This window comes from Adiantum capillus-veneris, chromosome 2 (genome assembly GCF_014529385.1).
Source record: "Adiantum capillus-veneris isolate H3 chromosome 2, ASM1452938v2, whole genome shotgun sequence".
Lineage (NCBI taxonomy): Eukaryota > Viridiplantae > Streptophyta > Polypodiopsida > Polypodiales > Pteridaceae > Adiantum > Adiantum capillus-veneris.
Window position 1 is genome coordinate 133,077,010 of NC_140932.1, and position 144,179 is coordinate 133,221,188.

A 144,179-nucleotide genomic window follows, 5' to 3' on the forward strand; every position below is an offset into this window, starting at 1 on the left:
CGTAATTTTTCATTTTTCTTGGGTACTACCACAATTGGAGACACCCAATTTATGTGTTCAATTTCATAAATAAATTCGGCTTCCTTTAGCTTTTTTATCTCTTCTTTGATCTTTTTGGAAAATGTCTCATTATAAGTATATGGCCTTTGTCTGCTTGGTTTCGCATCATCTCTCATTGGTATGGTATGTTGATAGATTTTTGGAGCAACACCCTTTAGATCCTTATAAGACCAAGCAAAGATATATCGGTATTCTTTCAGTAAGCTTAATAAAAGCTCTTCTTCTTCTTCCATCAAGTCGTTTGCAATGTAGGCAGGTCTATGCTCTTCTCTTGATTTGGCTAAATCTATCTTTTTTGTGTTTTCAGGTCCTTTGTAGGACTCGCCCTGTTTTCTTAGTTCCCTGACAGGTTGTTCGACTATGATCTTTTGGTCTTGGAGAGTATATTTCTTGTAATGGGATGGAACACTCATTACATGTTTACCTTCCTCCTCAATGGTTTCCATTTCAGTTGTATATATCTCCTTTAGAGATTTCTTCAACTCTTGATACTTCTTCCTTCGTTCAACTCGTGTCATGGTTGAATCTTTGTCCTAGTATTTAGATTTTGCTTGAGTTTCCTTTCTCATTTTTCTCAATGTTTTTTTATATTTCCCGCTTTTCATTCAAAGGATATCTACTAGTGATTTTGTCTTTGACACGATCATGTGCATCTATTTGCATCAGAAACTGTGTTCTGCTGGAGACTGATGGCATAGGTCTAGATTTGAAGTTTCTCATGTCTCTTTTCCTCTTATACCATTTCTGTCTTCTTGCTTTTTGATTTGGAAAGTCAAAAAACTAATTCTCCCCTCCTTTCATGAGTAGTTTAGCTCTCACATGTTCTTTATCCGACCTCAAATCATCTGAGGTAGATGAATGTTCTTCCAACTCGTCTGTTGCATCATAGTAGAGGTTTGAAAAGACTTGTTGAGCTTTCATTAAGTCCTTGGATTCTTGAATTTCATCTTCAATGTGAAGGGTTAAGATCATTTGTATAGGAATTATGTCATAGCCGTCTTCATTGCAAAATTGAGTAGGCATAGACGTATTCACACACACATCCATTGTTGCCAAAATTTGACTCCACTCAAATGACTCAAACAAATGCTCTGAAAAGGGTTCAGGTACATAGGCTTCATTTGTGCAATCCTTTCTAAGATACATTATTCTCGTTTTAAGCTCCTGTTTTCTGAGGCTCCACACATCCAAATAGGTGTGTCTTTGTTCAACCAAGATGGAAGCTTAGTTTCAACCGAAGAGATTGAGTCAAATTCTTGTATGGATGTTTTCATGACATCTCTATAAGTGTGATCTTTCAGATTAACCCTTGTTATTGATCCCACTTGCTTCAAGTATAGATAATTGTTACCCCAATCTTGGATGAGTTGTACTTGTTGCATGAAAGGTCTTCCCAAGATGATTTCATAATTGAGTTTCTTTCCAAAGTCCACTATTGCAAAAGTATGTTGATAATCAATTCCATAGGAACTAACTATCACTTTTTCAAGCAGTCCTAAGGGTTTTTCGATGTGTCCATCAGCCAATTACAATTTCATTCGAGTTTGTCTAATGGTTGGTTTTCCCCATGATTCTCATACTACTTTTCTGGCTATGGATATGCCTGCCCCACTATCCAATATTGCCATGGTTTCTATATCATTATATCTCACTGGAAGCGTTGTGCTTCCTTCTTCCCCTTCGTAGTATTCTCCAACTTTGTTCATTGGAATGGATCTAATCTCTTTGTTATCCAGTTCATGTTTCAATTTTTCCAAATTTTCCACGATTAGCCCTGTTACCCCCACCTTCTCTAGAGTTTTTTGTAGATCATATGGCCTGATTTTTAAAAGGTCTCCTAAAGTAAGAGTGCATTGAATGGATGTAGACATGATTGAATGGAGGTTGTCTACCTCTAGGGTCTATTCCGCTCTTTTTATCTGAGTGGTTTTACACACTATGGATTCATCTTCATTATCTCCCAAGTAAGAGGGTAGTGTTTTCAGAGTCATTGCTTTAGACATTCCTGATGCTTCAGAGCCGCAATCCCCATACAAGGATTGTACATCCATGTCCATATCAGAAGGTAGATTGTCTTACCAAACTTCCTCTATAGGAGATGACTTCAGAGTTAGGCTCTCATCATTAATCTCTCCAACTTTTTTCCATAAATGTCCTGACCAATCTTCTTCTACGAACATAATTCCATCTAAAGCATCTTCACTGTCAGACACTATGAGATCTGGCTCTTTAGTTTCAAGGTGGGGTTCTACCACCACTTCGGATTTCTCTTTACTCGTTCCTACCCTCACAGGCTCCTCAGGTTTTGCTATACTCTCGAGCTTGGGTTTTTGTTTTCCAGCATCTCTTGAGTAATTCTTGCCAATTTTTGATAAGCTTCAAGCTTAATTACTTCCATATCTGGAGAAGGATAGTTTTTCCATTTGTTTTTCATGTTTTGGCTTGCTTTAAGACCCGCTTGGTAAGCTTCCAAGGCTGCATTGATTGGCTCAAAAATTTTGTCTACCAAAAAATTGATCCTCCAGATTTCATTGTGGTTTCCTTGATTCCGCTTCTAGTTTCTGTCACTTTTTCTTCGAATAGTTTCTTTGGTTTCTCCTCAATTTCAGCCCTTTGTTTCTATTTTCTCATCTCATACCTTTTGCTTCTACTTCTCTTGGTCTTTTGAGAGGAAATTTTAGTATTCTCCAAATCATCAGAGGAATTATGTTTGTGTTTCTTAGCTTGGGCTCTGGTGATTACCTTGATTGGAACAATCGGTTCACTCTCATATGAGCTACTAGGTATCACTTGGACTATGTTCACTACTGTTTACCCTTGTTTAAAAGGGATCCAATGAGCTTGCAACATGCAGAAAGGTCACCACTCACCCAAAGCAAGGAGGGGGGGTGCAATTCCCACACACACACACACACACTCATTTGCAAGGCCATTCTCACTTGGTGAAAGTTGAGGAACACCACCTCCTTCTCCAAGCTTGTGAGAGTGAAAGCCTACACCAACACTCTTGGCTATGGAATGCAAATCCAACCAAGAGTCATGCTTCAATGCTTAAGCTTGCCATCTTCTCCATCTTCATTACTATGCTATTATGTATGCTACCAAGAAGAGTAATGATAAGTGAGGAACTATTTCTTTCTCCTATGGAATGTTTCTTCTTCCTCTTCCTTATCCTCATTCCCCGCTAGCTCTCTCCACCTTCGAAGGTGTTTGAGGCCTTGGGAGTGAGGCTTGGGTTAGTCAATGCTTTCTTCAAGTTTATGTTATTCTTGTGATGCATGAAGCTTTCCATCTTCATTGCATCACCTAGGTTAGAAGGAACACAAAGATTGTATTGTACCAAGTCTCTCTTGATGGGAGAAACTATAATACAAATGTCTATTGGAGGGGGGACCGGCTCCATATGAATCCGGTCCTCAACTATTGGCATGTTCTCTAAACTCTCTCTCTCTTGCAAAATTATTGTTCATGCCAAGTTAACTAAGTACCATGTTTATGTTGCTACCATCAATTAAGTTCAACCGCTATGCTCATAAAGAATCTCTCAAAAGTGCTTCACCTAATTTCCTAATTCCGCTACTCTCAAAGTTAATAGGCAATTACCATTACATTGGTATCAAAGCATTTGGTTTTTCTTTTCTTGCTTAAGAAGAGAGGTCCTTAAGTAGCCTATTAATGGTTGTTTTTATTAATTATCTTAGGGTATGTGGGTCTGGGATCTATTATCGGTTTTGTTGAGCCCACTATGTGGGTTATGGTGCACACCTCGGGAGCTTTGGTCTTAATAATGGAGTTTTTTTATACTTGCCTATGTCTTTACTATTATTGAGCCATAAGAAGTCCAAAAGGAGCTATCCCTCGACAACTTCATTATGTTAGACTCACTCCACGACTCTCTATAATTAACCAATTCGAGTCATGGGTGTAGATACTTAAGTGCCTATTTTCAAAGGCTAAGAGGAGTAGAAACTAAGGTTTTGAATTGCCAAATCATACACTAAGTAAACACATAAGTTTAATTAGCATGGTTGACAATAACCAAGAGAGGAGAATGAACATTGATAACTATGATTTTGCACATGAAGATGCCAATGATGATGCCCCCATGTTTGTTAATTATCTTGTCACTAGGTTGCAACGAGCTATGGGCAACCCCACTTTGCAAGCCGAAGTTACTCAAAAACTTCGTGCTTATGGGATTTCCTTTCCTCTCCAAGAGGAGAGAGAACTTACGAGGCCTCTTGAAGAGACCCCCAAAAGAAGACTCTCTCCAAGGTCAATCACAAATTTGGTGAGGGTGAGTTTAAATTTGATTTCCTTATGTATTCTCTCCCAACTAATAGCCATCGTTCTGTGTCCAAGCTCTCTCCTTCTCTCTCTCTTTCTCATGTTAACATTCTCTCTCTCTCTCTCTCTCTCTCATGTTAACATTCCTCCTCATGACAGAACATGGTGTCACTATTGTGATGCCTAGACCAGTAGCTATAGCAGTGGTAGGTTATGGTGGGGCTATATGGAGTTTAAGGTTGATTGGGGTGGCCTTAGAGTAGTGCAAATAATCTCTCTCTCTCTCTCTCTCTCTCTCTCTCTCATGTTAACATTCCTCCTCACATGTGTGTGTGTGTGTGTGTGTGTGTGTGAAAATAAGATGACGAAAACTTGATAACCTTTCTATCACCCAAGTGCAATAAATTGGTTATCCCATTTTCTTTTAGAGTGATGGGTCTCTGATACCATGTAAAGAGATAGAGAAGAAGAGAGCTCGAGCTCTTGCAAGCGCACACACATCCAAAAAAGCACATAATGGAGATGGATGCACAAAGCTGCTTCTTCTTCTTTACTACTCAAAATGATGCTAAGGTCCCAAGGGTGCACCTTTTAAAATCGTAGGTGTATCGGTGCGCTCGACAAGAGGGTATATTTTAGCTCCTACCAGTTATAAATTTACATCAATTGGAGGGCCTTATTAATTCAATTTTTTAAACAAATTGTAATTTTATGAAGAAAGAGGGATTGTTTTATTTGAATCTGTAAAATGTGTACCTCGGGTTTTTTTAATTAACCTTCAATTGCACGTGATACGCATGATTTTTCAAGTTGCACCCCTCAAGGATAAGGTAGACAAAACATATGTAAGAGATACAACATAATCAAAACAATCTGCAACCATCAATGTAAAACCACTTGTGAGTGAGTTCCCAAGATAAACCGCCATCACTCTTGATAGGTAGACCATTTCAATTAAGTCCATTTATAGTACCATTGGTAATTATCTTCGTCTTTGCTACCTCATTCCATTGATAATGTAGTCGAGAAGTCATCCAGGTCTACCATGTGTTGAGCTTGATATCTAAACAAATCACATGGATCGATCCTAATGGGGATAGTGACCTCACACACATTTCCAATTTTCTCCACAAACCTTCATCGAGGAAAACCATAATCAACAATTAAAGAATCTTGATTTTAATTGATGGTCTTTGAGGTCATTTAAAAAAATATATTAAGTGAGTTTGATCTTAAAATTTTCTTAAGGAATTGCTCCCATGATTGATTATTTTCACAGCTACAGGTTTTTTGTATTATTTGCTTTATAATTGAGATTTCTAACTTTTGAAGGTATTGGACCATTTTCTTCTACAATAGGGTTCATCAAGGTTGGATATGGGCACTTGAATCACTTTGGATCTATTTGCGCATATAACCATCATACATGGATTGAAAATAGGAAATAAGAGGCTTTTATACTAACTTTGATATAAAGGGGAAATTTCAAACTTAAACTTTCTTTTAATTGCATATACATGCTCTAGAGCATGTTTATAATCACAATTCTTAACATTTGCTCATAAGGCTACACTTTGACATCATAAGTTTGTTTGACACACTCTTTCCTACATGCACATACATTCTCACCTCAGACAAGCACGTTTGCAAATTTCAAAGCTTTCAAGCAAAAACTTGTCATATTTCATAAGCTCAACATAGTACACTTGGATGGATCCTCCCCCATATTTAACACTAGCACAAGGTAGTAGACAAGAGGATCATCATCGTTGGTACTATAGCTAGACTTCACAATAATGATGGCCATTTATCTTGCCATCTCAATCACTAGTAGTTTACATTGACCATTGTCTAGAGTCTTTTATCATGTTGTATTTCCTATATTTGTTTTGTAAACCTTGTCCTATTTTTTTTGTAGTGAAGAAAAAAAACGGTTACAACATTCGTCTCCATCGTGTGATCTCTTCATCATGTGCCTGTGTGTATGCAAGAGCTCAAGATCTCACCTTCTCTATCTCTTTTCATGGTGAGCGACAAGCAATGGTCCTCCATTCTCCTCCCACATGTATTAATACTCACCCCCAAGATTCTTCGAAGGTGCCAATCTCGATCTCCGATCTTTGCAATTTTTTGTGAAAGATTGTGTGCTTTGGGTTTTGTTATAGTCCTTTGGACTAATTTTGTGTAGGAAAAATTCAATGATGGGCATGTTCGACCTTTGTTATGGAGTTGAGAGTGTGTTTGCACGCAAGAACACAAACATTTGGGTTTTTGCAAACCTCCCATTTCGGTGTTGTAGGAAGTTTGGTTGGGATTACATTTTTCACGGCTATTGTCTAGTAGTATGGAACATTATATTGGGTGTTTGCACACACATTTACATATGGTTACACTTGACATATACAAACTATTTTTTTTGCAGATTTTTGCTTTCTACAAACATGTTTAACAGTGACAAAATCAACGTTGAATAAATTCCATGCTTGGAATTGAGCATCAATAATTTTCTAATGGATAAAAGGTTACTGGAAGTACATTGACAATATTTATAGGAAAACACACCAATGTTAACAAAGGAGAAACCTACTCCTCAAGAGGTGAAAGCTTTTAAACATTGAAACCAAGGAGCATGGAAGGTGATGTATCGATTATCTATTAATGTTTAATAGTGTGTAGAAAAAGGGTCTATCTATGAATGACTCCATGTCGAAGCTTAAGGACATATGTGAATCCCTTGAATCTATTGGTGTCACAGTCGATGATGATGACAAGGTATAAGCATCCTTTCATGGTCTAGGACCACTTACAAGCTATTCAAGACCTCAATTCATACTCAAGAAAATATTTAAAGGTTTATATATCTTGTATCTTAAACACATGTAGAGGTAGATGATGTGGTGTAGGCCACAGAGATGGAATGTGGTTGTGGATTCCAGAATTACGGTAGTCAGCAGATGCTTGACAACCAAAGGCAAAATATATGTAGAAGAGGAATTTTTTAAGGAAGGAGGGGTCAAAGAGATCAACGAGACTTCCTATAAAAAAAAGTATCGAATAATGGCAAGGGATGTTGGACATGTGCAATCAAGACCACTTGGAGTGTGATTGTCCACAAGGGAGGGAGCAAAATTGTTATACAACGTACTAGCAGGGGGTGTCAATGGGACAACATTACTATTTTTTATGTAGCATATGATGCGCACTATGTTTGTAGTTGTATCAAAGTGGCTTGACCTACTTAACAATTCTACGATTAGATTTGAGTTACATGTTTGGGCTCGAGAATCAGTTTAAATAGATTTCCATGAAGCCACACTTAGATGTAGATGTGTTGATGTAGGTGCACATTGCCCTATGTGAGTGCTACATTGGATTACCCACTAATTTATGATGCTCGCATAGAGGTGTAACTCTATGGTTACATAGATGCAGGTTGGCCTGGTAGTCTATTTGATCAACAATTTACCACACAGAGCAATAAGAAGTAACCCATGGTTGCTTTCTCGAGTATAGAGGCTAAGTACATGGGTGTTTCAGTGACAACATGTGAGGTAGCATGGCTAGGGATGCTACTTGGAGAGCTGGGCATACAAGCTGTTCAAAGGTTGGTGTCATTTACTATGATAACCTTAGCAACATTTACTTGGCACAAAACTCAATTCCACGTGAGAACAAAGCTCCTTGAGGTCCATTTCCACCTCTTTAAAGACAAGGTCTTGGCTGGCATTACGGACCTTAGGTATGTGAGGATAGATGAACAAGTTGCAATCATCTCTATGAAGGCCCTGGGAGCCGAGAAGATAAGATTTTGAGCCATGCTTGGAGTATGAGAGATGGAGTTAAGCTCAAGGGGAAGCGTTGAGATATCAAGCCCAACACATGGTAGCTGAAATGACTTCTTGCCTACATTGATCACGGGCATAACATAGCATACATGAATCTTATTGCTAGTGATACTAAAGTTGGACTTCACCAACATGGTCTACATACCGCGAGTGATGGTCGTCGATTTTGCAAGGTCATTCACTAACGGCTTCACATTGACCGTCGTACATAGTCCTTGATTATGTTATATTTCCTACAAATGTTTTATAAACCGTATCATCATTTTGTGCAACATAGAAGAGAAGCTAGTTTTCAGCCTCCATCTCCATTATGTGCTCCCTTGGTTGTAACACGGGTTTGTTTTTTTATGATACAATAAAGGGGCCAATTACGGGACATGTCCCTTTTCAAGGCATGTCCTCACCCCAGTAAAAAGAATACTTGGTGCACCAGTGAACGTACAAGCTGGTGTGAGAATGTGGTTATCTCAGTAACTCATGGAGAGTTGTGGACCGTCAGATCGCGAGAATGAGCCCTCTCGTGGAATTGTACTTCTTTTGCCCCGGAGTGCATCCGCCTTCAGGCTCACTGTTTTGTTGAACTAATTATCGAAATCATGCTGCGCAACTAACGAGATCTCCATCAGAAGACAACTCACTTCTTTTGCTGAGCCGCCCCAATCTCAATGTCCTTCATATGGGACATTTACCATATAGTGGAATATTTTGCGAGAGGATTCACATAAAGCATGTAAGGCAAAGAGCTTTATAGGCCATGTCGGCTCTATCCGCAACATTGGCGTTCATAGCTTGTGCAACAGAGTTTTGTAATTTCTTGTTGCACGAAAATGATCACGTCTAAGACTAGTGCAGCCCGGGATTGAACCTCCGCCGCCCCCACCAATGAGGACTCTACACGTCACTCAAACAAATCCAACAACGAGAAAACTCATCCATTTTTTGAAGGCCGTTGGTAACTACCTCAACGGAACGTGGGCAAGAGCGGCTGCTAAGTTCTTGCTAAAAAAGAATGGAGGTTTGAGAAGCAGCGGCAGCCAGCGCTGGTCATCAACTGAGATGAGGTGAGAGATGGAAGAGAATGCAAGAGCTGCATCCACCACGTGGTGATGAGGTTACTTTGCTATCCTGCATGCATGCATGCATCACCTTGTACCTGGCAGCAAAGTACCTCAACACCATGTTGCCGATGGCTCTCGCAAGTTCAAGCTTTACTTGCAGCTTCCACTCTAAGGCACGGTTCGCTCTTCTATATTCTCTTGTGTTTGTGTGTGTGTGTGTGTGTGACAGAGAGAGAGAGAGAGAGAGAGAGAGAGAGAGAGAGTTTTAACTATTGGGCAACAGCAAGTGTAGCTGACGCCATGTGTTGGAAAGAAAATATTACTGGAGGACCGGGTCTCTCTCTCTCTCTCTCTCTCCACACGCGCGCGCGCGCACACACACACAAACACACATGCTTAAACGCCCTAGTGGCTAGAGGCAGGGCTCCACGTTACCAGCGTATTAGGGGTCTTTTTATTTTTTTAAACGCATCAACAAAATTACGAGGGCTATTTACAATGCTTTTCAGGAAAAAAAAAACTTTATTAATTCAACTAGGGATCATTATATTCATGAAGGCATGTTAAATAGATTTTTTAAAGAGCACACACATGATATATTTGGTTTCTTAATAGTGCACTTCCTAAGCCCTAGTAGTAAGTACTTCACCTTAGACCCACAAAGCGTTGGTTTTAGGCATTACGAAGTGTTGCTTGCTCGAAGAAATACTCAAGATGCATGGGTGAGAGAAGGCACTCACTATTTTTTGCATGCATTGGAAATCTATTATAAGTCTCGGAACAATTCTTGTCATTATTTATTGCTTGTAATGAGAAGATTACACTCATCATAAGCTCAGGGATCCACCTTTCAAAAATATCTATAGCGCGAACTTTCAAGTGGTATTTATAAAACCACTCCACACACATATGATCTCACGTGCTACAAATGAATCTTGTCACTATAAGTCTATAAGGCCCCATCTAGTATGAGACTTGCAATAATCAATATAGTCTAGCTGCTAACTTTACATGGGTCTTTTGTGCTTTAGACTTAAATCATTTGGTGACCTTATTGAGGAGCAATATTATCACACCGACAAGGGGCTATACTATGGGAACGACCCCAATGGAGAAGTTGGTAACACCCATCAAACACAACCCATCAGTCTCGAACCATCAACCTTGGGGTTACTGTTGTACACATCACACCCACATGGGGTCATACTACAAGAACAAGTCCCCCAATGGAGAAGTTGACAACATGCATCATGCGTAGCCCATGAGCTTCGAGCCCTCAACCTTGGGGTTGCATTGCGAGGACTCAATGAATTGAGCTATGCTCTTTGGGTAGCAAGAGTGTTCTTCATCACTTACTAGAAAGCGATGTATCTCCATAACTAGCAAATCTAGACTTGCCAAGGGGTCTTTTATGAAAGTGATGTAAAAAGTGTGGTGCTTTATTTTGAATGCAGTGTGTGTGTGTGCAAGAAAATGACAAGTAACATAGGGCACCTGTTAGAAATCCAATTGGTGATGTCAATCCGAGATAAAGATGTTTGATCAATCCTCATCTATCTTGTATGCAAAATTAACCATTTTTTTACCATACGCTATGAGAGGTTGAGTCACAACCAATGTTATTTAAAGAGACAAGAGACAGACATGATAGTCAGTAGATTTACCTTGAATACCACACATGATGATCAATGTGTAGTCGCGATGATAAGTAAAGTTAACATTTGAATATGATACTCTCTCTTGCATGTTTTTTGGACTAGATCGTCTAAATGCTTTTGTGGCAAGTTTGTGCACTCAAAGTTATGGAAGCTCTTGATCTTGTCTCCACCTGCCTCACGACTCCAAATCCAATGTTCACAACTTTCCTCACCCCCCCCCTCTATATCACATGCTATATTTACTTTCTATCAACATACATCAACAAATTAGGCTGCAGTGGCAACATTAGCACACACATAGCGATGGCATGCATCAATATACCACACCAACATCCACATTTGCAATTGAATTGGCATCGGCTCCATCAATAATGGTGATGATTCCTCTCGTTGTGGCACATTCCAAATGCACATACATTTCATACATGGGAGATACAGAATATAGGCACACACAAGGAATGCGCATTGCACACACATAGTTCATATTCAGAGTACATACTTTCAAAATATGGACACACTCACACATCACATGGAATGCACAATATACATACATGTTCACGCAAGGAATACACACACAATCCACACTCTTAAAAGTGCATGCTTGAAATGCACGCTAACAGACGTGCAATCACACACATTCATGGTAGAATTGCACACATGTTCATACCCATCATGTGCCCTCAAACAAACTTCACACATAGAGACAAGCGTGCATGCACAGACACACACACACACACATCACATTCACTCACTCATCCTTACATGCACACAAACACCTTTTTTTTTAATAGTAAATCAATTTGATTTATCTATCTGTGGGAAACCTCAAAGAGAGGAAAACACACACACACACACACCACATTCACTCACTCATCTTTACACACGTATACTCCAGACACGTATACTCCAGGCTTGACAGGGACATCAATGTTGATAGCGTCACTTCAACTTGCAAGCAGAAAAGAGAACTTACTTAAGTCAAAGAAGAAAGAACGAAGGGGAAATCAGTAATCTACAAAGGAGAGAGAGTCATTATCATAGAATACCTCAAAATGAATAGTTAACTTTGTTTTTTTGTCAAACAAGGACATCTAGTTTCACTTATGTATGAGGATATTGGCACACACTTTGTCTTTTCTTGTTATGGGATAGGAAAGGTCTTCCCCGTAATATGTGTGACCACATAGCGACCGGCGGAGGCCGGGAGCCATGGTGGGAGGACATATTACGAGGGAAAAGTGACCATTCCCGACCGTCAAGTGTCAGTGGGAGGGGGGCCAAATACGTGTTCACTGCACCATGAATCTCGAGCAGCAGTAAAAGAACAGATTTTGACGTACTCCACTGTCACATGCTGGTGCTTGTACTGCACTGTCAACTGCGAGGTGCTGATTCTGCGTGCTGAGTTGTCCGAAGCTAAGTGAGACTGTCCCGAGGTGCAGCGAATCCCGCATGCTGAGTTGTAAGGCTCTGAGCACATTCTGGTTGCTGAGGCGGCGACAATTGACTCAGCACGCTGTCGCTGTCGATTCCGTGGGTCTCAATTTTATGACGGCTGCTGAGTTGGCAGCAATCGCACAGCCAACCTTGACATTGTGTTGAATAATGCAGGTGAAATGGAGGGCGCAGATCTACTGCCCCCTGACCGCCAACCTTGACGGGGTAGAGAATGGTCCTGCATTGACCATTCCCTGGAATAAATGCGACCAGCTGGCGATCGACAGGGAACCAGGAGCGAGGCCTGGGAGCGTTTATTCCAGGGAATGGTCAGTGCAGGACAATTCCCGACCGTCACGGGTCGGGTGGCTAGATTCCAGCAATGACTGCTCTCACAATGATTCTGGCCAGAAACTGACAGAATGGAGGGTCCAGATTGCAAGTCCCCCCCCCCCGACCTTGACAATAGTGGAATGTACCCAACAATGGATGTACCTGATTTCGTCACAGTTTGGGGTTGAGGGGCAAGCAATCTCAGCCGCTCATTTACTGTCTGTTCTTTGCCAAAATCTTCTGCAGCAGCTCACAGATGATCAGCACGTCAGCAGACGGAATGTCAGGGTTCACTGTACAGTCTATAAGTGAATCGTGTGCAGACAGATCAGCAAACGGGATTGTTGTTTCACGCTGCAGGTGACACATCAGCACACGGAAATAAGGTTGCACGTTGTTGGATTCTGGCTGCTGATGTGGCAAGAATTGCAGGCCCCCGCCCCCTGATTGTGGCGGTGTAGGGAATGGTCCCCTGCTGACCATTCCCTGTTTTCAGGGCGACCGCATGGCGACCGGCGGATGCCGGGAGCCATTGGCGGGAGCGCTGAAAACAGGGAATGGTCAGCAGGGGACCATTCCCGGCCATCAAAGGTCCAGGGCGAGAGAGGCCAGACAGTGACGTGCCAACGCATTCCGCGCACTGAAAGCGACGTGCTGGGAAATTGCGCGCAGTGAAAGTGACATTGGAGATTACGGGGGCTGATGTGCATGCCAATCATTGGCTTTCAAAAAATATGTTACGCCTGCTGATGTGTCGATTATCCAGCGGCTCAGGCAAAAAAAGATGGAGTTTAATCGCCAGTAAGTGTACAGTTCAGATGTGCAGCCCCCCTCCCCTGGACTTTGACGGCCGGAAAAGGAAAGTTAGTGTCCTTTCCCTGTAATCAACGCTCCCCCATGGCTCCTGGCAGTACAGGGGAAAGGACGGCTACCCCTTCATAGGTATTATCCGAGTGGAATTGCCTTCTATAAGAGCAGACGATGATCATGAGATAGTGCTACAACTTGAAAGCTCTCCCAATACACGCACACCTCTCTCCCTCTCTCGGCGAGCCACCCACTACTCTAGGATGGTCCCTCTGAACAACCAACCACTGCTTATTTTGAAGATGTCCTATGTCCGATTACTTCACTTTCGTTTAAATGGATACATAACTATCAACTCGAAACCCATTTTTCTTAAGACCAACTTGCAATTCCATGTAACCTAACAATGGAAGAGTCTAAAAGACATCAACAAAGCTTTCTGCAAACTCCCTTAAAAGGGTGAGAAAAAAAGCACGTTTCCAAGGAGAGATCATCCACCACATCAATGATGCCAACATGCTTCCAATGGGGGAAAGACTCTGCATGAAAGATGTGCATGGAAGGAGCCTTCCAAATGCACCTATAAACATGAGAACAGCTCTCCATATTATTTAGCGTCCATCAGAGTATAACCAGAAGCAGCAATAAATGAATGAACTGTTTCACATGCAGTTCAACCCATCAAAAATGAGAAACACTGGAACCACCGTTGTCGTGTTCCAATACCTTAATCAAGAAAAACTAGAGATCTACTACCCGTAACCACACCCAGTCTCCTGTGTGCAAAGAGGCGAAATGGTTCTCTACAGACTAACAATTTTTATTGACCCAAACATCTAGGGAAAAAGCTATGAAAGGTGAGATGATAGGGACATAAAAACACCTTCCATTGAAAACCATAAGAGTCTGTATGCAGAATAATGTCTGTCATCCTTGAAGTAACTTATTATGTAGATGGGCAAATGAAGGAGGAGCTCTACAGAAAAGTTCCACAGAGGTACATAGATGGCTGATGGGCCACTTACCACATTAAAAGCCCCTTTAATGACTATACAGCTGACAAAATCCACATAAGAAAGGGCCATTTCTATGTCTGTGAACATGCTAAACAGCCATACATGCACACCAGCAATTTTCTTCTACTAATAAGCTAGTCAAATATAAGGAGAGGGAGCTTCAAAAGAAGCCCGATTCATATAGCAAGCAACCTTGTTTCTCTCTCACGCAGCACCCTTTAATGCCAGATACTCTGCAATACAAAGGAAAAACGAACTCTGAAAGTTGTTTTCAATAATCTTCTATAGATTTGGTACATGGACATACCATTGAGGAAGGAATGATAAATCCTCTTTTCCTTCAAACCGATATCAGATTTCAAAAGACCACCCTGCAGAGCAAGCAAAGAAAATGAAGACTTCATGAGACAACCATCATCAGCCACTCGGACCATCTCGAACAGAAGCTCAAAATAGCTTACCTCCAACGCCATCAATGACCAGACATTGCTGGCATACAGTCTTGGATCAGACTTCTCCTTCTCAGATGGGATATACACAGGAAGCCAAATCACTTCCAGGAAATTAATAAATTGACATAACAGAAGAATAAAATGCCGAACCTACAATTAAATAGAAAAGAACCAAGCTTCAGCTAGACATCCATCTTTTATCTCGTTCATCCTAAGACATTGGCTGTTTGCCTTAAACCTCTAGCAGCATTTCAGCCTAGAAAGCAAGGCCATACACATACGATGACACTCTTGCCAAGAAGGTAAAGGAAGAGATTGACAAACTCTTAGACACCGAAATGAACTCGCAAACCCAGCCACGAAAAAAAAATCTGGGCAAACGAACCAATCAAGAAATGCATATGATAGAAACATTTATGTAATCGAGGATACAAACAGGGCATGCGAACGTTCAGATGCAGCAATGCAAAAAGTCGATAACTACAAAACTCCAAGTTGAAAAGCTTGCCCCAGATATTGAATCCCAAGCTGGACTGAATCGTTTATATGAATATTTCAAAATGACTGGTCGGACAGGAGTCCCCGCAAGAAATGCTCCGGTCTTGAAGGGAAGTATATAGAAGCCATTTGTAGTTGTTCCTTCTGTAGGGCACAACAAGTCAGTCAATGATCATGCAAAGAAGAAAACCGCAAAGCAAAGACAAAGGCATAGCATAAGCAGGCTCTGACCAGGGAAAAGCATCATCAAAGGTGCATTTGGGTCCTCAGCAGCTGCTTGCATCCTTTGTCTGATGATTCCTGAAGCTCAACAACACTAGTTGACAATCAGGTCCATGGATCTCTATGACATAAATGTGAAGAAAATTATCTTCAAGTGCAGATATACTTCAATATGCTACCTTACAAAGTTTGAAATACAAACTAGACACGACCCCTTGGAGCAGCCAATCTATGGGTGTTTTTGTTAAGGTACACCAAACAACGTTGCAATAATGTATGTTACGTAGCACTCCAAAAATAATGAATCTCGTTGGAGGAACTCTCCCTCTTCTCTCTTTTTTTTTCTTTGGCAAAAATGTGAGCTTGTACCCGTTGTGTACCCTTTATCAGATAAAAGGAAAATTGCCAATTTTGTAATGAAGCTGAAGCTAAAATATCAAGATACAACCAAAGGTGAAAAACCCCTCAAGTTAGGGGTAAGGGACAAAAGTTCCGGGGAAAAACCAATGGATCAGTGAAAGCTGTAGAAATACATGTACACAGGACTGAAATGGGAAGCTGAGGAGAGGATTTGACGGCAGCACCACATCAATCTGCCTGAGACTATTTGCAGCCACATGCGATGTAGCACCCTTTGAAAACATCCACTTGTAAACTTCCAAGAGTGATCAGTGGCTGCATCACCACGACAGTACAAAGGCTGATCAACAATCCACACCGAAGCCACCAGCTTGTGCTGATGATCTTCGCCAGGAGAGAAGAGTGCCTCCAAGAAAACACTATCTCAAAGACTAGAAAGGGCCTCCATCCACCTCTGACAGCAATCAATGGAGCTGTGGAAGCTGCAACAACCAACGCAGCTCCTTCTCTATCGCTCTTTCCCCTGTTTTTTTTCCTCGAGGCCTCTTACAAAGATGTAGCATTACAGTTGAGTTTTTTACTTCAAAAGTTCCCAAACATAACCCTTCCTTTCAAAATATGTATAAATAAAGCCACATATCTTACTCCAGCAGTAGGTAAGCTCCATAATCCATTTATGATACTTGTTATGCGCATTTTATGCTTCATCGCAATTGACTTGTCGTGCCATGCCTAGTTGCTATGATAAACAAATATCTGTTATACTCTTAAACAAAACACATCTTCAAACATTTTGTGCCAGACTCGATGACGATTATACATTGTGAAAGACAACCACTAGATTACATATACTCTGAGTAAGCCGGAACTTTGAGTTGTTGCTTTATGAAGTGGTTGAAAAATGCTTAGACCGGCCATTTTCCAGAGAAGCCGGTATTTGGATCAAAAGGGGGAAAAGATTTTTTGAGAGCGTTGTTGAGCTATTTTATTGAGAGCAAGAAGGCTGCTCCCACAGAAAGGTAGTCCAGCCTAGGTCTAGCTCACCTTGGCCCACCTCTTTGGTCCACTGATCCTCGTCCACTCTAATAGCAGACGACTAAAATATACCATCCACATTCAGTTCACAGTCTACCTTCGATGCAACGGATTGCGGAGAAGAAAGTAGTGATGCATCATGGCTTCGATCAGAATATTGTGCGTGTAAGAGGGACTCCCGGGGAATTGGCCACTTACCGTACCTTATAAGTGCATGGGAGAGGGGGTTTTCAACGAACTAGATAAGTGAATAAGTTAGGGGTAGGCCTACAATAATTTCACCTTCTAAACTTTTAAGTAGAGGAAGTCTCACTAGAAGCGGGAGGGAGAAAGGGGAATAAGGTGGTTCCGAACGTACTATACGTGTGGATATGTACGTACTGTACGTTGTTTTGTACAGAAAATATTTTAATGTACGTAAAAATATGTACTCTTGTAAAAAAAACTCAATTTATTGAACTTTCTAGGATTGGTAGAAGAGTAGTTGGAGAAGCTGGTTTCTTTTGAACAAACCTTTCGATGGATTGACTAAACACAAACTAGTTGTTTAGCAAGATCATTGTCCATGGTTGTTGTGCTATAACTGGAAGGGCATCACGTGCTAACTGAAAAGAGGAGATTGGGACACACTTTTAGCACTTCAAGGAAGAGCGCGCGTGCACACACACACACACCATAGAAACAAATCAATGCGACTAAAGATGCTTGCTCCCTGCAACTTATCGAGAATATCATCAATCCAAGGTATCGGAAAGCAATTCTTGATAGTGATCTTGTTTAGAGATCGATAATCTATGCACATTCGAAACGTGCCGTCTTTCTTACTTGGTCGTACTAGACCTTTTTCCAGAAGCTCGTTGACTTGCTTCAAAATTTCCTCTTTTTGAGCAAGATTAAACCGATAAGGGGGTAGGTTTGGGGGAGAGCTACCTGGTACAAGATCAATGCGATGATCTTCTAGACGTTCCGGAGGTAGCTTGTCTGGTAGAGTATTTGGGAAACAATCTTTATACTTTTCAAGAAATTGAAAACGTTTAATTTCCAAACTAGAGAGCGAACCCTCATTAATTTTATCTCTTTTACGTGCGAAAATCAAGTAAGCAAAAACGCACTTCTTTATTTCCTTCTTAATGGAGATATAGCTTACAATAGGGAATAGCCAATCCCCTGCATCATCAAAAATTTTAATTTTCTTGCCCTCATGCTCAGAAACGAGGGTCTTTTCTACATAATCTAGGACCGGTTGCATATGGTAATGCCATGGCATGCCCAAGATGATATCACATCCCTCGATGGGTGCCATCAAAAAGTATTCGTGGTCCTTGTATACACCAATCCGAAGATTGAGTTGTCCTTGCACGGGAGTTGCATTGGTGGTCAACCCCTTGAATGTCGATTCGGAAGTGACCGGAGTTCCAAGCTGAGCCGGTGTAAGGCCCAAGCGTTCTGCAGTTTCCATTGAGATGAAGTTGTCCGTCGATCCAAGGTCGTAGAGGATCAACACCCGTTGGTTATTCACAGATTCCCAGCCTTTGAGGAGCTGGCGCTTCCCTTTCTCGGTTTCAGTGTTCCCTTGCACATCAGGAATGGAATTGAAGCTCGATGGAGTGGATTCCTTCTTCGATTGTTCCTTCTTCGAAGATGCTTGTTCCTGCCGTTGCTGCCGAACAAGGCAGCAACGGGCTTCATATGCCCTTTCTCACCACAGTAGAAGCACCTTCCTTGTTCTTTGAAGGTCTATACTTGGTTCAGCTTGAGATACTTTAGCCGTTTTCCGGGAGATAATTTAGCCGTTTTCCGGTTTCTGGTACCCTCTGGCTTCTTAGGTTGATCCGGGTCCACTGGGGAACGCTTTTTGCCTTGGTTGCCATGGTCATCATAAACCGCTCTTTGCCTTGCACGGTATGTGCTATGTTCCATCTGTCTCGGGGTACTAGTGGAATGTAAATCCTCGGTAACGATTGCCGACTCCATCATCCGCTGAAGGGTGTCGTGTGGGTACACTTTCATGCTCTTCCAAAGCGGTGGTTGAAGACCTGCTTCAAACTTTCGCATCTTTTCCTTGTCAGAAATCTTCATAAAAGGCGTAACTTTCAGAAGAACCGACCAAAACTTGTCAACATAAGCCGTGACTTTCTCTTGTTCCTTCTGGGCGAGCCAATCCCATTCCTTCCGAATGTCCTTCTCGAAATCAGGTGGAAGAAATTGTTCATAGAATTCAGCTTTGAATCGATCCCAGGTTTTGGCTTGAGTACCTTCCAGAATTTTGGCTAGCCACTGATTGCTTGCAGTCTCCTTGAGATTAATCCCAACACGACGCAACTTGGATTTTTTTAGTGAAGTTTCCGTTGGCAAAAGAAACTTCAAACTACCTAATGAAAGACAGTGCCTTGGAGATATCTCTCCGTCCTGTGTAGTTATCAAATTTCACATCCTTGTCACTGGATTTGAAAATCCGCATCTTGCGGTGATGTCTGCGGTTATCCCCCTTGAACTGGGGCTTCTCTTTAGTAGTAGTAGGAGTTTTCTTCTTGGGAGAAGATTTAGATACTGTATGAGAAGTAAATGTAGTAGTTTAATCAGGAGAGTATGATGGAGAAGAGATAGAGACATCCTTGCTTTCGTTAAGCAGAGAAAGTTCTTTTTCCTCGCCCTTGCTCTTGGAAGGCCGTTTGTCTTGATCCGGAGATCTCTTGTGCATTTCGGCACCTCTTTCCGCACCATCCCCCTACAGGTTACTTCCATTAGCAGGATTTTCTTGCCGCCCATCGGCATCCGTTTCTTGCGGCTTCTTGATTCCGTCTAAAGCCTTTTGGACAGCCGGCAACGAAATAAGTTGTTGCAATTCCGCGCGTTGGGCTCACACTTGCTGAAGTTCGTCTTCAGCGGTTCTTCCGTGGCTTGTCATGGTTCTTCCCGTTCCTTAACGGAATCGTCCTCCTTTGCAAAGAAAGAGAGGAATCCGAGCTCTGATACCACTCTCACAAACGGGAGCGCACACGAGTAATCAACAAGATGAAAATGAATAATCTTTCAACTAAACAGAGTTGAGGGAGAAGTTCGACACAGTATTTGGGACCAAAATATGGGCTAGTCCCCCCCGCCCCCCCCCCCCCCCCCCCCCCCCCAAGAGAATCCTTTATTAGGGAGAATCTTTTTTTACAAGCACAAGAACCGGAGAAAACCCCTCCGTTCTAATTCTCAAACTCGATGGTCATTCCTTCCCGTGAGGGAAATCAGAGAGACGAGCTCTCAATCCTTTTTTCGTCTGTACTCAAAGTCGAGACTCCGTAGACAATTTCCTAATCCCGTTCCCGAAATTTCCAAGCGTAAGCCAAAAGCCTTCCCGTTTTCTCCTTCGCGATGAAGTACCTGCAAATACACACAAACATGGAACAAAAACTCGTATGGCGACAAAAACTCGTATGGCGAATTCATAATAGATACCTGTCGCTCTTGCACGGGAAAAGCGATTTCCGTGCTTCGTAGTCTCGCGATCTCTTGTGTCTTCCGGCGGCAAAGTCTCCTATTGTTGGTGCTGGCAACTCTTCCCTCTGAGTGAGGCATGTGATGCTTTTATAGCCCCCTGGCCACGACAGGAATAGCTGATCGCAGGCTGCCCGCCTAGAGATCGCGGCATATTTTTTTTATTTTTATTTTATTTTGGCTCTTTTGCCAAAAAAAAGGGAGAGAGAAAACGCTGGCTGGTTTTGCTGCTTTATTTTCCAGGTGGCTGCCTACTTATTAAGTACGCAGCCGACATATTTTAAAATTGGTCTAATCTGCCCAAAACTCAATAAAACCTTATAAGTTAAAAACAATGCTTTCACAACACTTCCCAGGCGTCTTGGATGCAACCACATGCACAAATGGAATTCAGACATAGATTACTCGCGGGAAAGCGTCTACTCTTCGCGGAAAACACGTTAAAATATTTCGCTTTTTAAGAAAAGCTTCTCAGAACCCATCTTTATTCTTGTGCTTGCGTCTTTACGCGGATTCCTCTTTCCAGTTCGGGTTTCCTGCCAAACCAACGAAATATTCCTTTTCCGATGCTCGTGTCACCCCATCACGTGACAGATCAGGAATATTCGTTTCCGAGTCTCTCCTACCGAACTAATGGTAATGTCACCCCATCATATGACGCACCAGAGTTTTCCGTTCCTGATGGATTTTAATAACTCCAGTAGATCTACAGTTCCTAACCTTTCGATTCAAGTGCACATATTTAAATACCCTAATTGCAATAAAAAGAAATTACTCGAGAAAATAAGAAAATAGTCCATTTAGCAACACAGCCTCTACACAGCCTTCACCAACATTAGAGCAACAGAATCGTGAGGAGACAGAATTGGCTGAATGGAAACTGTTGCTGCCAAGAGGTAGCGCTAGCTCTTTTATATCCTCGCGCATATTGATTTCTGCAGAATGGCGCCATAGAGAGAGAGAGAGAGAGAGAGAGAGAGAGAGAGAGAGAGAGAGAGAGAGAGAGAGAGAGAATTGCTCGCAAAATAGAAAACACTAGTTGTTGCAGTTTTCTTACGCTAGGAATGGGTTTTTCTTTTTAAGTTTATTAAGTCTAGCCGATTCAAACTAGCTCGGCCGCTAATTTTTAAAGGTTTTAAATCTTTGACTTAAAAATGGGTGTTAAATCCCAGTTTTTCCCCCAATTTGGGGTATTAATGACCCAGCCGATTTCATGTCTCATCCAACTCGGTCTGTCGCCTCCCGCCAGGTCGTATTTCCACTATGTTCGGCCGGCCATTTCTTTCGCAAAAACTATTAAATTATAGCTTTTTTGAGCGAACTGGGGACACCATCTTATTCCTGTGCTTGTTCTATTATGCACTGCGTTCGGCTACTCTTCTACTTATCATTCTATCCGGACACGGATAAATTTCCAGATGGCACATGCACCAAAAAAATTTAGCCGTTCATAATTGGTACCAATAAATTCATGAATTCATTCTGTGTGCACAAAAATCATTTTCATTTATCTGTGTCGTAGCTAAAAATATTACATCCCTCTGGCTTCTAAACAGGTGTCCTCAACTGTAAGGTTTCATGATACTCGTGCAAGATATCTGTAAAATCTTACGATTCTCATTCAGTCATCCATTGAGCATCTAGAGGGGAGTAATTCTTGAACTTTACTAAGTACTTACAATGAGATCTTTTGGTGTATGATCTGTTCTGGGAGAAGTATTTATCAGTTTCATCTACTTCAAAGTTTTGGCATTCCAAGTGAACTGCCCAAAGTGATCCCATTATTTAGTTTGGATTTTAGATATTTATTTTACTTATTTGTCAAAGTCTGGGTAGGGCAATTTACTGAGGTTGGTATATAAGCAATCCTCAGTCCCCATTGTATTGTATCGGTTATTCATTGCCAAATTGATTGGTTCAGGAGACTCTCTCTCTTTCTCTCGTGCTTTCTCCCCTTGGTCTCTACGCTTCCGCATCGTCGACTTTGACATGATATCAAAGCTATGTGCTTGACTTCCCAGAATTTGTCGACGTAGTCGACGTAGTCGGACACAACTTCATTCTCTCTTTGGGAGAGCCAATCCCATTCTTTCTTCACGTCGTCTGCAAAGTCGGGGGGAAGGAACTTAGCGTAGAACTCCTTTTTGAACTCCTAGCCTTTCGGTTTGCGTTTTTCTAGAATTGTAGTAAGCCACTAGTTGCTAGCCGTATCTTTCAGATACGTGCTAGCATGGCGTAGTTTTGAACGCTCTAAGAAGTTACCTTTTGCAAAGGCCACCTCGAATTGTCCAATAAAAGCGAGAGCCTTCGTATCAACCCTCTTTCCATTATAACATTCGAATTTAACATCTTTATCTCCAGCTTTGAACGTTTTTTTCTTCTTCTTATGGTTCGTATCAACCCTCTTTCCATTTTAACTTTCGAATTTAACATCTTTATCTCCAGCTTAGAACGTCTTCTTCTTCTTCTTGTGGTGTCGGGTCCGCTTCTTGGAGATGGATCTGAAATCCTTGTCCACCAGAATTCTCTGCCGACTGCTTATTACTGGTATTTTCAACATGGGAGAAGCTTCTACTGATATCTACTCACGTAGGGGATGCCCACACGAGTTCTCCTTGGCTGAAATCTACTTCTGGAACGCATCAGAATGCTGAAATTTTCATGGCCAGCCGGTACTGCAATTGTCTAGGTGCGACTATTCCCCGTAGGGACGCACACAAGCTCCTATGGCTACACTCTACCTCCACCGCGCGCTTCACAACCTTTGCACGGCCTTCACAAACACCAGAGCAAGAGAATCGGGAGGAGAGAGAGAATTGGCTGAGCTGAGAGTTGAGAGATGAGGCTCTCTGGGTGAATGGAAACTGCTGCATAATGCTACCAAGACGTAGCGCTAGCTCTTTTTTTTTTTTTCCGAGAAATAGATCCTTCTATTAGTTAATGAAAACTGCCCATAGGGCTACATCCACCTCTGCGAGAGAGGGCTACAACAAGCATGATGGGGAGACTCTCCCAATGAAAAACAGCATATATACAATGAGGCTAAATCAAGAGATGGGAGGAGGGAAGAGCCACATAGGTGGACAGTAGTGCCATTTGAGCACCCCCTCGACTATGGTGTAGAAAGGCCCAGGGCGCCAGAGTCAAAGAAAAGCCTCGCGGCGCTCTCGCATGCGGTCGGAGCTGCCCTGTAGTCCCTCAAGCTGTCCTCTGAGAGTATGGATCAGCTCTAGCCAAAAGTCACGAACAGTCTCTGTTGGTGGCACAGGACGAGCCTCAAAGATGCGGAAACAGCGGGCCCGCCAGATGAACCAGAGAGCTAGGCCGCTGATGAGCTCCCAACACTCCTCTCTCTCACTGCACCACTCTTGTGGAGTAAGCTCTGTAGCAGGCTGGAGTGTAGGTCGCCCCCCCTGGATCACTATCATCCTGTTGGTGGAAGATAGCTCAAACTGAAGTGCTGGGCCCGTGAGGGTGGACCAAGCCGCTGCCCCCCAAGTGTATTGTCGAGCCGTGGAGAGGGCAGGCATCAGCGGAAGAACACGTAGCCACACCTGTTGGGCCGAGGGACAGTCCCACAGACAGTGACACTGACTCTCCACCAACTGGTCACAGGCTGCACATGCGGCCGAGAGACCACTATGCACAAGCCAGCTCCCTACTGCTGTGGCTCTGTGTGCAACCAGCCACTGGAACAAAGTGACGCGCCTCGGCTGTCTGGAGTCCCACAGCCTTTGCCAAAAAGCTGCCAAGAACTCGACTATGAGGCCCTCCTCCTGCCAATGACGTGCTACAGCGGGGCGGGCCTCTCTCTGTGCTGCAAGTATATGACGTCCAAGCCGAACAGTGTACTGAAAGAAGGGGACTCCTGGGCGGTCTGCAGAAGAGAAGGGGTCCCTCCATAGCCACTCACCAGGATCCCACTGTACTTGTGCCAGTGGACAACACTCCCAAGCCCATAGCCTCCAGTGTCCAGTCTCAAGAGCTGCTGGGTCAGGGTCTATGACGCAAGTCCTCCCACAGATGCCCACAACTCAGATCCTCTGGAAACAGCACTCTGCTACTTGCGGGGCCTCTACTGCAACTCGTTGTAATCGTCCCCCACCCTGAAGCTCGAAGAACAAGGCTGGGACAGTCTCTGAGCAAGCCCTGACTGAAATGAGAACCTCCAGTCGTGTGAAGGCTCCCATCCACCGGGGTGCTACTGGCTCGAGAGGCGTGAGCCACTCAGCTGGAACTGACTCTGAGATGTCCTGACACATGCTCTGCACCCCTCTCATGCCCTGTAGCTGGACAACCTGTACCTCCTCTTACAAACGTGTGAACTCTAGCCAGTCACCTAGAGAACGCGCTGGACCTGCCACCATGGGACCCCAAGAAACATGAGGCCGACTCCCAACCAAGTGGCCTCTCTGAGTGCTAACCATGGGGTTCCAGACGAGGGGCTGCCGTAGGCGCTCCTCCGTGCACGTCGGCTGTCTCTGCTCTAGGCCACGCCGTAAGAGCTCCCAAGATCGAAGCAAACTCACAGCGAATCTGTCCTCCAGTCTCCTGCTCAAACCAACTCGGCGTAACTCTGTAAAGATCCATCTGGTCGAAGGTTGCCAAGGGCCTCCTGACTGAGGCACCCTGGCACGAAGCCTGTGCAACAAGAATTCCTTCCAGGGCTCCTCGCCTGGAAGAAGTCCTCTGACGACAAACTTCCCAAGAAGGGCTCTGCTCTGCTGTACAGGATCAATGATCCCAAGCCCTCCCTGAGAACAAGGAAGTGTGATGACCGACCAAGCCACCTTGGCTCGGGCAATCTGAGTATCGCGACCTGACCAAAGGAAGTTCGTGATCAGCCTCTCTACCTGGCTGATACAAGAACTCGAGAAGATCCAGTAAGAAGTGATGTACGACATAGTTTCCAACAACACCTGGTTGGCAACTACTACTCTACCAGCCAGCGAAAGTTGTGCTGAGCTCCAATGTAACAGCTTTCTCCTGATGGACAGGAGAAGAGGAGCAATCTGCTGCTCGGGGGACAAGTCCAAACCAGCCTGACAACCCAAGTACCGAACTGCAGTCCCTGGAGGAATCCACCTGAAACCCTCTCTTGGCATCCAATCTGGCACAAGAGCACTGCCAACCGAGAAAGCCACTGTCTTCCTCCAGTTGATCAATGCGCCCGATGCACAGCAGAAGGTCTCCAAAGTCTGCTCACATCTGTGTAGATTGGCCTCCTGGCCCTCATAAGTACAAGGCTGAGTCGTCGGCAAACTCAGTGTCCAGAAGCTCATCTCCCCGTATAGGGAGTGCTAAGCCCTCCCTGAAACCCTCTCCTGGCATCCAATCTGGCACAGGAGCACTGTCAACCGAGAAAGCCACTGTCTTCCTCCAGTTGATCAATGCGCCCGATGCCCAGCAGAAGGTCTCCAAAGCCTGCTCACATCTGTGTAGATTGGCCTCTTGGCCCTCTAAGTACAAGGCTGAGTCGTCAGCAAACTCAGCGTCCAGAAGCTCATCTCCCCGTATAGGGAGTGCTAAGCCTCTCAGACCATCCTGCTCTGACACCAAAAATCTGCTTATCGCCTCCGCATAGAATAGAAAGAGAAAAGGGGCAAGAGGACAACCCTGTCTGACCGATCGTGTGAGCATGAAGCGATCACCTCTACCTCCTGCCAAAAGCACCTGATTGTGAGCCTTTCTGTACAAAGCTGACACCCCTCTGATCCAAGCATTTGAGAAGCCCATCCTGCGTAGCGTGCCCTCTAGAAAGTCCCAGTCAACTCTGTCGTACGCCTTCTCAAAATCGAGAAGAAGAATCACAAGGTCCTCCCCACGGAGCCGTGCAAGGGCAGAAGCCTCCCAAAAAGTGAAGATGTTGTCAAGGATACTGCGTTCCTTGACAAAACCTGTCTGAGTCCCATGTATAAGGCTCTCCAAAAGTGACTGAATCCTCAAACTCAGAGCCTTGGCAAGAATTTTGTAGGCTGAGTTGAGGATGGTGATGGGGCGCCACTGTCGAATCTCATCCAAGGAGCCACCCTCCTTTGGAATAAGGTAAATCAGGCCCTCACTCATGCTATCCGGCATCACTCCTGTGTGCAGAATGTACTGAAAGGCACTACAAAGATCTGGGCCAAGCAAGTCCCTGTACTCCAAGAAGAAGCTGGGAGTCAGCCCATCCTCACCGGGACAGCTACCATGAGGAAGGGCCCTAAGAGCCGTGTGCAGCTCCTCAAGCTGAAGAGGCATCTCTAGCCTCTGGCGCATCTCCTCAGTAACAAGACAAGGCATCTGTGCCCAAACCTGCTCCCTGCATGCATCCTGTCGCTCTGACTTGGGCTCAGCCGACAGTAACTCACGGTAAAAGTCAGTAGCAATTGTACGCATATCCTCGGGCTCACAAGCAACTGACCCATCGGGTCTCCTCAACTGATTGACCTTGGCATGGGAGTGCCGAGGTCCCACTGTCTCAAAAAAGGCACCTGTAACTCTGTCACCCACCTGAGTCCATTGAGATGCCTGTCGGTGAAAGGCAAACTCATGACGCCTCTCCTCTGTGCAAGCAAGCTCCTGTCGAGCCTGCTGTAACTGCTCCTCCAACCATGGACTGTCTGGATGCTGCTCCTGCATCCTCTGTAGTGAAGCAATGCCTCGTCTAAGACGCTGCTCCTCCTCTCTCGCTGCAGCCCGTCGAGCCAGAGACTCCTTGAGAAAAAAGTGGCTAAGCTGAGCTAGGCCTAAGGCCACTTTGTCTGCAGGTAGAGCCTGGCAGTCCATGCCCTCTGTCCAGAGAGCCTCTACCCTCTCTCTGAGTGCTGAGTCCAACAAGACCCGCTCTGGGATGCGAAGCATCGTGCTCCCACTCCTCTGCCTGTCTGCCACTGTGAGGATCACTGGTGCATGGTCCGAGAAGGAAGTCCCTGCCAGGATGCCCACGGATCCCCCAGGGTCATTGAAGTGGTCACTAGTGTAGAAGCGATCTATCCGCGATAGATTCACTCCTCCCACTCTGCGGTCCGATCTAGAGAAGGCAAGACTCTCTGGAGGCCTCACAAAGCCAGAATGCTGCCATGTATCCGAGACCCTCAAAGTCATACACAACCTCTCCTAAGCTGCTAACTCGACTCCATGCACAATAGCATGGCTGCCTCCGATCCTGTCAGAAGGGTCCTCCAACATGTTGAAGTCCCCTCCTACACACCAATGGTCAACCTGTGGTAAGGACTCAACAATCTGTGACCAAAACTCTGCACGAGCACTCGTTACATTGGGTGCATAGATGTTCAGGAAGCCCACAAGGCCACCCTGAACCTGCATAGAGATCCACTGAGCCCTGCCTGGCACAATAATCCCTCTGCCCACAATGGCCTGCTGCAATGAATCCGCAATAGTCATACATACCCCTCCCTGGATGCCTCCAGGTCCAAAAGCAGCTGACCAAAAGGTATCATAACGTCCACGCAAAATCTGACCACATCGTCGAATGCGGCTCTCAGACAAATGGTGCTCTTGAAGCATAAGGAGAGCAATCTCTCCTCCCACAAGGCAACGCTGAAGCTCCTGACGCAATCGGCCCCGCTGTCGCTGAAACTGGGGCCCACCTAGTCCCTGCACGTTCCACGAGACGATCCTCATGGGGAACGAGAGAGAACAGATGCTGCCGCAACAGCAAGACGGGCTATCTTCGAGGCTGGCTTGGATGGGGAGTAATCCGCATCCGAGCGTCCTCTAGATAGGCGAGACTGCAGTGAGTGCCTGGCCAAAGCCCAAGCAGAGCGAGCCGTGCGTAAAGCAACCTCCTCTGTCTAGGAGTCCTCATGAATGTATACATAGCAAGGCAAACACTGCGTATCAGCAAAAAAGTACACCACAATGTGCCTACATCCTGTTGAATTTGGGGGTGTCACCGCAAACTTGGCCAGTGGCCACAAAGTCTGCAGCAAATCTGTAACTCCAAGTTCTCCCATGTGGTGAGAGAACTCGAGAACCTGTGTATGCAACCAACCCACCACTGAGTCGAGGGACCACTCTGTCTCGGTCCTACCACAGAGGGGGAAAGAGAAACCAACTGTTGAGTCCAAGGCCTCTGTCCCCCTAGCGGCGAGGAACAAAGCATGGACCCTGAAGCAGGCTGCCTCGTGGTCTGCTGCGGAATCGCCGAGAAAGCGAGTGAACCCGTAATCGAAGAAATCCCAGCGGCGTCGGAGGTCAATGCTCGTCAGACCCCGAGGGATAGCTGCAAGGGAAGATGTCTGAATCTGCAGAGGGGGCCGCAAGAAAGGCTGACCCTGTCTCGCTAGGCGACTCATGGCAAAAGCGCTGCCAAGAGATCTCCTAGCCGCCGGCGAGGGACCAGTCTCCTGAGTCGACTGTGGTACTGAAGTAGGAGGAGGGGGAGAAGGAGCTGGGGGGGGCGGAGGAGAAGAGAAGCGGGGTGGGGCGACAGAGGCAGGGGGGCGAGGTGGGGAGTGGACGGGAGCAAAAGGCGGGGGGGGGGGGGGGGGGGGGGGGGGGAGGGGAACTCTGAAGGGGGGACGGCTGGCGAGGGTGAAGCGGAGGTGGATGCTGGTGTAGGGGGCTCCTCCTGCTCAAGAGGACCAAAGCAGTTCCCTGTGGGAACCCACTGCTGCTGAGTAGGCACCTGAGGGCCACTCTGAGTGCCAGGCTGTCGCTGTGGCCCCTGGCGTCGACGGCCACGGGCCTGCTGCCACCCGTCCTCCGCTGGAGCCCCAGGCTCGGAGGGTGGCTCTGAATCTGTGCGCTGTGCCGCTGGCTGTGGCTGTGGCTGCGGCCCAGCCTTGGCAGGCTGGGGCTGAGGCTGAGGTGTAGGTCGTGGTCTCCTCCATGGACAGGCCTTCGCTAGGTGGCCCATCTGTCTGCAAATGAAGCACTGGTTCGGGAGACCCGAGTACTCCACACTCTGTCTAAACCAACCCCCACTCACCCGAGGTAGAAGGATGACCTTCGGGAGCGTGTGGGTATCGCTGACCAAAACTCGAACTGAAGAGATGCCAGCCGCCTTGGCAACTACTGATGCTGCCGTACGAGGTGTCTCCAGGACTGTCCCGATGGCGGAACCAATCCTAGAGAGAAGTGGAAGGTACTCCCTCCGTAAACCCGGAAAGCAGACTGAGATGGGGATGTCTGCCTCCTCTACTAGCACATCCGAAGTCGGGTCAAAACCATGTCGCCACTGTCGAAAGTGGGCGCGTGATGCTCGGATGGCTAGTGGACTCATAGCTATGACCTTGGAGGCCATCTCGGAAGTCTCGAAATCGATCTGGTAGTACCTGTTACGGGACCCTGGAGAGCGGCCCGTAAATGGGACTTAGGGGCCGCGCGCGTTCGCCGATCCTTCACCTGAACACAAGTTAGCCGTCTTCACAACAAATTGAGCAAGTATTTCAAAGGGACGCGCGAGACAAGATTTGTAGAAACAAGCCCGTGACGGGCGCTTTGTATTGATTCAAAAAGTTGATTACAAAAAGGGACGGAGGCCCCTCCGGCGCCTCTGAAGACTGGTTTAACCTAACTCCAACCTAGTATGGGTAGATGGTTTTATGGACGTGAGGATTGCCACCCCGTCTCCGGTTGAACAACCGGCCCGCTCTTAGCTACCCGGCAGGATGCGCACGGTTCACCAAGAGTGGAGTACTACTCTCATATAAGTCCTTTAATTCGGGGCGCTCAGGCATACCACCCAAGCCCCATGGCCTTGAGGTAGAAATCCCTCTGAAGGAATCACCGTCGGTCCCGTCAAGGAGCCGCGGTTCCAAAAACTGATCAAAATGCCGAAACGGCCCCGCGGGCTCGTCCCGGGCCGTTTTGGACCACGGGACCCCCGGGACCCGGACACGGCCCAAGCAGGGCTCTCACTTGCATAAAGCCTTTCGGGGCTCCCGGAGTCGTGTTGCGTCCACGGGAGCGACGGGTCCACGGGTCGTCATGTTGGCCCGCGGGGAGCATGGCTGCGGAGAGGGGCAATTCACCAAACGGGGCCTCGGTCCCCCTCAAGTGCCGTCCACGGTGGAAAGTTAGGTTAGCGGGTGTTAGGCTAGAATGGGAACGTGGACCGCCGGGCCGCATGAGGGACAGCCCATATGGGGGCGCTAGGGGCAAGGAGGGACCGCCGACGCGCCGCGAAAAACTTCCCTCTCACGAGGATCCCAACAGTACCCCCTTCCGAGAATCTGGACATCCAGGATCTTGCCCACCTCTGCGAGAAGGCGAGCCCGGAGAAGGTCTCGCAGCTCTCCTCTGCTAGGTCGGGTGCCGAGAACCTTGCAGATGACCGAAGTCGCCTGCAAGCGCTCTACCTCTGCGGCAAGGCTCGCTTGCTCTGTCGGCGAGAGAGCAAGTCGAATGGTGGGCTCAGCGGGGTCGGACGAGGGGGCTTCATTGGAGTCCCTCTGCGGTGGAGCATGAGCCGCCGTCTGTGTCTGCTACTGGTAAAGAAAAGGCGGAGGATCGTCGACGAAAAAGGGGGGGGGGAAGACCTGCTGGACCGAGCACGTCAATGGTGTTGGCGACGCCCGTCAAGCAAGAATGGAGAGGGAGAAGGCTAACGGTAAAAAGCAAGCGAGGGGGGCGGACAGTGGGAGGGGGCGGGCTGGCGTGGTTGACTGCGGGAACTGCTTCGGGCTGGCTAGGCAGCAGGCAGCAACGGGGGCCAACACGGGGGGGGGGGGGGAGAGCTGGCTGAGCTGTGCAGCGGGCAGCAGCAGGGGTAGCGCGAGGGGCAGGGGGCAGCGCGAGGTGGACAAGTGGGAGAGCAGCGCGAGGGAGTGAGGGAGGGCGATGGCGCAAGGGGGGAGAGGTGCGAGCAGCAGCGAGCCAGTCCAGTGATGATTACCAAATCCGTTGTAGCGCTAGCTCTTCTATCCTAGTGCATGCTGATTTCGGTCAGATGGCGCCATAGAGAGAGAAAACTGCTCGCAAAATAGAAAACACTAGTTGCTGCAGTTTTCTTACGCTAGGAATGGTTTTTTTTGGTCTATTGAGTCTGGCCGCGGTCAAACTGGCCTCGCCGCTTATTTTTTAAAGGTTTTAAACCTTCTACTTAAAAACGGGCGTTAAATCCAAGTTTTCTGGCCAATCTGGGGCATTAATAACCCAGCCGATTTCATGTCTCTTCCAACTCAGTCTGCCGGCTCCTGCCGGGTCGTATTTCCACTGTGTCCGGCCAGTCACTTCTTGGGCGGCCACCGCAAAAACTATTAAATTATAGCTATTTTGAGCAAACTGGGGACACCATCTTATTCATGTGCTCTGAACTAATCTGCAGTGCGTCCACCTACTATTCTACTTATCATTCTATCTTGACACGGATAAATTTTCAGACGGCACATTGCACCGAAAAATTCATAAATTCATTTTGTGTGCACAAAAATCATTTTCAATTATCTGTCGCCGTAGCTAAAAATATTACAAAGGGGCTCCTCTCGCAATATAATTTGAAATCTCATCAACGTAGAAGCCAAATAGTGTCGTAGAGCGCGGGCATCCCTGTTTCACCACAATAGCGGAGAAGAGACAAACTCTGATGTGTGCACTTTGCCCACCGCTGTCCTCTGAGTGGCATAATCCCCCATATGAGCTCCCTAGGCACATCCATGTCATGTAGTTGATGCATTAGCCTAGGTCTTGGGACTGTATCGAAGGCTTTGCGGAAGTTCACAAAGCAGCAGTATATCCATTTTTTATGTGCTCTACCCTCATCTATAATCTCCCTGAGTGTAACAATGTCATCAAGAGAGGAAAACCCTCTGCTTGCCCCATGCTAGAAGACCGTCGCTCTTCCCAACGGCCTAGCTTGTCCTCCAATATGGTTGCATATAGCTTGGCCAATGTATGACCAATCATGATAGTGCAATAGTTAGTTGGAAAGGTCGTTTGGATTGAATATGAGAACAATATTGTTTGTGTTCATATACCTGCGTTAAACATACAAGCCAAAGCTCTCCCATCATACTTCTGGAATGTAGAAGATGCTCAGCCACCAGTCCATCATGGTTTTGTGCATTTCCCTCGCGAAATCTGCGAATGGCATAGCGCGTGTGCGCACACACAAAGAAAGATCTTTTTACATCTATTGGAGGTTGAAGTCAGCCTATGAGACAAATCAAATATACATGATGTCCTCCTCCATCTATCGGGAAAGGACAAAAGTACGAAGTAACAAAATGTGGTCATGTGATAGGGGGGTGAACCATGGGAGGCAGTGCATCAAGATTACTAGCTCCATCCTATTCAAACTAAGAGAGAGAGAGAGAGAAGAAGAAGAAGAAGAAGAAGAGGATTTTAACGTCGTAGGAGACTATCCCAAGAGACCTCAAAGATCTATCCGACGAGAGAGAGAGAGAGAGAGAGAGAGAGAGAGAGAGAGAGAGAGAGAGAGAGAGAGAGAAATGAAATGAAATGTTATATTAACGTCTTCAAAAGGCCAGAATGACCTATGAGACCAAACTGATATAAAAGTGGTGAATCTATTACAATGTCTGGGTACCTTAGTACTAAAGTACTAAGTGTGAACAGTGTGAAAATAAATGTGAAAAACTAAATACAAAGTATTAAATAAACTTCTTAGGAGCATTCTGGGTGTCTGGCTAGAATGCTTCTAATCCTTTGTTGTAGTCTCCTCCGGTGAAGTGTGCTTCTGCATCTCGGTCGTGGTCGTCTCGATTTCCTAAGCTCAATCGCCCTATCAATGAGGGTGCCTTTGGTATGAATGTGGGTACTCCTTTGTGTTGGCTTCTGGCCTCTTGCTTCTCCTTCCACTCCTGCTTCTCTCGATCTGAAGAAATCTGGGATCTGCCTCTGAGGCTGTAGTGCTCTTTGTCTTCTCATTAGATTATCCCTGTGCCGATGTAGTTCCGGTAGGTACAAGCCTAAGCATCTTTGATCTTGGTATTCCATGACTCTATCTAGAGGTCCAACGCCTTCTTTAAATAGGCAATGGAAACGCCCACGTATCTCATAGTATACGGTGCAGTGGCATATGTAGTGTAATTCTGTCTCCGGCTCCATTCTGCATAACTTGCAAATTCTGCTCTAGGGTGGGATTCCCCTAAATCTGCCAAATTCAATTTCCAACTGGTGTGAGGATGTACAAATCTGACCAATAGCACATCTCAAACCATGAGACAGGTGGGTATCCATGTAGCTTGGGCGAATCACAAATCCATCTTCAGATAGCTATAGGAAGTTTTCTTTGTAGTCGGCCATCTTCGTGCCCAATTCTTGTGTAGGGTCTACCCATGTCCTCTTAGTATCCAACTGTATAAGATCCTAACGGATGATTTTATTAATCTCCGTTCGTGTAATTGCCAGTGATGGAGCCTCAAGAGAGTATTGGAAGGGGGGTAATCTTTCCATACTGAACCCGTGTCTCTGAAACCACGAGGACAGTTGCGCATACCAGCATGATGTATCCCCTTTCATTGCTAATTGTCGAGAGGATTCGAGGGCCAGTCTAGTATATCGGCAATATTTGTATCCCACAAACCATGTATAAAGGACACTGATCAGGTAAGAGCTTCAATTTCTATAGAGGGGTAGCTAGTTCCGCTCGGGTAATCGCGTGTCGTACGGAGGCCTTGGCTCTAATCATTCGGGAAATCATAGATACCAAAGGTCTCTCCATTGACTTCCAATTATCCTGATCCACAGATGGTCCCCAAATCTGGACCCCATAAAGCATAGCTGAAGCCACCACAATATCAAAGAGCCAAAGTTTTGTTCGTGGTTCCTGAAACTGCACTTGTGAACACATCCTCTCCAACCCTCCCAAGGCCGCAGAGGCTTTGGACAATCTAGCATCCGCTGCTTTCTTAAGAGTAAACTTCGGTCCTGCAAATACCACACCAAGGTATGTGTGTGCATCTGTGTACTCTACTGTATCCTGGCCATATGCAAATGTAGGTGCCGATCTCCTAACCCACTGCGGTGTGGTGTTAAACACCATAACTTTGGTTTTACCCAAGTTTACCGACAATCCACTGTCCTCCGCGAATTTATGTAATGCATCTAGCTGCCTCTGCATTCCATCTGGTGATTATGCTATCAATACAATATCATCTGCATACAACAACAAAGGGATCCATGACCCTGCAAGTTGAGCACCTCTGTCGCCCTCTCTATCAATGTAATCTGATACCTCATCTATGTACATACCAAATAAAGTAGGGGACAGTGGGCATCCCTGCTTTACTCCAACGGTGGAATGAACAATGTCGGAATCCTCTTCTCGAGTACGTACATAACCAGTTACTGACCCGTATAAGGCCATGATCCCCCAAACAATCTCTTTGGGGACCCCTAACTCTTGCATCCTGCGCATCAATCTGGCCCTTGGTACTGTATCAAAAGCTTTCCGAAAATCCACAAAGCAACAATACATCCTTCTCCCGCTTGCTCTTCCTTCCTCAATAATGGCTTTGAGCATAAGAATATGATCTAAAGTGGAATAACCCCTCCTGAATCCAGCTTGTCCTGTTGCCCTTATGCCCTCATTCTCTGCCCATCTATTAAATTTTTGTTCAAGAATGGATGCGTAGAGTCGGGTCAATGTGTGACCTGCCATAATGGTACGGTAGTTCCCGGGTATCGTAGGATCCCCTGACTTGAAAATAGGTACGATAGTAGATAATTTCCAACATTCAGGTAATCCTTCACACATGACCCGATTAAACAGACGAGCAAGGACTTCTGAAAGTAGATCCTTGGCATGGATCAGATGTTCTGCTACTAAACCATCATGATCGTATGCTCTTCTTGTCTTCATCTTATCAATGGCTTTTTTCACCATTTCCTTAGTAAAGAAAGTACTAGTAGCAGGGCATGGCTCTAGCGGATCTGGTAATGGAGGCTGTCCAGATACCATATATAATGATGTTACATATTGACCCCAAATCTCACGAGAAGTAATCGTCGAAGGCGGTGAGTGCTCGTGAAATAAGCGCCAGGCCTCATGTGAGTCCTAACTCAAGAAGAGCTGATATAAATCCTTCTCCAGTTTGGCTAAAAATGCCCTTTTCTTGCGACCTACTATACGCCGAAGAGCAATCCGAGACTGCTTATATGTGATGATCCCAAGTGTAAGCTCTTTCTGGACCTGGGTTCTCGTCTCTCTGCATTCCTCGTCATACCAACTGTTTTGAGGCATGTTCCTAGATCCTCTCTTCTAATCAGGTTGAGTATATGGGTATGCCTCTTGTGCTGCTCCATGTAGTATCTCTGTTAACTGAGAAGTAATCTCCTCTACAGTATATACTGGCTCGGCTGCCCACATCCTATTATAGATCTTTTCCACATAGACTGAATCAGTCTCTGGCGTGAAAGTATATCTTGTGTGTGTCTTCTTCCTTTGTACTTGAGAGGCATTGTATTGGAAGGAGATTGATAAGGTCAAGAGAGCATGATCCACTGCAATCCCAACCCGTCTAGGTCCCACCTTAAAGTCCTCGATACTAGAAATAAAGCTTGGTGAAGTCATGACATAATCCACTATACTGGCCCCATGCCTGTGCGGGAAGCATGTGAATCCCCCAGATAAAGGGAAATTCTCTAGACCATTAAGTATGGCCAAACCATGTATAGTTGCCATCTCCATGAGATGTCTCCCATATTCAGTGTGTTCTTTATCCTGTGAGTTTCTAGTAAGCCCCCTCTGTGATAAATCCACTTCTCTGAGCATTTCCTCAGAAGTATCATAGAATACTGCTTGAGAGTTGGCCGTTCTGGCATTAAAGTCTCCTAAGAGAACGATGTCTCCATCTCTACAGAATTCCCATATGTCATTATTCAATATGGAGAAAGGGGACTGTCCTTTAGGTGAGGAGTAGACTGATGTACTTGGAGGGAAGTAGCATATAGCGCTATATAGAAATCTACCTGTCTCGGCTCTCATTCTCACCCACATATACCTTGCTTGCTCATCTTTCCTGATAATCTGTAGTAGTGGTTTCAGCTCCTCTTTAAAAAAGACTGCTACTCCTCCTGAACCCCGGCTACCTCGTAGAGATCTCTTGTCTGGTTGACCAGCTGTTTCCCATAAATAACCCTTCACATGTGGCATAAGCTGTCCGGTATCTGGTGTGTCTCTGAGTAGAAAACTATGGCTCTGTCCCTAAAGCTGTCTTCAAAGGCACCTACATCTAGCCTATATGATCCATTACAATTCCACGCCGCTATTCGGAGCGTCGCCCCATAGGTCTCGCACCGTCATGATGAGCACTTTTCCAGAACCACTACTTTCCCTCCTCTATAAAAGGCGATTTTCCCCTTTTCTCTTGCTGCCCTGATCTCTGACATCAACTCTTGCATGTGTGCCACTTGTGCCAATGTAAGGTCATCTCCCAGGAAAATACCAGTTTTCGTAAGAGTTGGCCTCTTCTTTAGAAATTCTTTCCTTATTTCTATATTCGGGAAGCGGAGAATAAGTGCCCTATCCTTTACGTTTCCCTTCTCATCGATTCCTTTCTTGCCCACTCTCCATGCACTTGTGTGAGAAGGCTCTGTGATGCCCTTGCGTTGTAGCAGTTCCTTCACTTCTTCATCTACATTCTCTTTATCTTTGACTCCTGTGACCTGCACATGCAGAGCCTGATTCTTCCTTTTCTGCTCTTCCTCAATGGTCATATTAATAATGGTAGAGGTAGGTGTGGTCTCGGGCATCTGGGGCTTCCCTTTCTTCACATCCTCAATCCATTTCTCTGCTTCATCAACCTTTTCTTGTGTCTTAAAAAGACGTTCCGCCCATGAAGATGCCGTTTTCGATTTCTGTTCATCTCCTTCCCATAGAGCTTTCATCTGATCCTTCATGTCCTCGAGCTCCTTCAACACCGAAGGTTGGTCGTCTCCCTTCTCCTTAGTTGCAGATTTGCAAGCCACAAGTTCTCCTTTTAGCTCCTCGATTATTGCATCTTTTTCCCCCATGTGCTTTTCCATATTTGTTCTCCATGCTTCAAAACTTGCTACTGCCTCATCGAGTTTCTTTTGCATAACGCATTCTGTTACATTTACTTCAGCCTTGATTAGGTTTCGTAATTCCGTTTTCAAGATCTGAATCTCCTCATTCTGTATCCCTCGGATCTCTCTCCTTAGTTCTCTCATCATGTCTCCATACATGGAGTTCCTATAGCTCTCAACGCTCGCGTGCATTTCCTTCCTGATGTCATCCCTCATATACTTTAGCTTTGATTTGAGCATCACCTGGACCTTCTCCATCATTAGCTCATCATGTATCCTGGAGGTTTTCCCCACTCGTGAGGACCCTACCCTGGTGATGGTACAGTATCTTTGTTTCTCCGTTTAAATGTAGCTGTTGTTTTTTTTGGGGCAGTGTAGCTATCTACACCCGGCCCTTCCCCTTCGGATCCATCGAACCCAAGCCACAAATGTGGGGTAGGGTACTAGGGTACTAGGGTGAGGGACTGAGAATAGGGCAAACTTAATAGTTTATCCGAAAGCTTAAAAATCTTTAAACTTTAACGTAGAAGCTATTTGACTTTCTACGCGTAGATGAAGGGGATGCCGGGGCGCGCGTAGGACGGGACTTGCTATGCGTAGAAAGTCTTTCTACGCGTAGAGGAGCTTGCAGAGAGAGAGTGTGTGCGTACGATCAGAGCGGGAGAGCTTTGTGTGCGCGCGCGATCAGCGTTTCATGACAATGAGTGCGGGCCTGCTCGCTGCCCTTAGAGCCTACGCTCTGCTGCCCTTGGTGCCATGGGACCTGCGCACAGTAGCCCTGAAACCTGCGACACTGCTGCTGCATGCTGGTGCTGAGGCTGAGGCCTACGCGCTGGTGCTGAAGCTGAGAGTTTACGCGCGAGAGAGAGAGAGCAACAGGCGAGCAGGAGCAGCAGGGCAGTGCGAGCAGAGAGAGAGAAAAATGAAATGAAATGAAAGAGAGAGAGAGAGAGAGAGAGAGAGAGAGAGAGAGAGAGAGAGAGAGAGAGAGAGAGAGAGAGAGAGAGAGAGAAGAGAGAGAGAGAGAGGAATGCAAGCACTTTGGACTGGGTCAATTGAAAAGACGACAATAAGTTGGAGCTAGCCATTGGGGTCAGACCACATTAACAAAAGAACAGTTGTTAAACACTTCATATTCATCATATTCCCTCCTCTCTGCCCCCAGCAAAACAATAGGCTTGTCCCACTACACTTAACAAGCTAAATCTTGAAAAGAATGTGATCAAATTATAAAAATATTCCTAAGTTATCAACCAACCTTCGCTTACCAAATATAGAACTCAGTAAGATAAAAGAGTTGCATACCTGCAACACCCTTGACGTCTGAAGGCTTATCTTCGCGCTGAACATATACACAGCCTAGACATTTGCTGCAATAAGTACTTTGGATGACCAAAATCAGTAAGGTAAAGAATGTATGCAGTTTGACATACTCATTAAGGAGAAAAACAGACCTGACCAAACCCACGATAGGTATTTTAGCTACTGATCTCTTTTAAGTTAATCGTACGCACCAGTACATGTAAGAACCCAAACAGCATTAATGCTCTTCCATCAGCCCCAATTTCTCATGAAAATTGGTGAAACAGTTCTGTACCTTTGCAACAAAGCTGGGAAATGCAGCTGACATGTAATAAAAAATATCGAAATAGGAGACATGATTTGAAACAATGGCACCCGGCTGAAGGTCCGTCTTCAACAAAATCATTCCCTCCTGTACAGGAAGTCAGGTAAAAGTAAATCAATTCATTTTTCATCTTTGACATGTTGGACTGTCAAAAAAATGCATTAGCTTCTTAAAAAAACAATTTCAAGATCTGATGCACTCAAACGTGTAAAATTCACCCTCTGTTTACCTAGAATTTTTTGAAACATCAAAGAAAGCTCCTGTAACTACTTGCCTTGAGCAGTCTTTCATCTTGCTCTTTGTCTCTTCTGGTAACCTTGATCCAGTAGAAACCTAACACAAACAAGACTATCCTGGAGAGAAATTGCCCCAATTTGACAATGACAAATCTTCGCACTCCTGTCAATTGAGCGTAGCTCTCTTGAAAGGCATCAGAACCATTTTCCTCTGCCCCACTTGTTTCACCCTCTGTTTCAGAGGGTGAAATGCTAGGTTCAACATGTAACTCTTCAATCGCAGTCTGATCTGGAGCCCTAAACATAGTACAGATACTGCATATAACGTAGTAGGCGATCACGATCATCAAAAGTAACATCACCTTCATGGGCACAAAGAAAAGTAGGGCCACTACCAAACATGCCTTTTCACATAAAGGAATGTGCCCTTTCCCCATTGGACCATAAATATCATGTCGCACAAAAGCTGCATATTTCCTCTCCATCATGAACAACGTTTCCTCCATTTCTGCAAGAGTCTGTGCTAAGTTGCCCCTTGCAAATGATGAGTCCTCTCTTTCCTCCCTAGCAAGGAGAGGGAAATAATCGGTCTCTTCTTTTGAGAAGCTTTCACTCACCTCTAATGCTGGTAACTCTTTGGAAGTTTTAGTAGACATGGTCCTGTCTCCTCTTCTTAAAAGGCCTTCTGCAGTATCAATGCCCATTCAATTATCATTCAAAGAACGTTACACCATTACTCAAGAATATTTGGCAAACAATTGGTTTGCAAATGAGCTAGAATACACAACAAACCAAACAAAGAGGCAATTGCATAAGTACATTTGCAAATAAGCTCTCTCTCTCCCCTTCCCCTACTCTCTCTCTCTCTCTCTCTCTCTCTCTCTCTCTCTCTCACGCAGCCCCTCCCTCCCTCTCACGCAGCCCCTTTTCGCTCCCCATCATGCAGCCATCTCTCTCTCTCTCTCACGCAGCCTCTCTCTCTCTCTCTCTCTCACACACACACACACACACACGGATACATACCCACACACACACTACACACATACACGCATACACACACATACTCCCTCTCTTCCCCTTCTCCTCTCTTCTTCACAATATGAAGAGAGGGTAGTTACGAAGACAACCATGTCTTCCCCCATCATCAAGACGCCGACATCGACAATGAAGACAACCTTCATGCTCACGAACAAGAGGCTTGCACAATTGGAGAAGGACATGAAAGAATGGCGGATGGAGAGAGAGATATGGGAGGAGGAGAAAGCCACCTTCATCAAGCTATGGAACGAAGAGAAGGAGGACATGAGAGCGGAAATCCAAAATCTCAAAGAGGAGGAGGAGAGAAGGGAACGGGAGAACGAGAAGGAGAGGGAGAGATGGAGGAAAGAGCAAGAAGAGATGAAGGCACAAATCGATCTCCTTCATGCTTCCATCACATCCCTCACCCCCGAGGAAGGAGAGATTAAAGAGGAGGCTAAGGAAGCCCTCAAGGAGGAGATCACCAAAGCCCTCACCGCAAGCATTGAGGACAAATTAGAGGCCACCAAAGAAGGATGGGTCGAAGTGGTCAAAAAGAACATCAAGAAGGTAGCAAGAGAGGAAGCCCAAAAAGATGAGGTACTCATCGTACACACAACCATCGAGGAGGAGAAGATGCGACAAGCTCGCCGTCTCAATGTGCGAGTGACCGGCATCAAAGAAGAAGAAGGGTCTACACCCGAGAGCGATGGGAAAGCTTTATGCAAGAAAGTGGGATACAAGGAAGAAGAGTTCCCTTTCTCCAAAGTTTGGAGAGCCGGCAAAGATCCAAAGAAGAGAGCTCTCATCCTCCAATTCGCCTCCGAGGAGTCTCGAACTTCTTTCCTCCGAAAGAGGGTCATCTTGAGAGGGCTAGAAGGCCCCCCGATTTATCTTGATGATGACCTCACAAAGATGCAACAAGATCACCGTCGCGCGTGCATGCCTAGAGTCCACCAAGCCCGCAAAGAAGGGAAGAAGGCAGTATATCAAGATGGTAGGGTTATCATTGATGGCAATACCATCGCATAGGGACTCGCGGCCTGTGGGACACACGAGGAGATTCATGTCACGGTTTGGAATTGCAATGGAGACCTATGGACACACCCAGAGAGACTTGAGGAGGTGATGAGAGGTCGAGACATCATTCTACTTACAGAGACACACGAGAGCCCAGAGAGAGGGTTACCACGGATACATGGATTCCAGTGGGAGTCTCTACATCGGGGATGTATGCGCCAGCACACCACTCGCGGCTCAGGAGGAGTGGCCATACTCTTTAGACAGGGGCTTCACAGCAGACTACAGATTGTTGCCCGGGACCCACAGGCCCGCTACATGTGGATTCGCCTCGAGCTCTCACGAGACAGGATCGTCTACATTGCCCTTTGCTACTTTGCTCCCACAGGCTCCAGATTCGCCCCTATTGAGCAGGAGTCACCGTACGCATGCCTCACGGAGGAGATTATGGAGTACTCCACACTGGGTGAAGTCTTCCTTATGGGAGACTTCAATGCTCGTACGCGCAGTGAGCAGTGTGAGGCATATGACCACGAGGACCCAGAGGCACTACACACTCTAGATGAGGAGGCTACTATGAGAGATACAGCAGACAAAGCTCCAATCACAGCCTACGGACGACATCTACTTCGACTTGGCTCCCAGCACCGTCTCGTTATTTATAACGGGATGGTCCAGTGGCCCACCTCAGGGGGCCTGACTTGTATGCCACATGGAGTTGCAGAGGGAGGGGGGAGTACAGTCGACTATATTCTGGGACCCAGGGAGGCTACACACCTTATCACATCCTTCACCATTCCACCCATACCCATCGGAGCCGACCACACATACCTCTCTTTCTCCATCACCGGAGATACCATCCCACAGAGCTCCACAACACACACTCCACACACCACCATCCATTTCACACATGAGCTAGCCTCTCTTTACTCGGCCGAGGTCGAGCATGGCCTATGCCTCCTCCACCCATCCACACCACTCTCAGTTCTCACATCACATATCTCTTCCGTTCTCCACACTTCAGCTATTAGCTCTTTTCCACACACCACTCACACAGGACGCACTCCCCCCCCCGGGACTATGCCTCAGAACCGTTGGTATGATGATGAGTGCAGAGAGCTATACCGACGCCTCCGTGCACGGCGAGCCTTAGGAGAGATCACAGAGAGAGAGGTCAGACGGCATATGAAGACACTGACACGCCAAAAGCGGCGAGCATTCGAAGAGGCACAGGAGCTTGAGCTATACCGCCTATTCATGAGCATGGATAGCGCGACGGCATGGCGCACCCTGCACGAGCCACGTCCGACTACAGCTATTGAGGATCCACAGATATGGCATGATTATGCAGAGCAACTTTATGAGGTGCCAGGGCAGCCTCCTATCCCACAGCCACACGAGCCACGCCCCCACGTGCTCCTCCTTCTTTACAGCAGAGATGGTAGAGAGGGCCATACGCCGCATGCAGCACAGACGATCAGTTGACCATACTGGATTACAGAGTAAGCACATCATTTATGCGGCCTCCACTATAGCCTCGTTGATTGCACATGTCTTCAACCGGGCTATAGGGGAGGGCTTCCCAGAGGAGTGGACACAGCACACCATAGTGCCTATCCACAAATCTGGCGACACCCTGGACCCAGGGAACTACAGGACTATCATGATTGGCCACACGATGGCCAAGCTATATGGAGCAGTACTTGAGGCACAGCTCAGCTGCTACGCAAAGATCGAGGGTTTACGAGCTCCAGGCCAGGCAGGTTTCAGACGAGCTTTCTCCACCACTGATCACATCTTCGTTCTGCGCTGCCTCATTGATGGGGCAAAGGTGCGGAAGAAGAGGCTTTACTGCTGCTTTGTGGATTTCCGCAAGGCCTTTGACACAGTCCCACGCGAGAGACTCTTCCAGCGCCTTCACAGCATTGGGGTACCAACAGAGATGATTTGGGCCATATATGCTCTCTACGAGAGGGTGACGGGTCGAGTTCGTTGCCCAGGCGGTTTTTCAGAGACCATTGCTAGCACCATTGGTGTTAAGCAAGGATGCCCACTCTCCCCGACACTCTTTGGGCTCTACATCGACGAGATCTCCGACTACATACTGCGAGCAGGAGGAGAGGGGAGCGACTTGGCAGGTACTCCGGTCCACATCATGTTATATGTTGATGATATTGTGTTGATTTCAGAGTCACCCGAGGGCTTGCAACGCCATCTTGAGGCCTTGGACGAATTCAGCACACACAGGGGGTTGACTGTGAACCTTGGCAAAACCAAGGTTCTGATCTTTCACACATCCAGTGCAGTGAGGAGCGCTGCCACCTTCAAAGCAGCAGGAGGACAGGTTGATGTAGTCACCTCCTATGTCTACCTTGGCATCACATTCACCAGCCTACCAGGACCCTTCACTATGAGGCAGGTTGCTGCTGACAGGCTCACCCGAGGATATGCAGCTCTGGCCATGCTAGAGCGGAGATGCCACCAGGCACACTTTCAGGAGCCCCGCACGAAGGGGTGGCTTTTCGACACCTTAGTCACCCCGGCCTTGATGTACTCGGCGGCAGTATGGGCACCAGGATTGATAGCTGACCAGTGGACACAGCTTGAGAGGCCACAGGTATGTATGATCTCACGCTTGCTCCGCAGCAAGAAGACAGTGCCACATGACATTATTAGAGCCGAGCTCGCCACACCACCTATGGTTGTAGAGGCACTATTCCAGATAGTCTGCTTCATCCAGAGGATGAGAGAGCTACCTCCTGACAGACTTACTCGTAGAGCATTTGAGGCAGCTATACAGCTATCAGAGAGTGGGCATGAGAGAGCATGGTACTCACAGGTCAGAGCATGGTTTGAGGGACACGGTCTTGACATGGAGACGCTACCACCATTTCAGTACGACCCCCACTCACCATATGTTCACCTCTCTCGCAGCGAGAGGAACTTGGTATTGAGACAGGATCTGTGGCAGCTATACACTAGGAGAGTCTGGGAGTCACCTGGCTTGGGGACGAGGATGTCAGATTACAGAGACCAGTTTCTCACCATATTGTCTGGGGGTTCATACAGAGACCACGCTACATGGACACATATATGCCACATAGCTCACGGGTGGCGATTGGTCAGCTGAGAGTGGCTTCACACAGGTTAGAGATTGAGATCGGGAGACATACTAGTGTTCCCAGGGAGGAGCGAGTCTGCAGAGCCTGCACAGAGGAGGTGGAGAGTGAGGAGCACTTTGTATGTAGATGCAGAGCATACACTGAGATCAGAGGCAGGTATGAGGCCTTATTCAGAGGACAGCCCACTCTCCGAGAGATCATGGACTCTCGAGATCAGAGACAGCTCGGACGTTTCTTACTAGAGATACAGAGCCATCGGAACACACTACTACAGCCACACAGCTACACAGACAGAGGGGAGACAGTCGCAGCTCACAGACTTCTTTCAGAGGATTGCCGCCCCTCCCTCACTAGACACTCAGAGGGGAGTGACACTCCCACAGGCGGAGGCGAGCCGAGCTAGACGATGACCACGAGTCACAGGCTACAGGGGCGCGAGCTCCCACCACCGACAGATCGAGGAGATCCGAGCCGGGAGCGCCGTGCCACTGAGGAGCGAGTGGCTCAGATGAGGGCCGACCCGACAGCTTTCATCCGGGTAGCCTTGGCACCAGACCCGCCCATGTACCACATCTTACATCCCCCCATTAGTACAGGATGGAGCTAGATAGCTTGATGCATTCTCATGATTGTACTACCTTGAGCATATAGACATGCATATACCCCTAGAGATAGAGCTCCATCCCTCCTCAGATACTCCACTACCTACATTCAGTTCAGTTTTGTATCAGTTTTGTTTCATTTGTCTTTCCGATAGACGGATGACATACACACCATGTACATTTGATTTGTCTCATAGGCCGATTTCGGCCTGACATAGACGTTAAAAATCTTTCTTTCTTTCTTTCTCTCTCTCTCTCTCTCTCTCTCTCTCTCTCTCTCTCTCTCTCTCTCTCTCTCTCTCTCTCTCTCTCTCTCTCTCTCTGGGCCTCTAGCTAGGGTCATGAGTTATGAGGATCAGAGATGTCTTGGGCTATATCTACTTGAGTTAAACACCCAGAAGAACGGACAGAGGAGCAACCAACAGTGGAGAGGTCTGCCGGCAACTATTAGCATTCTCATAGACCGAGCATTGGAGATAGGGAGATCTAGACAACCCCAATGGAGAAGAGGAGCTACACAGTTTCGAAGGAGGCTACAGCAAAGGATTCGAGCCATACTTTTTCGTCGTCCAGAGTGCAGATGAAGATGGATCTCTATGAAGATGGATCTCTACTTCCCTCCCATATTGCCTACACATTGTACTGCTCAGTTCACACATTTCACGCTTTGACCTTTCACACCTATCAGCTTAGTTTTGGATTCCGCAGTATTTATATTGGGTTATCCTCGTTTAATTTATTTTGTTAATCTGACTTTGTATCAGATACACCGCATTGTAACTTTCTGGTCTCATAGGTCACTTTGGCCTTTTGAAGACGTTAATATAACATTTCATTCTCTCTCTCTCTCTCTCTCTCTCTCTCTCTCTCTCTCTCTCTCTCTCTCTCTCTCTCTCTCTCTCTCTCTCTTGCAGTGGATCATGCTCTATTGACCTTATCAATCTCCTTTCAATACAATGCCTCTCAAGTACAAAGGAAGAAGACACACACAAGATATACTTTCACGCCTGAAACTGATTCAGTCTATGTGGAAAATATCTATAATAGGATGTGAGCAGCCGAGCCAGTATATACTGTAGAGGAGATTACTTCTCAATTAACAGAGATACTACATGGAGCAACACAAGAGGCATACCCACATACTCAACCTGAACAGAAGAGAGGATCTGGGAACACGCCTCAAAACAGTTGGTATGATGAGGAATGCAGAGAGACGAGAACCCAAGTCCAGAAAGAGATTACCCTTGGGATCATCACATATAAGCAGTCTCGGATTGCTCTTCGGCGTATAGTACGTCGCAAGAAAAGGGCATTTTTAGCCAAACTGGAGAAGGATTTATATCAGCTCTTCTTGAGTCAGGACTCACATGAGGCCTGGCGCTTATTTCGCGAGCACTCACCGCATCCGACGATCACTTCTCCTGAGATCTGGGGTCAATATGTAACATCATTATATATGGTATATGGACAGCCTCCATTACCAGATCCGCTAGAGCCATGCCCTGCTACTAGTACTTTCTTTACTACGGAAATGGTGGAAAAAGCCATTGATAAGATGTAGACAAGAAGAGCATATGATCATGAGGGTTTAGTAGCAGAACATCTGATCCATGCCAGGGATCTACTTTCAAAAGTCCTTGCTCGTCTGTTTAATCGGGTCATGTGTGAAGGATTCCCTGAATCTTGGAAATTATCTACTATCGTACCTATTTTCAAGTCAGGGGATCCTATGATACCCCGGAACTACCGTACCATTATGGTAGGTCACACTTTGACCCGACTGTACGCATCCATTCTCGAACAAAAATTGAGTAGATGGGCAGAGAATGAGGGCATAAGGGCAACAGGACAAGCTGGATTCAGAAGGGGTTATTCCACTTTAGATCATATTCTTACGCTCAGAGCCATTATTGAGGAAGGAAGAGCAAACGGGAGAAGGATGTATTGTTGCTTTGTGGATTTTCGGAAAGCTTTTGATACAGTACTAAGGGCCAGACTGATGCGTAGGATGCAAGAGTTAGGGGTCCCCAAAGAGATTATTTGGGGGATCATGGCCTTATACGGATCAGTAACTGGTTATGTACGTACTCCAGAAGGGGATTCCGACGTTGTTCATTCCACCGTTGGAGTAAAGCAGGGATGCCCACTGTCCCCTACTTTATTTGGTATGTACATAGATGAGGTATCAGATTACATTGAGAGAGAAGGTGACAGAGGTGCTCAACTTGCAGGGTCATGGATCCCTTTGCTGTTGTATGCAGATGATATTGTATTGATAGCAGAATCACCAGATGGAATGCAGAGGCAGCTAGATGCTTTACATAAATTCGCGGAGGATAGTGGACTGTCGGTAAACTTGGGTAAAACCAAAGTTATGGTGTTTAACACCACACCGCAGTGGGTTAGGAGATCGGCACCTACATTTGCATATGGCCAGGATACAGTAGAGTACACAGATGCATACACATACCTTGGGGTGGTATTTGCAGGACCGAAGTTTACTCTTAAGAAAACAGCGGATCCTAGATTATCTAGAGCCTCTGCGGCCTTGGGAGGGTTGGAGAGGATGTGTTCACAAGTGCAGTTTCAGGAACCACGAACAAAACTGTGGCTCTTTGATACTATGGTGGCTTCGGCTATGCTTTATGGGGTCCAGATTTTGGGACCATCTGTGGATCAGGATAATTGGAAGTCAATGAAGAGACCTTTGGTATCTATGATTTCCCGATTGATTAGAGCCAAGGCCTCCGTACCACACGCGATTACCTGAGCGGAACTAGCGGCCCCTCCGATAGAAATTGAAGCTCTTACCAGATTAGTGTCCTTTATGCATGGTTTGTGGGATACAAATAACTGCCGATATACTAGATTGGCCCTCAAATCCTCTCGACAATTGGCAATGAAAGGGGATACATCATGCTGGTATGCGCAACTGTCATCGTGGTTTCAGAGACACGGGTTCAGTATGGAAAGATTACCCCCCTTCCAATACTCACTTGAGGCTCCATCACTGGCAATTACATGAACGGAGATTAATAAAATCATCCGACAGGATCTTATACAGTTGGATACTAAGAGGACATGGGTAGACCCTACACAAGAACTGGGCACGAAGATGGCCGACTACAAAGAAAACTTCCTACAACTATCTGAAGATGGATTTGTGATTCGCCCGAGTTACATGGATACCCACCTGTCTCATGGTTTGAGATGTGCTATTGGTCAGATTCGTACATCCTCACACCAGTTGGAAATTGAATTTGGCAGATTTAGGGGAATCCCACCCGAAAGCAGAATTTGCAATTTACGCGGGATGGAGCCGGAGACAGAATTACACTACATATGCCACTGCACAGTATACTACGAGATACGTGGGCGTTTTCACTGCCTCTTTAAAGAAGGCTTTGGACCTCTAGATAGAATCATGCAATACCAAGATCAAAGATGCTTAGGCTTGTACCTACCGGAACTACATCGTCACAGGGATAATCTAATGAGAAGACAAAGAGCACTACAGCCTCAGAGGCAGATCACAGATTTCTTCGGATCGAGTGAAGCAGGAGTGGAAGGGGTAGCAGGAGGCCAGCAGCCAACACAAAGGAGTACCCACATTCATACCAAAGGCACCCTAATTGACAGAGCGATTGAGCTTAGGCAATCGAGACGACCAAGACCAAGAGGCAGAAGCACACTTCACCGGAGGAGACTACAACAAAGGATTAAAAGCATTCTAGCCAGACACCCAAAATGCTCCTAAGAAGTTTATTTAATACTTTGTATTTAGTTTTTCACATTCACTTTCACACTTTTCACACCTAGTACTTTAGTACTAAGGTACCCAGACATTGTAACAAATTCACCACTTTGTATCAGTTTGGTCTCATAGGTCATTCTGGCCTTTTGAAGACGTTAATATAACATTTCATTTCATTTCATTTCTCTCTCTCTCTCTCTCTCTCTCTCTCTCTCTCTCTCTCTCTCTCTCTCTCTCTCTCTCTCTCTCTCTCTCTCTCTCTCTCTCTCTCTCGCTGCTTAGTTCACACCTAGCAGTTTAGGATTCCATAGTATTTTATTTTGTCATTTTGTCATCTTGTTACTCTGACCTTGTATCAGATCCACCACATTGTAACTTTCTGGTCTCATAGGTCACTTTGGCCTTTTGAAGACGTTAATATAACATTCTCTCTCTCTCTCTCTCTCTCTCTCTCTCTCTCTCTCTCTCTCATTCTCATATAACAGATCTTGAGTTCAACTCTCCTCGTCGACTAGATCTTTAAGGTCTCTTGGGATAGTTTCCTACAACGTTAAAACTCTATTCTTCTTCTTCTTCTCTCTCTCTCTCTCTCTCTCTCTCTCTCTCTCTCTCTCTCTCTCTTTGTGTGGAGAGGGGCTACACAGCATCGACGGAGACTACAACAGAGGATTCGAGCCACACACACTAAGTTGGACGACACTTGATAGACATGGGGACTGCACATGGATTGGCCATCTTGAATGGCCTATAGAGATTTCCCGCTGCGGGGGGTTTTGCATGCTTTCCACACAGACATGGAGCCAGCACAGTGGATTATGTCATGGCACAGCCGAGCCTCATCTCTAGTATCCAGGATCTCACGGTTGGACCCAGACCTGTTGGTGTGGCAATGGATCATGCTCTTGTGTCGTTGACCATCCTTTTCAGTTTAGTGTAGCACACAGGCTACAGACAGCAGCCCCTACTTGCTACACCTTCACACGAGAGACGGACTCTGTATACATAGATGGGATCTACAAACGCCTGTGCACAGAGGAGCCAGGGCGACCTCTGGAGGAGCTTACTACTATATTGACACAGACACTACATGATGCAGCAGCAGAGGCATACCTACATACCAAGCCTGAGCAAAGACGCCGCTCGGGGAGCATGCCCCAGAACAGTTGGTATGATGAGGAATGCCGGAACACTAGAGCTAGACTTCAGAGGGAGGTGCTTTTGGGGGACATCACTCACAAACAGTCACAGATTGACTTCCGACGCCTAGTGCCGCAGAAGAAGAGGGCATTTTTGGCTCGCCTAGAGCAGGATCTATACCAGCTATTCTTTGAGTCGGGACTCACGTGAGGCATGGCCGCTCTTTCAGGAGCCCCCCCCCCCCCGCCATCACTTCTACAGAGGATTGGGGCCAGTACGCATCATCTCTATATCTCTGTACAAAGTCCCCCCCCCTGCCATCACTTCTACAGAGGACCGGGGCCAGTACACATCATCTCTGTACACAGTTCCTGAGCAGCCCCCCCTTCCCGACCCCCCCAATCCATGCCCACACACATGTGCTTTTTTCACCGTTGAGATGGTGAGGAAGGCCATTGATAGGATGAGGACTGGGAGAGCACACAATCATGATGGCTTAGTGGCTGAGCATTTCACACATGTCAGAGATCTACTAGCAGAGCTTCTAGCAGTTATGTTTAACCATGCCATGTGTGAGGGCTTGCCTGATACTTGGAGCCTATCTACTATTGTACCTATCTTCAAGTCGGGAGACCCTATGGAGCCTGGGAATTATCGCACTATCATGATTGGACACACATTGGCACGGTTGTATGCATCTATTCTTGAGCAGCAGCTGAGTAGATGGGCAGAGAGGGAGGGGATACGTGCAGCCGGGCAGGCAGGGTTCAAGAGGGTTTTTTCTACTCTTGACCATATCTTGACACTCAGAGCCATCATTGAGGAGGGCAGATTGCGTGGGAGACGGATCTATTGTAGCTTTGTGGATTTCCGCAAAGCATTTGACACAGTGCCCATAGCTAGATTGATGCGCAGATTACAGCAGATGGGAGTACCCACAGAGCTCATTTGGGGGGTCATGGCATTATACAGGTCAGTAGTGAGGCATGTACGCACCTCAGAGGGTCTATCCACACCGATTCACTCCTTTATTGGGGTGAAGCAGGGCTGCCCGCTCTCTCTTACTCTATTTGGTATGTATGTGGATGAGGTTTCTAACTACATTGAGAGAGATGGTGATAGAGGTGCACAGCTGGCAGGGACATGGATTCCACTGTTGTTATATGCTGATGATATTGTGTTAATCCCGACTCTCCGGAGGGGATGCAACGTCACTTGGATGCTTTGCATAGGTTTGCTCAGGAAAGTGGTTTGTCCGTCACCCTTGGTAAAACCAAGGTCATGGTATTTAATACCACCCACAGTGGATCAGGAGGTCAACGCCAGCATTCACATACGGCCAGGAGACTGTGGAGTTTACAGATGCTTACACTTACCTTGGAGTGGTTTTTAGTGGGCCAGCATTTTCATTGAGGAGGGCAGCAGAGACTAGATTGACCAGAGCCCACGCAACATTGGGTAGATTGGAAAGGATGTGTTCACACGTTCAGTTTCAGGAGCCTCGAACGAAGCTCCTGATACATGGACACCCACTTGTCTCATGGGATACGATGTGCTATTGGCCAGATATGCACATCTTCACACCAGCTGCGGATCGAGAATGGGAGATACAGCAAAGTACCAGCAGAGGCCAGGACATGCCCCCTGTGTGACATCGAGCTTGAGACAGAGTTGCACTACACATGCCACTGCCCCATCTACTACGAGATATGAGGCCGTTTCCATTGCTTGTTCAGAGAAGGCTTTGGACCACTCTCCAGAGTCATGCGGTACGAGGATCACAGATGCCTGGGTTTGTTTTTGCTCGAGCTGCGCAGACACAGAGAGAGCAGAATGAGAGGAGAGGCTAGCCAGTCTCAGAGACAGATCACAGACTTCTTTAGAGCTGCCACTGGACACTCGGAGGAGTTACTACCATAGCAGAGCTCGTCGCCTCACACCAGAGGCACACTGATCGACCGAGCGACTGAGCTGGGGAGATCCAAACGCCCACAACTACGGAGGACTACACAGCATCGATGGAGGCTGCATCAGAGGATACGGCTCACTTTGGCCCGACATGCACGAAGCCCGGTCAGACTACTGACCATGGAGGAGATTGATGAGATCCGCCAGCGACCGATGTTGGATCTCTTGTGATCTAGCTATCCCAGCTAGCTACTTAGCTCACACCTAGCAGTTTAGGATTCCATAGTATTTTATTTTATCATTCTGTCATTTTGTCATCATGTTACTCTGACTTTGTATCAGATCCACCACCTTGTAACTTTCTCTTCTCATAGGTCACTTTGGCCTTTTGAAGACGTTAATATAACATTTCATTTCATCTATCTATCTATCTATCCAGACCCTGTGAGCCATCATTGAGCAGGGCAAGTCACATGGGAAACGGATATATTGTAGCTTTGTGGACTTTCGCAAAGATTTTGATACAGTACCCAAAGCTAGACTGATGCGGCGACTGCACGTCATGGTGGGTACCCACAGAGCTCATTAGGGGGATTATGGATTTATACAAATCAGTTGCGGGGTAGGTACACACTCTCGAGGGGATTTCTACCCTAGCAAGTACGGAATCCCGTAAAACGCGCTGGTAGGCTAATATGGCAGATTGTACAGATTTTCGCGTTTCACGCTGGCTGCTGATGTGGCATGGTTGTACGGAGTTAAACATTCCGTAATTTGCGCTGCCTTCTTTTTGGGACAGATTTTAGACCAGATGCTGTCACAAGACGGGCACCACGTGCCAATAGAAAAGAACAGACTGAACAACTTTAAGCACTTCAAATAACAACTAAACTGAAATAGAGAGAGACGACACGCGACACAGAGTGGCGGAATTCCACCCCAAAGAGTATTGGACCCAAACCTTGGCACCCCTTTCGGTATTTCTTTATATTGCATCAACACAATACAAGCCAGTACTCCAGACTCTGCACCTTCTCCGGGAAGCATGCCAGAGAATGAGCCGTAACCTCATATTTAAAGGCCCTTGGCCTAAAAAGCAATTACAGTGAAAAGCCTTCAAAACTCAAAAGCTGCCAGCTTTTCCTAAATAGTGCTGGTCTCCATACAGCAGGCCACGTGTCAGTCTGCCACGTCAGCAAATCAGGATTAGGGTTAGGGTTACGGTTTTTGATTTTAGGGTTAGGGTTTTGGACAGAATTAGGGTTTCTGATTTTAGGTTAGGGTTTCAGCAGAATTAGGGTTTCGAACAGAATTAGGGTTTCTAATTTTAGGGTTAGGGTTTCAATAGAATTAGGGTTTTGGGTAGAATTAGGGTTTTTGATTTTAGGGTTAGGGTTTCAACAGAATTAGGGTTTTTGATTTTATGATTAGGGTTTCAACAAAATTAGGGTTTTGGGTAGAATTAGGGTTTTTTATTTTAGGGTTAGGGTTTCAACAGAATTAGGGTTTTTTATTTTAGGGTTAGGGTTTCGACACGTCAACAGTTTGTTACAGATGCTTTTGGGGACTATTTGCTTTTGAGTTTGAAGCTTTTGGGGCTCTGCTTTTGGCATCCCTTGTAAACTTTATAAGAGCCCTTGGGGCCTCCCTCGGCAGGGCATCTAGAGGTAGAGTCTGAGAGCAGAGGTCCCTCGGGAGTTGTACTTTGCAATGATTAATGTTAAAGAAATACCAAAAGGGGGCCCAGACTTTGGGGCCAACACCTCTGGGCATGGAACTCCGCCGGGCCGTGTCGACTCTCTTTCTCTCTCTCTATTAAAGTTCAGTAATTATGAAATTTCTGTTCGTGTGTTGCGATTGATTTCTCACTTGGAGTGTCCAAGCCTATTACTTATGAAGTTTATGTTCGTGTGTTCGTGTGTTGCTATTGGTTTCTCGCTTGGAATATCCAAGCCTGTAACTGGTGTCACAAACTGCTGACGTGTCAAAGCCTTGAAGAATGGAGCCAACTTACAGATGCCGGCCGAGGGGCCTAAACCCTAAGAAGAACAAGTAACAGAAGAAGTCCTACCAGCTTATGGGGACCCCATCCGATGGGGCCCCAAGTGACATAAAGGATTAGAATAAAGCTGGACCCTCCCGCACACACAGCGTGGAACTAATGACGTGGCAGAATTCCGGAAATTACGCTGACAGTGCTGACGCGGCAGGCTGTACGGATTTCCCTGTTTTGCGTTGACTGTTGACGTGGCAGTTATACGGAATTCCGTGATTTACGCTGGCAGCTTTTTGGCATTGCTTTTGGACCAGAATCTTTTGAGTTTGAAGGCTTTTCATGTAAACTGCTTTTTATAGGCCAAGGGCCTTTAAATATGTGCTAAGGGCTCATTCTCTAGCATGCTTCCTAGAGAAGGTGCAGAGTCTGGAGTACCGGCTTGTACAGTGTTGATGCAATATAAAGAAATACCGAAAGGGGCACCAAGGTTTGGGGCCAATACTCTCTGGGGTGGAATTCCGCCACTCCGTGTCGCGTGTCGTCTCTCTCTCTCAATTCAGTTGTTATTGAAGTGCTAAAATTTGTTCAATCTGTTCTTTTCTATTGGCACGTGGTGCCCGTCTTGTGACAACAGGCTTGGACACTCCAAGCCAGAAATCAATAGCAACACACCATAGTTACCCGAAATGGGAACGAGGAATGGGAACGGGAGGGTCCGGAACGGAACGGGAACAGGGAGGAGGAGGGGGAGCCAGAACGGGAAAGGACCGGAACGATCGACTAAAGTAAGGCTTGAATTACCTCCATTCAGCTTAGTCCCAAATCAAGTCCAAAATTGCCCCCAAATCTGCCCTCAAACAGCCCCAAATCTGCCCTCAAAAGGAGTCGACACTGCCCGGCGGAGTTCCGTGTTCAGAGGTGTTGGCCCCGAAGTTTGGCGCCGCTTTCGGTATTTCTTTAACATTATTCATTGCATTCAAACTCAAAAGCAAATAGTCCCCAAAAGCATCTGGTCTAAAATCTGCCCCAAAAAGCAGGCGGCACAAATTACGGAAATCCGTACACCCCTCCCCCCCGACGCGTAAAATGCATTGACATGCTGTACACGCAGGCCATGTGGCAGCAGTATGGAATGTATGGATTCCGCGTTTAACGCTGGCTGCTGACGTGGCATGGTGGTTCCACATCATCATTTTGTGTGAAAAGATTGATCAAGTACTCTAGAGACACGAGACTTGCGAAACACCTAAAGAATTACCCGATTGATGAGATTTACTCGAGATGGCGTAAGGCCATTGCTTCTCCTCTCAGGTTGGGAGGAAAGTTAAAAGGACACATAAGTGCAGAAAAGCATTTCGGTCTTGAAAATCTCTATAGACATGATCGCAATAAGGATTAGCTAATCCGACATCAATGAGGTCCGGGATGGATCTAGATGCGATTACTAAATATGTTGTTGGCAGTCATGATCTGAGGTTTGGAATGAATTTTTTTGTGACTGATTTGCTCTATCATGTGGTGTCATGAGAGGTGATGTGACTGTCGTCTTTGTAAAAGTGCTAGATGTGTCGTGTCTAGTGCGTCGGTACTTAGAGTCAGTCCCAATCAAGCTTTTGACGATGGAGGACATCAAGGAGATCCGACAGCGACCGATGCTGGACTCACTCTGAGCTGGAGGATTATCCCCTTCTGAGTAGCTTAGCACCCCTCATTATTGTGTACCTTTGTATTGACTAGAGAGTCTCTAATCTCACTACAACATTTTGTTTAGGATGTTAGTCTTTCTTTCAGCACACAGACTTTGTATTAGATTCACCAGTTTGTAACTCGTTGGTTCATAAGTCATTTTGGCCTTTTATAGACATTAATACAACTCTCATCGGATAGATCTTTGAAGTCTCTTGGGATAGTTTCCTACGACGTTAAAATCCTCTCTTCTTCTTCTACTTGGACCTCTTGAAGAGGGGCACAACGAGAGAGATCCAACTACAGCGGAAGATTACAGATTTCTTTCAGTCACAGACAAAGGAGTTCGAGCAGCCCGCACAGCATAACAACACCAGAGGCATACTGCTTGATCGGGCGATAGAGTTGGGGCGGTCCCGTCGCCCACGGATGAGGGGGCCCTCTCGATATCGACGTAGATTGCGACAGAGGATCCATACCATATTGGCGTGACATAGGAGCCGTCCCGGATACTGATGTATATGTATATGATGCCTCGACTGTCAGAGAGCTCCATTGCATTGTATCAGCTCACCCTTAGTATTTCCTATTCCCTTTGTATCAGCTTTCACCCCACCCCTACCCACCATTTTCTTTGCATTTCGTTGTACTTTTTGTCCCTAGACCTGGCATTAGATTCACCACATGTAACCTTTTGGTCTCATAGGTCATTTTGGCCATTTGAAGATGTTAATATTACATTTCATTTCATCTCTCTCTCTCTCTCTCTCTCTCTCTCTCTCTCTCTCTCTCTCTCTCTCTCTCTCTCTCTCTCTCTCTCTCTCTCTCTCTCTCTCAGAGGAGCCTCGAACGAAGCTCTGGCTCTTTGACACTTTGGTGGCTTCTACATTGCTGTCACAAGACGGGCACCACGTGCCAATAGAAAAGAACAGACTGAACAACTTTAAGCACTTCAAATAACATCTGAAAGAGAGAGAGACCACGCGTGACACGCAGTGGCAGAATTCCACCCCAGACAGTATTGGCCCCAAACCTTGGCGCCCCTTTCGGTATTTTCTTATATTGCATCAACAAGGTACAAGCCGGAACTCCAGACACTGCACCTTCTCTAGGAAGCATGCCAAAGAATGAGCCCTAACCTCATATTTAAAGGCCCTTCGCCAGAAAAGCAGTTACAGTGAAAAGCCTTCAAAACTCAAAAGCTTCTGGTCCAAAAGCAATGCCAAAAAGCTGCAGTATAATTTACGAAAATCGGTACAGCTGCCACGTCATCAGCCAGTGCAAAACGCAAAAATCCGTACAGCCTGCCACGTCATCATGCCAGCGCAATTTTCGAAAATCTGCCACATCATCAGTTTTTGCGTGTGGATCCTACGTGTGGAACCTGCTTTATTTTAGTTTCTTTATGTCACTGGAACCCCATCAGACGCGGTCCCCATAGGTTGGCAGGACTTCTTCTTTTGTTACTTGTACTTCTTAGGGTTTAGGCCCCTCGGCCGGCATCTACAAGTTGGCTCCATTCTTCAGGGCTTTGACACGTCAGCAATTTGTTACATCTAGAGAGTAACCGTCCGCGATTACAGCATATCTGCAAAACAACTCAAGTTAGTTCACAAATTTCCGAGGGACAATCGATTTCCTCTTTTTGTTAAGGAGTTAGCTTCTCCTTTCGGCTCTTTTGATCAAGGAGTTAGCTTCTCCTTTCACCCAGATCGGAACTCTTGATATTCCGGCGTAGTAAAATTAGCCATCACACCCAGACCGTACTGATATGCCACGGGTGTCTTGATATCTAAAATTATATACCCAGGCAATCTCATCCAATTAGCAACATTCAATAGTTGGCACATCACAATGCAACACAAATGCTTACATATGCATGTTACAAGACACAACAAACAGCGCCGCTGAGGACTCCCACGAGACAAACGGTCTGCGGTATGAAGCTACTCAACGACTACCTCGTCACTCCCTCCGCAAATAACCTAAAAAGGTCCGGGCCATAAGCTCAGAGAACTGTACAACCAAGCGCTCCCCAGACCGCAGTCTGCGTCGCTTGGAGATTCAAGCATACAACCAAACGCTCCCCTAGCATTGGCCTACGTCGTTCAGAGGTTTTCTAGCATACAATGGAACGCTCCCCAGGCATCGGCCTGCGTTGTTCCGAGGTTTTCAAACATACAACGAAACGCTCCCCAGGCATCGGCTTGCGTCGTTCCGAGTTTCAAACAATACCAAAACAGTATTTCTCACTTCTCCACCCGGAAGTAAATCACCAATCAATGAAACCAGTATTAAAATCAGAGTCAAACAATTCAAATTGGCACCAAAACAGGTTCAAAACAGATACCATTTATTTCAAACAAGTCTCAAATAGAAATCAAACTTAAAAGCAATATCGACATCGATCGAGCTCGAAAATTTGACTGACTTTCCATCCTGAAACCTGCACCAAAAATTAGGGTTAGGTTTTTTCCATGAGGTCGTAGCTGAGCACAGCATGGTCCATCAACATCTGCATGGTACTGTCTTTGAAGAAAAAAACAGCAGATCGAAACAAATCTTAGATCCTTCTCTTGCAAGTGATCTTAATGGCTTATGCCTTGTAAGAAATGAGCGGTGAAGACGGGAGCGCGCCTAGTGGCTAATAAGTCTGGGCTCGAGGGCGAAGATACCTCGAACAAATTCCAGAAGTCTCTCGTTTGCTCTGTCTGCTCTTTTGTGGGACCGGTATGCTTTCAGAAAAGCACACGCCCGATGCTCTGATACCACTATCACAAGACGGGCACCACGTGCCAATAGAAAGAACAGACTGAACAACTTTAAGCACTTCAAATAACTGAAAGAGAGAGATCACAAGCGACACGGAGTGGCGGAATTCTACCCCAGAGAGTAGTGGCCCCAAACCTTGGCGCCCCTTTCGGTATTTCTTTATATTGCATCAACAAAGTACAAGCCGGAACTCCAGACTCTACACCTTCTCTAGGAAGCCTGCCAGAGAATGAGACCTAACCTCATATTTGAAGGTCCTTGGCCTGAAGAGCAGTTACAGTGAAAAGCCTTCAAAATTCAAAAGCTTCTGGTCCAAAAGCAATGTCAAAAAGCTACTAGCGTAATTTACGAAAATCCGTAGAACTGCCACGTCATCAGCCAACGCAAAACGCGAAAATCCGTACAGCCTGCCATGTCATCATGCCAGCGCAATCTGCCCACGTTATCAGTTTTTGCGTGTGGATCCTGCTTTATTTTAGTTTCTTTATGTCACTGGGCCCCATCGGACGTGGTCCCCATAAGTTGGTAGGACTTCTTCTGTTACTTGTTCTTCTTAGGGTTTAGGCCCCTCGGCCAACATCTGCAAGTTGGATCCATTCTTTAGGGCTGTGACACGTCAGCAGTTTGTTACATCTCCCCTTCTTGAAAGAGAGTAATCGTCCGCGATTACAACATATCTGCAAAACAACTCAAGTTAGTTCAAAAGTTTCTGAGGGTCATTCCGAGGGACATTTGAAAGGGACAATCAATTTGCTCTTTTTGTTAAGGAGTTAGCTTCTCCTTTTGGCTCTTTTGATCAAGGAGTTAGCTTCTCCTTTTGCCTAGATCAGAACTCTTGATATTCCGGCGTAGTAAAATTAGCCATCACAGCCAGACCGTACTGATTTACCACGGGTGTCTTGATGCACTAAAATTACATACCCAGGCAATCTCATCCAATTAGGAACATTCAGTAGTTGGCATATCACAATGCAACACAAATGCTTACATATGCATGTTATAAGACACAACAAACAGCGCTTATGAGCACTCCCCCGAGACAAACAGTCTGCAATATGAAGTTACTCAACGACTACCTCGTCACTCCCCCCACAAATAACCTAAAAAGGTCCGGGCCATGAGCTCACAGAACTGTACAACCAAATGCTCCCCAGACCGCAGTCTGCGTCGTTTGGAGGTTCAAGCATACAACCAAACGCTCCCCGAGCATCGGCCTACTGAAGGGGCGCCAAGGTTTGCAGCCAATACTCTCTGGGGTGGAATTCCGTCACTCCGTGTCGCGTGTGGTCTCTCTCTTTCTGTTGTTATTTGGAGTGCTTAAAGTTGTTCAGTCTGTTCTTTTCTATTGGCACGTGGTGCGTGTCATGTGACAGTGGTATCAGAGCATCAGGCGTGTGCTTTTCTGAAAGCATACCGGTCCCACAAAAGAGCAGACAGAGCAAATGAGAGACTCCTGGAATTTGTTCGAGGTATCTTTGCCCTCGAACCCGGACTTATTAGCCACTCCCACCCTTACTACATCGCGCAACGGACGCACTCCCGTCTTCACTGCTCATGTCTTATAGGGCATAAACCATTAAGATCACTTGCAAGAGAAGGATCCAAGATTTGTTTCGATCTGCTGTTTGTTTTCTCAGAGACAATACCATGCAGAGGTCTATAGCTACCAAGCCGCACACTTCCAAGGATTTGGCAAGCTTTCAAGAAAATTTTTGCCCGAAGTTATATGGTTTCTGACATCTTCCTTCGGAGTGCAGCTTCTAGCAGAGTGGGGTATCCTGAAATGCTTGCCATGGAAACCCTAGCAGATTATAACTTGAAGTTTCTCGACATCTCCTAGTAGATGTCTCTTCACGTCCAGTGCGATAGCTATCTTTGGACTACCATCGCCGCCAAAGAAACATTGTTTGTCCAACAGCCGATGGACCATGCTGTGCTCGGCTACGACCTTATGGAAAGAACCTAACCCTAATTTTTGGTACAGGTTTCAGGATGGAAAGTCAGTCGACTTTTCGAGCTCGATCGATGTCAAGATTGCTTTTTAAGTTTGATTTCTGTTTGAGAACTTGTTTGAAATTTGTTTGAAATAAATGGTATCTGTTTTGAACCTGTCTTGGTGCCGATTTGAATTGTTTAACTCTAGTTTTAATACTGGTTTCATTGATTGGTGATTTTACTCCCAGGTGGAGAAGTGAGAAATACTGTTTTGGTATTGTTTGAACCTCGGAATGACACACGCCGATGCCTGGGGAGCGTTTCGTTGTATGTTTGAAAACCTCGGAACAACGCAGGCCGATGCCTGGGGAGCGTTCCGTTGTATACTAGAAAACCTCTCAACGACGCAGGACGATGCCTGGGGAGCGTTTGGTTGTATGCTTGAACCTCCAAGCGACGCAGACTATGGTCTGGGGAGCGTTTGGTTGTACAGTCCTCTGAGCTCATGGCCCGGACCTTCTTAGGTTATTTGCGGAGGGAGTGACGAGGTAGTCGTTGAGTAGCTTCATACCGCAGACCGTTTGTCTCGTGGGAGTCCTCAGCGGCGCTGTTTGTTGTGTCTTGTAACATGCATATGTAAGCATTTGTGTTGCATTGTGATGTGCCAACTATTGAATGTTGCTAATTGGATGAGATTGCCTGGGTATATAATTTTAGATATCAAGACACCTGTGGCAGATCAGTACGGTCTGGGTGTGATGGCTAATTTTACTACGCCGGAATATCAAGAGTTCCGATCTGGGTGAAAGGAGAAGCAAACTCCTTGATCAAAAGAGCCGAAAGGAGAAGCTAACTCCTTAACAAAAAGAGCAAATCGATTGTCCCTCGGAAAAGACCCTCGGAAATTTGTGAACTAACTTGAGTTGTTTTGCAGATATGTTGTAATCGCGGACGATTACTCTCATTCAAGAAGGGGAGATGTAACAAACTAGTGACGTGTCAAAGCCCTAAAGAATGGAGCCAACTTGCAGATGCCGGCCGAGGGGTCTAAACCCTAAGAAGAAGAAGTCCAACCAACTTATGGGGACCCCGTCCGATGGGGCCCCAGTGACATAAAGAAACTAAAATAAAGTAGGATCCACTCGCAAAAACTGATGACGTGGCAAATTTTCGAAAATTGTGTTGGCATGATGACGTGGCAGGCTGTACGGTTTTCCGTAAATTACGTTGGCAGCTTTTTGGAATTGCTTTTGGACCAAAAGCTTTCGAGTTTTGAAGGCTTATTGCATCGACACAATACAAGCCGGAACTCCAAACTCTGCACCTTATCTAGGAAGCATGCCAGAGAATGAGCCCTAACCTCATATTTAAAGGCCCTTGGCTTGAACAGCAGTTACAGTGAAAAGCCTTCAAAACTCAAAAGCTTCTGGTCCAAAAGCAATGCCAAAAAGCTGTCAGTGTAATTTACGAAAATCCGTACAGCTGCCACTTCATCAGCCAGCATAAAACGCGAAAATCGGTACAACCTACCACATCATCATGCCATCGCAATTTTCGGAAATCTGCCACATCATCAGCTTTTACGTGTCGATCCTGCTTTATTTTAGTTTCTTTATGTCACTGGGCCCCATCGGACAGGGTCCCCATAAGTTGGTAGGACTTCTTCTTCTGTTACTTGTTCTTCTTAGGGTTTAGGCCCCTCGGCCCGCATTTGCAAGTTGTCTCCATTCTTCAGGGCTTTGACACGTCAACAATTTGTTACATCTCCCCTTCTTGAAAGAGAGTAATCGTCCGCGATTACAGCATGTTTGCAAAACAACTCAAGTTAGTTCAAAAATTTCCGAGGGTCATTCCGAGGGACAATCAATTTGCTCTTTTTGTTAAAGAGTTAGCTTCTCCTTTCGGCTCTTTTGATCAAGGAGTTAGCTTCTCCTTTGGCCCAAATCGGAACTCTTGATATTCCGGCGTAGTAAAATTAGCCATCACACCAAAACTGTACTGACTGCCATGGGTGTCTTGATGCACTAAAATTATATACTCAGGCAATCTCATCCAATTAGGAACGTTCAATAGTTGGCACATCACAATGCAACACAAATGCTTACATATGCATGTTACAAGACACAACAAACAGCGCCGTTGAGCACTCCCCCGAGACAAACGGTCTACGGTATGAAGCTACTCAACGACTACCTTGTCACTCCCCCCGCAAATGACCTAAAAAGGTCCGGGCCATGAGCTCAGAGGACTGTACAACCAAACACTCCCTAGACCGCAGTCTGCATCGCTCGGAGGTTCAAGCATACAACCAAACGCTCCCCAGGCATCGGCTTGCGTCATTCGGAGGTTTTCTAGCATACAATGGAACGCTTCCCAGGCATCAGCCGGCGTTGTTCCAAAATTTTCAAACATACAACAAAACGCTCCCCAAGCATCGGCCTGCGTCGTTCCGAGGTTCAAACAATACCAAAACAGGATTTCTTACTTCTCCACCCGGGAGTAAAATCACCAATCAATGAAACCAGTATTAAACAAAGTCAAACAATTCAAATCGGCACCAAGACAGCTTCAAAACAGATACCATCCATTTCAAACAAATTCTCAAATAGAAGTCAAACTTAAAAAGCAATCTTCACATCGATCGAGCTCGAAAAGTCGACTGACTTTCCTTCCTGAAACCTACACCAAAAATTAGGGTTAGGTTCATTCCATAAGGTCGTAGCCGAGCACAGCATGGTCCATCAGTTCTTGGACAAACAGTGTTTCTTTGGCGGCGATGGTAGTCCCAAGATAGCCATCGCACTGGACCTCCAAGGTCATCTGATCGTGAAGAGACATCTACTGGAAGATGTTGAGAAACTTCAAGTTATAATCTGCTAAGGTTTCCATGGCAAGCATTTCAGGATACCCCACTCTGCGAGAAGTTGCACTCCGAAGGAAGATGTCAGAAACCATATAGCTTCGGGCAAAAACTTTCTTGAAAGCTTGCCAAGTCCTTGGAAGTGTGCGGCCTGGTAGCTATAGACATCTGCATGGTACTCTCTCTGAGAAAAAAAACAGCAGCTCAAAACAAATCTTGGATCTTTCTCTTGCAAGTGATCTTAATGGCTTATGCCCTGTAAGACATGAGCGGTGAAGACGGGAGCGCGCTCGATGCGCGATGTAGTAAGGGTGGGAGTGGCTAATAAGTCCGGGTTCGAGGGCGAAGATACCTCGAACAAATTCGAGAAGTCTCTCGTTTGCTCTGTCTGCTCTTTTGTGGGACCGGTATGCTTTCAAAAAAGCACACGCCTGATGCTCTGATACCGTTGTCACAAGACGGGCACCACGTGCCAATACAAAAGAACAGACTGAACAACTTTAAGCACTTCAAATAACAACTGAAAGAGAGAGACCACAGGCGACACGGAGTGGCGGAATTCCACCCCAAAAAGTATTTCCCCAAACCTTGGCACCCCTTTCGGTGTTTCTTTATATTGCATCAACACAGTATAAGCCGGAACTCCAGACTTTGCACCTTCTCTAGGAAGCATGCCGGAGAATGAGCCCTAACCTCATATTTAAAGGCCCTTGGCCTGAAAAGCAGCTACAGTGAAAAGCCTTCAAAACTCAAAAGCTTCTGGTCTAAAAGCAATGCCAAAAAGCTGCCAGCGTAATTTACAGAAATCCGTACAACTTGCCACGTCATCATGCCAACGCAATTTTCAAAAATCTACCACGTCATCAGCTTTTGCGAGTGGATCCTGCTTTATTTTTATTTCTTTATGTCACTGGGGCCCCATCGGACGGGGTCCCCTTAAGTTGGTAGGACTTCGTCTTCTGTTACTTGTTCTTCTCAGGGTTTAGGCCCCTCGGCCGGCATCTGCAAGTTGGCTCCATTCTACAAGGCTTTGACACGTCAGCAGTTTGTTACAATTGCTCTATGGAGCTGAGATTTGGGGGTCTTCATTGGATCATAACGGGAGGACAGGTCGCACTGATGGATGGGGATGGGGGGACATGGAGAAGCCTCTGGTCTCTATGATCTCGCGGCTCATTAGAGCCAAGGCTTCAGTACCACGTGCCATTATCCGAGCAGAGCTAGCTGCCCCCCCACTAGTGGTTGAGGCGCTCACCAGATTTGTCTCCTTCATACATCGCATGTGGGGACTTCCCAGAGACAGATACGTCCCACCTTGCAATTGAGTCCTCTCGACAGTTAGCCATGCAGGGAGACAGCATGTTGGTATGGGGAGATGACATCATGGTTCCAGGCGCATAGGTTCAGCATAGACAGCATCGTGCGTGGCAAGCCAAAATAATCCGAATCCTCCTCTATAATCTCCGTCTACGATGGGATGCCCTCCTCTGTAATTGTGGATGCCTGGATCTCCCTAGGTCCATGGCACGGTCAATCAGTGTGCCTCTAGTGGAGGTGGGATCCAAACTCTGCTACAGAACCTGTTTGTCTAGTTGTCTAGTGGTAATGGCTGGCCAAAAATAGTCCGCAACCTTCCGCTCGGCGTGTCTCTTTGGTTGCCTCAACAAGAACTCTCTATGTCTCCTCAACTCAAGCAAGAACAGACCCAAGCATCTCTGATCCCGATATCCCATAACTCTATAAAGTGGTCCAAAACCCTCCTTGAATAAGCAATGGAACTGCCCGCGAATCTCATAGTATGCGGAGCAATGCCATATGTAATGCAGCTCTGTCTCTGGCTCCCTATGGCATACATGACATACCCTTGGCCTCAGTAGGAACTCCTCTATATCTGCCAGTCTGAATCTCAAGCTGGTGTGAGGATGTGCGTATTTGGCCAATAGCACACTGCACCCCATATGATAAATGTGTGTCCATATAGCTTGGCCTGACTACAAAGCCATCTGCCGTGAGTTGGAGAAAATGTTCTCTGTAAAAAGCCATCTTCGTGCCCAACTCCTGAGTAGGCTCTATCCAAGTCCTCCTTGTGTCCATCTGAATCAAGTCTTGCCGATAAGTCTAGTAATCTCTATCCGTGTCACAGTGAGAGAGGCCCCCCCCAAAGAGTACTGAAAGGGAGACAGTCTGTCCATGCTAAAACCATGCATCTCGAACCCAGAAGTCATCTGTCGATACCAGCAGGCCGTGTCTCCCTGTAACGCCAACTGTCGGGAGACTCAAGAGCAAGCCGGGCATATCTGTTTCTAGGAACGTCCCACAAGCTATGTATGAAAGAGACCGATTTAGTAAGTGCCTCAATCACCACCGGAGCGGGAGCTAGCTCTCCTCTAATAATCTCATGAGGTACTGAAGCCTTGGCTCTAATTATTAGGGAAATCATAGATACCAAGGGCCTCTCCATCAGTGTAACAGGGAATGGGAGGAACACAACCCAAACGTTCCGAAACGGCGTTCCGAACGAGTCTCGTTCCCGAAACGGAGTCGGGAATGGAACGCCGTTCTGGAGCAGGGTGTAACCGGAATGGTGTTCCCGAATGGGGGGGAAAGGGGTTGAACATGAGGTGGAACGCTGGGCGGAACGAGTAAAAGTAGGCATTTGGGGGCAAATTTGGGGTTGTTTGGGGGACATATTTGGGCCAGTTTGAGGGCAGGTTTGGAGGTAGTTTGGGGGCTATTTAGGAGTTGATTTGGGACTAAGCTGAATGGAGGTAATTCAAACCTTACTTTAGTCGACCGTTTCCCCCCCCCCCCCCCCCCCCCTCCCTGTTCCCATCCCGTTCCGGACCCTCCCGTTCCCGTTCCCCGTTCACATTCCGGGTAACTATGCTCTCCATCCGTTTCCATCCATTAGTGCTGCCAGCTCTGCCGTGACAACCAACTCAGGGGCTCCAAATTTTCACCCCATACATCATAGCTGAGGTCACCAAAGTATCAAAAAGCCAAAGTTTCTAAAACTGAACGTGCGAACACATCCTCTCAAGTCTGCCCAAGGCTGCATAAGCTGACCTCCTGACCCATTGTGGTGTAGTGTTAAACACCATAACCTTGGTTTTACCAAGGTTGAAAGACAATCCACCATCCTCCACAAACACATGTAAGGCATCCAAATGGTGTTGCATTCCCTCTGGAGAATCAGAAATTAGCACAATATCATCAGCATATAACAAAAGTGGGATCCATGTCCCTGCTAGCTGTGCTCCTCTGTCCCCTAGTCTCATAATGTAATTAGAGGCCTCATATACATACATACGAAACAAAGTAGAGATAACGGGCATCCTGTAATAGGCTTGGACACTCCAAGCGAGAAATTAATAGCAACAAACGAACAGAAATTTCACAATCAGTGAACTTTAATAGAGAGAGAGAGAGAGAGAGAGAGAGAGAGAGAGAGAGAGAGAGAGAGAGAGAGAGAGAGAGAGAGAGAAATGGAATGTTATATTAACGTCTTCAAAAAGGCCAGAATGACCTATGAGACCAAACTGATACAAAAGTGGTGAATCTGTTACAATGTCTGGGTACCTTAGTACTAAAGTACTAAGTGTGAAAGTGTGAAAATAAATGTGAAAAACTAAATACAAAGTATTAAATAAACTTCTTGCACACGATATGTGGGCTCGCTGCTGCTGCACGCCCCCCCCCCCCCTTGCGCCATCGCTCCCTCTCACCCCCCTTCTCCTCCTAACCCTCGCGCTGCCCTCAGCCACCCCCGCGCTGCCCCCCCCCCCTTCGCCCTCGCGCCACCCTGCCCAGCCCGCCACCTCCTGCCCCCTGCTGCCCGCCGCCCTCCCCCCCTAGCCCTCCCGCTGCCCCCCCCACTCCTTGCCCGCCGCCCTCCCCCCTAGCCCTCCCGCTGTACCCGTGCTCACCTCCTCCTTCCTTTTCCTTCCCTTCAACCCCCCCCCCCCGCCCCTTTTTTTCCGCCTTATCTCCGAAGGGTTTTCTGCGCCCGGCTCTGCAACACCTTTTCTTCGGAACAGGTGTTCGGCGTTCTCGGCTGCAGATTGTTCTTCTCCGTCCGCTTCTTCGACTCAGCAGTAGACACAGATGGAGGCTCCAGCTCCGCCACAGAGGGACTCACCTGAAGCCCCCTCGCCCGACCCCACTGAGCCCACCATTCGACTTGCTCTTTCGCCGACAGAGCAAGCGAGCCTTGCCGTAGAGGTAGAGCGCTTGCAGGCGACTTCTGTCATCTGGAAGGTTCTCGGCACCCGTCCTAGCAGAGGAGAGCTGCGAGACCTTCTCCAGGCCCGCCTTCTCACAGAGGTGGGCAAGATTTTGGATGTCCAGATCCTCAGACGGGGGTACTACCAGATCGAGTTCGAGACTTCCGAGATGGCCTCCAAGGTCATAGCTATGAGTCCACTGGCTATCCGAGCATCACGCGCCCACTTTCGACAGTGGCGACACGGTTTTGACCCGAGTTCGGATGTGCTCGTAGAGGAGGCAGACATCCCCATCTCAGTCTGCTTTCCGGGTTTACGGAGGGAGTACCTTCCACTGCTCTCCAGGATTGGCTCCGGCATCGGGACTGTTCTGGAGACACCTCGTACGGCAGCATCAGTAGCTGCCAAGGCGGCCGGCATCCCTTCAGTTCGAGTTTTGGTCAGAGATACCCACACGCTCGCGAAGGTCATCCTTTTGCCTCGGGTGAGTGGGGGTTGGTTTAGGCAGAGTATGGAGTACTCGGGTCTCCCGAACCAGTGCTTCATTTGCAGACAGATGGGCCACCTAGCGAAGGCCTGTCCACGGAGGAGACCACGATCTGCACCTCAGCCTCAGCCCCAGCCTACCAAGGCTGGGCCGCAGCCTCAGCTAGCGACACAGCGCACAGATTCTGAGCCACCCTCCGAGCCTGGGGCTCCAGCGGAGGAGGGGTGGCAGAAGGCCCGTGGCCGTCGACGCCAGGGGCCACAGCGACAGCCTGGCACTCAGAGTGGCACTCAGGTGCCTACTCAGCAGCAGTGGGTTCCCACGGGGAACCGCTTTGGTCCTCATGAGCAAGCGGAGCCTCCTACGCCAGCCTTCTCTTCCGTTTCACCCTCGCCAGCCCCTCCACCTTCAGATTTCCCCTCTTCCTCCTCATCCCCTCCCTCGCCCTTTGCTCCCGCCCACTCCCCACCTCGCCCCCCTGTCTCTGTCGTCCCGCCCCGCTTCTCTTCTCCTCCGCCCGCCCCCCCCCCCCCCCCCAGCTCCTTCTCCCCCTCCTCCTGCTTCAGTACCACAGTCGACTCAAGAGACTGGTCCCTCGCCGGCGGCTAGGAGATCTCTTGGCAGCGCTTTTGCCATGAGTCGCCTAGCGAGAGAGGGTCAGCCCTTCTTGCGGCCCCCTTTGCAGATTCACACATCTTCCCTTGCAGCTATCCCTCGTGGTCTGACGAGCATTGACCTCCGACGCCGCTCGGACTTCTTCGATTACGGATTCACTCGCTTTCTCGGCGATTCCGCAGCAGACCACGAGGCAGCCTGCTTCAGGGTCCACGCTCTGTTCCTCGCCGCTAGGGGGCCAGAGGCCTTGGACTCAACAGTTGGTTTCTCCTTTCCTCTCTGCGGTAGGACCGAGACAGAGTGGTCCCTCGACTCAGTGGTGGGATGGTTGCATACACAGGTTCTCGAGTTCTCTCACCACATGGGAGAACTTGGAGTTACAGATTTGCTGCAAACTTTGTGGCCACTGGCCAAGTTTGCGGTGACACCCCCAGACTCAGCAGGATGTAGGCACATTGTGGTGTACTTTTTTGCTGATACACAGTGTTTGCCTTGCTATGTATACATACATGAGGACTCATGGACAGAGGAGGTTGCTTTACGCTCGGCTCGCTCTGCTTGGGCTTGGGCCAGGCACTCACTACAGGCTCGCCTATCTAGAGGACTCGCTCGGCTCGCTCTGCTTGGGCCAGGCACTCACTATAGGCTCGCTCTACTTGGGCTTGGGCCAGGCACTCACTACAGGCTCGCCCCATCCAAGCCTGCCTCGAAGATAGCCAGTCTTGCTGCTGCGGCAGCATCTGTTCTCTCTCGCTCCCCATGAGGATCGTCTCATGGAATGTGCAGGGATTAGGTGGGCCCCAGTTTCAGCGACAGCGGGGCCGATTGCGGCAGAAGCTTCAGCGTTGCCTTGTGGGAGGAGAGATTGATCTCCTTATGCTTCAGGAGCACCATTTGTCTGAGAGCCGCATACGGCGCTGTGGTCAGATTTTGCGTGGACGTTATGATACCTTTTGGTCAGCTGATTTTGGACCTGGAGGCATCCAGGGTGGGGTATGTATGACGATTGCGGACTCATTTCAGCAGGCCATTGTGGGCAAAGGGATTATTGTGCCAGGCAGGGCTCAGTGGATTACTTTGCAGGCTCAGGGTGGCCTTGTGGGCTTCCTGAACATCTATGCGCCCAATGTGGCGAGTGCTCGTGCAGAGTTTTGGTCACAGATTGTTGAGTCTTTGCCACAGGTTGACCATTGGTGTGTAGGAGGGGACTTCAACATGTTGGAGGACCCTTCTGACAGGATAGGAGGCAGCCATGCTACTGTGCATGGAGTCGAGTTAGCAGCTTGGGAGAGGTTGTGTATGACCTTAAGGGTCTCGGATGCATGGCAGCATTCTGGCTTTGTGAGGCCTCCAGAGAGTCTTGCCTTCTCTAGATCAGACCGCAGAGTGGGAGGAGTGAATCTATCGCGGATAGATCGCTTCTACACTAGTGACCACTTCAGTGACTTGGGGGGATCAATGGGCATCCTGGCAGGGACATCCTTCTCGGACCATGCACCAGCGATCCTCACAGTGGCAGACAGGCAGAGGAGTGGGAGCACGATGCTTCACATCCCAAAGCGGGTCTTGTTGGACACAGCACTCAGAGAGAGGGTAGAGGCTCTTTGGACAGAGGGCATGGACAGCCAGGCTTTACCGGCAGACAGAGTGGCCTTAAGCCTAGCTCAGCTTAGCCACTTTTTTCTCCAGGAGTCTTTGGCTCGACGGGCCGCAGTGAGAGAGGAGGAGCAGCGTCTCAGACGAGGCATTGCTTCACTACAGAGGATGCAGGAGCAGCATCCAGACAGTTCATGGTTGGAGGAGCAGTTACAGCAGGCTCGACAAGAGCTTGCTTGCACAGAGGAGAGGCGCCATGAGTTTGCCTTTCACCGACAGGCATCTCAGTGGACTCAGGTAGGTGACAGAGTGACAGGTGCCTTTTTTGAGACAGTAGGACCTCGGCACTCGCATGCCAAGGTCACTCAGCTGAGGAGACCCGATGGGTCAGTTGCTTGTGAGCCTGAGGATATGCGTGCAGTTGCTACTGACTTTTACCGTGAGCTACTGACGGCTGAGCCCCAGTCAGAGAGACAGGATGCATGCAGGGAGCAGGTTTGGGCGTAGATGCCTTGTCTTGTGACTGAGGAGATGCGCCAGAGGCTGGAGATACCTCTTCAGCTTGAGGAGCTGCACACGGCTCTTAGGGCCCTTCCTCGTGGTAGCTGTCCAGGTCAGGATGGGCTGACTCCCAGCTTCTTCTTGGAGTACTGGGACTTGCTTGGCCCAGATCTTTGTAGTGCCTTTCAGTACATTCTGCACACAGGAGTGATGCCGGATAGCATGAGTGAGGGCCTGATTTACCTCATTCCCAAGGAGGGTGGCTCCTTGGATGAGATTCGACAGTGGCGCCCCATCACCATCCTCAACTCAGCCTACAAAATTCTTGCCAAGGCTCTGAGTTTGAGGATTCAGCCACTTTTGGAGAGCCTTATACATGGGACTCAGACAGGTTTTGTCAAGGAACGCAGTATCCTTGACAACATCTTCACTTTCTGGGAGGCTTCTGCCCTGGCACGTCTCCGTGGGGAGGACCTTGTGATTCTTCTTCTCGATTTTGAGAAGGCATACGACAGAGTTGACTGGGACTTTCTAGAGGGCACGCTTCGCAGGATGGGCTTTTCAGATGCTTGGATCAGAGGGGTGTCAGCTTTGTACAGACAGGCTCACAGTCAGGTGCTTTTGGCAGGAGGTAGAGGTGAGCGCTTCATGCTCACACGATCGGTCAGACAGGGTTGTCCTCTTGCCCCCTTTCTCTTTCTGTTCTATGCGGAGGCGATGAGCAGATTTTTGGTGTCACAGCAGGTTGGTTTGAGGGGCTTAGCACTCCCAATACGGGGAGATGAGCTTCTAGACGTTGAGTTTGCCAACGACTCAGCCTTGTACTTAGAGGGCCAGGAGGCCAATTTACACAGGTGTGGGCAGGCTCTTGAGACCTTCTGCTGTGCATCGGGCGCATTGATCAATTGGAGAAAGATAGTGGCTTTCTCGGTTGGCAGTGCTCCTGTGCCAGAGTGGATGCCAGGAGAGGGTTTCAGGTGGATTCCCCCAGGAACTGCAGTTCGATACTTGGGTTGTCAGGTTGGTTTGGATTTGTCCCCCGAGCAGCAGATTGCTCCTCTTCTCCTGTCCATCGGGAGAAAGCTGTTACACTGGAGCTGAGCACGACTTTCGCTGGCTGGTAGAGTAGTAGTTGCCAACTAGGTGTTGTTGGCAACTATGTGGTACATCACTTCTTGCTGGATCTTCTCGAGTTCTTGTATCAGCCAGGTAGAGAGGCTGATCAGGAACTTCCTTTGGTCAGGTCGCGACACTCAGGTTGCCCGAGCCAAGGTGGCTTGGTCAGTCATCACACTTCCTTGTTCTCAGGGAGGGCTTGGGATCATTGATCCAGCACAGCAAAGCAGAGCCCTTCTTTGGAAGTTCGTCGTCAGAGGACTTCTTCCAGGCGAGGAGCCCTGGAAAGAGTTCTTGCTGCAGAGGCTTCGTGCCAGGGTGCCTCAGTCAGGAGGCCCTTGGCAACCTTCGACCAGATGGATCTTTACAGAGTTGCGCCGGGTTGGTTTGAGCAGGAGACTGGAGGACCAATTCGCTGTGTGTTTGCTTCGCTCTTCGGAGCTCTTACGGCGTGGCCTAGAGCAGAGACAACCGACATGCACGGAGGAGCGCCTACGACAGCCCCTCGTCTGGAACCCCATGGTTAGCAGTGAGAGAGAGGAGTGCTGGGAGCTCATCAGCGGCCTAGCTCTTTGGTTCATCTGGCGGGCCCGTTGTTTCCGCATCTTTGAGGCTCGCCCTGTGCCACCAGCAGAGACTGTTCGTGACTTTTGGCTAGAGCTGATCTATACTCTCAGAGGACAGCTTGAGGGACTACAGGGCAGCTCCGACCGCATGCGGGAGCGCCGCGAGGCTTTCCTTCGACTCTGGCGCCCTGGGCCTTTCTACACCATGGTCCAGGGGGTGCTCAGATGGCACTACTGTCCACCTGTGTGGCTCTTCCCTCCTCCCATTTCTTGATTTAGCCCCATTGTATATATGCTGTTTTTTCATTGGGAGAGTCTCCCCATCATGCTTGTTGTAGCCCTCTCTTGCAGAGGTGGATGTAGCCCTATGGGCAGTTTTCATTAACTAATAGAAGGATCTTTTTCTTGGAAAAAATAAAAATAAACTTCTTAGGAGCATTCTGGGTGTCTGGCTAGAATGCTTCTAATCCTTTGTTGTAGTGTCTTCCGGTGAAGTGTGCTTCTGCATCTCGGTCGTGGTCGTCTCGATTTCCTAAACCTCAATCGCCTTGTCAATGAGGGTGCCTTTGGTATGAATGTGGGTACTCCTTTGTGCTGGCTGCTGGCCTCTTGCTTCTCCTTCCACTCCTGCTTCTCTCGATCCGAAGAAATCTGTGATCTGCCTCTGAGGCTGTAGTGCTCTTTGTCTTCTCATTAGATTATCCCTGTGCCGATGTAGTTCCAGTAGGTACAAGCCTAAGCATCTTTGATCTTGGTATTGCATGACTCTATCTAGAGGTCCAAAGCCTTCTTTAAATAGGCAATGGAAACGGCCACGTATCTCATAGTATATGGTGCAATGGCATATGTAGTGTAATTCTGTCTCCGGCTCCATTCCGCATAACTTGCAAATTCTGCTCTCAGGTGGGATTCCCCTAAATCTGTCAAATTCAATTTCCAGCTGGTGTGAGGATGTACGAATCTGACCAATAGCACGTCTCAAACCATGAGACAGGTGGGTATCCATGTAGCTCGGGTGAATCACAAATCCATCTTCAGATAGCTGTAGGAAGTTTTCTTTGTAGTCGGCCATCAACGTGCCCAATTCTTGTGTAAGAGGGTCTACCCATGTCCTCTTAGTATCCAACTGTATAAGATCTTGACGGATGATTTTATTAATCTCCGTTCGTGTAATTGCCAGTGATGGAGCCTCAAGAGAGTATTGGAAGGGGGGTAATCTTTCCATACTGAACCCGTGTCTCTGAAACCACGAGGACAGTTGCGCATACCAGCATGATGTATCCCCTTTCATTGCTAATTGTCGAGAGGATTCGAGGGCCAGTCTAGTATATCGGCAAATATTTGTATCCCACAAACCATGTATAAAGGACACTGATCTAGTAAGAGCTTCAATTTCTATCGGAGGGGCAGCTAGTTCCACTCGGGTAATCGCGTGTGGTACGGAGGCCTTAGCTCTAATCATTCGGGAAATCATAGATACCAAAGGTCTCTCCATTGACTTCCAATTATCCTGATCCACAGATGGTCCCCAAATCAGGACCCCATAAAGCATAGCGGAAGCCACCACAGTATCAAAGAGCCAAAGTTTTGTTCGTGGTTCCTGAAACTGCACTTGTGAACACATCCTCTCCAACCCTCCCAAGGCCGCAGAGGCTCTGGACAATCTAGCATCCGCTGCTTTCTTAAGAGTAAACTTCGGTCCTGCAAATACCACACCAAGGTATGTGTATGCATCTGTGTACTCTACTGTATCCTGGCCATATGCAAATGTAGGTGCCGATCTCCTAACCCATTGCGGTGTGGTGTTAAACACCATAACTTTGGTTTTACCCAAGTTTACCGACAGTCCACTGTCCTCCGCAAATTTATGTAGTGCATCGAGCTGCCTCTGCATTCCATCTGGTGATTCTGCTATCAATACAATATCATCTGCATACCACAGCAAAGGGATCCATGACCTTGCAAGTTGAGCACCTCTGTCACCCTCTCTATCAATGTAATCTGATACCTCATCTATGTACATACCAAATAAAGTAGGGGACAGTGGGCATCCCTCCAACGGTCGAATGAACAATGTCAGAATCCCCTTCTGGAGTACGTACATAACCAGTTACTGACCCGTATAAGGCCATGTTCCCCCAAATAATCTCTTTGGGGACCCCTAACTCTTGCATCCTGCGCATCAATCTGGCCCTTCGTACTGTATCAAAAGCTTTCCAAAAATCCACAAAGCAACAATACATCCTTCTCCCGCTTGCTCTTCCTTCCTCAATAATGGCTCTGAGCATAAGAATATGATCTAAAGTGGAATTAGCCCTCCTGAATCCAGCTTGCCCTGTTGCCCTTGTGCCCTCATTCTCTGCCCATCTACTCAATTTTTGTTCAAGAATGGATGCGTACAATCGGGTCAATGTGTGACCTACCATAATGGTACGGTAGTTCCCGGGTATCCTAGGATCCCCTGACTTGAAAATAGGTACGATAGTAGATAATTTCCAACATTCAGGTAATCCTTCACACATGACCCGATTAAACAGACGAGCAAGGACTTCTGAAAGTAGATCCTTGGCATGGATCAGATGTTCTGCTACTAAACCATCATGATCGTATGCTCTTCTTGTCTTCATCTTATCAATGGCTTTTTTCACCATTTCCGTAGTAAAGAAAGTACAAGTAGCAGGGCATGGCTCTAGCGGCTCTGGTAATGGAGGCTATCCAGATACCATATATAATGATGTTACATATTGCCCCAAATCTCACGAGAAGTAATCGTCGGAGGCGGTGAGTGCTCGTGAAATAAACGCCAGGCCTCATGTGAGTCCTGACTCAAGAAGAGCTGATATAAATCCTTCTCCAGTTTGGCTAAAAATGCCCTTTTCTTGCGAAGTACTATACGCCGAAGAGCAATCCGAGAATGCTTATATGTGATGATCCCAAGTGTAAGCTCTTTCTGGACCTGGGTTCTCGTCTCTCTGCATTCCTCGTCATACCAACTGTTTTGAGGCATGTTCCCAGATCCTCTCTTCTGATCAGGTTGAGTATGTGGGTATTCCTCTTGTGCTGCTCCATGTAGTATCTCTGTTAACTGAGAAGTAATCTCCTCTACAGTATATACTGGCTCGGTTGCCCACATCCTGTTATAGATCTTTTCCACATAGACTGAATCAGTCTCTGGCGTGAAAGTATATCTTGTGTGTGTCTTCTTCCTTTGTACTTGAGAGGCATTGTATTGGAAGGAGATTGATAAGGTCAAGAGAGCATGATCCACTGCAATCCCAACCGGTCTGGGTCCCACCTTAAAGTCCTCGATACTAGAAATAAAGCTTGGTGAAGTCATGACATAATCCACTGTACTCGGCCCATGCCTGTGCGGGAAGCATGTGAATCCCCCAGATAAAGGGAAATTCTCTAGACCATTAAGTATGGCCAAACCATGTATAGTTGCCATCTCCATGAGATGTCTTCTATATGCAGTGTGTTCTTTATCCTGTGAGTTTCTAGTAAGCCCCCTCTGTGATAAATCCACTTCTCTGAGCATTTCCTCAGAAGTATCATAGAATACTTCTTGAGAGTTGGCCGTTCTGTCATTAAAGTCTCCTAAGAGAACGATGTCTCCATCTCTACAAAACTCCCATATGTCATTATTCAATATGAGAAAGGGGACTAACCTTTAGGTGAGGAGTAGACTGATGTACTTGGAGGGAAGTAGCATATAGGGATATATAGAAATCTACCTGTCTCGGCTCTCATTGTCACCCACATATACCTTGCTTGCTCATCTTTCCTGATAATCTGTAGTAGTGGTTTCAGCTCCTCTTTAAGAAAGACTACTACTCCTCCTGAACCCGGCTACCCCGTAGAGATCTCTTGTCTGGTCGACCAGTTGTTTCCTATAAATAACCCTTCACATGTGGCATAAGCTGTCCGGTATCTGGTGTCTCTCTGAGTAGAAAACTATGGCTCTGTCCCTAAAGCTGTCTTCAAAGGCACCTACATCTAGCCTATATGATCCATTACAATTCCACGCCGCTATTCGGAGCGTCGCCCCATAGGTCTCGCACCGTCATGATGAGCACTTTTCCAGAACCACTACTTTCCCTCCTCTATAAAAGGCGATTTTCCCCTTTTCTCTTGCTGCCCTGATCTCTGACATCAACTCTTGCATGTGTGCCACTTGTGCCAATGTAAGGTCATCTCCCAGGAAAATACCAGTTTTCGTAAGAGTTGGCCTCTTCTTTAGAAATTCTTTCCTTATTTCTATATTCGGGAAGCGGAGAATAAGTGCCCTATCCTTTACGTTTCCCTTCTCATCGATTCCTTCCTTGCCCTCCATGCACTTGTGTGAGTAGGCTGTGTGGTGCCCATGCTTGTAGCAGCTCCTTCACTTCTTCATCTACATTCTCTTTGTCTTTGACTCTTGTGACCCGCACATGCAGAGCTCGATTCTTCCTTTTCTGCTCTTCCTTGATGGTCATATTAATAATGGTGGAGGTAGGTGTAGTCTCCGGCATCTGGGCCTTCCCTTTCTTTGCATCCTCAATCCATTTCTCTGCTTCATCAACCTTTTCTTGTGTCTTAAAAAGACGTTCCGCCCATGAAGATGCCGTTTTCGATTTCTGTTCATCTCCTTCCCGTAGAGCTTTCATCTGATCCTTCATGTCCTCGAGCTCCTTCAACACCGAAGGTTGGTCGTCTCCCTTCTCCTTAGTTGCAGATTTGCAAGCCGCAAGTTCTCCTTTTAGCTCCTCGATTATTGCATGTTTTTCCCCCATGTGCTTTTCCATATTTGTTCTCCATGCTTCAAAACTTGCTATTGCCTCATCGAGTTTCTTTTGCATAACGCATTCTGTTACATTTACTTCGGGCTTGATTAGGTTTCGTAATTCCGTTTTCAAGATCTGAATTTCCTCGTCCTTAGTTCTCTCATCATGTCTCCATATATGGAATTCCTCTAGCTCTCAACGCTCGCGTGCATTTCCTTCCTGATGTCATCCCTCATATAGTTTAGCTCTGATTTGAGCATCACCTCGACCTTCTCCATCATTAGCTCATCATGTATCTCTGTTTCTCCGTTTAAATGTAGCTGTTGTTTTTTTTGAGGTGGTGTAGCTATCTACACGCGGCCCTTCCCCTTCGGTAGGCGGATCCATCGAATCCGAGCCACAAATGTGGCGACCCCTGCTACCTATGGAATCTTCGGCAAAGGAAGCGCCTGTCTGCAGCTGTGGTGGCGCCTAAATTCGGCAGCCCTTCGGGGTGGCGTGCGACGGCGCGACGGCGCCCAGAGAGAGAGAGAGACCCTTACTTGATGTTGCTAGCAGGTGGAGCTGGTGGGCATTGTAAAGGGCGATGGGAATTCTCCAACGCTGCCCCTTCACGCTCAGCAACCCGCTGCCTTGAGACCTACGCGCTGCTCGCGCTCAGATAGCAGCCCGCCTGACCTGCTCGTGATCAGCCAGCAGCCCACCAGAACCTCGCGCTCAGACAGCAGCCCGCCATGCCTGCTCGCACTCAGACAACAGCCTCGCGCTTAGACAACAAACCCTCGCGCTTAAACAGTAGAGAGAGAGAGAGTCGACACGGCTCAGTGGAGTTTGTCACAAAGTGATGACGTAGCGGACAGCAGAAACCCTAAAATTCCTGCAAACCCTAATTTCTGCCAGAAACCCTAATTTCCGGAAATCGCGGAGGCTGAAATTTTAAAAAAATAAAATAAAATGGAAAATGATGAGCGACGCAAATTTCGCTTTTTCTCTACTTAAATGAGAAAGAGAGAGAGAGAGAATGCTTTTGCTTTCATGTTTTGACTCTCTGTGAGAGAGAGAGAGCAATTGCTTTTGATTTGAAGCTTTTGGGGCTCTGCTTTTGGGCATCCCTTGTAACCTTTAAATTAGTGGTGAGGGCCTCACTTCTCAGGGCAACTGGACGCAGAGTCTGAGAGTGAAACCCTAACCGCTCTTTTGTACTTTGATGATTGATTAATATAAAAAGAAATACCGAAAGGGGCGCCAGTCTTTGGGGCCAATATCTCTACGCACGGAACTCCACCGGGCCAGTGCAAATCTATTGTGATCTGTGAATTGTTTTGAAGTGGTTATTTGGTGCTGTCGCGGTTGATTCTTGACTTGGAGTCTCCAAGTCTATTACAGTGGTATCAGAGCACGGCCAATTTCTCTTTTACAGGAAATCTGATCCCCGAATTTTTTTTCCGCGGCACCTATGGCTTCAGGCAATGATCAGTCGACTCCTTCTGCATCTGGAGATGCGGGCTGGGATCACAACGAAGATTCAGGCAGAGAGTATGGCCCGCCTCGGCCTACTCAGGCGGAGCAAAGAGAGATGGAGCGTCGTCAATTGATTGGCGATGCAACAAAGATGATGCTCAATTTTGCCAAGGATCCGAAGATGGCAAAATATATGAACCAGACCTCTTTGGAAGAGGTACAGATGGAGTGGCAGAGAACCACAACACCACTCCCGAAACCCGCTCTCAAGAAACCTTCTGCCTCCAAGAAAATATACGGAGCAGGAACTGGAGAACGTGGTTGATGCACGGATTGCTCAGCTTTTCGACGTGCAAAAGAAAGACAAAAAAGCACGGCAAAAAGCAGAAGAAAGGCACTGACTTCCCGGGATATTTGGGTCGTCGGTTGACATTTGACAAGGCAAAGAAACGGAAGAAGCGTGTTCGATTTGAAGGAGTACCCAGTTCTTCTTCTTCTTCTTCTTCTGACAGTTCTTCTAGCTCCTCGGATTCGAGCGAAGAAGACAGAAAAGGTAAAAAGCGAAGCAAGAAGCAACGCTTTGGAAAGGGCAAGAGAAAGGCAAAGAAGGCTAAATCTCGCCCAGAGACTGACAATTCTACTGAGGATCGTCTACAGACAGCTCAGATTCCGATGACGGAAAGTTTTATGCGAACAAGAAGAATTTTTACAAAGCCAACCAGTATGACTTTCTCGAAGATAAAAGCAAGAAAGTCCGAGAGTTTAAGGAAGGTGGCCACTCGATCAAGTTTGATACTTTTCAGGATACTCAGATGCTTCGAAGGCTTTGTCTTTTATTCAGCAGTTTGACATCGCTTTCGCGGAAGGACGCTATTCAGAGCACTCCAAGATTCAGAGAGCTACCTCTTACCTTAAGGGGAATGCTCGTACTTGGTGGTCCACGCTTCTTTTAACAAGAGTGCGCCAGTTAAATGACTGAAATTTAAGAAGCTTTTTATTTCTTCTTGGTTGACGCAAGAATATGAACGAGATGTACGAGCTGCTTGGAACCATCTTCGAATGACCAAGAAAGATACAATCAATGCTTATTGTGAAAGATTCTGGAGCTCTTTTCTACCCGCCTCTTCATTCAAGAAGATCTCGTTCAGAGAACAGATTGAGCGGTTTACCTTGGGTCTACCTACAGAGATCCGAGATCACTGCTTGGAACAGAAGTCAGCTTCTATTCAGGAGTTGATGAGTCATGCGAAGCGGGGCTTTGCCATTCACTCTGGCAGTCTGACCTACCGCACAAATGAGGTCACGACACAACGAACCGGACAGACTTCTGGGAATGAAAGTAGAAAAAGAAAGAGCAACCCAGAGAAAAAGGATGCACGACCCAAGCTTACTCCTGAGGAGAGAGCTCGCTTCATTAGAGAGGGAAGTGCTTTGGATGCGGGGAACATGGACATATCTCCGTGAAGTGCCCTGATAAGGCACAGAAAGAACAGAATGATAAAGACGACGGCAGGTCTGAGAGTTCGAGAGCAGCTGAGGACCGTGTACGAAAAGGCAAGATGAAAACAGGACTGGTTCCAGATTGTGTGGGTACTGATCCCGACACCATGAATGAAAGTACAAACTTTGCCGCTTTCGGGGCAAAGTGAAGGATCGGGAAGCTCTTTTGAAGGAGCCAAGGCCAACTTCTTTTCACTTGGAATTGGCGGCTCGATTTGGAACTACGCCCGACAGACTGACGCCACAGGCGGAGGTAGTTCGACTGGCACCCGGATGGGATGTTGCCATTACACCGAGCATTGGCAAACTTCCTTTGCAATGACAGGGGTGTTCAGGGCACGCGAGTGATGTTCTACTCGGGATCCCTTGGTACCACAAGAACTACGCCGTGGTTGACTACCGGGCCAAGAAAGCGACTTTGATAAATGAAGGGCTTAGAGATTGTACTTGATGAACTTCAGTTTTCTTACTCATTCTTTTGGGAGAATTGAATGATGGATAAAAGTTGAATATGTTTTGACCTGAAGAAAAGAACGCCAAGATTTTTCTCCACGCTCATGTCGATTGCTTTTGAGAGGGCCTGAAGATCATACCATTGATCTGATATCTGGAAGCATGCCACCAAATCGGCCACCTTATCGTGTGAGCCGAGTACAGAATGAAAAGATTATGAACTCAGTGAAAGACCTCTTGGAAAAGGGTCTTGTCCAGCCTAGTACTTCACCGTATTGCTCTCCAGTGTTGTTGGTTCTGAAGAAAGACGGATCTTGGAGAATGTGCATCGATTATAGCACTCTCAACGAAATCACCATCAAGAACAGATTTCCGATTCCTAGGATCGATGATATACTCGACAGGTTACAGGGATCCTCGTGCTTTAGCAGGATTGACTTGAAGAGTGGATATCATCAGATCGGGATAGCACCAGGAGATGTCTACAAGACAGCTTTTCGGACAACTTTTGGGTTATTTGAGTTTTTGGTGATGCCTTTTGGCTTAACCAATGCTCCTGCGACATTTAACCGGATGATGGATAGGATTTTTCGAGAGTACAGGCTATTTGTTGGCACTTTCTTTGACGACATCATTGTTTTCTCCTAGAATGAGGCAGAACACAGAGATCATCTGCTTCAAGTCTTTCAGGCATTACGAGATCACACATTAGTGATTAATGCTAAGAAAAGTGAATTTTTCCTACCAGAGATACATTTTTTGGGACACATTGTGTCAACAGCAGGAGTGCAAATGAACCCGGCCAAGATAGAGACTATCCGTGATTGGCCCGATTTGAGGAATGTCCATGAAGTTAGAAGCTTCTTGGGACTGTGTTCGTACTACACGCGGTTCATACGAAAGTTTGCAGAGGTTGCTTCCCCTTTGCATACCTTGACACAGAAAGGAGTACCTTTTTCGTGGGGACCCACAGAGGTGACTGCCTTTCAGACATTGAAAGAGAAATTCACTACAGGACCAGATTTGACTTTGCCGGACTTGCAAAAGTCATTTCAAGTATTTTGTGATGCTTGTGGTCGTAGTCTGGGTACGGTCTTGATGCAAGAAGGCCATGTCATAGCTTACGAGAGCCGTTTGTTCTCTAGGCCAGAGATGACAGCACAAATCTATGGGAAAGAGCTTTTGGTGGTTATCCATGCTCTTACTCAGTGGCGGCATTACCTACTCGGAGCGGATTTTACTGTCTTTACAGACCATCAGAGTTGGCGCTACTTCTTGTCATAGAAGCAGCTTTCGGAAAAGCAGATGCAGTGGACGAACATCTTGTCATAGTTCCACTTCCAGATTGTCCATGTGCAGGGACAGAAGAATGTGGTGGCAGATGCTTTGTCTCGAAAACCGTTGGTTCTGGCTATTTCCGCGATACATCATAGGAGCTTCGAGGATATGGTCGATCAGTATGCCACAGATACAGATTTTGCAAATATTTTCACACGGATACGGGATGGGGAGACAGTAGCTGGATACTCCCTTCAGGAAGGCTACTTGATGAAAAAGACTATGTTGTGCGTTACACAGCCGTTGAGGGAAAAGGTTATGACTGATTGCCACTGTCCACCTTTTACGGGTCACCGCGGCATTGCTACCACCATGAAAGGGGTAGAGAGAGATTTCTTTTGGCGGAGACTGAAGAAGGATGTGGAAGAGTTTGTGCGCAGTTGCTTGGTATGCCAGAAGGTCAAGTTTGACAGGCATAGGGCACAGGGATTGTTACAGCCTTTACCCATACCCACCCGCCCCTGGGAAAATATTGAAATGGATTTCATTTTTTTTAATCTCCCGAGAATACAGAATGATCACGATGATTTTCCGATTACATGGCACGCCTGAGACGATTGTCTCCGATAGAGACCCCAGATTTATGAGTTTGTTTTGGAAGGCAATTTGGAAGAACATTGGCACGCGGTTGCAGTTCTCGTCATCGTTCCACTTGCAGACTGACGGGCAATTTGAGATTGCCAATTCAGTGATTTTAGATTTATTGAAGTCTTGTATCTCGGATAAGAAGACTCAATGGGAAAAGAACTTACCTTTGGTGGAATTTGCCTACAATAACACAATACACTCTTCGACGGGGAAGACGCCATGTGAGATTGTTGAAACTGCTGCGAAGGTCCCATCCTTCCTGAGCACGAAAGATAAGAAATTTGAAGCGGATGAATATTCGCAAGATTTGGATACGGCTTTTGCCAAGGTTCGCGAGACTTTGCAGAAGTCTCAAGAACGACAGAAAAAGCCAGCGGATCGCCATCGTCGCGACTTGAAACTGAAGGAGGATGATTGGGTGCTCTTACTTTTGAGAAGGCACGTCTAAGAAAGAAAAAGGGAAAGGAGAAGCTTTTTCCAAAGCTTAGTATGTGATACTACGGACATTTCCAGATTACTAAAAAGATAAATGATGTCTCCTTCCGATTGAAACTACCAGATACTTGGAGGATTCACAATGCATTGTGTGTGAGTCTCTTGAACCCTTGCTTTCAAGAGGGGGGTATGTCACAAAGTGATGACGTGGCGGACAGCAGAAACCCTAATTTCTGCCAGAAACCCTAAAATTCTTGCAAACCCTAATTTCTGCCAGAAACCCTAATTTCCGGAAATTGCGGAGGCTGAAATTTTTATTTTTTAAAAAAAATGGAAAATGATGAGCGACGCAAATTTCGCTTTTTCTCTACTTAAATGAGAAAGAGAGAGAGAATGCTTTTGCTTTCATGTTTTGATTCTCTGTGAGAGAGAGAGAGCAATTGCTTTTGATTTGAAGCTTTTGGGGCTTTGCTTTTGGGCATCCCTTGTAACCTTTAAATTAGTGGTGAGGGCCTCACTTCTCAGGGCATCTGGACGCAGAGTCTGAGAGTGAAACCCTAACCGCTCTTTTGTACTTTGATGATTGATTAATATAAAAAGAAATACCGAAAGGGGCGCCAGTCTTTGGGGCCAATATCTCTAGGCACGGAACTCCGCCGGGCCAGTGCAAATCTATTGTGATCTGTGAATTGTTTTGAAGTGGTTATTTGGTGCTGTCGCGGTTGATTCTTGACTTGGAGTCTCCAAGTCTATTATAGAGTTCTCTGCCCAGAGGTATTGGCCCCAAAGTTTGGCGCCCCTTTCAGTATTTCTTTAACATTAATCATTGCAAAATACAACTCCCGACGGACCTCTGCTCTCAGACTTTGCGTCCAGATGTCGTGCAGAGTGAGGCCCGAGGGGCTCTTATAAAGTTTACAAGGGATGCCAAAAGTAGAGCCCAAAAAGCTTCAAACTCAAAAGCAAAGAGTCCTCAAAAGCATCTGGTCTAAAATCTACCCCAAAAAGCAGGCAACGCAAATTACAGAAATCCGTACAGCCATGCCACGTCAACAACCAGTGTCGGAAATCCGTACAATCTGCCACGTCAGCCTGCCAACGCGTTTTATGGGATTCCGTACTGCTGCCATGTCGCCTGTCCGTACAACATGTCAGTGAATTTTATGTTTTTTTTTTTTTTTGGGGGGGGGGTGTGCCACGTCATCATTTTGTGACATGCCCCCCTCTTGAAAGAATTGTAATCCCCCTCGATTACGCATGCAAAACAGATAGAGGCCATAAACTGGCCTACAGGGGGGAGGACGCCTATGGGTACGACGCCTGCTTCTCCCATCACGGCCGCTTCGACACCTAGGGGTGGGACAGAGGCGGGTACGTCCTCATCTCCGCAGCACAGGCGCACTCGCCGATCTCGGCGATCGTCAGGTGGAGGTGGTGGTTGCTGTGGAGGAGGGTCCACAGATGCTTCGACCCCTCCTCGCTCACGACCCCCGTCGTACCCAGGCACACCTCTCGACACACCTCTTGGCACACCTCGGACACCTTGGGGGGCACACGATCCTAGTGCCTCCAAGCTCTATACTGTACAGGCAGATGGTTCTGTTGACACAATCAGAGATCACCAGGCTCATCCGCCAGGACCTGACTCAGCTAGACACCAGGACATGGATACACCCAGCACAAGAGCTGGGCACAAAGATGGCTTTCTACAGAGAGCATCTTCTCCAGCTTACGGCGGACGGTTTTGTGACGAGGCCTAGATACATGGACACTGAAACCGGCCCATAGGGCGGTAGGCGTTGGCTTTCACCCGAAATTCTTTACTTTATGCACACACACAGAGCACTTTGCAAAGAAAACCTGCGACGGGAGTTAACACTTGAATACACACACAGCTCAGAAGCTAGAATGCTCCGAGCAGACGCCGACAACCTGTAGGCCCCAAAATTGGCGCCCCTTTCGGTATTTCTTTATTCTTTAGGAGGGTAAATTACAAGGTAAGGTCCTGGGAATCCTTCACGTGTATCCACCTAGATACCATTTGATTTGGCCAAATTTCGGCAGCATAACAGCCCCAAAACTTGCGCGAAACCCATTCCCCTGCTGGAACTCGCTTGCACTGACGTATACCCTCTGATTCCTGTCCAAAAACAGTAAATTCAGCACGCTGTATTTACTGGTTTTTGCCCTGTTTTCAGCCCCAAACAGTCCCCTAACTGTCCTTTGCCAGTGGGGCACGATTCCCAATGATCCTGGCGTCCGTATGGCTGAAAAACAGTCAAATTACAGCGCATACACAGCGCTGATTTTGCACCTGTACGGTGAGGTTATGACCCTCACCAGTGCCTGCTTTGGAGCAGCAGTTAGCTACCCCTGTTCCTGCTCAAGGAGGCTCTTGCCTCAGCACAAAAGCATGAACCCACACAACTGTACATCAGTCAAATGAGTAGCCCTCTTGTGGGGCATCACATAACTGCACGTAGGGGAGAAAGAGAGCAGTATGTAGCGTGCGGGGCATCACTGCCGTCACCATACTGTACATAGAGGGCAAGGTAAGCATTCCATAGCTTCTGTACCTGTTGCAATCCGCCTGTGGCTGAAAATGGCGCCCCCTTTGTTGATATGCAGCTCGTTTTTGCCTCCCAGAGTGGCAGAATCGCTCACAAGCTGACACGTCGCCCAGTTTCCGAGTTTGGGCTTTCCCTGCTAAAAATATCTCAACTGGTGCGTCAGTTGACTTCGCGGCAGAGTTGTAAAGTGTTCCCCTAGTCATACCAAAGGTAATGACGCGAACACATTTCGTGGCCCAAAATAGCAGTTCCCTAAATTTTAGGAGATGCTTCCGTTGGGCTCCCACTGGTCTTCTGACCATCTATCCTCATTGGGACCGCATCCAAAAATGCAATGTGGCCCAACTGTCGGATACTTTTTGTTGGTAGTCCCACCTTGACTTTACGCCTTAATTGAGTTCACTTCCTAGTATCCACCAACTTGCTAAGTGCGACGGGGGGACCTATATGATCTTGCTCTGAGCCTAGACATCCTCTTACCATACGAATTCCAGTGCCGACCACTTCCCGTCTGCGGGTGAATCTACCGTTCACATTGGCCATACAATGTCCGACCGTTTGCTACTTCAAAAAGAGGGTCTCAAAACAAATAAAATAAACCCCATTGGAAAGAAACCAACAACCAAGGTTAGCAGTTGCCACATCTCTGTGACATGGTTAATAACTGCCACGTCCTCGTGACAGACACCCCTCTTGAAATCGCAAACGTCCTCGATTGCATACCATAAATACACGCCACTGATGATCTTGTGCTATTAACACTCTTTTATCATCGCATGTATCCGCAAGAAAGGTCGTAACATACATAGATACAAATGACTTAATGAGGCCTTCATACTTTTGCCATTTCCATCTATGGCACTGAATTCATATGTACATTTGATGTACTAGCTCTATCATTACCCCTCCTTTGCACACGTTGGGTTGGGGCATAAGTAGGATGTAACCCAAAGGCTTCAAGGTAAAGCTGCAATACATTTGGTGACTCTGACAGTTCATGCTCTTCCATCCACTTTGCATCCATAGGCGGATAGTTCTTGAACTTCACCAAATAGCGTCTTGCAACTTGTCCTTTAACTTTTCTGTCCTTATGTGCCAAAACTTGCTCAGGTACCAGGATCTCATCAAGTTCCTCAACTTCTGGCTGATCCTCAACTGACATATCTTCTGGCACATCACCCACGAAGGGTCTTAGAAGACTCACGTGAAACGCATTATGAATCTTCCACGCATCAGGCAATTTCAGCCTGTAAGCCACATCGCTGATCTTGTCAAGCACTTGAAAAGGCCCATAGTAACGCATGCTGAGCTTAGGAAACAGCCGTTCCTTACCCTTCATCTTCTTTAACCTTGCCTTTTCGAACCTTAAAAGAACCCAATCACCAGGTGATAGTAGCAATTCACGACGGTGACGATCAGCAGCCTTTTTCTGTTTTGCCTGAGTCTTCTCCAAGGCAACTTTAATCTTCTTATACATCTCATCCAAGTTCTCAACATATCGATCTGCCTCAAAGATCTTGTCCTTTGTATGCAAAATGGGAGGAACCTTTTTGCCGCCTTCAACAATCTCAAAAGGTGCTTTGCCAGTAGACGAATGCACCGTATTATTGTACGCATACTCAAGCATAGGCAAATACTGTTCCCACTTGCCCTTATTATCTGACACATAGCATTTCAGCAGATCTAAGACAGTAGAATTGGCCTCTTCTGACTGTCCATCAGTTTGTGGATGAAACGAAGACGAGAACTTGAGCGTAGTACCCATGTTCTCAAACAATCCTCTCCAGAACAAACTGGTCATGCGAGGATCACGATCACTGATAATCGATTGTGGCATACCATGGTACTTAAACACATTGTACATGAACAAGCGTGCCATCTGATCAGATTTTATCTTCTTCCTGACAGGGATAAAATGGGCCTGCTTGCTGAACCTGCAGATAATGGTCCATATACCATCATTCCCTGTTGGCGTCCTTGGAAGATCAAAGATAAAGTCCATAGCAATGCTTTCCCATGGCTTATCCGGAATCGGGAGTGGTTGTAACAACCCTGGTGCCTTTTGCCTGTCAAACTTGACCTTTTGGCAAACTATGCATGCTCGCACAAAGGCATCCACATCTCTCCTCAAGGTAGGCCAATAGAAGAACGTCTCTACCGCTTTAACTGTTGCATCAATGCCACGATGCCCGGCATACGGTGGGACATGACTCTCTTCCATGACCTTATGTCGCAGTGGCCTAGTGACACAAAGTCTGCCATGCATCATCATAGAACCATCCCTGAGGAGGTAGTGCTCATGATGTTGCCCCTCTTGTAACTGTTCAAAGATCCTTGCAAAATCTTCATCAGCAGTATATTGTTCCTTCATGTCATCTAACTCATGATGATAAGGAATTGACACAGCTGAAATTTGTGGCTTTCTTGATAACGCATCAGCCACAACATTCTTCTTGCCTTCCACATGCATAATCTGGAAGTGGAACATGGAAAGAATGTTTGCCCATCGCATATGCTTTTCGGATAACTTTGACTCTGTCAACAAGTATCGCAAGGTTTGATGATCTGTTTGGACAACAAAATCAGCACCTAAGAGGTAGTGCTTCCAGCTAGAAAGCGCATGAATCACGGCCAAGAGCTCTTTCTCATAGACTTGCATAGTCCTCTCTGGCCCTTGCAAAATTCGGCTTTCATAGGCTACTACCCGTCCATCTTGCATTAGCACTGCTCCGATGCTACTGCCACACGCGTCACACTGGACCACAAATGACTTCCTAAGATCTGGCAAAACAATAACTGGATCTGAAGTCAACTTTTCCTTTAAGAGACTAAAAGCTGAAATCTCTTTTTGGGTCCATCTGAAAGTGACCTCTTTCTTTTGCAATGCGTGAAGAGGCGATGCTATCTCTGCAAAATTTCTGATAAACCTTCTATAGTAGGAACACAATCCCAAGAAGCTTCTGACATCGTGCACAGTCTTCAAGTCTGGCCATGTCTTGATAGCTTCGACCGTTGCGGGATCCATTCTAACACCATCCTTTGAGACTATGTGGCCCAGAAAGTGGATCTCTTCAAGGAAGAATTCACTTTTCTTAGGATTGACAAGTAACCTGTGACTGCGCAGCTCTTCGAACACAATGGTCAAGTGATGCCTATGCTCCTCTTCATTCTTCGAATACACAATCATGTCATCGAAGAATGTTCCAACAAACTGTTGATGCGAGCGGAAAATCCGGTCCATCATTCTGTTGAACGTGGCAGGAGCATTTGTTAGCCCAAACGGCATCACTAGAAACTCATAAAGACCAAATGTCGTTCTAAACGCAGTCTTGTGCACATCCTCTGGGCTTATACGAATCTGATGGTACCCACTCTTCAGGTCTATCCTGCTGAAAATTGCAGCACCCTCTAAACGATCGAGAATATCATCAATGCGAGGAATAGGAAACCTATTCTTGATGGTATTCTTATTCAACGCACGGTAATCAATACACATGCGCCATGAGCCATCCTTCTTCTGCACTAGGAGCACTGGGGAGCAAAAGGGTGAAGAACTAGGCTGAATCAGCCCCTTCTCTAATAACTCCTCAACCTGGCCCATAATCTCTTTCTGTTGCGCCGCACTAACCCTGTAGGGAGGTCTATTTGGTGGGCTACACCCTGGCACCAAATCTATCCGATGGTCCTCAGGTCTCTCTGGCGGCAATTGCGACGGTAATGAATCAGAAAAACAGTCACTAAACTTTTGCAAAAATGCTGACCTTTCTTTATCTAACACAGATAAATTTGACTGATCCCTATTTGAGACATCACGTGCAAAAATCAAGTACACAGAAAGATGATTCTTTATTACAGAAGTGATAGCAGAAGCAGATACAATAGGGACTGACTCTCCTTTAAGCTTTACATCCAAGATATGAGTTTTGCCCCTATGCTGTACAGTGATCTTTTTGTTGTAGGCATCCAAGACTCCATGCACTCGGAACATCCACGGGATCCCCAACAAGGCGTCACAACCTTCCAACGGCATGATGTGAAACTCTTCAGTGTCCACATACGACTGAATATGCAGACGCAGTTTTCCAATGATGGGAGTAACACACTCTGAGTGGCCAGGACATGCCAACGCTGCCTCTGCTGTGTACCCCATCTCTTCAGCTTTGATGCCGAGCTTCATAGCTAACTCTGGGGAGATAAAGTTGGCTTTGGCACCTGGATCAAAGAAGATGAGTGCCGTCTGATCCCTAACTTTACCCCATGCCCTGCATAACTCACTGGCATCTGTGCTGGGCCTGTCACCCACCATGTCTGGCACTAAACCTGCTGTGGGTTTAGGCTTCTTGCCTTTCTGGTCTTCTTTATCCTCTGAGTCAGCTGGCCTTTTCCTTTGTGGACAATTGATAGAAAAGTGACCAGGCTGCTCGCATATAAAGCATTTGTTCTCAGCCATTAGGACCTTCTTTTCCTCGAGCGACTTGCGCACAAAAGGCTTCCTTTTCTGTTTCTTTGCCTGCGCTCCAGAAGTCCCAGCTGAATCCTTGTCCTTGGTGGCCTGTTCTGACCCCTGTGACGCATCAGGAGCCGTCTTCACAAAGGGCTTCTTCGCTGAATTTTTCTTTTGCTGCCCTCCTTTATCACTGCTCGGAAATCCACTGTCCTCTCCTTTCAACAGGGCAAGACCAGTGTTCGCAACTTCCATAAGCTGAGTAAGGGTAGCCACTCTGTTCTTTGTACAGTAATCGCGAAGCCCTTTAAGCAGCCCACAACAATACTTCTCTATCTGCTCTGTCAATGGCACAAATCTGTAGGAGGTCACTGAGAGTAATGCTTTACAAAACCTCCTATTGTACTCCAGCAAGCTCTTGCACGAAGCTGCCGTAAGCTGGTGCCAATCTGTCAGGACATCGGCTTCAAATTCATTTGATAGCCAAGCAGATGCAAACATTTGCTTGAAGTAAACCCAAGTGGCGGGTGCCTGTCCTTGCATTAACAATGTCGTCCACCATGTAAGCGCATTGTCCTTTAAGAAAGTGGCAGCTTTCCTGACCTTCGAGGCCTCTGTAAAATTCCCTCCCGCATAAGCTGTATCAAACTGCTGGAGGAAAGTGAGTGCCTTTGTCTTGTCCTCGAAACCACTGAAGGTACTGAACTTTACCGCTGCACCACCTTCTTTGTAAGCCTTCGGCTTCTCTAGTGCCCCCAAGTTGTCATACGGGATAGTCTGCAACATGGGCACTGTACTAGGCATGATCGGCACATGTTGGCCATTCACATTTTGCGTCAGAGGTGCGATATCTGGCTGCTGTCCAGAAAAACCAGCCATGCCAAAATGACCCTGTGGCACCCCAAACTGGCCCTGGTTGCCGTGGAAACCTTGCTGCATGCCGATAGTACCATACATGGGGTTTGGCATGATGCCTTGCATACCCCCGAACACTGTTCCTGGCATGTACGGCTGACTTCCAGACGCATAACCAGCCATACTTTGGAACACTGATCCACCCCCGAAATACCCAGGATGTACCGTGGGTGGTGGAAAAACTAAGTGCATAGCCTGGTATCCAGCTCCCTGTCCATTCAAGACAGCATGCTGGCTCTGAAAGGTGGCGGGCTGAACTGGCATAACCTGTGGAATAGGCGTTCTAGCCACCTCGCACGGGAGGAACCTGCTTTGGAGCCCCCGACTCCGCAACATGCGAGTGTTCCCTTTTCTCCTGCGCCTCATGAAGTACCTGGGCTTGAGCTTCAACAAGCTCTGTACGCGGCGTAGGTTGCCTATTTTGCTGTTGCACTGGTGGCGCTTGCAAGAATTCCATAAACCTCGGATTCTGCACCAGCTGCGAAAAGACATTCACCGCGGCAACTAACTGAGTCTTAAACGCATCATCCTCAAGTTGCCCTGTCATAAAGCCCTTTACTACTGGAGGGAAATTCACGTTGACAAGAGGTACAGACTGACGTGGCCGTGAGCTCTCGCCAATCTCAAAAACCATAGGAATCTCCTGCCTGTCCTTTGGAGAGGAACCCTCTTCCATAATTCCCTTCCCCTTGTCGGCCATAGTGTAATCCCCGCGTTCTTGCACTGTGTGTCTTTACCCTGAACAATCCAGGCTCACCCTTTGAGGAAAAAGTGATTGATATCCCGGCAATGGAACCATGAAACCGGCCCGTAGGGCGGTAGGCGTTGGCTTTCACCCGAAATTCTTTACTTTATGCACACACACAGAGCACTTTGCAAAGAAAACCTGCGACGGGAGTTAACACTTGAATACACACACGGCTCAGAAGCTAGAATGCTCCGAGCAGACGCCGACAACCTGTAGGCCCCAAAATTGGCGCCCCTTTCGGTATTTCTTTATTCTTTAGGAGGGTAAATTACAAGGTAAGGTCCTGGGAATCCTTCACGTGTATCCACCTAGATACCATTTGATTTGGCCAAATTTCGGCAGCATAACAGCCCCAAAACTTGCGCGAAACCCATTCCCCTGCTGGAACTCGCTTGCACTGACGTATACCCTCTGATTCCTGTCCAAAAACAGTAAATTCAGCACGCTGTATTTACTGGTTTTTGCCCTGTTTTCAGCCCCAAACAGTCCCCTAACTTTCCTTTGCCAGTGGGGCACGATTCCCAATGATCCTGGCGTCCGTATGGCTGAAAAACAGTCAAATTACAGCGCATACACAGCGCTGATTTTGCACCTGTACGGTGAGGTTATGACCCTCACCAGTGCCTGCTTTGGAGCAGCAGTTAGCTACCCCTGTTCCTGCTCAAGGAGGCTCTTGCCTCAGCACAAAAGCATGAACCCACACAACTGTACATCAGTCAAATGAGTAGCCCTCTTGTGGGGCATCACATAACTGCACGTAGGGGAGAAAGAGAGCAGTATGTAGCGTGCGGGGCATCACTCCCGTCACCATACTGTACATAGAGGGCAAGGTAAGCATTCCATAGCTTCTGTACCTGTTGCAATCCGCCTGTGGCTGAAAATGGCGCCCCCTTTGTTGATATGCAGCTCGTTTTTGCCTCCCAGAGTGGCAGAATCGCTCACAAGCTGACACGTCGCCCAGTTTCCGAGTTTGGGCTTTCCCTGCTAAAAATATCTCAACTGGTGCGTCAGTTGACTTCGCGGCAGAGTTGTAAAGTGTTCCCCTAGTCATACCAAAGGTAATGACGCGAACACATTTCGTGGCCCAAAATAGCAGTTCCCTAAATTTTAGGAGATGCTTCCGTTGGGCTCTCACTGGTCTTCTGACCATCTATCCTCATTGGGACCGCATCCAAAAATGCAATGTGGCCCAACTGTCGGATACTTTTTGTTGGTAGTCCCACCTTGACTTTACGCCTTAATTGAGTTCACTTCCTAGTATCCACCAACTTGCTAAGTGCGACGGGGGGACCTATATGATCTTGCTCTGAGCCTAGACATCCTCTTACCATACGAATTCCAGTGCCGACCACTTCCCGTCTGCGGGTGAATCTACCGTTCACATTGGCCATACAATGTCCGACCGTTTGCTACTTCAAAAAGAGGGTCTCAAAACAAATAAAATAAACCCCATTGGAAAGAAACCAACAACCAAGGTTAGCAGTTGCCACATCTCTGTGACATGGTTAATAACTGCCACGTCCTCGTGACAGACACCCACTTGTTTCATGGGATACGGTGTGCTATTGGCCATATACGCACATCTTCACACCAGTTGCAGATCGAGACTGGGAGATATAGCGGAGTACCAGCAAAGGCCAGAACATGCCCCCTGTGTGACATGGAGCCTGAGACAGAGTTGCACTACACATGCCACTGTCCCATCTACTACGAGATACGAGGCCGCCCACTGCTTGTTCAAAGAGGGCTTTGGACCACTCTCCAAAGTCATGAGGTACGAGGATCAGAGATGCCTGGGTTTGTTTCTGCTTGAGGTGCGTAGACACAAAGAGAGCCTGATGAGAGGAGAGGCCAGCCAGTCTCAGAGACACGTCGCATACTTCTTTAGAGCAAAAATTGGACACCCGGTGGAGCTACTACCACAGCAGAGCTCGTCGTCTCACACCAGAGGCACACTGATCGACCGAGCAACTGAGTTGGGGAGATCTAGACGCCCACGACTGCGGAGGACTACACAGCATCGACGTAGGCTACATCAAAGGATTCGGATCACTTTGGCTCGACATGCACGACGCCCGGTCAGACTGCTGACCATGGAGGAGATTGATGAGATCCGCCAGCGATCGATGCTGGATCTCTTGTGACTTGTGATTTAGCTATTGCTTAGTTCACACCTACCAGTTTAGGATTCCATAGTATTTTTATTTCATCGTTTTGCTACTCTAACTTTGTATCAGATTCACCACATTGTAACACTCTGGTCTCATAGGTCATTTTGGCCTTTTGAAGACGTTAATATAACATTTCATTTCATCATCTCTCTCTCTCTCTCTCTCTCTCTCTCTCTCTCTCTCTCTCTCTCTCTCTCTCTCTCTCTCTCAGCTCCATTGTATCAGCTCACCCTTTGTCTTCCCTTTGTATCAGCTTTCACCCCACCCCTACCCACTATTTTCTTTTCAGTTCTTTGTACTTATTTTGTACCCAGACCTGGTATTAAATTCACCACATGTAACCTTTTGGTCTCATAGGTCATTTTGGACTTTTGAAGATGTTAATATTACATTTCATTTCATTTCTCTATCTCTCTCTCCCCCCGGCGAGAAAAGGGGCTGCACTCTATGTACATAAGAGACCTCTGGAGATGCTCAATGGCCTATCACCCAAAGGAAGTACAAAAGCAAGGTAACAATGTGTAGGCTATGTAAACATCAAGGTGGTATGTGTGATGAGTGTAAAATGAACCATTGGGGGGGTGCATAATGCCATGTGATGTGGGCATGATTCCAATTGAAAAGAACTAACGATCTCGCCCATGTGTGAAGAAACATGCAGTAACGCTGCTTTGCTGCCCTAGAGATGCCGGCTGAAGAATCCCACTGAGTGCGAAGAGTATGCAACAGCTCGATCCAAATGGCTGTCAAAATGGTGGATGTAGGGGAGGACTGTGAGCCCAAAATGTGGGCACATCGAGCCTTCCACATGGTCCAAAGCGTGATGCTGCATATTGTGGTGAAAACAATGTCCCATTGGCGGTCTATAGAGTGCCCATTCTATATCCTAAGGAAGTAAGCATGAAGACCGGATCTGTCGGCAGGCTCTAAAAAATGGTGTGCGACCCCGTATATGGAGAATCCATGCAACTGCCTCCCACGTCACGAACCCATCAACAAACAAGAAATTGCCATCCACACTGGCTGCGCATATGGACAAACCCAAGAACAGTGCCTCAAGGACTCTCGCTCTAGACAACATCTCTGAAAAGTCGGATCATGACCAATGACTATAGCCCAAGTGCCAACAGGCAATCCTGTGTGTGCTATCATCCACATGAAAAAGCATATCTATGGCTGATCCTAAGGGTCCAGATGCATGACCAAAACTGTTGCTGGAAAGCCTCTCTCTCTCTCTCTCTCTCTCTCTCTCTCTCTCTCTCTCGTCTTGTCCTAGATATCGGACTCTCTACCGATGTGGCAGGGAGGTCCATCCACCGGCAACCAGCTCCTTTTTAAGAGGATTAAACACCCCCCTCCCCCCCCCCCCCCCCCCCTCCCCCTCCTCTGTTTAAACAACATATCTGTTTGAACAAGGGTTGGGGACAGACCATGGTGGTTATGCTAGTGGTTGAGCATCGGCCTCTCACGGCGGGCGCCTGAGTTCAAACCTCGCTGGTGTTCAATCACCTTTTTGGATTGAGCATTTGTCCTTTTGTGCAAACCAAGGCACTTGGGAAAAAAACTAAGTGTCGAAACTTGACCTGCTGAACCGGCCCAGCAAGTCAGCACGCACGCCACTTGGACGACTCTCAGGGGTGCCACATCCTTGAGAGTTCGATATTTAGAGAGAGCCCTCTCTGTCTATGGCACGTCTACATTAGAGAGACGTGGATCGCACCTAGACAGCCTCTCCCCCGGAGTGAGAACTTTTTGACCATGCTAGACGAAGGTTCATCCAAAGATCACACTACATGGACGCATACATGCCACATAGCTCAGGAGTGGCGATTGGTCATCTCCAAGTATCATCACACTGGCTAGAGATGGAGGCAAGAAGAGTTGCGGGTACCCCCAAAGGTGAGAGGTTTGCATAAAGAGAGTAAGTAGGACGAGAAGTACGCAGATGTAAAGCATATGAGAGTATCAGAGACAGATATGAGGCTTTTTTCACAGGACAGCCCACCCTACGACAGATCATGGAGACTAGAGATAAGCGCTAGTTTGGTAATTTTCTAGTGAAGATACATAGACATAGAGAGACAATCCTGGCACCTGTAGCAACACCAAAGGGTGGTAGATAATCACAGCTTGCAGAGAAGACCACCACCTGTCACACAAGCAGCAAGAGGTCAACCTATAGTATGCTGAGATATTAAGAGCTACAAGATATTCCCGAGCTCCAAGATACACAGCTCCAAGACTCCATCGCATGCACATTGAGAAAATCCAAACTCAAGCAGCCCAAGAGAGATTTGCTCTGTTGCTAGACCCAACCACAATCATATGCGCAACCCCTACAACACACCCACCCATGTACCAGATCTTACACCCACATTTGGGGAGCTAATCAGCTTGATGCACTTCATGATTGTACTTCCCTGAGCATGTGCACCCATACCCCCTAGAGATCAGGCTTTCCCCCCCCCCTTTTTCATATACCATGTATCTTGTATCCTAGCCTCCCAAGGATGATGGATCACCCCCTCCCTTAGACCCCCTTACCATAGGACCACATTTTGTTACTTTGTACTTTTGTCCTTTCCCAATAGATGGATGACACACACATGTATATTTGATTTTGTCTCGTAGGCCGACTTCGGCCTCTAATACACTCAAAAAGAGCTCTCGCTCTGTGTGTGTGTGTGTGTGTGTGTGTGTAAGAGAGAGAGAGAGAGAGAGAGAGAGAGAGAGATTCTCTGATTGTGTTTGTTAGTATACATACACACAAACACTCACTTCATACACAAACACGCGCATATATATATATATATATATATATATATATGTACACACACACACATACACCCCAAAGAAGATTTCAACCATTCAATGCTTCACATGTAGAAGTGTATACACATTTCAACCATTCAATGCTTCACATGCAGAAGTCAAATGTATGTCTAACTACCTTCTTGATTGAGGCTTGTTTTAGAACGCCAAAAATGAAAGTTAACATCCGCATACGCAAATCCTTGCTATATTTTGTCCTCTAAGATACGGATGCTAGTTAATACGTTTTGTAATCCATCTGGTGCATAACTACTGATGCTGGCCGACTCTATTGCAACTTTCTAGGAAGTGCGGGAAGGGTTGCAATCTTCAACTCTGTTTGCAGACTGCATGTGCCAATTGTAGGTGCAAGGATTAATTAAATAGCATCACTTAATACATTTTTGTCATCCTTGAGGTAGTGTATAAAAACAATCGATGGCTCCATGCTCAAAAATGTTATCAGAAAATCCTCTCTCTCTCTCTCTCTCTCTCTCTCTCTCTCTCTCTCTCTCTCTCTGTCTGTGTGTGTGTGTGTGTGTGCGCGTGCGCGCGCGCGCAGGTAATGAACATACCTCTAGTGTTTTCCAGGATTTCGCCGAGGTGGTGTGTGTGTGGTACGTGCGATACAGTTCCCGTTCTATGCGAGGTGACGGGACTCTAACTTGCTAAGTTCAAAAAAGAAAGAAAGGACTCGGGAAAAAATTGGAGTATTGTTGCCTTACCATAGTGGAATACATTTTTCCTCAACGCATGGGCATTGTGGAGCCAGTTTTTCCTCAACACATGGGGATTGTCAATTGTGGACCATTGGATTGATACGGCCACATGGCAAAGTTTAAATGTTTTCTGGCCAGCGTAAGGAAGGACTATGTGCAGGGGATAATTTTTTGCCCTACCTACACAAGGCCCTATTAAAGCATTTAACTCTTGGGAGCAATTGTGGATCGTTCGAGAAAGGTCCTTGATTGATGTCAGATGGCAAATTGATGATGGCAAATATTTTTTCTTCTAATTTCTTGTACAAGAGGCATAACTTTGCAATGTATGTATGTTGTTTTCCTCAAGTTCTATGAAGAGGATTTTGGAGTAGTGGATCAAACACATTTTGATCTAACACACTTTTCTCATCCTCTTTAGCCTAGATGTAGGCGAAAGAAAAGAGTCTGTCTATGGGTTATTAAGGATACTATGGTGGATGCTTCAGATGAAAAATTTAATGCATTTGGGGAAGATCTTAAACCCCTGAAGGTCCACTTGCTAACCTCAAAAAAGACATTGTGACTTTTCACCTTGTTTTCCTCGAGTCCAAAATGAGCAAGAAAAGAAGATGAAGAGGCTCAAGTTGATAGGAAGAGAGACTATGTAGTGAATAAAAATATTGTCAACAAGGAGAGAAGAGATTACAATTGTAGAGAGAGAGAGAGAGAGAGAGAAGTTAAACATCAATGATCATAGGAACAATTCAAGAGACCTCAAAGATCTATCGAGGAGATTATTGATGTCATAGGGACAATCCCAAAAGACTTCATGCATCTACCTAGAGAGAGAGAGAGAGAGAGAGAGAATTTTCTAGGTAATTTAGAAGCCTCCTAGATCTATTTGAGAAGGGAGAGAAAAATATACACTACAAGAGGTACCTCACATTAGCGACACTCGCATTGTGACGCTCAAAAGTGAAAATCTACGGCGTCGCGGGGCATCGCTGTTTTCTTTGTTGCATAGCGACGCTCGTAGCGACATCAACAGGGGTACAAAATAAACCGAGAGCACCAAAAACTGAGATCTCATATCTGAGTTTTGGCCTCAAGCGAAAGAGGTAAACCCGCGCTCTCCCTCTCTCTCTCTTTCTTCCACACACACACACACACACACACACACACACACACACACGAGGAGAGGAAGGAGAGCCACGTATGCTCCTTCCCTCTCCTCTCTCTCATGTTCCCTTCCGCTCTTTCTCTCTCTCTCTCTCTTTCTCTCTCTCTCTCTCTCTCTCTCTCTCTCTCTCTCACACACACACACACACACACACATTGTGTCTTTGAAAGAAAGAGAGAGAGAGAGAGAGAGAGAGAGTACACACATGGATAAACAAAAAACACATACACACACACATGCATAAACAAAGAATGCATACACACACATTGAGAGAGGAAAAGAGAGAGAGAGAGAGAGAGAGTAAAGAGAGAGAATGAGAGAGATAAAGCAAAGAGAGAGAGAGAGAGAGAGAGGAGAAAACAAAGAGAAAGAGAAAGAGAGAGAGAGAGAGATTCAAAAAAGTAGAGAAAATATGAAATGAAATGTTATATTAATATTTAATGTTAGGTTAGATTTAAAATTACATTTAATTAAAATTAGGCTAGATTAAGATCTAAGAGTAAGTTAGATTACATTAAAATTTATGTTAAATTTTAAATTAGGTTAGACTTAAGATTAAGTTAAGATTTAAATTAGATTTAAGATTAAGTTAGATTACATTTAGATTTATGTTTATGTTGAGTTTAAGATTAGGTTAGATTTGAAATTAGGGCAAGATTTCAGATAGCTAGGTTAGATTTAAATTAAATATCATTTACGTTTAGGATTTAAAATTGGATTAGATTTAGGTTTATGTTGAGTTTAAGATTAAATTAGATTTAGATTTAAAATTATATTGAATTTAGATTTAAGTTAGATTACATTTAGGTTTACGTTAGATTTAAGATTAGATTAGATTTAGGTTTATGTTGAGTTTAAGATTAGATTAGATCTAGATTTATGTTCGATTTAAAATTAAATTAGATAAGATTAGATTTAGGTTAGATTTTAGGACATGTCAATGAAGGCTTTGCCCAAAGAGCAAACACTAGTTACACAACAATATGTATATTTCCATCAAAATCTGACACCTATTAACTCAGCCACTAACCATGTTCAATTAGCTCAGAATCACCATATGTTCAATTACGTTAGATTTAAGCTTAGATTTTGGACTTAGTTTTTATATTAAAGTCTACCTTCGAGATTACGGAAAAAAAATTAGAGTTAGGCGAACGGTGATCCCTCTCTTCCTTTCTACGGATGCGACTTTAAGTTGGAAAGCTTTCAACGGCATGATACTCAAATTGGAGGCCAACATGTAATGTGCTAAGTAATCCCTCGAACAAAGTTCTGCTGTGAAGAGATGTTAAGATACTGTGAATTGCTACAACTAGAGAAGAGGCAAAGGGGTTTTGTCCACTACATGCACTATCATGTAGACATGGGTGTGTAGATTTCTCATACCCACAAATATAGGCATTGACCAATAAAGACGAGTTTATAACCCAGTGGTTCTGATCTCCGTGCACCTCTAGACCGAGGTGTGCGGGGATCGGACATGACTAGAGAATGTGAGGTAGTTTACAATGTGAACAAAGAAAGAGAGAGAGAGAGAGAGAGAGAGAGAGAGAGAGAGAGAGATAAAAGACGGAGGATGCCAATAGAAGATTAAATTTATTTCCAGGTTATAAGGTTTTTACATTCATTATGAGTAGTGACAAGGATGTGGGGCCATCCAACCGAAACACCTATCTCTCAGCAAGGATCTTATGTCCTTGTATCAATGCAATCATGCTGTGCGATGGGCAAGACGCATTTCTTTGCAGCACGTTCGCGAATTTGGCGAGTTTGATCCATCTATTATAAATCGAGTTTTTGCCAATTGTAACTCGTCAGACTCTGACGCTGGTCAACAGGCAGCAATCTTGCAACCCAATAGACATGTTCGCAGGCGCTTTGGTCAAGCAACATACATGAGACCACAAGATGTAGCCTCTGACAGCTCGGAGGATGATCATGCAGACCACATTCCCAATGAGGCAATGTTTGAGCCCGAGATCGATGAAATAATCGAGACGATCATGGATTCAAAAAGTCTTATCTATGATGATATGAAAAGTGAAGCCGATACGCCATTGTATGATGAAGCACATGTGTTTAGATTGAAGGCGCTCCTGGTTCTTCTAAACATGCAGGCAAAGTTTGGATGGAGTGACATTAGCGTCATAGCGCTTTTCAGGTGATCTATTACAATGTGTTTACTTCAATAAAAAACTCTAGATGTATAATGATTTGATAGATTACTTACACAAGTATACCGCATTTTTTTCCTTGTGTACATTGCTCAAAGAGCACATACTGCCAGCTGATAATGTGATGCCAGATTCCAGAGAGGAAGCAAGAAACATCTTGCAAAACTTGGAGATGGATTACAATTCGATTCACGCTTGTCCTAACGACTGCATTCTTTTCAGAGGGAATTACATAGACATGGAGAAGTGTCTGAAATGTGATTTCGAAAGATATCGAGTAGATCTCCACGGAACAAAAATTCCACAAAAGGTTTTCCGACATTTTCCTTTGCTACCTCGCATCAAGCATTTCTTTGAATGTAAGTCCATGGCCGCCCTAGCATCATGGCACCAAGAGAATAGATCTTCGGATGGTCTGCTACGGTTTCCTGCAGATTGTGCAGCCTGGAAACATATAGACGATTCATGGCCAGATTTTTCCAGGGAAGCTCAAAATTTGCGCATAAGCCTGGCCGTGGATGGCGTAAATCCATTTGGTCAGAGATCAACATCTTACAGTGTATGGCCCATTGTCATCGTCAACTACAACATTCCCCCGTTGTTCACTACCAAGAACGGGCACCTGTGGCTAAGCTTGATTGTGTCGGGGCGGTATAAAGTGAAGAATATGGATGTGTATCTTCATCCACTATTGGAAGAGCTACAAGAATTGTGGATTGACATAGAAGTGGTGGATATGAGCCGACACACAGGTCAATGGAATGCTTTGATCATAGGCATTCTAATGTGGACCATGCATGACTATCCCGGACTAACAAAATGCTCAGGTGATTTACACTCAAACTCAAACACTGTAAATCTTGGTTTTTCTCAAGCTTATCTATTGTCATGTGTATACATACAGGGCTTCAAACAAGCAGATACAAAGCATGTGTCACATGTGGACCTAGACTTAATGCACATCGGGCGCCCTCATTGAAAAAGCAAACCTACGAAGGTCATCAAGCGTATCTTCCAGAGAATCGTGTGTTATGCAACTGCATTTTGGGAAGAGAACCATTGAGGATGTCTGCACAAGCATGGTTAGAGCAGAAGGAGATGTGTGATGACGGTTTGCCCCCAGGGATGAAGAGACTCTCTCTATGGTACGAGTTACCATATTGGCCAAGACTCATGATCAATCACTTGCTCGATCCAATGCACATATTCAAGAATGTGGGTAATTTGCTGTGAGACCATCTGACCGGCAAGAAAGATACTTTGGGAGCCAGGGTTGACCTTAGAAATGTGGATCATATGGAGCAATATTGGCCGCAGACAATACCCAATGGATCGATAAAACTCCCTAAAGTGCCATGGATTTTACAGGAGCCCAAGAACGCAAAGTAAAAGAGACCATTCGATCTTTGCGGACCCCCACTGGCGTAATGCACGTGCTCCGAACATGTTTCACTAAAGAAGGAAAGCTTACCAGTTTGAAGTCACACGACTGGCATAAAATGTGTCAGATATGTTTGAAGTGGAATATATCAAATTCGTGTGTGGACTTTAATATCATTGCTAGATGTGTTTGCAGTTTATTTTACCGGTGGCCATTGAGGGATGTTTGTCTCCTGACGTCCGTAACACAATTTACAAACTTGCGAAGTTGGTGCAATCGATCCCACAAAAGGAGATCAATGTAGACTCCATACCATTTGCCAAAGTAAACGCTGCAGGGGTTGTGTGCATGTTTGAGAAACACTTTCCTACTACCATGCTAACCATTCAGGTGCATCTTCTTGTTTACATAGTTGATGAGGCAGTACATTCTAGATGGATGTTCTTTTTAGAACTTTTCATGAAAACGCTCAAGGGACATGTACGTCAGAAGGCACGTCTGGAGGGTAGCATGGCAGAAGGTTGGCTGGTATCAGAGTCCCTAGTTTACATTAGAGAGTGGCTAGACGGATTTGATAAAGCCCGAGACACGCTATGGCGAACCATAGATGATGAGCGCATATCTGGGATTGTCATGTGCTATCTCGGTGTTGAGAAGAAGATGACGGAAGATCTAGAATCTAAAATCAACCGATTTTGCATGCTTCACAATCCAGTGATGCAAAAGTGGATTTCACAATATGAGGATGCAAAGCAAGAGCGACAAAGGGCACGAATCGAGTGGAGACAGGGAAGACGACCGCCGATGCATTATCCGGCGGGTCTGGAGAGCCTACCAACATTCATGATCTTAAGATGGTTGCAGAACCAATTGAAAAGCGCACAATAGTGCGGTGAAGAAGTGACTGAGGAGGAGTGGGAGTACTCTCGCGGTTGCGCGACCAAGGTAAGTTTGCAATGTACGACTAGCGACTTTCTAGATGTTTGAACGGCGACTCATAATCTTTGTTGGTTGTAGTACAGCAGCATAGTGTAAAGGTCGACATTTTAGGGTGGAACGGATCGACAAAAAGCGTTTTAATCAAGAATGTGGAATCATGGTAAAATTTGAACAGTCTAGATAACGACGGTCCTCTGATGCAGATCTTGTGGTGGCGGAACTCACTTACTTCGGCACGCTACAAGAGATTTTGAGGATTGATTATAGAGGATTTTTTGTCGACTTGTTCGACGTGCAATGGTTCAAGATAAACATGGAGGGTCGCAACGCTACAGTGCGCAGAGGAGAGTCTGGTTTCCTTGAGATGGATTCAACTAAAAAATGGACCAACCTAAGAGACACTTTTGTACTACCCAAGAATTGTGAACAAGTAAGTATGTAAATAGTTAATATCCAATTTCATAAGTTATGTGCTCGGAAGCTCTCATGTAAGTTCTGTGGCTCTGGCAGGTGATATTTCATCCTACAAAGTCTGCATCAAACTGGTGGTACGTCATAGAGGTAGCCCCTCGTAGTGCCCGGACGTATGAGGGCTACCATGTGCCAATCACAGTGGCATCAATGGAGGAGATTGGAGAAGATGCTCATTCAGAAGCCGTTGAGGTGGTGTCAGACGAGCATCAAGCTGCTACTCTCTATGGGGTACATGCAGAGGATCTACAAAATGAAACGGAGGACATCTGCCTAAACGGAGAGCTATATATATAGATATAGGGAGTTATGTTGAGCTATGCGAGGATGAGAGAGAGACCTCTTAAAGCCATAAACATTGTATTTGAACAATTTTGCTCCGTTTTAAAATATAAATTGTATTCACGTGGCTTTGTGTCCATTCCTGTCTATATGCTATACTTGAGAAATTTAAATTGTGTTTAATCGTCATTGCGTCCACTCCAGGTACGTATGCTCCAGGTATGTTCTCACAAGCAGAACAACTCCTCGGTATGTCATGAAAGTCTGATATACCGACGAGCAATGCATTTCGAGCGCGATGGAGACTGAGGCTGCAATCGCGAAGGAGGTGATACGTCTCTGCTCATAGATGCTGCTCGTCCCTCCACTAGATCTAGTTGATTGGATGAAAGAGACCCTAAGAAGCACTACTGGCGCTTCTTAGCGTCTCTTTCATCCGATCAACTAGATCTAGTGGAGGGACGAGCAGCATCTATGAGCAGAGACGGATCACCTCCTTCGTGATTGCAGCCTCAGTCTCCATCGCACTCGGAGCGCACTGCTTTTACAAGATACGTAGAATGCACACGGAAGACAAATTCACAAGAACTTCACAGGAATCTCTTTAGACAGGAATCCCTCCCCTTTTATGAGTCCTCTCTCTCTCTCTCTCTCTCTCTCTCTCTCTCTCTCTCTCTCTCTCTCTCTCTCTCTCTCTCTCTCTCTCTCTCTCTCTCTCTCTCTCTCTCTCTCTCTCTCTATACTTGTCCATGTTTTCTTCTCCATTCAATATTAAGATTAAATGTTCGTGTGTTTAATGCAGGTATGGATGATGATGAGTTTCTTTCTTCTTTGTCACCCCAGCAGTGGAGGTGGTACAGGAGCGTCATCGCTCTGGAGCACCATCACGTCGTTTTGCTCCTTCAGTGTCTCCCTCTGTTTCGGAGCATTCAGCACGCTCTGAAGCTTCGATGTCGACGAGACGATCTTCACACTCGTCTAAGCATTGATGCTTCACTGGTGGCAGCGATGATTGTTGTGGGGATGCCACCACTGATGCCTCAACACCGCCTCGTGTTTGACAAGGCTCCTTACCTTCCCCTTCTTTGCCCGCCCCCACACCAACCACGGCATCGCCATCTAGGCTAGGTTTTGCACGGCTATCGGCCTATCCTCGCTACACACCACTAGCTACTCCTCCGGGAGTCACCCCAGTCTCAACACTCCTTGCTTCGGGGCCCAAACTCTAGTGGAGACACCTGACGTCCGCACCCCCATCAAGACGCCGCTAGAGACCCCTGTCGAGACACCCAGGTTTACGTGTCACAGGCGAGAGGGCTTGCCGTACTTTGTCGACTTCAACAGCGGCATCATCTTGGATGACGAAGGCAAGAAGGTGATCTCGCGCATGCGCAGTCTTTGCTCTCAGGTGTTTAGACACTACATACTAAACAATTGGAGTGAAGTGCCAAGTGAATTAAAAAATAGAGTCATCAGCATGCTGCATGACGAGTTTCACGTGTCAAGTCGGTATGAGCTGCGCTTCAATGAATACCTGATGAAGGTTCGAATGCATGAATACTGTAAGCACAAGCGTTCTTAAGTACAAAAAGCAATAAAGCATGGGTGGAACATACCAAATTGGCTGGCCAAAGAAGATTGGAAGAATGTGAAGCGAGCAGCGCACCAGAATCCTGACAAGTGGAAGCAACAAAAGGAGGCAGCCAAAGCGCGAGTAGAGGCAGGGAGCTCGCACCACTTGGGGAGCGGCAGGTGGGCATCATTTGAGGCCGATTTTGTAAGTGTTTTTGCATTGCTCTTTAGGTTTGGTAGTTACGTCTATTTGTACTTTTAAATTCTAACATAATGAATTCTTTGTATGTTTTGAACAGTGGTCGATGACAGGACGTGACACCGTACGAGTGCGAGTACGCAGGCAGAAAGGGCTTAAACGCCCTGATGGACATTCTGAGTTCTTGCGACGGCATGGTTAGTATTTCACTTTACTCTTTTACATTTGTTGTATTTTAATGATAAGCTAAGAAAATAGATTGTTTTGTAAATTATATGTTTATACTTACAGAAAGTCTTATTGTTTTTTTCTGCAGAATCCGACAGATACGCTGCTTGGACGCGATGGTAGGTTTGATTAGATGACATCAGTCTAGCCGTAGCCAGATAGCATTAGTTTCATTTTGTCATAGCATGTATAATGAGATGACATGTATACGTCTTTTTGTAACTATTGGAAAACCATGTATTTTCTCAATAATGACAATGGTGTTGTAACTATTACATTTGCAAAGCTTAACAATCAAGTGATTTTTCCTATGATGTGTACAATTGTCATTGATTTACTTTCATCAATTTACTTTTGTCAGTTTTGTATCTTTATTCTGCAAACAATACTATGCATGATGGAGTTAATGGTTATATTGTCTTGTGGGTGACTACTTTGGGTCTATACCTTGCACTTTCTTTCAAAGGTGAATCTGGGCTTCTCTTGTATTCATTTAGGTTTACTCTATTATTGAAACATTCAATATGGCTGATGGATGCCCTGCCACCCAAAAAAAATTACTCTCGGGCGTCGCTATACGCATTACTATATAAGGCTCTGCAATGTCGCTATCTGCGTCGCTATAGAAGGCATGTAATTGTCACTATCTGTGTTGCTATATAGCGACGCATATGGCGACCTTTCCGTAGCGACGGTCTTAGCGACGCCAGGGAGTATAAAAACCCAATGTATTTCCGTCGCTAAAAACGTCACAAGCGCACACAACCTCTTGTAGTGATATAAACCTTTGACAAAGGCCAATGTGGCATGTGAGAGAAGGGACTCGTGCATGCCACAAGGTGTAGGATGAGAAGGTTGGGAAGGTGAACGGGAGGCTAGTGCCTTGCAAGAGGTGAATAGGTAACTATGCCTGCCACGTAGTTTTCCACAATGGGAACTATCAAACCTTTGTAGCTCAGTGTGCATACTACACTTTGGTATGTACTCCATTATACATTGCCACTTGCAGGCTAGCCGCATCTCCAAGGTGGAACCTTTTTAAATTGAACATTCATGTTATGCATTCAGGTTTTGAAAATTTTGTATGTATTCTATTATAAGAGGCCATGTTCAGTAAATCCACGTGGTGGCTGTTAGTTGGTTTAAGCGGGAGGTGGTGGGCATGAGCCATGAGGAAGCTATCAATTCGAACCTAGGAGCTTGAAGGAGACTTGGAGGGGATGGGAGGCGAATAGCCAGGGAAGATGAACATGTAGGGATTGGAGAGGCAGCACACACACACACACACACACACACACACACACACACACACACACACAGATGCCTATATTTCTTGCACTTGCTCTCTCCCTTCCCCCACTGTAATGCCTCTTCGTTTATTCACGTGCTATCATCGTCGTGCTTGGAGTCTACCTGCTCCCAGCACTTTGATTGCTCATAGTGTAGGCTTGCAATATAATACAAACGAGAAAGAGAGAGAGAGAGGCGGGGGGGGGTACACTCTCCTAGCCCCTACCCAATCTATCTACAAGCTCATTTGTGCATGTAGTCAATTGGCATCCCAAGGCAGCCACAAGCTTGCCGCCAATGATATTTCTCTTAGGATCCAAGCCCACTAATTGGAATGATTTGCGGTGAGTTGAAGGAGGTGAATAGCGGCCAAGACTTGAATAGCGCATCGCACGCGTGTGCGCACACACAGAGAGAAACATAGATAGATTTTATTATCGTCCTCAGACGTCATATATGACCTATGGGATCAAAGTTACATGTGATGTAGTATGTATGGGTCTGATAAGTGATTCTCAATGCTCCAGTTTTTGGGAGTCACAATGGAGAGCCCACACTATGGCTGGGATAAGAAAGTGTGTAGGTCTAAGTCATGGCTAAAAATTTGAGGGAAGCAAGTTCAGATGTAGCCAAAAGTTAAGCACTCCAGTAGTGTGTGGTACTCAAACTCTCAAACTTGTGGTAAGCATAATGTACACAATTGATTTGACTCTTCTCCATTGCCTCAACACCCTGTCTCGCATTGCCCCAACGCCCTATCTGGCATCTAAGGGAGTGGGAGCTAAGCCAAATTGCTACAATAGAGCGTGTCACTGACAAGGGGATAAGCTCAAGCATATAAGGGTGAGTATCGTTTCCTCTTTCAGCAAACAAACGTGGTTTTGTAGTTGGAGACAATATAGGTGGTATAATGTATGAAATGTGACCCACCTATTGAGACATCATGTACCAAGTGTAATGCATCCCATCTCCCAAACCACTTCTTTACATCTTACATCCATCCCGTGATCAAGATCATGCTTTTCTGCATCTTTTGGACTTTTTGCTTGCTTCCCATGCAATTGTAGGAAGTCGATGTGAGGGGTTTTGATGCAATGTACTCCACAACCCTTTCCATGCCCATAACCTCAATGAAAAGAGATCCCTGCTCAAGAATTAGGAGCATATATGTTGTTTGTGTCTTAACTTGGAGAAAGATTGTAAGAAAACAATTTTGGACATTCTCAAACTCTTTCCAAGTAGACTTTAAGATGCTCCCACCCCACACTTCAACTCCATGAAGAAGAATTGGTGTCACCAATGTGTCAAAAAGATATTTCTTGAGAACCCAACATTTGACATTTTTTGCATTACACATATTCTCAAATGCATAGTGCGCTCTCTTCCCGGCTTCCAAACGACACAAAGCACATTCTTGTCACTTGTGATTGGTCTAAATCTCACGCCCAAGGTACCTAAAGCTCTCAAAAACTTCAAGTGTCTCATTCTTGTACACAATGCATGGCTTCTTATTATGGTTGATATTCACAAGCATAACCTTTGTTTTGGATTCATTCACAATCAGCCCACAATGCAAGCAAAATTTCTTAAGGAAGACCATAAGCTTTTGTGCATCCTGTAAAGTGTGTGCTATAAGCACTACATCATCCGCATACAACAGAAGCATGATTACCACATTGCAAATAGTGACCTCTACAATGCCTTCTTCTTGCATAAAATCAAGTACCATTTTTCCAATTTATCGATGCATAGACCAAAGAGAGTTGCTGACAACAAACGTCATTGTTTAACCCTGATGGTGCTTGCAATTTTTTTTGAAATTCCTCTTCCCATGTGCAATTGAAGTATCACCTTCTCATAGGTTCAAGAAACCGCAAGCATAAATTCACTTGGCACTTGGAGTTCTTCCATCCCTCTCCACAAATTATTACGTGGAATCATATCAAAAGGTTTCTTGAATTGCACAAGGCAACAATAAAATCGCTTGCCTTTCAATCAACTTTCCTCCACAAGAATAGGAAGAATGACAAGATGGTCAATGGTGCTATGGTTTTGATGGAAACACGCTTCTCTTTTGGCACGCTTGCCATTCTTTTCAGCACAATCACTCAATTTTATCTCTAGTATGCACCCAAACAACTTTTCCATAAGAGACCCAATCATTATAGTCCGGTAGTTATTTACATTCTTTACATCCTCTCCTTTATGCAAAAGCTTGATCCAAGTAGTGATAGTTCAAGATGATGCTGATAAGGAAGTATAGGATGTTTTATGGGATTTGAAGAATTCTGTTGTGGAAGGCCAAGGGGATGAGCATGGGTTGGAGGGTTCAAGAAACCATGGATAGCTAGGGAGGGACTAATGTGGAGGGTAGGCTACGTGTGCTGGGTGAAGCAGAGCTAAAAGCAAGAGTCATTGAGACCATTGGCTTGGATGAAGAGAGGCCGCATACGGGTGACAACATAGAGGCAAAGGGTGTTGATGCCAAGGCTTATGACGACGGGATCCCAACTCTTGATGAGGTCAAGGCTATTGACTATTAATGAAGCACTAGCTGCTAATAAATATATGTCAATTGTTGATGAGGAGGCAAGAGGAGTTGATGAAGATATCCCAACTATTGATGAGGCAAGAGGTGTTAACGCCAAGGGTTACAATGACGGGATCCCAACTCTTGATGAGGTCAGGGCTACTGATGAAGCACTAACTGCTAATAGAGGTATGTCAATTGTTGATGAGGCAAGACGTGCTGATGAAGATATCACAACTATTGATGAGGCAAGAGGTGCTAATGCCAAGGTCCCACAGCATAGTGGATGTGATGGAGTGGTAGGATGATGCAAAGAACTTTTGAATAGTAAAGACCGATAAGAAGGGGGTAGGTAATTCCAAGAAGGGGGGAGCGGGGAGCATAGGAGATGTCAAGAAGGAGAAAGAGGAGGAGGACGATTCAATGCGGAACGTATCACAAAGGCAAGTAAGAAGGTGTGAGGGAATTCCAAGAAGAAGGAGAGCACTGGAGATGGCAAGAAGGATAAAGGGGGGGAGGATGATGCAAAGAAACAACATACAGTAAAGGTGATTAGATAGGTGGGAAGTACTACCAAGAACAAGGGAAGCCCGGGGGGGGGGGGGGGGGGGGGGGGGGGGGGGGGTTTTACCAAAGATGCCAAGGGAAAGATGATGCCAAAGAGGGGTCAACACGATACGATTCCAAGGACGGGGGGTTTGATGCAAAGAGGAAGACAAGGACTGATGAGACTAATCCAACAGAGGGAGGTAATGTTGCAAGGGATACGGCTTCTATGGGAAATGAATTTGCAAGTGAAGAATCTAACTCAGCCACTGTATCGGACCTTTTCCTTTTGAACAGACCAAAGCGCCCAACAATTCATGGTTTAAATCCATGTGCCTGCAAGGCTTAGCCCTTCGGGGGTGTGCAAATTGTATTGGATTTGCATGAATCAAAGGAGTTCTTCTTTTCTTCTATCATTGCCATCTATTATTCGTCCAGTTTATATAGTATTTCATGTTGTTGTTCATATAAGGTTCTTATGAAGGAGTCAAATAATATTGTATACTGTTCAACACCAAATTTTGGTACTTCATATAGCCAAATTCAATATTGTATACTACAAAGTGGTCCATCTAGTAGTACCAAATTTGGTGCTATCTAGTAGAAATCTTTCGTGTTGTCTTTTTATAAAGCTTTAACAATCTTTCATGTTGTCTTTCTTATAAGTATACAACCAAATGTTAGTTTCTATATTGTTGATCATTAAGTTTGGTACTTCATACTACCAAAATTGGCACTTTATACTTCTAAATGGTCTATGATCTAATAGAACCAATTTTGGTATTGTTGAGCAGAAATATTTCATGTTCTCTTTCTTATAAAGTATTTGGTCTTTCATTTTGTCTTTCTTATTTCTTGTGGAGTCAAATAATGTTATATGTTAGCATTTATACAGCACCACCAAATTTGGTACTTAATACTACCAAAAGTTCAACCTAGTAATACCAATTTGTTACTTCCCTAGTGGATTGTTTCTATCTTTAATTTTTTAGTACCTTTAGTGGTTCCCATAAGGTAATGTGTTACATTGATTTGATAATTCCTAGTCCCAAAATTGGTCATGATGTGTCCAATTTGGTGAAGATGCAAGAATTTTTTTTAGGTTTGGTGTACCTTCTCTGATATTGTGCATTCTCTTTACAAGCATGTACTTGAAACTAAACTCTTACTTACATTTGTAGACACATTCTGCCAAGATGAATGCGATATTTGGGCTGACACTATTCAGAAATTTATGCATGTGCTGCTATGGTTGGGTGACAAGTCTGTATTCTTGAAGAGGATGAGGAGATTATGATAGAAACACCCACAGTTTAATGAAACCAGCACAATTCTGGTTGACGATGCCAAATACAAGTTGTCAAAAAACGACTATGATGATTGTTTATGTATTCAGTCTTATGAGCCAAAATATTTTGACCCAAAAGGCCCCTTGTACCTGATGGATACTATCTTTCCATGGTTGATTGGTTGAATACGCTCCAAATATCCAACCGCTTGCTTTCAAGAACCCTTTGTTTGGTGTATCACCCCTAAAGTTGCTAACCATTTCATAGAGCTACAGGGGTACTCCAATAGGTTTGACCCCCTGACATCGATTGAAAATTGTAAGTAGATACCCTTTTGCTATACATACTGGCTAATGGAAATCCCATTTTGGTTGTACGTGATCAATGCATTCTCTATTTAATATCATTGGTAAATATTTGTTTTACCAATTTTGGTACTATATGAAAATTAAAAATTGTACATGATCATAAGGCGTTGAGTTGATGGTCCTTTGTTCTACGTTCTTATTTTAGTCACAAGTTAGTGAAATACAAACACTAAAGTACATAGTAAATATTGGAAATTGGAAAAGGTATATTTTTATTTGGGACTAAGTACAGATTTTCGCACTTACAATTTGGGAGATGGGCTGAAGGCTCACATGCCAACAACATCGTGGTCACTTCCATCATCAAATGACATAATGTTGTATCGTAGAGGATAATCTAAACTGGTTATGGAATCCAAGGAATAGGATCCATAGGGAAGCATATGGCTCCTTACAAGATGGGAGTAGATCACCATTGGAGGTGTATGATCCAATAGGGTATAATTCCCATCAATCTCGTCATAGTACAAGCCTTCAACTACTCGTCCGTTGTGGAAAATTCTATTATGCCACATTTCCTTCTGTGTTATTATTGTCTAATACATTTATTTTGTGAACTTTAGAAGGTAGAAGTCCTTGTTGGCCTCTGCAGCTTTGACTGTGAAGTTGTCCCCAATGGACAACATCTCACACAACTTCGGGGTTTCCTTCATAGATTGCCAAGATAGAATCCTGGATCATTAGCATGGCCAATACAACAATACTTCCCTCATCTTCATCTTTGTTGATGTCTGCTTCTACCATCTCTAGCAATGGCACGATGGAGACATATTTTCATTTTTCTATGTATTTTCTATTCTTGCATCTCCTCCACTATCCCAACACACATGAATTAAAAAAGCATGAGAGAGTTCAAAGGTGTAGGGCGCGTGGTTGTTTGCTGAATATCCAGTAGCACAATGGAATGAGAGAGAACTTGTAATGGGTTGACAGATCCACATAAAATTTTGTTGTGCATCATCCTTTGAAACCATCAAAAATACTCTATGAGTATTGCACCTATGTTCTTCCCTTGTGGGTTGAAATTTTACATTAAGAAAACTAATGACATTAGATACAGATTTCATAGGCCAACCATCTAGTTTCAGCTCCTTATGAGCAAGGGTTCTCTTGATGATAGCCTTTGGGTCTGCTTGCGCCAACACCAAGCCACAACTGAGTATATGTTCTTCTTTGAGCTGGTTTTTGGCAATCCGACTTGGATATTGTGACTCCTTTCCTTGCTTCTCTATTCGCTCATTTTTGCTACCCAATAACTACAGATATGAGCTTCGTTAGTGAAAGATTTGTCAATGAAAGTAGGCACACCAATTTCCATGGAATCCAATCTATATGGTGACTCTAAGTCCACATGGTTGGTTGGGCTTGCATGGCTTTCCACACACACACACACACACAGACAGGGAGGGAAGCTATGGAGTCTAGAGAGAATATAGCAGCAACATCGTAGCAGTCAACACACAGTCGATCAACTAATTGCCCCTCTACCCCATGTTGTGAAGGACCCATATTTCAAATTTTTTAACATTTATGAGAAGAGACTTATAAAAACCGGGCCATCATTGAAACATAGTAAAGACTTTCTCTTTTACCTTTACAACCTCACTTGAAAATAGAAACAATCTCATACAGAGAACCCCCAATCCAATGTGGTGTAAAGGACATCCCTTTTTGTACTACCAAACCCTACTTTTAGCAGCGCCCCCCCCCCCCCCTCTCTCTCTCTCTCAACAATTTTAAGTTTTGAATACTAACATTGTCTTTTTTTTCAACATTTAAGAAAATGGCTCACAAATTTGTCAACGTTTTTTGAAGTGTAAAGACTCTTCTTGAGGAAGCTTTTGAAGAAGATTTGCTACCTACTGAGAGTGGGGATGGCCATGGGCCTAGGAAGTTATCCAAGAAAATTGCACTAGGTGGGGAAGACGTATTAATGAAGAGTTGGACACGATCTTAAGCCGATGCTCTTGAAACAAGAGCTTGGGCTGATTCGTCACTACAAGATTTACTTTACTTGGTCAAGCTCCATCTCAATATATTGATCCTGTTGGAATAGCATGACTGCGAGTGCCATTCCATGTAGGTATATTGCAGAGCATTTTTTACGGTAAAGTAATGTACTCTCTAAAATTTTTGTGTTGTAGAGAAATAGATGGTTTGAAAAAACACTTTTAATGGTGTGCTTATTTGTAGTCTCCCTCTCTCCCTCTCTCTCTCTCTCTCTCTCTCTATTCTCCTTTGCATCTTTCAGCCTACTGCTACTCTCTCTCTCTCTCTATGTCTGTATCTTGCATCAAAAGCGAAGTGGGACAAATTGGCCGATAGGCCCTACCCACCGGTTTGGAACACTATGTATGTATAAGATAATGGCTAGTTTGGGGGGCCTCTATAGAGCCTTGCGGCCTCCCCCCCCCCCGCGAAGTGGGACAAATTGGCCGATAGGCCCTACCCACCGGTTTGGAACACTATGTATGTATAAGATAATGGCTAGTTTGGGGGGCCTCTATAGAGCCTTGCGACCTCCCTCCCCCCCCCCCCCCCCCCCCCCCCCCCTCTTCTCGCTCTCTCTCTCTCCCTCTCTCTCGCTCGCTCGTTCAAAATGCGAAGTGGGACAAATTGTCCGGTACTTAGAATATGGTCATTTGATATCCACTTTGTACAAGGTCATACACCAATTAGCTATGGGTTAAGAAGATCTAAATCCAAATATTAGCATTCATGCCGTCTACCTAGCTAGGTACAATTGGGGGCAGGGGACTGCCGGCCTGGTGGGCTAGCTAGGTATACGGCGCCTCCCTCACAGAAGCTCATGATGTTGAGGTAAGTCACATTGTGGGGAATATTGTGAGAATTTGTCCAAAACTTCTTGTGTGGAAGGCCAAAATGCTATTAAAAAAAACCCTAAAATTACACTTTATATATTTTCAAAATAGAGAGAGTTGCATGTGGTGGTGTTATATGTACTTTTCTACTCTTTTGGAAGGATTCAATAAATAAGGATATGTTTAATATTATTGTCTAGAGACTAGAGATTGGTTGTCTTAGTGGGTTGTTCAAAAGACCTCCAAAGTGCTCTACTAACTACAAAAGAAAGATCTTTGCTCTACAAGAAGCAATGTCTCACAAAATGCTTAGCATTTTATAGCATTAATTCTTCAAATATACCTCTCTTTTTTGAATTGGAGCTTAGCTCATTGTAAGATCCTTGATTCTATTGGCCTTTAAAATTGTATGAATAATTATTTTGGGGTACCTTCCGATTCAATATAGTGATCCTAAAGTTTTCTTTTTTAAAGCTGCTATTTGCACTTTTTTAATTGCCAAATGTCAATCTAGGTCTAGATAGTATTATATGTTTCCAAAAGCTAGCCGTAATGAAGAATTTTTGCCCAAAAAACAAAAACTCAAAAACAAAGATTAAAAGTATAGAAAGCCAGTTGTTTTTCCATTAAAGCATGATTTTATAATTTTTGGAATGTTTATGATGAGTTGAAATTCTCCAAAAATATTCTAGTAAGACTCCAAAACATCAGAGGCAAAAAATACAGACCCATCGACTTAAACTTTCTAAATCACATGTTTCAAGAACCATAATAGAAAAATTTAATGATTATGGAAATATAAGATTATGTCCAACAATACTAAATCGTGTAGAGTGGGCTAGTTTCACACAAAAAATTATTTTAGAAATAAAATGTTCGCTTTTTATGCAGATTGAGTTGGCGGACAACGAATGTGATCCCTAGCACTGAAAACACAGTAAAAACATGGTGAGAAACAAGAAAGCCATGTTCTGTCTTCATGAGCTCTCCTTTTGTTGTAGAGGCTTGCAAGGGAAACTTGCACAAGATGTAGAATAGGTTTTTAGTGTGCAATGTCTATATGACCAATCCGTCTTCATGATACATGTATAGCAGAATCTATGGATCTTATGTGGTACTTTGACAATGGTGCAAGTAACCACATCATGCTTTGCTCACTTCTCTTGAGATTTGTCCCTAATGGGAATAATGTTCTATGTGTGCCAACAATGCAATTAAGGGAGTTGAAAAGGTTGTCTTTACTGGTCCAAGTGGCAACACTCACACTTCTAGATGCTTTGCATGTACTTGGGATGAAGAAGAACCTTTTGTTTGTATGTGCACTTGCAAAACTTGGATAATAGAGACAAATTATCTATAGATGATGTCTCTCATATATTGCACCTAACTGTAGGGTCTGTTGTCTGCAACGAGAGAAAGGAATATCCCTATAATTAGCTATTACATTGTGTGCTCCAAGTTTTAAATGGGTGAAACATGACCCAACCTAACAGAGAGAAAGTAAAAGTAGGCTAAAACAACTATAGACCTATGCAATCAACCAAAGTGCCACCACCTCTGAGTTATTCCTAATGCATAGATGAAAGCCCGCTCCCTCCCTCCCTCCCTCCCTCCCTCTTGTCACATTCTTATGTAACAAAAAATTTCGGAGGGCCAATGTGCTACCTTTTCTCATGGCAAGGAAGAGTTTTTGTCCCTTTGTTGTACAAGTTAGTGACCAATTCTCCCAGAGCTGTCACCTCCTAGAAGACCCTCTGTATGGCAACACCTGCTTTTTTGTTAGAACGCTTTTTTATGATTAGAGGGCTTGCAAAAAGGTGCCCCTAACTGGGGAGGAATTGCCATGGGGAGCTACTCCCACCAGATGGCAAACAAACCACCCAAAATAACCTACATTCGACCAAGGCTGAGATCTACAAGGCTCCATGATACTCTCTCTCTCTCTCTCTCTCTCTCTCTCTCTCTCTCTCTCTCTCTGTGTGTGGCATAAAAGCGTTGGGTTCCCTTGTATAGCTAGTCCCCCCTTGATCCATGATGCATTGATACATTGGTGGAGTCCTGCACCACAAGAAAAGGATTGGGTGACAATTAAATACCATCTAAATTAATCCAATGGGTTGCTTCAATATGAACTCAGAGAGAGAGAGAGAGAGAGAGAGAGAGAGAGAGAGAGAGAGAGAGAGAGCAATCAATGAGCTCCAACGGAACTGATCAACCGACATTCAACAATCCAGGCAAAAGGGCCCACCCAACACTTTTCTTGCACTCAAAAATTGACACAAATCAAACTTCACAAGTAAATTCAAAATGCTTGATTGTCACCACCATTGTAACCTGCATAACATCAAGCCACATTGGTACATTTTCAAAAATGCACATAAAGAGCATTCCTGCAAGTACATGGAAGTTACAAGCAGAGACCATCATGGTGGGAAGTGCAGAAAGTAATTCTTTGATAGTCTCAAAGGCATTCTCCTCTTCTTAATAACACCGCACAACATTCTGCAAGGATTGCTCACATGAATATTTCCAAAAACGTGGCCGCAAGCATCTCTTTCATAGCAAAAAAGCAGCATTACAAGCATCACAATTCTCTGTGTGTACTCGATCTTTTGCCATCGTTAAAAGTGCTCTTGCACCCAGGCAGGTTGGGCCATTCCTAGCTACTGGTTTTGCTATGACCATTCAACGCATTCAATATTTGAACTTCACTCCTTTTATCTGAAAACTCTTTAATCAGATCTCTGATACCACTATAACCATAAAGGGCACCACCTATCCATGGAAAATAACAACTGGAAACAACTTTTAACACTTAAAACGTTCAGAGCAAAAGAACTTTCACACTTGAGACAATACGCGGAGTAGCAAAGTTCCTCTCCTAGATGCACCGGCCCCTCAACTCGGCACCCCTCTTGCGGTATTTCAAAGTAGCATAATAGCTGCTGCCTTCTACACACCTCTCATGTGGCACAAAGGCCCATGAATGCACAAATTTCTGGACCTTGACACACCATTAAATATCATGCTACAGTCCCTTGCAGCCAATAGGTTGGTTATATCAAACAGTTCTTGGCCATGTATCAGAATTGCGATCAATTTGGGCCGGGCGATGAATCTATGCTTCATAAGTAACACAATACTAGTATAAAAACAGTAAACAGCACCTTATGTCATGTTATGTGGCAACAGTTGGTGAGAGCTCCTTTTGTATCTACTCTGACATTCGGGCGAGCACCCTCAAAGCATCTGCAAGACTCATCTGTGAGGGAAGGGCAGCTTGTAACATGGATGCAGAGGAGAGTTGGGCACGATTTCTGAATAGCAAGTATACTACGATCACAAAATTGCCTGCACCGATTCACATCCAAATATTGAAGCTTGGCACAAAATTGAGCCACAGCTTGCCACCCGTCAAAAGTAATCTCCTGGCATCGAGACAAATCCCAAACTCGAAGGTTCGGACAGCCTTTCGCGATCTCTTTAACTGTTGCATCTTCAAGCATTCTGCACATCCTCAAGCATAATACCTCCATATGCTTAGAGGCTATACCCACTTGCCCGAGGCCCCTTGCCCCGAGCCTGAACCCGCTCCTCAGATCTGCCATATTGAATATCTCGATGGATGTTGCCCCTCTTAAACCCTCTATAAGACCTGCATCAGTTAAAATGCATGCTTCTGCCTGTACCTTCTTCAAATTCTTGCCATTGCGAAGGCCCCATCCCTCTACTTCAAAGCAGTAGGAGAATAAGATATCCTGCATGTTGGGACAACTCTTGAGCACATCATCAATACCCACATCCGTGACCGTTTTGCAGTATGAGATGTCTAGGTATTCTAAGGAAGGAAGCCCACATGCAATTGCATGCAAGCTGACATCGCTGATCTCAGTGCAGAGGGTGAGGGTGAGATGGGTCAATGCTGGGCAGCCAGCTAGCACATAATCCACGCTTTTGTCAGTAATTGCTAAGCAGAAATGGAGACGGAGACTCGAGAGCTGCGCAAAACACTTGGTTTGGAACAGGGTAAAGAAGGAGTCCGGGAGGCGGGTGAAGTGATGCATGGTGATGTGGAGGATATGGGGGAACACTTGAAGAGCATGCATCAAGCAACGATGTAGGAAATCGGCCTCATCGACAGGTTTGTGAGCCTGGCAAACAAAGCGCAGAGTGTGGCGCGAGAGAGCCTCAAGAGATCGCCATCGCCGGCAGGTGAGAGCCACTGCATGTCTGTCTTCAGAACTCAGGTATAGGAAAACAGACGCTAGGCATTCATCGGGCAAGTCCCCTACACACGTTGTGGCTATGGCTGCTTCCCTTTGCACCGAAGCTCTTCTGGCATTCCCCAATCGTAAAGACGCAGCAAACCCTCTTGCCAGGATCTCCTCCATCCCCTTCCTCAACTCTGCTGCTGCCTAGATCGTGATCGACTCCTGGTTCCTGCACACCCCCCCCCCCCGAAGGTGGGGGGATTGTGGGCCGTAGATCTGGGTGGTGGCGGCCACAAGAAGTTTTGGACAAATTCTCACAATAATTCCCAGATTGTAACTTACCTCAATATCATGAGCTTCTGTGAGGGAGGCACTGCATACCTAGCTAGCTACGATTGGGGCAGGGGACCGCCGGCCCGGTGGGGGGGCCGGCGGTCCCTTGCCCCCAATTGTACCTAGCTAGGCATGCGGTGCCTCTCGAACAGAAGCTCATGATGTTATGCATTGTATGAAAAACGCTGAAAAAGACTTCGCTTTCTTACATGAGAAAATTTCTAAATCTTCTTGTGGGCGTCGATCGCCTGTTCGTCGCTTTGCATACATGTTTTAAGTAAATTGGTAAATTAGGGCTCCCACGCTTCAAAACGCACGCATACATGTTTTAAGTAAATTAGGGCCTCGACATTTCAAAACGCGCGCATGGCGAAGTGGTTAGGGCGTGTGCCTCTCATGGGTGAGGTCACAGGTTCAAACCCAGCGCCCGCAAAATGGGGTACCCTAGTTTACTTTTGAAACACGGGTACCCTAAAAGTAATCTAGGGTACCCGCATTCTAAATCTACGGCCCACAATTCCCCCGCCATAGATCCCACCCTCCCATGCCCGTGTCACTTAGTCCCGTGCAACTTCAACTCTAATGGTGCGGTCAACTCTAATGGTGTGGCAATTGTGAGGAAAATGAGGCCTTCTTGGTTGATTTTATAGAACTTATGTGATATAAATCTCCCTCAAGTCCCCCTTAATTTTATGGAACAGAGCTTATGATAATTGTCCTTTTGTTGCGCTCAGTTTTTATACCTTACTTTCCTGAGTCTGGACTTCATTACAAGGGCAAGTCCCAAGGACTTTCTAGATATTCTTTATAATGTCACCATACACGGCAAGGCATCCAATGTCTAAATCCATGGAAAATGTTATCGACTTAAGACATTGCTCTTGTACATTACCGAATGATTATTGAGAATTGTAACAAACCCTAATGATACATCAATCAGTTGCACAAGTGATCACTTGATACACTCTCCTCTCTCTTTGCAAATTATGTATCTTAAACTCAACTATCTCATGAGTTGGGATTGTAGGCAAATTATATTCCTTATCTAGGAGCAATTGTTGTTGATCAACATATCACAAACACTTTAGCCATTAATTTCTACTTACATAATATATTTCACACCTTGTATACACAATTAGGCACTTAGTTGAGTGCTAATTTGGTGGAATCCATCACAACATGAAAAAGAATGATTCACATGAAGGCATTCACAATGAATCTCCTTGCTAGGATAGTGTATAACTTCCATATGTGTATTTCTACCCACAATGAAAAGCAATAATCAACAACTAGCAAGCTATCCAAAGTTCTTTGTGAGTTGAATTGTAGAGGAAACCTATTTTTATTTCACGAGCACAAACTAAGGGCTTGGATATTGCTCCTTCAACACAGAGGCCAAAAAGGCTACGATAAGTTCCACATGTAAGGGGAGGGACACCCTTTACAAAAAGAAAATAACTAGAGCAGGAACACATATTGCATCCTCCAAAGCCTTTCATGAGAGTAGACTAGGGTGAGCTTGGCGAACCATTGTTGCCATTTGTGATGAATTTGCAGTGGCCTCTTTATTCAAAGAACATATTTGGTTAGCTAACCTTTTCAATTCATACCATAGGAGGAATTTTGACTGATTGGGTAGGATGATTAAACAAAAAGGAATTTCTACCCACCCATATATCCCAGAGACAGACCTCTCCGCACATTCCAAAGGGTGGTGTCCATATTTTACAAACACCAATAAGAATTTCATGAGCATTCAAAGGCAAAGGGTGGGTATCACTACAACCCTGCTACAGTTTTTGAAGTAGTTTCTTGTTTCTTGGGCATGAGAAGAAAAGGTGTTTAATACTCTCCATTTAATGGCCACATCTAGAACACTTACCATCTCCAATTCCCACCTTGAGTGCTCTCTCTGCACTCCATATTCCTTGATGAATGAGTAACCACATAAGAGTGCTATGCATGTTGGCTAGAGGACATGCCCACATGCATTTTGTTGGAATTAGGGTTGCAGAGAAACGCACACAGCTTGGAGAAGACGAAGAAAGCTCAAGGCACACAATAGAGAGTGTGTTACTTAGTGTGCAATGGAAAAATAGATAGCCCTAGAGTGATGGGCGTATATACAATGCTCGGGGGACAAACCTCCTAAAGAGGGAAAAAATGCCCCAGCTGTGTTCACACACATCACTACCACATGTATATGGTAACCAATCCCCCTTGGAGTGATGCGGTGAACGAGAGCTGGCACATGAGTAGAGGAAAGTGCCATGCCTTGAGGACATGATCAGTCCACGAAGGAGAGTAAGCCCAAAGCTTTGCGGAAAACTTCAAGCTTCTCACGAGACAATGCCTTTGTGGAAAGATCTGCAAGGTTGTCCTGTGTTGGCACATAAGCTAAGCTGATCTCTCCTGCTAAGAGCCTCTCCCTGACATAGCGGTAATGCACCTCAATGTTCATTGTGCAAGCATGAAAAACTGGGTTCCTCGCAACTGCCAATGCGCTCTGACTGTCAGTGTAGATAGTGTTGGCAATGTCCTGTCCAACACCTAAATCAGCCATAAGGTGTTTAAGCCATACACACTCAACCGTAGCTGTGAAGACTGCCATGTACTTAGCCTCACAACTCGAAGTGGCCACAACAGGTTGCTTCTTGCTCAACCATGATATACATGAACCAAGCATGAAAAAAAAACCACTTGTGGACACTCGCGTGTCAAAACAACCAGCCCAATTTGAGTCCGAAAAAGCATGTAAGTCTGGTAGCAATGATCCCCCCTTGGGATAAAACAAGCCAAGATGTAAAGTGCCACTAAGGTAGTGAAAAATCCTCTTGACAGCCTGCCAATGCCTAGACCCTGGGCTATGCATAAATCTATTGACCTGTGAGACTGCAAAATGAATCTTGCCTCGTGTTGCATACATAAATGAGGCATCCAACAGCTGTTTGGTAAAGAGTGACATCTGCAGGATCACCAGCATCATGTAGACTCCATTTCAAACCTGTTTCCATGGGAGTGGCGATAGGTTTGCAATCCTCAAGTCCAAACTTACACAACAATGTCTCTATGTAACTTTTCTGACACAAGGCAATACCACCATCACATTGCTTAAACTGTATGCCCAAGTAATTATGCAACAGCCCCAAATCTTTCATCTTGAAAGTAGTATTCAAATCAGCCTTAAATTCAGCAATATGTGTCTCATTTGGTCCAGTGATTAGCAAATCATCTACATAAAGAACCACAATGAAAAGTACATCACCCTCACGCTTTACATACAATGTGCTTTCTGTTGGACTGTTACAAAAGCCTTGTTTGACCAAATGAGTGTTAGCTTTCTCATACCAAGCACGAGGAGATTGCTTCAACCCATACAAAGCCTTGTTACGTTTGCACACTTTGTCCTTTGTCCTTTCTTGACAAAACCGCAAGGCTGCGTTACATAAACTTCCTCAAATATGTCACCATTCAAGAAAGTAGTAACAATTTCTGATTGATGTACATCCCAACCAAAATGAGCTGCCAATGCACATAGAAAACGCACAGTAGTCATACGACAAGTGGGAGCAAAAGTCTCTTCATAATCTATGCCTTTTTGCTGTGTATAACCCTTTGCAACAAGTTGAGCCTTATGGCGATCGATCTCACCATCCGACTTGCATTTCAACTTGTAAACCCACTTCGTACCAATGGCCTTTTTGCCAGAGGAAAATCACATAAATTCCATGTGTCTTTCTATAAGTGCATCATATTCTGATCTCATGGCAGCCATCCAATTTTCTGAAATTTGTGCTTCATCAAAGGACAGAGGTTCCTCAACATCATGTAAGCTAGACACAGCCAAAGCAAAACAATCTGATGAATAAGATGCATGGCAAGAGCCTGAAAGAGTACGACTAGACAAAGATGCATCCAATTTACTGTCACGCAAAGTGTGCACCAACCATTTTGGCATACCTCTAGCCTGCTCATTTTCAACCCTTTCCTCATCAAGTACATCATGTACATCTACATCAGTAATAGGCTGATCTATAACATTTTTGGAAACCCCCATAGGCTGTACATTTTCCTCATTGGAATTTACATTCGAACTTCCACCACTAAAAAGAGGCAACAAAGTGTCATAAATGTCCTGTGAGCTTACATTACTGTCTCTAGTACATGACATCAAGGGCTGAACATAATCTTCCACAAACACTACATCCCATGAAACCAAAATACACTTTGTTTGCAGATGATACAACCTGTAACCTTTGCTTTCAGCACTATAACCAACAAAAATACATTTGACAGCCTTATCATCCAATTTTCTGTGCTGCACTTGTGGCACTAAACCATAAGCCAAATAGCCAAAAACACGCATGTGCTCAATAGAAGGCTTTCTATCATGCCATGCTTCATATGGAGTCATAGACTGCAACGCTTTTGTAGGACACCTGTTGAGTACATAAGTGGCACACATGACAGCCTCGAGCCAAAACGAATGTGGTAAAGCTTGAGTCTTGACCATACATCTTGCCATTTCCGTAAGAGACCAGTTTTTCCTCTCAGCAATACCATTTTGCTGAGGCGTATAGAGCATTGTACATTGGTGTTTTATCCCACGACTAGCCAAAAATGCATTAAATTCATGAGAGGTATACTCCCCCCCTGAATCGGAACGGAGGGTGCCCATAGTACATTTCGATACATTTTCAGCCATAGCCAAAATTGTTTGAAGCACATTAAACTTCGGACTTCGCTTTAAGCAAAATTACCCATGCATGCGTGGAGTAATCATCAATGAAAGTCACAAAGTACAGGTAATTGCACAAGGACGGAGTTTGCATGGGCCCAGAAACATCACTATGCACAAGCTGCAACTTGCATGTGGCCCTAACTGAACCATCCTTTGGAAACTTAGAACGTTGCATTTTACCCAACATACAGCCTTCACAAACTTGTTTGACAGGTGCTTCAAGAGGCGGAAAAGAAGCAACCATATCAGATTTCTGCAAACGCAGCAAAATGGCAAAATTCGGATGCCCAAAACGTGCATGGCAAAGTTTTGCATCTGAAATAGCCCTTGAATCTGCAACTGTATTTGATAAATTTTTTCCACACTTGTCATACAAAGTGAGCTTATACAGCCCACGACACAAAAGGCCAGATACAACAATTTCAACATCAAAACTGAGATCATGAATTGTGCATCTGTCATCCACAAATTTGACTACAAGTCCAAGTCTAGCAAGTGCGGATACAAACAAAAGATTCTTCTTGATCCTAGGTACATAAAGTGCATCAACAAGTGTGAAAGAACTGCCATTTGCAGCAGTAAGCACAATCTTTCCAACCCCCTGAACCGGATAAGAGGCATTGTTGGCACAAGTGACTAAATTCCCATGAGGGACTCAAGAGATGTGAACAATTCACGAACTAAGGTAATGTGCTTTGTAGCACCGCTCTCGACATACCACACATGTGAATCTACAACAACTGACAAGCATGCATCATGGACAACAGGATTGTAAGTGCACTCTGCACTAAAAGCCCATTCTACATCAACATCAACATCACAGTCTCCTTTTTGTTGGAATTAGGGTTGCAGAGAAACACACACAGCTTGGAGAAGACGAAGGAAGCTCAAGGCACACAATAGAGAGTGTGTTACTTAGTGTGCAATGGAAAGATAGATAGCCCTAGAGTGATGGGCGTATATACAATGCACGGGGGAAAAAACCTCCTAAAGAGGGAAAAAATGCCCCGGCGGTCCTAGTGTGTTCACACACATCACTACCACATGTATATGGTAACAAATCCCCCCTGGAGTGATGCGGTGAACGAGAGCTGGCACATGAGTAAAGGGAAGTGCCATGCCCTGAGGACAGGATTAATCCACAAAGGGGAGTAAGCCCAAAGCTTTGCGGAAAGCTTCAAGCTTCTCACGAGACAATGCCTTTGTGAAAAGATCTGCAAGGTTGTCCTGTGTTGGCACATAAGCCAAGCTGATCTCTCCTGCTGAGAGCCTCTCCCTGACATAGTGGTAATGCACCTCAATGTGCTTTGTGCGAGCATGAAAAACTGGGTTCCTCGCAACTGCCAATGTGCTTTGACTGTCAGTGTAGATAGTGTTGGCAGTGTCCTGTCCAACACCCAAGTCAGCCATAAGGCGTCTGAGCCATACACACTCAACCGTAGCTGTGAAGACTGCCCTGTACTCAGCCTCACAACTCGAAGTGGCCACAGTAGGTTGCTTCTTGCTCAACCATGATATACATGAACTGCCAAGAATGAAACAAAAATCACTTGTGGACACTCGCGTGTCAAAACAACCAGCCCAATCTGAGTCCGAAAAAGCATGTAAGTCTGGCGGCAATGATCCCCCCTTGGGATAAAACAAGCCAAGATGTAAAGTTCCACTAAGGTAGCGGAAAATCCTCTTGACAGCCTGCCAATGCTTAGACCCTGGGCTATGCATAAATCTGCTAACCTGCGAGACTGCAAACTGAATATCTGGCCTCGTGTTGCATACATAAATGAGGCAGCCAACAGCAGTTTGGTAAAGAGTGACATCATCAGGATCGTCAGCATCATGTAGACTCAACTTCAAACTTGTTTCCATGGGAGTGGCAATAGGTTTGCAATCCTCAAGTCCAAACTTACATAGCAATGTCTCTATGTAACTTTTCTGACACAAGGCAATACCACCATCACATTGCTTAAACTGTATACCCAAGTAATGATGCAACAGCCCCAAATCTTTCATCTTGAAAGTAGCATTCAAATCAGCCTTAAATTCAGCAATATGTCTCTCATTTGGTCCAGTGATCAGCAAATCATCAACATAAAGAACCACAAGGAGAAATACATCATCCTCACGCTTTACATACAATGTGCTTTCTGTTGGACTGTTACGAAAGCCTCGTTTAACCAAATGAGTGTCAGCTTTCTCATACCAAGCACGAGGAGATTGCTTCAACCCATACAAAGCCTTTTTACATTTGCACACTTTGTCCTCTTGTCCTTTTATGACAAAACCGCGAGGCTGCGTTACATAAACTTCCTCAAATATGTCACCATTCAAGAAAGCAGTAACAATGTCTGATTGATGTACATCCCAACCAAAATGAGCTGCCAATGCACATAGAAAACGTACAGTAGTCATACGACAAGTGGGAGCAAAAGTCTCTTCATAATCTATGCCTTTTTGTTGTGCATAACCCTTTGCAACAAGTCGAGCCTTATGGCGATCGATCTCACCATCCGGCTTGCGTTTCAACTTGTAAACCCACTTCGTACCAATGGCCTTTTTGCCAGGAGGCAAATCACATAAAGTCCATGTGTCATTCTCTATAAGTGCATCATATTCTGATTTCATGGCAGCAATCCAATTTTCTGAATTCTGTGCTTCATCAAAAGACAGAGGCTCCTCAACATCATGTAAACTAGACACAGCCAAAGCATAACAATCTGATGCATAAGATGCATGGCGAGAGCCTGAACGAGTACGACTAGATAAAGGTGCATCCAATTTACTGTCACGCAAAGTGTGCACCAGCCATTTTGGCATACCTCTAGCCTGCTCATTTTCAGCCCTTTCCTCATCAAGTACATCATGTACATCTGCATCAGTAATAGGCTGTTCTAAAACATTTTCAGAAACCCCCATAGGCTGTACATTTGCCTCATTGGAACTTACATTCGTATTTCCACCACTGAAAAGAGGCAACAAAGTGTCATAAATGTCCTGTGAGCTTACATTACTGTCTCTAGTACATGACAGCAAGGGCTGAACAGAATCTTCCACAGAACCCGTGAAACCAAAATACGTTTTGTTTGCGGATGATACAACCTGTAACCTTTGCTTTCAGCACTATAACCAACAAAAATACATTTGACAGCCTTATCATCCAATTTTCTGTGCTGCACTTGTGGCACCAAAGCATATGCCAAACAGCCAAAAACACGCATGTGCTCAATAGAAGGCTTTCTATCATGCCATGCTTCATATGGAGTAATAGACTGCAAAGCTTTCGTAGGACACCTGTTAAGTACATAAGTGGCACACATGATGGCCTCAAGCCAAAAAGAATGCGGCAAAGCTTGACTTTTGACCATACATCGTGCCATTTCCGTTAGTGACCTGTTTTTCCTCTCAGCAACACCATTTTGCTGAGGTGTATAAGGCACTGTACATTGGTGTTTTATCCCACGACTAGCCAGAAATGCATTAAATTCATGAGACATATACTCCCCCCCTCGATCGGAACGGAGGGTGCCCATAGTACATTTTGAGACATTTTCAGCCATAGCCAAAAATTGTTTGAAGCACATAAAAACTTCGGACTTTGCTTTAAGCGGAAATACCCATGCATGCCTGGAGTAATCATCAATGAAAGTCACGAAGTACAGGTAATTGCCCAAGGACGGAGTTTGCATGGGCCCACAAACATCACTATGCACAAGCTGCAACCTGCATGTGGCCCTAACTGAACCATCCTTTGGAAACTTAGAACGCTGCATTTTACCCAGAATACAGCCTTCACAAACATGTTTGACAGGTGCTTCAAGAGGCGGCAAAGAAGCAACCATATCAGATTTCTGCAAACGCAGCAAACTGGCAAAATTCAGATGACCAAAACGTGCATGCCAAAGTTTTGCATCTGAAATAGCCCTTGAATCTGCAACAGCATTTGCAAAATTTTGTCCACACTTGTCATACAAAGTGAGCTTATACAGCCCACGGCACAAAAGCCCAGATGCAACAATTTCATCACCAAAACTGAGATCATGAACTGTACATCTGTCATCCACAAATTTGACTACAAGTCCAAGTCTAGCAAATGCGGATACAGACAAGAGATTCTTCTTGATCCCAGGTACATAAAGTGCATCAACAAGTGTGAAGGAACTGCCATTAGCAGCAGTGAGCACAATCTTTCCAACTCCCTGAACTGGATAAGAGGCGTTGTTGGCACAAGTGACTGAGTTCCCATGAGGGACTGACTCGAGAGAGGTAAACAATTCACGATGTGAGGTAATGTGCTTTGTAGCACCACTGTCGAAATACCACACATGTGAATCTGCAGCAACTGACAAGCATGCATCATGGACAACAGGATTGTAAGTGCACTCTGCGCTAAAAGCCCATTCTGCATCAACATCAGCATCACAATCTCCTTTCACAGAAGACTCAACAATGGCTGCATTTGTATTGGAACCAGCATTTGCAGTGGAACCACCCTCTTTCTTCTTAGCCTCTTTGGCCTTCAACTTAGGACACGACTTGATCAAGTGATCATTGGCTTTACAATAATGGCAACGCATCTTCTTTTTGCCCTTATCACCAGAATTGCCAGACGAAGTGCTGCCAGCAGAAGCATTAGGAACAGAATTTTTGCCATTCGCAGCAGAACCATAAGAAGTGGCTGCATTACTGTTACCACCCTTTCTTTGAGAAGCAATAAAAGCCTGTTCAACTGCACGCTGCCTAGTCCTGTTTTTTCTAGAAAGTGACTCTTGCAACAGCAATGTGCATAATGCATCAAACTTGACAACTTCAGGATTTCCTTGGGTCATGAGTCTCCAAGTACTAGCAAAAGTCTGGTAGGAATCTGGTAAGGCATCAAGAACAGTCTGCACAAGGGAACTGTCCGAAATGACTTCACCTGCAGAAATGAGTTGCTCATTGATATCCTTGACACTAGCAAGGAAAGTGTCCATATCATCTTCCTCATGCATAATCTTCGACTCTAGCTCTTTACGCAGCAAAGCAATTTTAGCCTCATTGCGGCTTGCATAAAGACCTGCTAGAATATCCCAAGCCTGTTTTGCAAATTTTGCTGAATGGATGTGAGGAATAATGGTGCGCTTCACAGACAACGCAATCAATGCATGAGCCTGCGCATCCTTAACATCCCAACGAGCTTGTTCTGCCGTAGGCAAAACAACTCTAACAGCTGCAATCCTTGCAGCAAGACCTGCAACATCCTCAACATCGCCTACATCTTCAGAACCAGGACGTACATCAATGCCCTGCACAATGTTCCAGACACCTTTTGACACAAGAACATGTTGCATCATATAAGCCCACATAGGGTAGTTGTCCCCATCCAACCTGTCCTCAGCAGCAAACATCTTGAACACATCTGTGTTGTTGTTGTCAGCCATGGTAAATGCTGCACTTGATGTGAAAACTGCCCGAAAATAGGAGAAATGGAGCGGGGACAACTTGTGCTATATAGCACAAACCGTAGAAGACTATAAGGCACCTGTTATGCAGAAAACGGCACTGACAAAAAATCTGCACAAAATGACGAAATAGCCTGTGCAGTACTGCCCGTAGTGGAAACGGAGGCCGAAATGAGCCCAAATAAAAATTCTGAGCAGACCAAGCTCTTTGAGCTTTCCCAAAATATTTGTCGACCTGCGAACGCTCGCCAAAGCTCACTGAAAACGGAGAAAGTGAGCAGGCGTGTGCTGGAGCAGCTTGCGACTAAGCCCGGGAGGACGTGACCTGCTCTGATACCAATTGTTGGAATTAGGGTTGCAGAGAAACACACACAACTTGGAGAAGACGAAGGAAGCTCAAGGCACACAATAGAGAGTGTGTTACTTAGTGTGCAATGGAAAGATAGATAGCCCTAGAGTGATGGGCGTATATACAATGCACGGGGGAAAAAACCTCCTAAAGAGGGAAAAAATGCCCCGGCGGTCCTAGTGTGTTCACACACATCACTACCACATGTATATGGTAACACTTTTACAAAAGACTCAACAATGGCTACATTTGTAGTGGAACCAACATTTGCAGTGGAACCACCCTCTTTCTTCTTAGCCTCTTTGGCCTTCAACTTAGGACACTGCTTGATCAAATGATCATTAGCTCTACAATAATGGCAACGCATATTCTTTTTGCCCTTATCACCAGAATTGCCAGATGAATTGCTGCCAGCAGAAGCATTATGAACAAAAGTTTTGCCACTCGCAGCAGCAGAACCATAAGAAGTGGCTGCATTGCTATTACCACCCTTTCTTTAAGAATCAATAAAAGTCTGTTCAACTGCACGCTGCCTAGTCCCTTTTTTTTAAAAAATGACTCTTGCAATAGCAATGTGCATAATGCATCAAACTTGCAACTTTAGGATTTCCTTGGGTAATTAGTCTCCAAGTACTAGCAAAAGTCTGGTATGAATCTGGTAAGGCATCAAGAACAGTCTGCACAAGGGAACTGTCTGAAATGACTTCACCTGCAGAAATAAGTTGCTCATTGATATCCTTGACACCAGCAAGGAAAGTGTCCATATCATCTTCCTCATGCATAATCTTCGATTCCAACTCTTTACGCAGCAAAGCAATTTTAGCCTCATTGCGGCTTGCATAAAGACCTGTTAGAATATCCCAAGCCTGTTTTGCAGATTTTGTTGGACGAATATGAGGAATAATGGTGTGCTTCACAGACAATGCAATCAATGCATGAGCCTGTGCATCCTTTACATCCCAACGAGCTTGTTTTGTCGTGGGCAAAACAACTCTAATAACAGCAATCCTTGCAACAAGACCTGCAACATCCTCAACATCGCCTGCATCCTTAGAACCAGGACGTACATCAATGCCCTGCACAATATTCTAGACGCCCTTTGACACAAGAACATGTTGCATCATGCAAGTCCACATAGGGTAATTGTCCCCATCCAACATGTCCTCAGCAACAAACATCCTGAACACATATGTGTTGTTGTCAACCATAGTAAATGATGCACCTAATGTGAAAACTACCCGAAAAAAGGAGCAACAAAGCGTGAACAACACGTGCTATATAGCACAAATCGTAGAAGACTATAAGGCACCTGTTATGCAGAAAACGGCACTGAAAGAAATTTTGCACAAAATGACGAAATAGCCTGTGTAGTACTTCCTTTAGTGGAAACGGAGGCCGAAATGAGCCCAAATCAGAAATCTGAGCCCGAATTTTTTGTCAACCTGCGAAGGTTTGCCAAAGCTCACAAAAATTGGAGAAAGTGAGTAGGTGTGTGCTGGAGCCGCTGGCGACTGAGCCCGGGAGGATGCAACTTACTCTGATACCAATTGTTGGAATTAGGGTTGCATAGAAACGCACACAGCTTGGAGAAGATGAAGGAAGCTCAAGGAACACAATAGAGAGTGTGTTACTTAGTGTGCAATGGAAAATAGATAGCCCTAGAGTGATGGGCGTATATACAATGCTCGGGGAAAAAACCCTTCTAAAGAGGGAAAAAACGCCCCGGTGGTCCTAGTGTGTTCACACACATCACTACCACATGTATATGGTAACACATTTAAATTTGTAAGTCCACTATTTAGAACTCTAGTTTAGCTTCAAGATTCTCTTGATTCTTGATTTTAAGGTTATCTTCTAATTCTTCATTCTGATGTTGGGATTGAGAGTAGATTTCCTAAGCAATGTATTTTAGTTAGCTTCTATAAGTGCTGCTTTTTTGGAAGGGACCAGTAGTGTTGCACACCTTTTACAGTCTTGCATGCAGCTAGGCTGCACAAGATTCAGATAAATTGTAGGACGTTCTCATTTGTTGTACATCCATCTAGGTTTTTCCAAGATAAACATCCTCCCGTTTTTGGATGCCCTTTTTGAAGCAAAGGTGGGCCTTTCTTCCTAGCCCCAACCTACAGTGAGTTGCAAAAAATCCAAATCATAGGGGGTCTTTAATGAACAAAGTGAAGTTGGATTTCAAGGGTTGTCAGGGTTTCCATTGAGAATTGAGGGAGTTCCAGGCTTCCTAGACCCTTCAAACAAGTTTAGTTCTAACAGGAATGATAGGCTCTGGGGTTGCAATGATTTCTTTGAGGCTCATATTGGTCCAAGACTTATAGGAGTGAAGTTTGAATTCGTTCATGTCTCTTTTGATGAGAAGGGTCTAGTATTCCTCTAATTACATGCAACCTTTTAGATCCAATTTTGCTACCATCCTGTAAGAAATTTTGAAGAGATTGAGATAAAGGGTTAAAAATGCCTTGGACAAGACCCTCTGTTTGAGAACCCATCTTGGTTTTCATGTGAAAAGAAAAAATCCAAGGCAAGAGAAAAAGATAAAAAATTAAAGTATGAAAATGCTTTAGAAGACTTATTGGATGTGTTTCGGGATGTCTTTCCCAACAAGTTTCCAAATAGTTTTCCACCATCGCATGTGGTGGACCATAGCATTGAAGTACCATGAGGGTCCAAACCAATAAGCAAACTTGCTTATTGTTTGAGCCACTCCAAAGCACAAGAGGTGGAGTGGAGTTGATCGATAACATGAGGAAAGGGTTTATACGACCCAATTCTTCACCATGGGCATCACCCATTCTTCTAGTAAAGAAGAAAGATGGATTCATGTCGATGTGTGTGGACTATAGGGCTCTTAACCAAGTGATGATTACGAAAAAATACCCTATGCCCCCTATGGAGGAGTAATATGACCAACTCCATGGGCCTGGGACAATATATTTTACTAAAATTGACTTGCGATTGGGGTATCATCAAGTTAGAATTAGGGAACAAGTCAGAATTAGGGAACAAGATGTTCCCTAAACAACATTTAGAACTTGTTTTGGACATTATGTGTTTTGGGTCATGTTATTTGGGCTAACCAATACACTAGAACATTTATGACACTTATGTGTCTTACATCCATATATATGAAAATTCATCATAGTTTTCCTAGACGACATACTTGTGTATAGTAAGTCCCGTCATGGACACTCGAGAATTCTTCATCTAGTGTTTGAGTTGTTGTACAGACACGCACTCTTTGCAAAAGAAAATAAATGTGAATATTGGCTGAAAAAATCACTATTTGGGCTATGTCACATCCATTGAGAGAATGTGGATGGAGCCTAAGAAAGTTGAGGCTATTCTGAGGTGGCTAGAACCAAAAAATCTTGAAGGATTGCAAATTTTTCATGGAATGTCAAGTTTCTGTTGACAATATGTAAAGGACTAGATGAAGATTGAAGTCGCTTTGACTAACCAATTATGGTCTAAGTCAAAGAACATTTGTTGGGGAGACTCCCAACATCAAAGCTTTGAAAAACTAAAAGTGGCAGTAGCTTAGGTGCTAGTTTTGAGTATTCTTGATCCCAATGAGCCATTCATCCTAGTGAGAGGCTATTGGGCCAATTTTATTAATAAAGGGGATTCCTTGTTGCATCTGAAAGTAAGAAGCTCAATCATGCTTAACGTAACTACGAAGCATATGAGTGAGAGTTACTAGCAATTATACATGCTCTTAAAAAGTGGAGACACTACCTATATAGTGCTACTTTTGAGGTTCGGATAAATCATGAAAGTCTGAAATAGATTTCAAATCAAAATGAGCCGAAAGGTAGAAAAGCTCGGGCAGGGACCTTATAGGAGTTTGACCTTCAACTTCATTACCAGCTAGGAAAATACAATGTGGTGGTGGATGTGTTGAATCGCATTGGCTAGGTTATTGTTGAGTATCTCTACAAGCAATATGGCTTACCCACATAAATAGTGTCAAATAGAGACAGAAAATTCAACATTCACTTTTGGAGGCAAGTCTTCAAAAAGTTAGACACTGAAGGTGAGTTTGTTTTCTTAAGAGTTCATGTGCAGTCAGAAAGCAAGAAACCAAGAAAGTGTGCTAAACTTCCCCCATGTTATTGTGGACCTTTCAAAATCCTTAAGAAGATTGGGGATGTAGTGTACAAACTTGAGTTGTCGGTGAGCTCTCATGTGCATCCAATGTTTCACGTTAGCAAGTTGAAGGAGTCCACTCATCCACGGGAGAATGTAGTTTCTCCTAATGTCTTGGTGGAACTCATAGAGCCGCCCGTAATTCTACATGAACCAAAAAAGATTCTTGGATCTAGGGATCATCATACTATGAACACAGTTTACAAAGAAGATGTAGTAAAGTGGAAAGATAGAGGTGAGGATGTGTCTAATTGGCAATGTCGTAGTGCTATTACCAAGAAATTTACTCATTTTGTTTTTTAAGGGAAAAAAACTCTTCGGGGAGGGGGGGAGGGGAGGGGTAAATGTTACGTAGTTGATAGTGCTACCAAGAGACTCGATTGGGCATTGAGCCAGCCCATCAAAGAGCAGCGTTGTGTATGCCCGAGGTTCATGGTAACATCATCCGCAATGGATTGTGAAGGGTGTCCAGGCTAGTGTGGTAGGCAAGCCACTACATATAGCTTGACAATGAGATCTTTGTCATCATTCCCTCTATGATTGGGTGGAGAACCCGAGCCTCATCCCTCGTGCAGTTTCTAGAGTCGATTGTCAATGAATTTAGCTGACGTGCTAACAGAAGTTGTGAGCCTCCCTTTGGCTTTTGCAAGCAACAAGTGTCCCAATAAACTTTTGGGATTTTGGGATGATCCTCATCTCCACCCCACAAAAATCTTCTTGCATAAGCATAAATCTTATTCATAATATGTTGTTGGTTTCTAGAAAGATAGAGAATAAATCAGAGATGAAAGAATGATACTCTATTACAAAAGATCTTACTGACAAAGAAGATTGGTATTGTTGCCATGCATTTTTTTTTTTTGAATGTATTAACCACCCAATCCCATCTTTGTGAAAAAGTAACCTTGAATCCCATTGGGATCCCCACCGACCTAAAAACATACCCATCTTCAATCTTTTTGCAACCAACATCTAGCACAATCCAAGGAGCATCTCATGTAGACACTTTAAAACCTATTTTATTGTGATTGATAAGAGATCCACTAGCCAAGCAGAAAACATAAATGCCCAATCATTCTTCACTTGAGTTGGGTTTCTCATTCTTTATTCATCTCCTCAGAGGCATGCCACGCATCACACACTTTTTATAAGAGAGAGAATGTATTATTTTTGTTCCCCTTTTGGATGTATGATATATTATTCACCATCTCTCTCTCTCTCTCTCTCTCTCTCTCTCTCTCTCTCTCTCTCTCTCTCTCACACACACACACACACACACACACACACACACACACACACACACACACACACACACACACACACACACACACACACACACACACACACACACACACACACACACACACACACACACACACACACACAACAAAAGACAAAACATGCCTCTAAGGATTAAAGCTAAGACCTTAGTTAAAGTCCAAAAAGATAAGTACCTTGACACATCAGGCACTAACACCTGGCACACCCGGTGGGCAATGTTTCTCAAACATTGTGAGGACTCACAATTCCTTGATCAAAAACTTCAACATCAAGATGATCTTTATCTTCAGGCTGCTTCAAACTTTCCCCTTCTGTTGCAATTTTCTTACCATCTTTACCAAATCCTGCATCCAATTGAGCTTCAGTTGTTTCCTTGCAACCTCGGTAGTCTCCTTACTGAGTATATCTTCAACAATAATCAGTACTGGATCTTTACATTTCCGTTGTCCACCTGCACCACTTGCCTCTTCACCTGCAGCTTTAACTGTAACAACATCTTTAGTAGACTGCATCTGGCCTTCTCTTTTGGTTAATTTCAGCATTACAATATCACCTCTGAGTATAGAGTTGTTCAAGTTGATGATGTTTTTGTTGCTCTAACTGCATCTTCAATTCCTCATATTGTTGCTTCAGTTCATTATTCTGTTTCTACACGAACAAATTCTCCTCCTTTACTTCTTCCTCTGCGCCAATACTTACTTCCATTTCAGCTGCAACCTCGTCCATTGTATTTTCTTCAATGTTCTTAGCCAACACTTCCTCGACAGTGTTCAATAATGCCTCCCCAACATGCAAATGCTCTGCCTCATTCTCATGTCCTATGACTGCAACTGTATCTTCAATTAACTACTCTTGAACTTCCTGATCTGCATTATCCATCAGTATCACTTCACATTCGACACCCTTTGGTTCAGGTTGTTCATGAACCTGTTGTTCCCCCTTATACTTCAACTGTATAAGACGATCTTTTAGTTCAGTGAACTTATTCTACAACAATAGATTTTCTTCATTAGCCTCTTGTTCAGAAAAGGCTTGGTATGGCTTACTAAACACATTAGCAGGTTCAAGTTCAGGGTCAAGTGTAGGGTCAAGTGCAGGTTTCTCTTCAAAAATATTGAAGAAAGATTTAAGGTAGGATGAAAAATTTGCAACCACTAGACACTACCTCTTGAACATATCCAATATCTCTACATGTAGATAAAACATTGGGAAACCTGATTTAGACTCTGTATGCCAAAATAATTGATTTTCTTGAAAATCTTGATTTAGAAACACCAAAATTGATATGCTTCTTCATCAAATTGATCTGATTCAAGGCTTAAAAATAACAGGTTGAACTCTCCTTCACACATTAAAAACACCACCAAGATGGCTTGTTCACATCTCCTCTCAAAAACACTTTGTAGCCTCAAAACTGTCCAACCAATGATATCTCCTTGAAACTGAAAACTTTTGACTTGTGTTCCTTGAACAACTTCCTTTATGGCACCAAGCATGAAGACATAAAACTAATGAGATATAAGAATATCAACATCATCTCCTCCACCAACAACATCACATAGAAATGTAGAACCATGTTCATGAAAATCCACTTCACCATCATCAAGAACTTGCAAAAGGCTTGCATAATCAGCAGTCAAAACCATCTCTTCAGCATCAACAAAACCATTGAAATCAGGAACTTGGTATAAATCATCAAGAGTATCATCGGTAAACCTTGGATAAATATTTACTTCCAATATCCATGACTAAATTTGTAAAAACACCAACATCATAAAGATCATTGATGACAACATCATCATTCAAGACACCTTTTGTAACATCAAGGTTTGAAGAAGACTCCATATTCACGATTTGAGTGAGTTGAAGATTAAAATCTTCTATTTGATTATCCTTGCCCAGAATAACTTTCTTAAGAGCATCATGAACTTCATAACAGTAAGAAATATGAAAGTCAAATTCAGCTCGAACCTGAGAAATCTCCACCATCAATGATGCCTTCTCTTCTTGAAGTTGACTGATTTTGGAAACCGCTCCATTAGCCGCAACCATATTCAAATACCTCTCATTCTCCAACTCCAAAGAAAGCTTATGTATCATCTCAACTTGAGAAATAACAAGACTTTGTAGTTCAACAAATTCAGGTACATAACTTCTTTGAAAATCAGTAATCTCAGGATCATGGACCTGTATTGTGGAACTTTGTAAATCAGGACCTTTGGCATCGAAACTTGCAATTCAGGGATCTGAAATTCAAGATCCTTGTCTTCACAACTTGAATAAATTATATCCACTCCTGGAAATTGGATTTTAGTCTTCAAGGCTCCAAAAAACACTTCTACATCAACACAAGCACCCTCTTGATTGTCACTTGTGGGATACTCCTCATCAAGATACATCAAAAATTGATTCATCACATCATCCTCATCATCAGTACACATTATGCCTTTATCTATCTTCACCTCTTCCACTTCATTACACTGAAATCTGATCTCTCCATGAATTTCATCCTCTTCAAGATTGATGTCCAAGATTGGTATATGGGTTGGTATGTGGTATTGGTGGCTTCTTTGGCTCACTCCCACTTACATTCCCTTCTTCTCGATCGCCAACTCTTCTTTCGGGTAGCTCTTGTTCTCTTCTTGCAAAGATACAAGTCTCTTTGATGTGAGGTTTGGGGATAGCTGGCAGTCCTCTTGGCTCCTTTGGCTCATGAGCTGCTCTTGGCTTCCTCTTTCTTCCACCAACATCTTTTGGACTCCATCTAGCTTGCATTGAACTTCAACATCTCCAGGTTTGACTAACCCATTCTCAACCTTTCTCTTAGTCTCCTGCAAAAATAAAGTCTTCACACATGAACAGTAACCTGGTCTTTCACAAATTCAATTTCCTACATTTTCTCAACCAAGGGGAACATTGGTGCTGTAACTCCTCACTCATTATCACTTTCGTCTTCCTCTTGAAACTGATCTTCATACTTCTCCATCAAGCCGTCAACTGCTTCTTGTAACATCTATATCCTTCATTGCCTAAAATTGCAGACTGTAAATAGCAAACTGTAGATTCCAAACTGCTATCTGCATGTTGTCAGGGATCTAAAAATGAACAAAAACTTGAAAATGAACAGAACCCTGAACACATTTTTTTTCTAGGTTGTGTCTTTTTTGACACCACAACAAAAACGAGCATGAATATAAACTAGAAGTTCAACAATCAAGAACTTGCAAATGACCCCAAAGTCTCTCCTTTGCCTAGCTCGTTCCTCTTTAGCACCATGGCCAAAGCCATCAGCATCGAGACGACGGCCGTTAAAGCACGAGAGAGAAACTTTGTAGCATAACCGACTCACCATTCTCTTTGAGATTATTGTAATTTGCTCCCATTTCCATTAGGACACGCACAACAGGATCGCCAAAGTGTTAAGGGCTCACAACCCTAACAGGTAATCAATGCAAACCACATATAGAATACAGGGAATTGACGACAAGTGATTGCCCATTACACCATGAAAATTGCAGATTGTATAAACACAAGAGACCATGGCTAAGCAAGAGAAAGTATTGTGCTACTCTGTATTCATCATCAACGTCCAACTACAGGTCCAAAACAGCAATACGAGTGTAGGAAGACTGCAAATTGCAAACAGCCTGTTGATTACATTCGAAAATTGCTACACGCCATATGACCATTCGGGTATTCAAAACTACCTAGGCATTAGGCACTTTTGTAAATATGCCTCTAAGGCTTAAAGCTAAGACCTTAGTTAAGACCTTAGTTAAAGTCCAAAAAGATAAGTACCCTGAAACATCAAGCACTAACACTTGGCACACCCGGTGGGTAATGTTTCTCAAACATTGTGAGGACCCACAATTCCTTGATCAAAAACTTCAACATCAAGATGATCTTTATCTTCAAGCTGCTTTGAACTTTCCCCTTCTGTTGCAGTTTCCTTACCATCTTTACCAAATCTTGCATCCAGTTCAACTTCAGTTGTTTCCTTGCAACCTCAGTAGTCTCCATACTGAATATATCTTCAACAATAATCGATATTGGATCTTTACATTTCTATTGTCCACCTGCACCACTTGCCTCTTCACATGCACCTTAGTTAAAGTCCAAAAAGATAAGTACCCTGACACATTAGGCACTAAGAATAATGTGGAGTAGAAGGGCAATTAGTTGATCGACTATGTGGTGGCTGCTACGATGTTGCTGTTCTATTCTCTCTAGACTCCATAGCTTCCCTCCCTTACTCTCTGTGTGTGTGTGTGTGTGTGTGTGTGTGTGTGTGTGTGTGTGTGTGTGTGGAAAGCCACGTAAGCCCATCCAACCATGTGAACTTAGAGCCACCATATAGATTGGATGCCATGGAAATTGGTGTGCCTACTTTTATTGACAAATCTCTCACTAACTAAGCTCATATATGTAGTTATTGGGTAGAAAAAATGAGTGAATAGAGAAGCAAGGAAAGGAGTCACAATATCCAAGTCGGATTTCCAAAAACCAACTCAAAGAAGAACATATACTCGGTTGTGGCTCGATGTTGGCTCAAGCAGACCCAAAGGCTATCATCAAGAGAACCCTTGCTCATGAGGAGGTGAAACCACATGGCTGGCCTATGAAATGTGCATCTAATGTCATTAATTTTCTTAATGTAAAATTTCAACCCACAAGGGAAGAACATAGGTGCAATACTCAGAGAGTATTTTTGATGGTTTCAAAGGACGATGTACAACAAAATTTCATGTGGGTCTGTCAACCCATTACAGGTTCTTGGTCATTCCATTGTGCTAATGGATATTCAACAGACAACCATGCACTCTACGCCTTTGAACTCTCTCATGATTTTTTAATTCATGTGTGTTGGGATAGTGGCCGAGGAGATGCAAGAACAGACAATACAAATAAAAATGAAAATATGTCTCCATCGTGCCATTGTTAGAGATGGTAGAAGTAGACATTGACAAAGATGAAGATGAGGGAAGTATTGCTGTAATGGCCATGCTAATGATCCAAGATTCTAACCTGGAAATCTATGAAGGAAACCCTGAAGTTGTGTGAGATGTTGTCCATTGGGGACAACGTCACAGTCAAAGCTACAGAGGCCAACAAGGACTTCTACCTTCTAAAGTTCACAAAAGAAATGTATCCGACAATGAGAACACATAAGAAAATATGGCATAATAAAATTTTCCACAACAAAATAGTAGTTGAAGGCTTGTACTATGACCAGATTGAGGGGAAGGTGGATACCCTTATACCCTATTGGATCATACACCTCCAATGGTGATCTACTCCCATCTTGTAAGGAGCCATATGCTTCCCTATGGATCCTATTCCTTGGATTTCATAACCAGTTTAGATTGTCCTCTAAAATATATGAAAACATATACAATATTGTATCATTTGATGATGGAAGTGACCACGATGTTGGCATGTCAGCCACCAGCCCATCTCCCAAATTGTAAGTGGGACTATCTGTACTCAGTCCCAAATAAAAACATACCGTTGCCGATTTCCAATATTTTAATATGTACTTTGTGTTTGTATTTCACTAACTTGTGACTAAAATAAGAACGTAGAACAAAGGAGCATCAAACAACGCCTTATGATCATGTACAATTGCTGATTTTCATATAGTACCAAAATTGGTAAACAAATATTTACGAGTGATGTAAAACAGAGAACGCATTGATCATGTACAACAAAAATGGCATTTCCATTTAGCCAGTATATATAGAAAAAGGGTATCTAGTTACAATTTTCAATTGATGTCAGGGGGTCAAACCTATTGGAGTACCCCTGTAGCTCTATGAAATGGTTAGCAACTTTAGGGGAGATACACCAAACAAAAGGGTTCTTGCAAGCAAGCGGTTGAGTATTTGGAGCGTATCCAACCAATCAACCATGGCAAGATAGTATCCATCAGGTACAAGGGGCCTTTTGGGTCAAAATATTTTGGCTAATAAGACTAAATACATAAACAAGCATCATAGTTGTTTTTTGACGACTTGTATCTGGCATCGTCAACCAAAATTGTGTTGATTTCATTAAATTGTGGGTGTTTCTATCATACTCTCCTCATCCTCTTCAAGAATACAGACTTTTCACCCAACCATAGCAACACATGCATAAATTGTTGAATAGTGTCAGCCCAAATATCGCATTCATCTTGGCAGAATGTGTCTACAAATGTAAGTAAGAGGTTAGTTTCAAGTACATGCTTGTAAAGAGAATGCACAATATCAGAGAAGGTACACCAAACCTAAAAAAAGTTCTTGCATCTTCATCAATTCAAGAAACCAGGTTCCCATTGAATTCATGAGATTATACATTTTACAACATGATTAGAGCATAATATAGGATTTCTTCCTTACTACGAGGATAAACTCTATAGCATCAGGCCTCACAACACAATAGGAATATATGTTGACCTGCTTTTGGGATTTGACTTTATCTAGGAAGGGAAACTACCAAAGATCATCTCACCTTCAATACAAATCTTCAGAAACACCCCATTTAAATTTAAAATTACCAACCGTGAATTTCAACCGGTAGATCTTTGGGGAGCTTCATGTCTGCCATGGATCTTCTAACTACCACGGATGTTGCTTTCCTATAGTACCCGAAGTTCAAAGGGGTGAAATAAAAAACATTATTTTCATCAAAAGCTTGAATACAACAATTGTAGCTTACATTACTAAGTATAGGAATATACAATACTAGATAAAATGTGAACAATAGCAAAATTTTGTACTTGTTGGACACTTCATAGTATAAAACTGACACATCACGACCAATTTTGGGACTAGGCATTATCAAATCAATGTAACACATTACCTTATGGGAACCAGTGAAGGTACTAAAAAAGTAAAGATAAAAACAATCCACTAGACAGTAACAAATTGGTATTACTAGGTTGAACTTTTGGTAGTATAAAATTTCCAATATGATAGTATTAAATGTTAAATTTGGTTTTGTGCTGTATAAATGCTAACATACAACATTATCTAACTCCACAAGAACCTTATAGGAAAGACAACATGAAAGACCAAATAATTTATAAGAAAGGCAACATGAAATATTTCTACTGAACAATACCAGCATTGGTACTATTAGGTGGTAGACCATTTAGAAGTATAGAGTGCCAATTTTGGTAGTATCAAGTGCCAAACTTGATGACCAATGATATAGAAACTAACATTTGGTTTTATACTTATAAGAAAGACAACATGAAAGATTGTTAAAGCTTTATACAAAAGACAAAATGAAATATTTTTACTGGATAGTACCAGATTTCGTACTACTAGATGGACCACTTGGTAGTATACAATATCAAATTTGGTAGTATGAAGTACCAAAAATTGGTGCTAAACAGTACCAAAACTGACATTCATCTTTCCCTTGGCATCTTTGGTACCCCCCCCGGGGGGGTACTTCCCCCCTTCTTGGCAAAACCTCCCACCTATCTAATCACCTTTGCTGTATGTTGTTTCTTTGCATCACACTCTCCCCTTTCTCCTTCTTGCCATCTCCACCTGCTCTCCTTCTTCTTGGAATTCCCTCAAACCTTCTTACTTGCCTTTGTGATACGGTTCCGCATTGCATCGTCCTCCTCCTCTTTCTCCTTCTTGACATCTCCTATGCTCCTCCCTTCTTGGCATTACCTACTCCTTTCTTACCGACCTTTACTGTTCAAAAGGGCTCTGCATCATCCTACCACTCCATCACATCCACTATGTCATAATAATCAATATCTAATTCTCCTAAATGATTTTCTCATGTTAAACTGATCATTTAATATGGGGAAGTGCCAGGGGAGAAAAAAACTAGAATATTGGTTAAGCTAGCAGACCAGTCACAATAGGGATCCAAAGGAGGGAAAATAGGGATCCAAAGGGGGGGCCATCTGCAAAAGAGCAATGTGTAACAATGGGCTTAAAAGACCCTAAGGTTCAGCCCATTAAGACTTCCAAAATGCTAAGGTTCCAAAATTCAAAGGTTGTGTCCAAAGGTCAAGCATTAGGGAAATTGGATACTTTGTGTGTGTCCCAAAAGTCTTCAAGCATCCCTACGTAGGAGGGGGCGAGCCCTAGTTGTAGGAGATGAGAGAGAAACACACACACACACACACACACACACACACACACACACACACACACACACACACACACACACACACACACACACACACACACACACACACACACACACACAGTCTTACCATGCACCAAGCGAGTTTTTCCGAGCAAAGACAAACCCGAGCAAATGTTTGTATGTATCTATAAACATTTAGCTGAACTCTAGCTTTCTAATTATGTTAATTTTTCACGTCATGATGTGTTGCTTTTTGTATGGTGATGTTCATAGTGCTCCATTGTCAAGTACATTGGTTTTTATTTTTCCTTGCACCTATCTCTAACCATGCCTATTATATATGTATATATACATATGTATGCACACACACACACTCGCGCACACACACACACACACGTGTGTGTGTGTGTATCAAGAGAGAGAGAGAGAGAGAGAGAGAGAGAGAGAGAGAGAGAGAGAGAGAGAGAGAGAGATGTATGCACACACACACACACACATGTGTGTGTGTGTGTGTATCAAGAGAGAGAGAGAGAGAGAGAGAGAGAGAGAGAGAGAGAGAGAGAGAGAGAGAGAGAGAGAGAGAGAGAGAGAGAGAAAGTGAAGCTCTCATGTGGTACAAACAATCCCAAGTGAAATATTTATCCAATGAGTCTTGACCTCAAGACATGCTATTCAAAACAAGTAGATTAAGAGCAATAAAGGGTAGCTGGGTTGAAGGCCAATCTCTCCGATTTAGCCATTGGAGATGGCCTGGTTTGCTAGAGAGAGAGAGAGGGGTCCAAATGGCTATGCATGCATAAATTTAGGGGGGTCCAGAATACCTAGAACTTCATACCCTCAATCAAGGTGGCAAGCCTCCCTTGGTTCAAAAAAAGGCACTCAGTTTTGAGACGCACTAGAGGGACGCCTTTCCCTCAGAATAGAAGCAAGTTTGGTACTTTTTGGTGCAAAATAAAGACAAGGGTTTGATCTCTAACCCTCACTTATAGTTGCGAATCACATAACCACTAGCTCGTATCTCATTTGTCGCTTCAAAAGCTGATGCTTTCTTTTATATCTAGACGTTACAACAACAGGCTAAATGCAAGGCTATTGTAAAAAGGAATGTTGATGTTG

At 45.1% G+C, this 144,179-nt stretch overlaps 2 protein-coding genes and 1 pseudogene across 6 annotated transcripts; all 3 read right to left on the bottom strand.

Annotated features, from left to right (window-relative positions):
• Positions 1-14,357: 14,357 nt before the first annotated feature.
• Positions 14,358-97,191, bottom strand: LOC147463660 (lysophospholipid acyltransferase LPEAT1-like). 5 transcript variants are annotated; one of them, XM_086529395.1, is made up of 12 exons: positions 97,062-97,161; positions 95,770-95,824; positions 39,994-40,061; positions 39,415-39,884; positions 39,111-39,227; positions 38,968-39,005; positions 38,819-38,883; positions 15,683-15,751; positions 15,462-15,595; positions 14,963-15,103; positions 14,809-14,872; positions 14,358-14,734 (listed from the first exon to the last, which is right to left on the bottom strand). In XM_086529395.1, the coding sequence occupies exons 4-12, from the start codon at positions 39,880-39,882 to the stop codon at positions 14,706-14,708; spliced, it is 1,125 nt and encodes a 374-aa protein (XP_086385521.1). In that variant the 5' UTR covers positions 39,883-39,884; positions 39,994-40,061; positions 95,770-95,824; positions 97,062-97,161; the 3' UTR covers positions 14,358-14,705. The 5 variants fall into 5 exon arrangements, with proteins under 5 accessions (XP_086385521.1, XP_086385516.1, XP_086385523.1 ...); XM_086529390.1 differs by having other exon boundaries at positions 39,415-40,061; positions 97,062-97,162; XM_086529397.1 differs by lacking the exon at positions 95,770-95,824 and having other exon boundaries at positions 97,062-97,122.
• Positions 64,640-65,228, bottom strand: LOC147463661 (uncharacterized; annotated as a pseudogene).
• Positions 97,192-117,247: 20,056 nt separating the features above from the next.
• LOC147463662 (F-box/LRR-repeat protein 12-like) lies at positions 117,248-118,957 on the bottom strand. The gene has a single exon (XM_086490073.1). It carries the CDS (start codon positions 118,847-118,849, stop codon positions 117,632-117,634), a length of 1,218 nt encoding a protein of 405 aa, XP_086346199.1. The 5' UTR covers positions 118,850-118,957; the 3' UTR covers positions 117,248-117,631.
• Between the last annotated feature and the right edge of the window lie 25,222 nt (positions 118,958-144,179).

Excerpts from the sequence above, each read along its gene's own strand:
- LOC147463662 (XM_086490073.1), bottom strand. The coding sequence starts at position 118,849 with ATGGAGGAGATCCTGGCAAGAGGGTTTGCTGCGTCTTTACGATTGGGG.
- LOC147463660 (XM_086529389.1), bottom strand. The coding sequence starts at position 40,032 with ATGTCTACTAAAACTTCCAAAGAGTTACCAGCATTAGAGGTGAGTGAA. Across the intron at positions 39,006-39,110 it reads TTCCCAGCTTTGTTGCAAAG|AGATCAGTAGCTAAAATACC; the intron begins GTACAGAACTGT and ends TTAACTTAAAAG. Across the intron at positions 15,752-38,818 it reads AGACGTCAAGGGTGTTGCAG|GAATCATCAGACAAAGGATG; the intron begins GTATGCAACTCT and ends GTTGAGCTTCAG.